General features: G+C 49.1%; 1 protein-coding gene across 1 annotated transcript; it reads right to left on the bottom strand.

Annotated features, from left to right (window-relative positions):
- Positions 1-4189: 4189 nt before the first annotated feature.
- On the bottom strand, positions 4190-99824 carry f7l (coagulation factor VII, like). The gene is made up of 8 exons (XM_086006133.1): positions 99720-99824; positions 66356-66516; positions 26281-26305; positions 23789-23902; positions 20063-20203; positions 17842-17960; positions 14215-14335; positions 4190-4875 (listed from the first exon to the last, which is right to left on the bottom strand). The coding sequence occupies exons 1-8, from the start codon at positions 99790-99792 to the stop codon at positions 4256-4258; spliced, it is 1374 nt and encodes a 457-aa protein (XP_085862259.1). The 5' UTR covers positions 99793-99824; the 3' UTR covers positions 4190-4255.
- Between the last annotated feature and the right edge of the window lie 25727 nt (positions 99825-125551).

Below are 125551 nucleotides of genomic sequence, written 5' to 3'. Positions count from 1 at the left end.
AGCCAATTGTGCACAGCAAGCTCCCACAAACAACAATATGATAATCTATTTTGGTTATGTTGATTGAGGGATAAATATTGTCCAAGACAACAGGAATAACTCTGCTGCTGTTCTTCAAAATAGTGGCCATGGGATCTTTTACATCTACCTGAGAGAGCAGACGGGGCCTCAGTTTAACATCTCATCTGAAAGACAGCACCTCTGACGATGCAGCACTCCCTCAGCACTGCACTGGTGTGTCAGCCTAGATTTTTGTGCTCATGTCTCTGATAATGGCCCAGAAGTTCGGGTCGGGGGCTTCCCGCAGGTGCAAGCCCCTGACCTGCACTTACCTTGCGCGCCGGCCGTTGAGCTGTAGGGCCCCGTGGAATTCCGCTCCAGGGCCTGGCCCAGCTACCGGCGCGCTGTGCTTGCGTGTCCCAGGGGCGTAGTTAGTGTGATGCGTCCCCTGGGATCACGTGAGCCATGGGCAGCCAATCGGAGGAGGGAAAAGCCCATTCATAAGATTGACAGGTAGACCTGTCAAAACTTATAAATACTATGGGCCCAAAATAGCAGTAAACCTTCAAATAATTTTTTTTTAAATCACACTTTTTAAATAAACTATAAATTACATTAAATAACTATTTTAAACAATAATTAAAATTTTTGAAAAAAATAATTTTATATTCTAACAGGGCTAAAAATAAACTTACCTTGCTTTAAAGTATTTAAAAATAATAAACCTGTGGAAAAAATGTTTTAATTTTAATTAATTGACCACTTACCTTGCAAAAAGCAGGCCTTACGCCTGCTTTTTAAATGTGTAAATCCTGCAGGCTTAACCTCCCGGGAAAACCTGTAAAAAAAAAACTAAGTTCAAAGCGCACGCGCAGCCTCCCCTGCGCGCGCGTTCGACCTCTGAACCTCTTCGTTCAGTGGATCGCAAGTGCCGGTTTCCCGCGCATGCGCCATGCATGCAGGAAACCGGCAATTCCATTCGGCCTACGGGTGAGTATCCCGTGCGTACTCACCCGGGGAGAGCCGAATTTCTGGGCCATTGATTTGAACCCACAACCTTCTGACTCAGAGGCGAGAGCGCTACCCACTGAGTCACAGCTGACACTTGCTGTAAGTGAGTGCCTGAATAGGGACTAATTACTGTGAGCAGGAAGCTGAGTGAGCACTTTTAATTAGGGTGTGGCTTAAAAAGGTGTATTAAAGTAAACAGAGTGCATCATGAACAGAGTGTAAAAGTTGGGAATTTGGTGAGAGTGGGAATTCGATGCCGAGGGGGAAGGAGGTGTTGCTTTTCCCCTCCAATACTTGTAGTGGTTCATGTTACAGGTAAATATTTAATTTAATGCAATGTTGCGAAGATTAGTGTAGGCCAGAGGATTGGGAAATTTTTAGAAACCAGCAAAGGATGACTAAAAAAATAATAAAGAGGGAGAAGATAGAGTATGAGAGTAAACTAGCAAATAATATAAAAACAGATAGTAAGAGCTTCTTCACGTATATAAAAAGGAAGAGAGTAGCTAAAGTAAATGTTGGTCCCTTAGAGGATGAGACTGGGGAATTAACAATAGGGAATAGAGAAATGGCCAGAGACTCTAAACAATTATTTTGGATCGGTCTTCACGGTAGAAGACACTAAAAACATCCCAATAATAATAGATAATCAAGGGGCTATAGGGAGGGAGGAACTTAAAACAATCTCTATCACTAGAGAAAAAGTACTAGGCAAACTAATAGGGCTAGAAGCCGACAAGTCCCCTGGACCTGATGGCCTGCATCCTGGGGTCTTAAAAGAAGTGGCTGCAGAGATAGTGGATGCATTGGTTGTAATCTACCAAAATTCCCTGGATTCTGGAGAGGTCCCAGTGGACTGGAAAACCGCAAATGTAATGCCACTATTCAAGAAAGGAGGGAGACAGAAAGCAGGAAACTATAGGTCAGTTAGCCTAACATCTGTCATTGGGAAGATGCTGGAGTCCATTATTAAGGAGGTAATAGCAGGACATTTAGAAAATCATAAGACAATCAAGCAGAGTCAACATGGTTTTATGAAAGAGAAATTGTGTTTGACAAATTTGCGAAGAGTTCTTTGAGGATGTAACAAACAGGGTGGTTAAAGGGGAACCAGTAAATGTAGTGTATTTGGATTTCCAGAAGGCATTCGATAAGGTGCCACATAAAAGGTTACTGCACAAGAGCGCACGGGGTTGGGGGTAATATATTGGCATGGATAGAGGATTGGCTAACTAACAGAAAACAGAGAATCGGGATAAATGGGTCATTTTCTGGTTAGCAACCAGTAACTAGTGGGGTGCCGCAGGGATCAGTGCTGGAGCCTCAACTATTTACAATCTATATTAATGACTTGGATGAAGGGACCGAGGGTATTGTAGCTAAATTTGCTGATGATACAAAGATAGGTGGGTTAGCAAGTTGTGAGGAGGACACAACGAGTCTGCAAAGGGATATAGATAGGTTAAGTGAGTGGGCAGTAAGGTGTCAGATGGAGTATAATGTGGGAAAATGTGAGGTTATCCACTTTGGAAGGAAGAATGAAAAAGCAAATGATTAGTTAAATGGAGAGAGACTACAAGATGCTGCGGTACAGAGGGATCGGGGGGTCCGAGTACATGAAACACAAGGGGGGTGATTTTAGCTCAGGTGTGGGCTGTTGTCGTTTATCCGAATTTCGTGTTTCCCACACGAATCTGAATGGATGTGGGAGATTGATGCAATTTTAATTCAATTGGCCGGTTGATTTCCAACGAGTGGGAAGCCTTTGCAAGGGGGTTTTTCATGACTGAAAGTCCCCTCTGATGACATCATCATTGCTGCTGCATTTAAGGTCCACAGCAAACCGCTTGGTGTCGGGTCAGTTCTCCGCTGACAGACCCGACACCTGGGAGACTCGCGCAGGGGCGGGTTGACAGTGGGTTTCCTACTCGCTGTCAATCTTTGCTATTTTGACAGCGGACCCGCCTCCAAACCCGCCCCCTCAGTGCTATTAAATTCACAGCCAAAGAGTCTGTAAAGGGATTTGGACAGGTTAAGTGAGTGGGCAAGAAGGTGACAGGTGGAGTATAATGTGGGGAAATGTGAAGGTATTCACTTTGGTAGGAAGAATAGAAAAACAAAACATTTCCTACACGGTGAGAAACTAGTAAATGTTGGTATTCAGAGTGATTTGGGGGTCCTTGTACACAAAACACAGAAAGTTAACATGCAGTACAGCAAGCAATTAGGAAGGCAAATGGTATGTTGGCCTTTATTGCAAGGGCGTACAAGAGTAAGGAAATCTTCCTGCAATTGTACAGGGCCTTGGTGAGACAAGACCTGGAGGACTGTGTATAGTTTTGGTCTCTGTACCTAAGGAAGGACATATTTGCCTTAAAGGGGGTGCAACGAAGGTTCACTAGATTGATTCCTGGGATGAGGGCTGTCCTATGATGAGAGATTGTGTAGAATGGGCCGATACTCTCTGGAATTTCGAAGAATGAGAGGTGATCTCATTGAAACATACAAGATTCTAAGGGGGATTGACAGGGTAGATGCTGAGAGGCTGTTTCCCCTGGCTGGAGAGTCTAGAACTAGGGGGCGTGGTCTTGGGATAAGGGGTCGGCCATTTAAGGCTGAGATGAGGAGAAATTTCTTCACTCAGAGGGTGGTGAATCTTTGGAATTCTCTGCCCCAGAGGGCTGTGGAGGCTCAGTCGTTCAGTATATTCAAGACAGAGATCGATAGATTTTTTAACTCTAATGGGATCAAGGGATTAGAGGATCAAGTGAGAAAGTGGAGATGAGGTTGACGATCAGGCATGATCTTATTGAAAGGTGAAGCAGGCTCAAGGGGCCAAATAACCTACTACTGCTCCTAATTCTTATGTTCTTAGATGGGATTGAGGAATATCGGGAGAAGGTGGTTAGGTGGGATTCAGGAATATCAAGGGAGGGTGGGTAGGTGGGATTAAGGAATATGGTGAGAGGTGGGTAGATGGGGTTGGGGATCTTGTTTGGTTTCATCCCTTTGTTCCTACAAAGTTTCTATTCTTAATCTGTGCTGTAATTAAAATCTGTGCAGAACATTCTAGAAAATTTGTATTATTTGTCAAGTTTGCTAAATTCAAAATTTAGTATTTAATAAAATAAAATGACTTGAGATTTCACTTGTGATACAGAAATGTTGCAATCCAATATTTTGCACTCAAGATCTTTAATTTGTCTCACAAACTACATGCGTTTTGCTGGTTTATGAATATAGTTTACACATGAGAAATATTTGTCATGAATTGCACAGATTGAGTCTGGTTTCCAGGACTTTCTGGGCTGGTTGTCGGACGGTCAGGATTCATGTATTGCTTCATCCACTCGAAGTAGTTGGAAACTTTGGTGTAAGTTCCGTACTTTCCCTCGCGGGCACAGCCTTCTCCCCAGCTCACTATCCCGGTCAAAAACCAGCTGCCCTTATACTGTGTAACGTGAGGTCCTCCGCTGTCCCCGCTACAGGAGTCTTTCTGTGCCTCCCAGTAACCTGCACAGAACATGTTTTCTGTAATTTCATAACCGGTGGTGTGACGACACACGGACGTTCGAACCAACGGCACTTGGAGCGCCTGCAATGTGTTGGCAGTCGGCCCGGCCTCCGAGAGCTTCCCCCAGCCGCTCACCGTGGAAAATCTGATTTGTCTCAACTCCCGCACGGCAAAGTCTGGCTCAGGTAAACAGATAGGGACTACATAATCATCCAGAACAACAGGAGCATTGAGTTTCAGCAGTGCAATGTCATTGTTCACAGATTTCTTGTTGTAGTTCGCGTGTTGGATCAATTGCGACACATTCCTTTTCTGTTGAGTACCTTCATCAACATTCAGTATGTGTTTACCTTCAGACAGAAATAGTCACTAATTCATCTCTTTTAAATCGATCCAGTTACAATTTGGAGACAATACTGCAAATTAACAATTTCTGTTATTAAGTGTCCCACAGTCTCTTTAACCAATCATATCCTAAAACTCACTACCAGCCCCTTCAACCAATCATATTCGAGAACTATGCCACTCTTGATCAGTCAATTTTCTGAACCTCCACTCTGGGAAAAGAAATATGAATTCAATGCGTTCGATATGAACTGAGATAACAGGCCTTCAAACAGCAATGTGGCCAATCGCAAAATAATCTAATCTCTGTTACACAATCCCAAACCAATCTAATCCCGATACACAATCCCAAACTAATCTAATCCCAATAGACAATCCCAAACCAATCCCAATACACAATCCCAAACCAATCTAATCCCGATACACAATCCCAAACCAATCTAATCCCGATACACAATCCCAAACCAATCTAATCCCAATAGACAATCCCAAACCAATCCCAATACACAATCCCAAACCAATCTAATCTCCACTATACAATCCTTATTGAAAGGTCTTATTGAAACATATAAGATACGGAGGGGGCTCGACAAGGTAGATGCAGGGAGGATGTTTCCCCTTGTGGGGAAATCTAGAACTCGGGAGCACAGTCTCAGAATAAAGGGTCACCCTTTTAGAACTGAGATGAGGAATTTCTTCTCTCAGAGGGTCGTAAATCTGTGGAATTCTCTGCCCCAGAGAGCCGTGGAGGCTGGGTCATTAAATACATTTAAGGTGGAGATAGACAGATTTTTGCAAGATAAGGGAGTGAAGGTTATGGGGAGTGGGCTGGGAAGTGGCTTTGAGCCCGAGATCAGCCATGATCTTATTGAATGGCGGAGCAGGCTCAAGGGGCCAAGTGGCCTATTCCTGCTCCTATTTATTATGTTCTTATGTTTAAACCAATCTAATCTCCACTATACAATCCCAAACCAAACTAATCTCCACTCTACAATCCCAAACCAAACTAATCTCCACTCTACAATCCCAAACCAATCTAATCTCCATTATACAATCCTAAACCAATCTAATCTCCACTATACAATCCCAAACCAAACTAATCTCCACTCTACAATCCCAAACCAAACTAATCTCCACTCTACAATCCCAAACCAATCTAATCTCCATTATACAATCCCAAACCAATCTAATCTCCATTATACAATCCTAAACCAATCTAATCTCCACTATACAATCCCAAACCAAACTAATCTCCACTATACAATCCCAAACCAATCTAATCTCCACTATACAATCCCAAACCAATCTAATCTCCACTATACAATCCCAAACCAATCTAATCTCCACTATACAATCCCAAACCAATCTAATCTCCATTATACAATCCTAAACCAAACTAATCTCCACTCTACAATCCCAAACCAATCTAATCTCCATTATACAATCCTAAACCAATCTAATCTCCACTATACAATCCCAAACCAAACTAATCTCCACTATACAATCCCAAACCAATCTAATCTCCACTATACAATCCCAAACCAATCTAATCTCCACTATACAATCCTAAACCAATCTAATCTCCACTATACAATCCTAAACCAATCTAATCTCCACTATACAATCCTAAACCAATCTAATCTCCACTATACAATCCCAAACCAATCTAATTCTCAGTACTCAATCCCAAACCATTTTGATACATATTCAGTTTCTGGGCCACTTCAATTAAAATTGACACAGGTTTCCAATTATACCCTTGTTTCCACCGAATCCCTGTAACTGTGCCAGAAGTGCAGTGGGTATGTTGTAAACGAACCTTCCCTCACACTATTAGCAAAGTTGCAATGGGTCCACAGCAGGAAATTTGCGGATATCCAGCACCTAATTGTCACCGCTCAGTGCTCAGAGGCAAAACTGCATTATGGTCACTGGCTGATTTTTGTATAACTGCAAGAAGCCTTTTGAGTTTGGCAACTTTAAAAATAAGAAATTGAATTTGAAATAGTTGCACATTTTTGTCCTCAACACTGGAAGTAACGCCCTGTGTTAACCTCGCGCAGCTGGACATGCGTTCAGCAGCTGCAAGGACCCCCTACCGGCGATATTTAAAGGGATCATCAGCCACTCTCAGGTCAGTTGCTGATTAATTTCTACTGGCTCTGTGTAAGTTTGTAGAGTGTTTGGAGCTTTCCACGGTTTAAAGTTGGTGAGGTGATTGCAATCAGGCTTTCTGTCAGGCCGGCCAATGCACCAAGCATTTCATTGTGCATGTCCATCAGCCTTCTTCTGTAGGTCACCCCATCAAAGTCCTCATCTGTGTCCTCTGCAGCAGAACTCATGTGTGATCTCGCTCTCCGGGGATCTGGCACCTGCGCTATCCTTTCCCCCTGCCCCGGCTGCAGGCCACTCGTTCCCAGTGTCTCACCATGTGCAGATCCCACGTCTAACCTATCCTCTAGTACGTGGAATGTCAGTATCTGAGCTGGTGGCTGGGATTGTGAAATCGAGTAACTGTGTCTTCATGATCGGCAGAGCGGGGTATAAAAGTCCCCAGAGACCAGGTAAGACCTCACAGCGTCGGCGGGAAACCTGAGCGGCAGAGCGGGGTATAAAAGTCCCCAGAGACCAGGTAAGGCCTCACAGCGTCGGCGGGAAACCTGAGCGGCAGAGCGGGGTATAAAAGTCCCCAGAGACCAGGTAAGGCCTCACAGCGTCGGCGGGAAACCTGAGCGGCAGAGCGGGGTATAAAAGTCCCCAGAGACCCAGGTAAGGTTTACCAGTCTCCAGTCTGGAAGGAGAGAGGTAAAAAGTAATCCAAGTGTGACGTCACCAGAAAGCGGGTAAGTGATTGGTTGGTGAGTATTTCTCCCTTTTAAGCTTAAATCTCTTTGGTTTATAGTTCTAAGGTGTGATATTCACCATCTAGAATCGGGGCAGAGGATATTTAAGAATAATATTAATAAATTTAATTAATTACATAGAATGGGAGATCAGGTGATGTGTTGCTGCTGCAATATGTGGGAGCTGGTGAACACCATTGATGCTCACGGTGATCACATTTGCAGTAAGTGTTGGCTGCTCGAGGAACTCCGGCTCCGTGTTGAAGAGCTGGAGTCCGAGCTTCAAACACTGAGACACATCAGGGAGGGGGAGAGTTACCTGGACTCTGTGTATCACGAGGTAGTCACACCAATTAGATTAATTAATTCAGATGTAGTCCGTGGCCAGGGTCAGGATGGTGTGACTAGAAGTGAGGCAGGTACGGGGATCCAGGAGGTAGTGTTGGAGGAGCTGCAGCCCTTGCACTTGTCCAACAGGTTCGAGGCTCTTACTCCCTGTGGGGACAGGAGCAGGGACTGCAGGGAGGATGAGCAACCTGGCCACAGCACCGTGGAGCAGGGGGCCATTCAAGTGGGGGGAGTTGAAAGAAATGTTGTAGTGGTAGGGGATAGTATCGTTAGGGGGATAGATAGAGTTCTTTGCAGCCGAGAGCGAGAGTCCCGAAGGCTGTGTTGCCTGCCCGGTGCCAGGGTTAAGGACATCTCCTCTGGACTGGAGAGAAACTTGGAGTGGGAGGGGGAGTATCCAGTTGTCGTGGTCCATGTTGGTACCAACGACATAGATAGGACAAGGAAGGAGGTTCTGCTGAGGGAGTTTGAGCAGCTAGGGGCCAAATTAAAAAGCAGAACCACAAGGGTAATAATCTCTGGATTATTACCTGAGCCACGAGCGAATTTGGCTAGGACAAATAAAATTAGAGAGTTAAATGAGTGGCTCAAAGACTGGTGTGGGAGAAATGGGTTTTGCTTCCTGGGACACTGGCACCAGTACTGGGGCAGGAGGGAGCTGTTCCATTGGGACGGGCTTCACTTGGCCAGTGCTGGCACTAGAGTCCTGGCGGATCATATAACTAGGGCTGTAGAGAGGGCTTTAAACTAACTAGTGGGGGGGGGGAGGTTCCTAGAGAGCAAATAATAAAAATTACAACAGAGAAGGTCATAGACTTAGGTAGCAGTGGGGAAATTAAAAACCAGAGCGTGTCAGGAAGGGGCAGAAGGTATGGAGTAAAAGGTAAAGTAATAAAAAGGGCAAAAGCAGGAACTAAGTGTCACAAAACATCTTTGAAAGTTCTCTATCTGAATGCACGTAGCATTCGTAACAAAATAGACGAGTTAATGGCACAAATAACTACATATGGGTATGATCTTGTGGCCATTACAGAAACATGGCTGCAGGGTGACAATGCCTGGGAATTAAACATACCAGGTTATTTAACGATCAGGAAGGACAGGCAGGAAGGAAGGGGAGGTGGGGTGGCTATGTTAATAAAGGAAGGAATCACTGTAATACAGAGAAATGATATTGGGTCAAAAGATCAGGATAATGAAACAGTTTGGGTGGAGGTAAGGAATAATAAGGGGAAAAAAACACTAGTGGGCGTTGTCTATAGGCCTCCGAACAGTGGCAACTCTGTTGGACGGAGTATCAATCAGGAAATAGTTGAGGCTTGTAATAAGGGAACATCTATAATTATGGGGGATTTTAACTATCATATTAATTGGACAAATCAAATTGGGCAGGGCAGCCTTGAGGATGAGTTCATTGAGTGTATTAGGGATGGGTTTCTTGAGCAGTATGTAACTGAACCGACCAGGGGGCAAGCAACCTTAGATCTGGTCCTGTGTAACGAGACGGGATTAATTAAAAATGTCCTAGTAAAGGATCCCCTTGGAATGAGTGACCATAACATGGTTGAATTCCATATTCAATTAGAGGGTGAGAAGGTTGGATCTCAAACAAGCGTGCTAAGCTTGAATAAAGGAGACTATGAAGGTATGAGAGCAGAATTGAGTAGAGTGGATTGGGAAAATAGATTAAAGGGTAAGACGATACATGATCAGTGGTGTACATTTAAGGAGTTATTTTACAACTTCCAAAAAAAATATATTCCACTGAGAAGAAAAGGGTGTAAAAGAAAAGACAGCCATCCGTGGCTAAGTAAAGAAATTAAGGATAGTATTCGACTAAAAACAAGGGCATATAAGGTAGCCAAATCTAGTGGGAGGATAGAGGATTGGGAAAACTTTAAAAGACAGCAAAAAATAACAAAAAGATTGATTAAGAAAGGGAAGATAGATTATGAAAGTAAATTAGCAAAAAATATAAAAACAGATAGTAAGAGTTTTTATAGTTACATAAAAAGAAAAAGGGTGGCTAAAGTAAATGTTGGTCCCTTAGAGGATGAGACCGGGAAATTAATGGTGGGAAATATGGAGATGGCAAAAACACTGAATGAATATTTTACATCAGTCTTTACAGTAGAAGACACTAAGAATATCCCAACACTGGACAAACAGGGGGCTAAAGGGGGGGAGGAGCTAAACACGATCAAAATCACTAAGGAAGTGGTACTCAGTAAAATAATGGGACTCAAGGCGGATAAATCACCTGGACCTGATGGCTTACATCCTAGGGTCTTGAGGGAAGTGGCGGTAGGGATTTTGGATGCATTGGTAATAATTTTCCAAAACTCCCTGGACTCGGCAAAGGTCCCGGCAGACTGGAAAACTGCTAATGTAACACCCTTATTTAAAAAGGGCAGTAGACAAAAGGCTGGAAACTATACACCGGTTAGCCTAACATCTGTGGTAGGTAAAATTTTGGAGTCCATTATTAAGGAGACAGTAACAGGACATTTGGATAATCATAATTTAATAGGACAAAGTCAGCATGGTTTTATGAAGGGGAAGTCATGTTTGACAAATTTGCTGGAGTTCTTTGAGGAAGTAACGTATAGGGTGGATGAAGGGGAACCAGTGGACATAGTGTATTTAGACTTCCAAAAGGCATTTGACAAGGTGCCACACAAAAGATTATTGCTTAAGATAAAAAATCACGGGATTGGGGGTAATATTCTGGCATGGATAGAGGATTGGCTATCTAACAGAAGGCAGAGAGTTGGGATAAATGGTTCATTCTCAGACTGGCAATCAGTAACTAGTGGTGTTCCGCAGGGGTCAGTGCTGGGTCCCCAACTCTTTACAATCTATATTAACGATTTGGAGGAGGGGACTGAGTGTAACATATCAAAGTTTGCAGATGATACTAAGATGGGAGGGAAAGTAGTGAGTGAGGAGGACATAAAAAACCTGCAAGGGGACATAGACAGGCTAAGTAAGTGGGCAGAGATTTGGCAGATGGAATACAATACTGGAAAGTGTGAGGTTATGCACTTTGGCAGGAAAAATAGTAGAGCAAGTTATTATCTTAATGGCAAGAAACTGGAAAGTACTGAAGTACAAAGGGATCTGGGGGTCCTGGTGCATGAAACTCAAAAGGTTAGTATGCAGGTGCAGCAAGTGATTAAGAAGGCCAATGGAATGTTGGCTTTCATTGCTAGGGGGATAGAATATAAAAATAGGGAGGTATTGCTTCAGTTGTACAAGGTATTGGTGAGACCGCACCTGGAATACTGCGTACAGTTTTGGTGTCCATACTTAAGAAAGGACATACTTGCTCTCGAGTCAGTACAAAGAAGGTTCACTCGGTTAATCCCGGGGATGAGGGGATGGACATATGAGGAGAGGTTGAGTAGATTGGGACTCTACTCATTGGAGTTCAGAAGAATGAGAGGCGATCTTATTGAAACATATAAGATTGTGAAGGGGTTGGATCGGGTGGATGCGGGGAAGATGTTCCCGATGATGGGTGAAACTAGAACTAGGGGGCATAGTCTTAGAATAAGGGGCTGCTCTTTCAAAACTGAGATGAGGAGGAACTACTTCACTCAGAGGGTGGTAGGTCCATGGAATATGCTGCCCCAAAATGCTGTAGAAGCTACATCATTACATAAATTTAAAACAGAAATAGACAGTTTCCTAGAAGTAAAGGGAATTAAGGGTTACGGGGAGCGGGCAGGAATTTGGACATGAGTCTAGGTTCGGATCGGTCATGGCCCTGTGGGTAGCGGAGTGGGCCCAGGGGCCGTGTAGCCTGATCCTGCTCCTATTTCGTGTGTCTAATTCTGTTAGATTCAGGAGATGGTTCTGTGATAGTAGATTGGCGGTTAGGATCAGATCAGCCATGATCTTATTGAATGGCGGAGCAGGCTCGAGGGGCCGATTGGCCTACTCCTGCTCCTATTTCTTATGTTCTTATGATCACTTTCTTCCTGGTCCTCCACCAGTGCCTGGCCAGGTGACAGTTCTTGTGTCTTTCTCCTTTCAGATACCCAAGGGTAGGGTTGGGGTGAGGGGAGTGGGGAAAGCAAGAGGTGCATGCTTACACCATCTGCAGCTTGTAAGTCAGAAGAGATTGTGGGATGAGGGGGAAGTGGGATGCGAAAAGGAGGATTACCCATGAGGATAGCTTCAGACCCACCGCTGACCATGGACTCAGTGATTGCCCTGCCAAGAATGGCCAGCACCACCTCCTTCAGGGGGGTGAGATGATATAGGTGCACCTGTGCCCCTTTGGGTAGCCCCTGCTGGATCTGATTGTGAGCGATTTTGAAAGGGATGTGTGTCAGTGAGTGTGGTGCAATGTGTTTGGGTGAAGTGTGTCAGTGAGTGTGGTGCAATGTGTTTGGGTGAAGTGTATCAGTGAGTGTGGTGCAATGTGTTTGGGTGAAGTGTGTCAGTGAGTGTGGTGCAATGTGTTTGGGTGAAGTGTGTCAGTGAGTGTGGTGCAATGTGTTTGGGTGAAGTGTGTCAGTGAGTGTGGTGCAATGTGTTTTGGTGAAGTGTGTCAGTGAGTGTGGTGCAGTGTGTTTGGGTGAAGTGTGTCAGTGAGTGTGGTGAAGTGTGTCAGTGAGTGTGGTGCAATGTGTTTGGGTGAAGTGTGTCAGTGAGTGCAGTGCAATGTGTTTGGGTGAAGTGTGTCAGTGAGTGTGGTGCAATGTGTTTGTGTGATGTGTGTCAGTGAGTGTGGTGCAATGTGTTTGGGTGAAGTGTGTCAGTGAGTGTGGTGCAATGTGTTTGGGTGAAGTGTGTCAGTGAGTGCAGTGCAATGTGTTTGGGTGAAGTGTGTCAGTGAGTGTGGTGCAATATGTTTGGGTGAAGTGTGTCAGTGCGTGTGGTGCAATATGTTTGGGTGAAGTGTGTCAGTGAGTGTGGTGCAATGTGTTTGGGTGAAGTGTGTCAGTGAGTGTGGTGCAATGTGTTTGGGTGAAGTGTGTGAGTGAGTGTGGTGCAATGTGTGGGTGAAGTGTGAGTGAGTGTGGTGCAATGTGTTTGGGTGAAGTGTGTCAGTGAGTGTGGTGCAATGTGTTTGGGTGAAGTGTGTGAGTGAGTGTGGTGCAATGTGTTTGGGTGATGTGTGTGTCAATGAGTGTGGTGCAATGTGTTTGGGTGATGTGCCTGCCATGATTGAATAGCTGACAATGTGTGCAAGCTTTGAGATGTGGGTGTGAGTTTTGCAGCAGTGGTAAGTGTGTATGGGTGAGATGAAGCTATTAATGTGAGGTATGAGTCATGTTTGGTAGAGATTGCTGTTAGGTGAGTGATGGGGTGTTGTGCATTGAGCAGTGTGTGAGGCTAGTGGTGCAGATGGTAGGGTATGGCATTTGAAGATGAATTCACTGAGCTTGACCACTCGAGTGATGTCATTAAACTTCTTAAATAACAACAGAAAATGCTGGAAACATTCAGCAGGTCAGGCAGCATCCGTGGAGAGAGAAACAGAGTTAATGTTTCAGGTCTGTGTTGTAATTTCAGATTTCCAGCATCTGCAGTATTTTGATATTTTATTAAACTTCATCCTACACTGAAGCCAGCTCCTCAGGGTGACACTGCTGGCATTGACAGCTATGGCTATCTGCTCCCATTGGCGTTTTCGAGTTTGCCTGGAGAGCCTCCTGGCCCCCTGTGGAGATAGAGCCTCCCTCCTCCTTTCCACCTCCTGCACCAAGGCTTCCAGTGCTGCATTGGAGAGTCTTGGTACACGTTCTGTCCTTTGTTGTGACATTTGCACTGTCTCCACAAGCCAGTTGCATGAGCTGCCACAGGCCGAATGCACTTCCCCTTTAAGAGGTGCAGACTGCCTTTAAGAAGTGGAGGCCAGCTGCCATTGGTGCTAGCCTCGCACGAACTTGGACCCCCGCTGAGCATTCAGCCACTCAGCAATGCGTTCAGCGCTGGGCTGAAAATTACAATCATTAAATTAGCAGGCAGTACGAAGGTCGCGTGCTGCATGCATTTCTTTCAACAGGCACGAGGCGGTTGCGCATCGCGATCCCCGCGCCCATTTTCAGGTGTAATCCAAGTTTTAGCCTTCTGTGTTTACAACCAGTGCGAGCTTCACCCGGTGTTGAATCGGTCCTCAGTCTGAAGCTGAATACGTACCGGCTACGATTTGTAAATCTTCCCTTTTTTTGTCGAACACACAGTGAGCTGCAGTGACAACCCATCGGGGTCTGAGTAACACAGCACCACATATCATTTCCCCTTGGTTTGTCAGCAGCACCTGTGTACAAAAAGATAGACCCGAGTCAACAGGAGGAGCTTGGGAAGGCCTGCTGGGTTTGAATGTGAAAATGTCAATGTAGTCTAAATTAGGAAACAAAACAAGTGATAACGAAGATTGGGAACCCGTCGCAGAGCGGGAAATGAGAAGGTATTTGCTGCAATCGATCGGCCTTCAGCAATCACTGAAAATACCCAGAGCCTGGGAAACCGCTCAACAGGGAGATGGACGTATGGGGGAAGTCTCTGGGTATTCAATGCCAGTTTAAACAGCTTCTATTAAATCTTTATAATGTATTATATCACAGAATGTTCCAGACAGAAACAAGCCATTTGACCCATTAATTCGATGTCCGTGTTTTTCTCCATGTGACCCAGTCTAATCCCACTCTCCCACTCATTGCCCTTACACTTTAAAATAAATATTTACACATAAATACTGGGGCAACAAGAGCAGGCCAGAGGCTGGGTATTCTGCGGCGAGTGTCTCACCTCCTGACTTCCCAAAGCCTTTCCACCATCTGCAAGGCACAAGTCAGGAGTGTGATGGAATACTCTCCACTTGCCTGGATGAGTGCAGCTCCAACAACACTCAAGAAGCTTCGACACCATCCAGGACTAAGCAGCCCCCTTGATTGGCATCCCCTCCACCACCTTAAACATTCACTCCCTCCACCACCGGCGTACCGTGGCTGCAGTGTGTACCATCTACAAGATGCACTGCAGCAACTCGCTAAGGGTCCTTCGGCAGCACCTCCCAAACCCATGACCTCTTCCACCTAGAAGGACAAGGGCAGCAGGCGCATGGGAACACCACCACCTCTAAGTTTCCCTCCGAGTCACACACCATCCTGACTTAGAAGTATATCGGCCATTCCTTCATCGTCGCTGGGTCAAAATCCTGGAACTCCCTCCCTAACAGCACTGTGGGAGTACCTTCACCACACAGACTGTAGCGGTTCAAGAAAATGGCTCACCACCACCTTCTCAAGGGCAATTAGGGATGGGCAATAAATGCCACATCCCATAAACAAATAAAAAGAAAAATTTCAGACACACACTCCCACTCAACACCCATACCCTTTAATATCCCATCCAGTCTAATCCCACTTCTCTGCTCACTCCCCACACACTTTAATATCCCACCCAGTCTAATCCCATGCTCTTGCTCACTCCCCATACCCTTTAATATCCCACCTAGTCTAATCCCACTCTCCCGCTCACTCCCCATACCCTTTAATATCCCACCCAGTCTAATCCCACTCTCCTGCTCACTCCCCATACCCTTTAATATCCCACCCAGTCTAATCCCACTCTCCTGCTCACTCCCCATACCCTTTAATATCCCACCTAGTCTAATCCCACTCTCCTGCTCACTCCCCGCACCCTTTAATATCCCACCCAGTCTAATCCCACTCTCCTGCTCACTCCCCGCACCCTTTAATATCCCACCCAGTCTAATCCCACTCTCCTGCTCACTCCCCGCACCCTTTAATATCCCACCCAGTCTAATCCCACTCTCCCCTCACTCCCCAGACCCTTTAATATCCCACCCAGTCTAATCCCACTCTCCCCTCACTCCCCGTACCCTTTAATATCCCACCCAGCCTAATCCCACTCTCCCCCTCACTCCCCAGACCCTTTAATATCCCACCCAGTCTAATCCCACTCTCCCCCTCACTCCCCATACACTTTAATATCCCACCCAGTCTAATCCCACTCTCCCCCTCACTCCCCAGACCCTTTAATATCCCACCCAGTCTAATCCCACTCTCCCCCTCACTCCCCGTACCCTTTAATATCCCACCCAGTCTAATCCCACTCTCCTGCTCGCTCCCCGTACACTTTAATATCCCACCCAGTCTAATCCCACTCTCCCCCTCACTCCCCGTACCCTTTAATATCCCACCCAGTCTAATCCCACTCTCCTGCTCGCTCCCCGTACACTTTAATATTCCACCCAGTCTAATCCCACTCTCCCCCTCACTCCCCATACCCTGAATTTCCATTTACCCTCCATTAATTTACTATCCTCTCCTCTCCACATCACATTTAATCATTCTTTTTGCTGATATATTTGTCGAATACCTTACTGTTATTTTTGAGAACCTCTCCTCCTTCTCCCTCGGCAATCTCCTTATCGTTCTCTTAACCTCTTTCCTTATTTTCTGATATTCTCTCTTATTTCTATCATCCCTCTCGGCTGCATACACCCTCTTCTTCAATTTTAGTTGGTTTCTAACGCTATTTATCCACAGCATTCTCAAACCTGAAGCTATTGCCTTTTTTTAATAACGTAGATTTATTCTGCACCTTTGCAAACACTTTTTTAAAATCATCCCACTGTTCCTCTATTGTCCTGTTTGCCAATTTCTCTTTCCACCTCACCTCAACTCAGCATCCTCCTCATCTTTCTATAATCTGCTCGATCACAATCCAGTGCCCATGTTTGTGAACTAAACTTCTGCCCTTTCTATTGTAACATTAAACCTTACCATATTTGTGTCACTACCTCCAAATATGCATGTGTAGGAGTACAGATGTACAGATCTAGGGGTACAGGCACCCATATATAGGGGTACAGGCACCCATATCTAGGGGTACAGGCACCCATATATAGGGGTACAGATACACAGATCTAGGGGTACAGGCACCCATATCTAGGGGTATAGATACACAGATCTAGGGGTACAGATACACAGATCTAGGAGTACAGATACACAGATCTAGAGGTAAAGATACACAGATCTGGGGTATAGATACCAAATGTGGGGGTATAGGTACACAGATTTAGGGGTATAGATATACAATCAACTGCTCCAGCTACCCAGATCTAGGGGTACAGATACACTTGTGTTTTATATACTTTGGCACTGAATAAAAAGCAAGGATGTAATGATCAATCGGTAGACCATGCCACGCTTGGAGCTCTCCGAGCAGGCTTTGGGCGCCCAAGTCTTGGAAGAGTGTTGCACCCATGGAACAGGGGCAACATAAATTCAGTGGAATGATATCAGGGAATTCTTAAGAAGAAAGATTTCAAAAATTAGCAGTGTACTGAAATGGTTTGAGAACGTTAAGGTGGGTCTAACAGAGGAAAGATGTTGAAAAGCTAAGTGCAGATGGTTTCCTGTTTCCACTGGTTGGTGGATCAGTAACAAGTGGGCACAGACTGAGGCTGACCACTATTGGAATGAAGGGGGAAGTGTTCGTAGGATATGGAACTCATGACTACAAAAGGCTACTGAAGCCAAATCAATCAAGACCGCTATGAGATAATTAGATAAACACTTAAAATAATAAAGGTTCTGGGCAAAGAGCTGGGGAATGGGATTAGAGTAGTTGGGTCTGACACCGAGCTAGCACTAGTGCAATGGGCTGAATGAGCTGATATTCTTGATTGAATGTGAGCACTTGGGTTTACTAATCATGACTGGTGTTGCCCGAGAAGTTTCAGGGATACCACAGAAAGATCACGATCCATTGGCAGCGTTAGTTCTTGTGTACCTGCCATGGGTATTGTCCTTTGAGAGCGCCCGTTCCACCTACGATTCTTCCCCTTCTCTCCGTTTCATCAGCCATGCCCAACTTCTTCAAAACTGGCACTTTTCCACATGGATACTGCACTGTTAAAGGAAAAGTAATCACTTAGTCTTCCATCAAACTCACTTTTGAGCAACGTATAAACTTCAGCTTAGTCAACAAAGGCCCCAAATCCTCCTTACTCCTTATTCCTGACACTAAGAAGCCTGGCTGACACATTGCAATTGTGAATTCCACATCAACACAATCAGTGCCACTGCCTTCACAGAGTGTGACGGGAGGGGGGATAGAGAATGGAGGTCGGAATCCAGAATTACCTGATGATTTATGTGGTCGGGACAGTGGTGATGTATTTGGTACAGCAGTGTGCTGATGTGTGTGAAACGGCAGTCGGAAAGTGACTTCGGGAAGATATCAGTTAGTTATTGGGTCTGTGCTATCAGTTAGTTATTGGGTCTGTGCTATCAGTTAGTTATTGGGTCTGTGCTGTCAGTTAGTTATAGGGTCTGTGCTATCAGTTAGTTATTGGGTCTGTGCTGTCAGTTAGTTATTGGGTCTGTGCTGTCAGTTAGTTATTGCATCTGTGCTATCAGTTAGTTATTGGGTCTGTGCTGTCAGTTAGTTATTGGGTCTGTGCTGTCAGTTAGTTATAGGGTCTGTGCTATCAGTTAGTTATTGGGTCTGTGCTGTCAGTTAGTTATTGGGTCTGTGCTGTCAGTTAGTTATTGGGTCTGTGCTATCAGTTAGTTATAGGGTCTGTGCTATCAGTTAGTTATTGGGTCTGTGCTATCAGTTAGTTATTGGGTCTGTGCTATCAGTTAGTTATTGGGTCTGTGCTATCGGTTAGTTATTGGGTCTGTGCTGTCAGTTAGTTATTGGGTCTGCGCTGTCAGTTAGTTATTGGGCTGTGCTATCGGTTAGTTATTGGGTCTGTGCTATCAGTTAGTTAGTGGGTCTGTGCTATCAGTCAGTTATTGGGTCTGTGCTATCAGTTAGTTATTGGGTCTGTGCTATCAGTTAGTTATTGGGTCTGTGCTATCAATTAGTTATTGGGTCTGTGCTATCAGTTAGTTATTGGGTCTGTGCTATCAGTTAGTTATTGGGTCTGTGCTATCAGTTAGTTATTGGGTCTGTGCTATCAGTTAGTTATTGGGTCTGTGCTATCAGTTAGTTATTGGGTCTGTGCTGTCAGTTAGTTATTGGGTCTGTGCTGTCAGTTAGTTATTGGGTCTGTGCTGTCAGTTAGTTATTGCGTCTGTGCTATCAGTTAGTTATTGGGTCTGTGCTATCAGTTAGTTATTGGGTCTGTGCTATCAGTTAGTTATTGGGTCTGTGCTATCAGTTAGTTATTGGGTCTGTGCTGTCAGTTAGTTATTGGGTCTGTGCTGTCAGTTAGTTATAGGATCTGTGCTATCGGTTAGTTATTGGGTCTGTGCTATCGGTTAGTTATAGGGTCTGTGCTATTGGTTAGTTATTGGGTCTGTGCTATCGGTTAGTTATTGGGTCTGTGCTATCAGTTAGTTATAGGGTCTGTGCTATCAGTTAGTTATTGGGTCTGTGCTATCAGTTAGTTATAGGGTCTGTGCTGTCAGTTAGTTATTGGATCTGTGCTATCAGTTAGTTATTGGGTCTGTGCTATCAGTTAGTTGTTGGGTCTGTGCTATCAGTTACTTATTGGGTTTGTGCTATCAGTTAGTTATAGGGTCTGTGCTATCAGTTAGTTATTGGGTCTGTGCTATCAGTTAGTTGTTGGGTCTGTGCTCTCAGTTAGTTATTGGGTTTGTGCTATCAGTTAGTTATTGGGTCTGTGCTATCAGTTAATTAGTGGGTCTGTGCTATCAGTTAGTTATTGGGTTTGTGCTGTCAGTTAGTTAGTGGGTCTGTGCTATCAGTTAGTTATTGTTCTGTGCTATCAGTTAGTTAGTGGTTCTGTGCTATCAGTTAGTTATTGGGTCTGTGCTATCAGTTAGCTATTGTTCTGTGCTATCGGTTAGTTAGTGGGTCTGTGCTATCAGTTAGTTATTGTTCTGTGCTATCAGTTAGTTATTGGGTCTGTGCTATCAGTTAGTTAGTGGGTCTGTGCTATCAGTTAGTTAGTGGGTCAACCCCTCAACGTGTGCTGGTTTTGTTGCTTTGTTTTGCCTATATTATAAGTCAGTTGTGAAGGAAAGACAATATAAATAACCTCCAGCAATGCAGGACTCTCTGTCCTCCCCGAGGATATAGTCCTCTGTACAGCTGCATTCACGAGATGAATTGGAAACATCGCTGCAGAACTGCTCACAATGGCCGTTCTCGAAGATACATTCAATTCTCTTTGTTATTTCTAAAAACAAGTGAAAAAAGTGAGATTCAGGCATTAATGAGTACTGGAAGTATACGTACTATGGATATGTGTGTGTGTATTATATAGCAGTGCATATGTACTGTACAAATATCGATACTATATATGATTATACAAATAGACATGCACTATATATAAGTTCACATGTATTCAAAACAAGTACATATATTCCTTACAAATGTTTATTGTTAAAATCGCTCTGTGCAGTCACCTGTAGACACTTCCTATGGACTTCTCCATGTTAAGGTGTTCACCCTGTCACTTCTGTAATGACCTGCGATGCTTGTAGCTGTAATAGGAATTCCCTGGACTGGTGGATTTATGTCATGTTTTTCATCATCGCCCATCCCGTGGACTAACTTCCACTTTAAATGGCCTGAGGTGGGTTTGCCTGCAGTTCGCAGGCTCCCGCCACTGGGTAGCGCTGAGATTGCGCCGGTTTGAAGGTGGAATCATGCCACAGGTTTCGGAGAAAAGCCCACTACCGCCTCTTCAAGCTGGAAAGATGTCTGTCTACCTTCTTTCATGGTTATGTCTCTCCTATTGTGGCTCAGCCCTGCTCCTCGCTCCCACTCTTGACCCTTGCTGGCTTGTCATCACTGAGCTGCGGCCCAATAGTTAGGCCCCCACCTGGACTTCAGCCTCACCTGGGGACCCGCTCTGACCCAAGTTTGACCCCTGCTCCTGTTGCTGCCCTCTGTTTTAAAACAGTTATTCAGGGAAAAGGTTCAATTTCAATGTTTTGGCAGTAATAAATATGGGTGGCTGGAAAAAGTAGTTTAACAGAAAATTGCAATCCACAATCCCAATACACAGATAACCATCTCTTTACAATATGATTATTCACCCACAGGGAACAGGCTGCACCAGAGTACAACAGTTGCATTAGTTACTTGCAACTAGCCTCTCCCCACCTGTTCTTCCACATGTTCGGCGAAGGTAATGCCATTGAATGTCAAGGGGCGGTTGTTAGACTCTCGCTTGTTGGAGATAGTCATTGCCTGGCACTTCTGTGGCGCGAATGTTTCCTGCCGCTTATGAGCTCAAGCCTGAACGTCGTCCAGGTCTTGTTGCATGCGGACATGGACTGCTTCATTATCTGAGGAGTTGTGAATGGCGCTGAACACTGTGCAGTCATCAGCGAACATCCCCATTTCTGACCTTATGTTGGAGGGAAGGTCATTGATGAAGCAGCTGAAGATGGTTGGGCCTAGGACACTGCCCTGAGGAACTCCTGTAGCGATGTCCTGGGGCTGTGATGATTGACCTTCAACCACCACAACCATCTTCCTTTGTGCTAGGTATGACTCCAGCCAGTGGAGAGTTTTCCCCGATTCTCATTGACTTCAATTTTACTAGGGCTCCTTCATGCCACACTCAGTCAAATGCTGCCTTGATGTCAAGGGCAGTCACTCTCACTTCTCCTCTGGAATTCAGCTCCTTTGTCCATGTTTGGACTAAGGCTGTAATGAGATCAGGAGCCGAGTGGTCTTGGCAGAACCCAAACTGAGCATCAGTGAGCAGGTTATTGGTGAGTAAGTGCCGCTTGATAGCACTGTCGATGACACCTTCCATCACTTTGCTGATGATTGAGAGTAGACTGATGAGGCGTAATTGGCCGGGTTGGATTTGTCCTGCTTTTTGTGGACAGGACATGTCTGGGCAGTTTTCCACATTGCAGGATAGATGCCAGTGTTGTAGCTGTACTGGAACAGCTTGGCTAGAGGCGTGGCTAATTCTGGAGCACAAGTCTTCAGCACGATAGCCGGGATGTTGTCGGGGCCCATAGCCTTTGCTGTATCCAGTGGGCTCAGCCTCTCCCTCTGTCCTCTGTCCTCGGATAAACAAGCCCTTGAGAAGATGCTGCTGAATCTAGCCCAGGCCGCTCGAGCTCCCTGCCGGCACTGACTGCTCTCCCGGAGTTCTGTGCCTCCCTTCTCATAGGGAGTCCACTACTTAATCTCAGGTCGTTCCCACCTCCTCCTCCCACCCTGTGTAATTTTCCCATAGAAAGCAACAATTGCCCTCCTCACCCACCCACCTTTATATTAATGAGCTGACCTCATGAATTCTGATGGGATCACTTGTCCAAATGGTCTGTGGGTGAAAATCCTCCTCCTCATCGTAACAAGGGTCCAGCAGGCCCCCAGGAGGATTCCATGTGGTATCCATTCAGTTTGGTATAAATTGTGTAAGATGCCCATTCAATATGGTATCTGAACTAGATTGTGTCCATTCAATATGGTGCCCATTCTATGTAGCGTGCATTCCACGTAGTATCCATTCCATATGGTATCAATTCCATGTGGCACCCAGGCTATAGGTATTTATTTCATACAGTATCCATTCCATTAGGTACCCTTTTCAAATGGTATTCATTCATCTGTTACCCATTCAATGTGGTGCCTATTCCAGCTGGTACCCATTCCATATATATCCATTGCATGTGGTGCTCATTCCATACATTACCCATTCACTTTGGTAATTATTCCACATGGTGCCAATTCCATATGTTACCCATTCCAAGTGATTCCCATTCAAGCACTTAAAAGATGCAATAGTCATAGCTTCAACCACACCCTCTTACAAAACATTCCAAGCTCCAACAATCCTCTGTAAAGACATTTCTCGCAGCTTGTCCCCTCGCTCATTTATTGATCAATGTAAATTCATGGCCTCTCACTGCTGTCCCTATACACTCTGTCAAACCCCAATATGTAATTTTAATAACGTCAATTAAATCCTACATTACCATTTACTGCAGTGGACATAATCCCAGGATCTCCAGTCTCTCCTTGGAATCTTCCAGGCTAGCTGTAGCATCAGTCAGTTTGCTGTCCAGGAGGTCACAGATTGCTCCTTCAGCGGCACCAACACTTTCCCTACTGACCAGCAGTAGCACCATGGTAGAGCGACACAACTCTACCAGCACAGGATAACACAGCGATGGTTGGATGGAGGAATGGAAGGAGAGATGGATGGAAGGAGGGAGGCAGGGATGGAGGTATAGATGACAGGATGGATGGAGGGATGGATGGAAAGATTGAGGGCTGCAGGGAAGAATGGAGCAATGGAGGTAAGAAGGGAGGAATGGGGGGATAGATGTTGGGATGGATGGATGGGTGACTGATGGATGGAGGGAGCAGGGTAGATGGATGGAGGGATGCGGGATGAATGAAGGAACAGAAGGATGGTTAGATGGAGAGGAATAAACGAAGAGATGTAGAGTTAGAGGGAGGAATAGTTCGATGGAGGAGTGGAAAGATGATGGGATGGTGGAGGGGTGGTGGGTGGATGGCCGGGAGGATGTTTTTGCTTTCTCGTTTTTAAAGCAATCTGATTTGGGTTCCTTTCATTTGGCTAAATCCCTGATAATGAACTCTGCTGGTGAGAAGTGGAACAGATCGTACTGGACTAAGAGTGAAGTGGATTTGATTGAATTAAGAGTAATAGTCAATCAATAGAAACATTTGAAGGAAAGCTAATTCTCAAATCTAGACTTTCTAAGTTGGGCTTCAAGAACAAGATCCTCCAAAATGTACCAGCGACCTTCAAGTTGACCCTTACCTATTTCACAATTCCAACCTTCAAAGCTGTCTGGACACCAGCACGTGTAGCCCTGCAGCTGATCCTGACAGGTTGCTCCATTCTGGCAGGGGTTAGATTTGCACTGATCCCCATCTGTATGTGACAAATGTTAAAATAAACCTGTAGTTAGAGCAAAATAAAAAATTAATGCTTAATAAAAATATTTGGATATCACATATTGGAAATGCAGCTTTGAGGTGCAGAATTTAATAAACACGAGTGCTATGACAGTATACTCTGTTTATTTTTCATTTTTTCTCAGTCCTACTCTGCTGCTATGCTGAAACCTGGGTACAGAAATCTGTCTCCACTGGGCTTCACGGTGACCTCCACCTTCTGCAGCACGTTCTGCTGACATTCTCTGCTGGATTGCTTCATTGCCACTGTTAGACCTGCTTCATTTACATGTTCAGTTTCCGCTCCCCTACTGAGATTCACCGCTGAGCTCACCCTGATCGGCTCCTGGTGTCGCCCACCCAGCTCTCTGCCTGACCGCGGCCCATGGCCACTGAGCCTGCACTACTCCGTCTGCCTTCAGACCTTATCCCTCGCCCTTCGCTGGACAGGGTCGATCGGTTCCTCAGGCTTCTCACCTCCCTGCAGCTGTTCCTCAAAGCTGATCCCTTCAGTTACCTTTCCACCTCCCCTAGCTCCCTGATCTACACTGTTCTGGTCCCTAGGTTTCACTCCCACTGCCCCTCATCCTCTGCTGGGCCACTGGATCTGCTGGTGGGGTTTGTTAACACCCAGGACCTCCATGAACCTCTATGGGACCCCGAGAGCCATGGTTTAGTCGTAGCGCTCTCACCTCTGAGTCAGAAGGTTGAGGGTTCAAGCCCCACTTAAGAGACTTGAGCACACAATCCAGGTTGACATTCAAGTACAGCACTGAGGGGGTGCTGCACTGTCTTTGGATGAGACTTTAAACCGAGGCCCTGTTTTTCCTCTCAGGTGGACATAAAAAGTCGCACTATTTTAAAGAAGAGCAGGGGAGGTTTCCCCGGTGTACTGGGCAATATTTATCCCCCTACCAACATCACTAAAACAGATTATCGGGTCATTGTTGGAGCTTGCTGTGCATAAATTAGCTGCTGGGTTTCCTACATTATAACAGTGACTACACTTCAAAAGTACTTAATTGGCTGTAAATTTCTTTGGGATGTCCTAAGGCGGTGAAAGGCGCTTTAGAAATGCAAGTCTTTCTATATTTTATTCTTCTGGCTCCTGGTGAATTATCCGCTTCTCCTCGTCTCCCTCAATCCACTGCCCAACATCCACCAGTGTCCAGCTGTCACTCGCCATAATTCATCTTCTCATTTAGCTGCTGCTCTGGACCCAAGCCCATTCCTTCTAACTCCCTTGTTTTGTTATTTTTGTTCCCCCAGACTCTCCTTTCAGGTACTTTGCCTGCCTCTCCCCCATGATCCCTACCCCAACTACAATCCATTCCTGCTCCCCTGCCTTCCCACTCCGCTCCTGCCACTCCAGGCTTGAATCCCCTTTGAATAAGGCCACAGTTACCCTCTGTGGCTCTCTCGGGACTCTCTGATAGGCTCAGCACACTATCTGTCACTGCCTCCTTACGTGCAGCAACTCCAGCTGTCCCATCCTCCCTTCTTGACGACCATCCTACCCAGGGCACCCTCTGGGACCGAACTTCATCAACCTCCTTGTTGTCCCGCTCATACCACCACTGCACCTTGAACTCTGCTAGTGGCTCAATGACCACCACCCCTCTCCGCATTTCTCTCCAAGTGTCTGGATACTCAAAGGAGGCCATTGCCATCCATAACCTTATTATAGATGATTGCATTGACATCCTGGCTTTGACTGAAACTTGGCTCGGTGGGGGTGAAACTTTCCCCCTACTGAAGCCTCCCCACCGGGCTATACTTTCCACCACCTGCCCTGCCCAAATCACTGCAGTGGCAGTGTGGCCCTTATCACCAAATCAAACAGTCTCTCCCCTACTCCTCTGACACCTATTCCTCCTTCAAACATCTCACCTTGTTCCTCCCTTCTTACCTGGCCTTTAAACCGTCGTTGTCTATGGCCTCTCCATACCACACCCAAGTTTCTCTCCAAGATATCGTTCCTTCTTTTCTTCCTCACATAGCACCTCCTCATTCTCGTGATTTCTATCTCCATCTCAGCTCCACTTGCTCGCTCTCCTCTGCTTTCATTGCCCTCCTGCCCCCCAAATGTTTCTCCACTACCAACCTTCTTCTTAAACCCCTCTCCCCTGAATCTGGACTTTACTCTGTCACACCCACGACATAGCTCCTGGGTCTTCACCATTTCAGAAAAGTAGCTCAAACTTATTATAGATAAATAAAGAACAAACACTTTAATGGGTGTCCATCACAAACATGAGGTCAGACAGAATTTGGCCAAATGCCAAGGAATAACATTTCATTCAGAAATAATCTGATTATCCATCTACCAATCCGAGACAGTTCATCGAAACATACCTGTGTAGATCTTCCAGAATTCCTCCTGGGAAAAAAGAAAAAATGAGCATTGCGTAAATCGCCTTGAAACAATATTTACATGAAGTACAGATGATTGCAGAAGTAAAAACTAAGGCCTAGAAATTCGGTTTCCCCCGACAACGGGTGTGGGGATCATGATGCGACAGCAACCCGCGCCTGTTCGGAGGCTGCCTGCTACTTGACATGATTGTTAGCGTTCAGCCGAGCGCTGTTGAGTGGCTGAATGCTCAGCGGGGGCCCAAGTTCATGCAAGGCTAGCACCAATTAAAGTCAGCCTCCACCTCTTAAAGGAGAGGTGTCTTCTGCCTGCAACAGGTGCCAGAACTGGTTGTGGAGGCAAGTGCTATAAAGAAGAAGACTGAGTAATGGTTCAACAGGCCAGAGAAAGGACTCCAAGGTTCTCTGATGCAGCACTGGAGGCCTTGGTCCAGGAGTTCAACTCCAGGAGAGAGGTCCTCTTTCCACAGGAGGGCCAGGAGGCCCTCCAGGCAACAAACAGGACTGCAATGGGAGCAGATAGCCAAAGTGGTAAACGTCACCAGTATAGCCCCACGGACCTGGACTAAGTGCAGGAAGAAGTTAAATGACCTCACACGAGTGGTCAAGGTCAGTAAATTCAACTTCAAATGTCATGTCCCACCATCGGCACCATTAGCCTCGCATACTGCTCAATGTAACACACCCCATCGCTCACCTCTACCAACAATCTCTACCAAACACAACTCATACTTCACATTCATAGCTTCACATCACCTGTACGCACTTACCACTGCTGCAAGCCTCACACCTGCATCTCACACCTTGAACACACTGTCAGCTATTCAACCATGACACGCCCATCACCCAATCACATTGCACCGCACTCACTGACACACTTCACCCAAACACACTGCACCACACTCACTGACACACTTCACCCAAACACATTGCACCACACTCACTGACACACTTCACCCAAACACATTGCACCACACTCACTGACACACACATCACCCAAACACATTGCACTGCACTCACTGACACACTTCACCCAAACACATTGCACTGCACTCACTGACACACTTCCCACAAACACATTGCACCACACTCACTGACACACTTCACCCAAACACATTGCACCACACTCACTAACACACTTCACCCAAACACATTGCACCACACTCACTGACACACTTCTCCTTCTCTTGCAGGAAAAGGTGGCGTGTAACCAGCACCAGCAGACCTTAACCAGCTGGGGACAGGCTTGCCTGCATCACCTCACCCCCTTGGAGGGGACGGTGCTGACCATTCTTGGCAGAGGCTTGGTTGAGCCTGTGGCCAGCGGTGGGACTGCATGAATACAAGATGCCGGTTTAGAGGGGATTTGAGAAAGAACTTTTTCACCCAGAGGGTGGTTGGAGTCTGGAACTCACTGCCCGAAAGGGTTGTGGAGGCTGGAACCCTCACAACATTCAAGAAGCATTTGGATGAGCACTTGAAATGCCATAGCATACAAGGCTACGGACCAAATGCTGGAATATGGGATTAGATTAGACAGGGCGTGATCGCCGGCGCGGACACGATGGGCCGAAGGGCCTCTATCCATGCTGTATAACTCTATGACTCTATCCTCATACGTAATCCTCCTTCTCACATCCCACTTCCCCCTCATCCCACAATCTCTTCTGATTTACAAACTGCACATGGTGTAAGTATGCAACTCTTGCTTTCCCCTCTCCCCTCACCACAACCCTACCCTTGTACCTTTCTCATTTCAGACACCCAAGAAATCCAGCCTGCCCAGGCAGAGGTTGTACAAGAAGAGGAAGAAGAAGAAGAAGAAGAAGAAAGACCGTCCCTCGATTTCACACTCCCAGCCACCAGCTCAGATACTGACACTTTGGGCATGATGTTAACTCAGGAGTCGGGTTGGAGGCGGGACTACAACTTTCGGGCTCAGCAGGCCAATTAAGGACCACCTGGCAACAGGTGACATCACAGGTTGAAATTTCATCTGTCAAGAGGTTTTGACAGATGAAATATCAGCGTTTCACAGCTGTTTGAAGCTGTCAAACACTGACAATCTTACTTCTAACATGAGTCCTTCTCCACAGACTCAGTTAGAAATCTCTCCTGCACAGAAAGCTGAAGGCTGTCACTTTTGACAGTTCGCAGCCATTCTGCTTTCTGTGCCGGTGAGATGAGGGACTCCCGAGACCTAAAGGAAGGAAAGCTGAAAAGGTAAGAAAAGGTATGTAAAACTTCTTTAAACACTTTACACACACCAAACACACTTACCTTTGCACTCATGCACCCATCACTCACCTGAACACCGACATCTCGACCCCTCCAAGTCCTTCAACCCGACGGCCCGCCTCCTCTAACTTGGCGTGGTTTGGAGCTGTCGGGAATCCCACACTTCAGCATTAAAAATAGGGATTGGGCTAAAAACTGCCTGTTAACTACCTGTTAACAGGCAGTTAATTGGCACTAATCCCTTCCTGCCTCATTCCCGGGACCCCTGGTTTTGGGATTTTAACCCCCCCAGGCCTCCAATCCCGACTCCACAGCCCAATGAAAATCCTGCCCTTTGTGTATTTTAGAGAATAGGTTATACATGGGATCTGCACGTGGTGAGATACTGGGCATGAGTGACTGCAGCCAGGGCAGGGGGAAAGGGTATCTCAGATGCCAGCGCCCCGGAGAGCGAGGTCGCACACGAGTTCTGCTGCACAGGACCCAGATGAAGACTTTGATGGGGTGGCCTACAGAAGAACACTGATGGGTATACACAATGAAATGCTTGGTCCATTGGCAGGCCTGCCAGAAAGCCTGAATGCAATGTCAAGGATCATGGAGGAGTCCAGCTCCAGCCTTGCATAGGGCTTTGGGCAGAGCTTGGAGCCCATCCTTTCCAGCGTGGTTGGGCTGGGCAGGTCCATTAAGGCACTTGTGGACCCAACCATCGTGCAGCGTCTGATGGCCGAAGTCTCCGCTTCCATTGCAGGTCAAGCAACATCCACCCAACATCCGAGTGCTGCAATGGAAGCTCAGACTGAAGTCATGCAAGCTCAGCTTACTGCCACGTAAGCAGACTGCTGCCATTATGGCCGGGTTTACCAGTGTGAAAAGGGGCTTGCAGGGTGTCACAGTGGTCCAGTAGTCTGTACTCCAGAAGATTACTAGGATTGCTGAGGCGCCGCCCCGGGGGAGTGGCAACGGATCAGTGGAGGACGACCCTGCTGTCCCCACTCAGGATGACAGCATTCGTCCTCCCACCACTGCCACTCCGCCAGTGCCCTTGCTGTTGCCTATCAGCCAGTCAGCCCAGCTTGCTGCCTCCCATGCCGAGGTGGTGCAGTCCAAAGCCGGGCCCACTAGGCCCAGAGCTCCTCGAGGCTCCCCCACTGAAAGTCAGCAGCCTTCCACCAGCCATGCTGCAGCCACTGGGGTAACAATAGGCAAAGGCACACGCAAGACAGGCACTAAGGGAATGCGCAAGGGTGATTCATTGATTTTTTGATGTAATATTGGATGGATTGATGGATAAAGTTTGATTGGAATGTTTGCTTTGTGGTGGCTTTTATTTCAGCTTTGTGGCCAAGAGGACGCTGCAATGGTCCATAACAGAGGGAAGGTAAGGTGTGGGACTAATGTTGAAGGGGGAATTGGGGTTGTGTTCACTGGTACCACAGGCGGATGATTCGATTCCGGATATCGAGGTCAGAAAGGGGCTGTCTGGGTTGCCTCCTTCCTTCTGCTTCCTCTTCCTCCTCTTCTGCCTCCTCCTCTTACTCCGCTTCTTCTTCCTGCTCTTCTTCCTCCTCCTCCTTCTTAGCGAGTGGTAATCTTTGCGGTTGCAGTACATCTTGGCAAAGCCACGGGCACGCTCTGTCTGCTTCTCTCCGGTCAGAGAGAAGACAATGAAGTCCCTCTCCTGGTATAAAGAGCGTCTGACACCTCTCTTGTGCAGCAGTGGACGGTTAACTGGGAGATGCTACAGATGTCACCTGCTCCAGCCTGGAAGGATCCCGACGCGAAGAAATTCAGGGCCAAGGTCACCTTCACAGCCACTGATTGCGCGCTGATTGACGTCACGATCTGCCTACTTACCATACTTCCAGTGCATGCTCTTATCGGCTGTCCTACTGTCCTCACCAAGATGGCGTCCGGTGTGACTCGCACCAGAAGTGTGCGTGTGCAGCTCGGACACCATTTTGGTCCCAATTCGGCACTCGTAGCACCCAAACAATGGGCACTACGCAATCGAATTTCTAGGCCCATGAGTGGCCCTATAATAAGGATTCAATCAGAGCTGCCATATCAACTGGAGAGCAATGAAATGAGTGGGTCCACAAGACTGTGAGGTGGAGCCTCACTGGATGACAGCACAGGTTGCAGAATTGCCACAATTGTACCATAGCTCTACCTCCAATCCTAGTCCCTGTCTAGTGAAGTACCACAGAACAAGCAATCCCCGCTGACAAAACCTATTTAAGTAGGATAGTGATTCTCAAATCAAATGTGTTACAACCTTTATACACGATCACCATAAAAGGAGCTTGACAGGATAGTAGCCCTGGCTCCCATTTTTAAAATAAGCCCTGGCCTTATTACTATTTAAATGATGGGATCTAACATGAAACAGGATGACTCTCATTTTCTGTCACATGTATGTATATTGCAAACAGCAAATCATCATGTCCTGATTTCCTGCCCTTGGATCCAGTGACCCCTGTTGGAAGGGTCACATGTCTGAGGACAGGACAAATAACTGATGTGACACTCGGGGAGCAATGGGGAAATAGCGAGTGCAATATAGTTCCATTCAATGTCAGAATAGAAAGGGATAATGAGTCAAAGGTTGCTGAGCTGGAAAAAGGCAGCGAAGTTCAGCGAGATAACGGAGCTGGCCCAAATTAACTGGGCAAAAAGGTTACAAACAGGTCGACAGAGCAGCAGAGGGAAATCTGCAAATATCACTGGGCCCTGGGGGCTGCTTTCCAGGGATGTTGATGGGAGGCAGAGAGGAGACAACCAGAAATCTGCCCAACTTGCACTTTGACCCGAATTGAAATTTTATGGCCTAAGTTTTTTGTTGATAACTAACATCAGACTAGCTGGTCTACAGTTATCCAGATTATCTTTCTTCCTCTTCTTGGAATGAAATGTTACCTTGGCTACTCTGCAATCCAATGGCACAATTGGAACATCGCAGTCAAATAGTCTGTAGCCCCACATTGCCCCACATTGCCACACATTGCCCCACATTGCCCCACATTCCCACACATTGCCACACATTGCTCCACATTGTCCCACATTGTCCCACATTGCCCCACATTGCCCCACATTGCCACACATTGCCACACATTGTCCCACATTGTCCCACATTGCCACACATTGCCCCACATTGCCACACATTGCCCCACATTGCCCCACATTGCCCCACATTGCTCCACATTGTCCCACATTGCCACACATTGTCCCACATTGTCCCACATTGCCCCATATTGCCACACATTGCCCCGTATTGCCACACATTGCCACATATTGCCCCATATTGCCACACATTGCCACACATTGCCCCGTATTGCCACACATTGTCCCACATTGCCCCATATTGCCCCATATTGCCACACATTGCCACACATTGCCCCATATTGCCACACATTGCCACACATTGCCACACATTGCCCCATATTGCCACACATTTCCCCTATTGCCACACATTGCCACACATTGCCCCATATTGCCACACATTGCCACACATTGCCCCATATTGCCACACATTGCCACACATTGCCACACATTGCCACACATTGCCACACATTGCCCCATATTGCCACACATTGCCACATATTGCCACACATTGCCACACATTGCCACACATTGCCACACATTGCCCCATATTGCCACACATTGCCCCATATTGCCACACATTGCCACACATTGCCCCATATTGCCAAACATTGCCACACATTGCCCCATATTGCCACACATTGTCACACATTGCCCCATATTGCCACACATTGTCACACAGTGCCACACATTGCCCCATATTGCCACACATTGCCACACATTGCCCCATATTGCCACACATTGCCACACATTGCCACATATTGCCACACATTGCCACACATTGCCACACATTGCCCCATATTGCCACACATTGCCCCATATTGCCACACATTGTCACACATTGCCACACATTGCCACACATTGTCACACATTGCCACACATTGTCACACATTGCCCCACATTGCCACACATTGCCCCATATTGCCACACATTGTCACACATTGCCACACATTGCCCCACATTGCCACACATTGCCAAACATTGTCACACATTGCCCCACATTGTCACACATTGCCACACATTGCCACACATTGACCCACATTGCCAAACATTGTCCCACATTGCCACACACTGTCACACATTGCCACACTTTGTCACATATTGCCCCACATTGCCACACATTGCCCCGTATTGCCACACATTGTCCCACATTGCCCCATATTGCCCTATATTGCCCCATATTGCCACACATTGCCACACATTGCCACACATTGCCCCATATTGCCACACATTGCCACACATTGCCACACATTGCCCCACATTGCCACACATTGCCCCACATTGCCCCACATTGCCCCACATTGGCCCACATTGCCCCACATTGTCCCACATTGTCCCACATTGCCACACATTGCCCCACATTGCTCCACATTGTCCCACATTGCCCCACATTGCCACACATTGCCACACATTGTCCCACATTGTCCCACATTGCCACACATTGCCCCACATTGCTCCACATTGTCCCACATTGCCACACATTGTCCCACATTGTCCCACATTGCCCCATATTGCCACACATTGCCCCGTATTGCCACACATTGCCACATATTGCCCCATATTGCCACACATTGCCACACATTGCCCCGTATTGCCACACATTGTCCCACATTGCCCCATATTGCCCCATATTGCCACACATTGCCACACATTGCCCCATATTGCCACACATTGCCACACATTGCCACACATTGCCCCATATTGCCACACATTTCCCCTATTGCCACACTTTGCCACACATTGCCCCATATTGCCACACATTGCCACACATTGCCCCATATTGCCACACATTGCCACACATTGCCACACATTGCCACACATTGCCACACATTGCCCCATATTGCCACACATTGCCCCATATTGCCACACATTGCCACACATTGCCCCATATTGCCAAACATTGCCACACATTGCCCCATATTGCCACACATTGTCACACATTGCCCCATATTGCCACACATTGTCACACAGTGCCACACATTGCCCCATATTGCCACACATTGCCACACATTGCCCCATATTGCCACACATTGCCACACATTGCCACATATTGCCACACATTGCCACACATTGCCACACATTGCCCCATATTGCCACACATTGCCCCATATTGCCACACATTGTCACACATTGCCACACATTGTCACACATTGCCACACATTGTCACACATTGCCCCACATTGCCACACATTGCCCCATATTGCCACACATTGTCACACATTGCCACACATTGCCCCACATTGCCACACATTGCCAAACATTGTCACACATTGCCCCACATTGCCCCACATTGTCACACATTGCCACACATTGCCACACATTGCCACACATTGACCCACATTGCCAAACATTGTCCCACATTGCCACACACTGTCACACATTGCCACACTTTGTCACATATTGCCACACATTGCCACACATTGCCCCATATTGCCACATATTGCCACACATTGCCACACATTGCCCCACATTGCCCCACATTGCCACACATTGCCCCACATTGCCCCACATTGCCCCACATTGGCCCACATTGGCCCACATTGCCCCACATTGTCCCACATTGTCCCACATTGTCCCACATTGCCACACATTGCCACACATTGCCACACATTGCCCCACATTGTCCCACATTGCCCCACATTGCCACACATTGCCACACATTGCCACACATTGTCCCACATTGTCCCACATTGCCACACATTGCCCCACATTGCCCCACATTGCCCCACATTGCCCCACATTGCCCCACATTGCTCCACATTGTCCCACATTGCCCCACATTGCCACACATTGCCCCACATTGCCCCACATTGCCCCACATTGCCACACATTGCCACACATTGCCACACATTGCCCCACATTGCCCCAAATTGTCCCACATTGCCCCACATTGCCCCACATTGCCCCACATTGCCCCACATTGCCCCACATTGTCACACATTGCCCCACATTGCCCCACATTGCTCCACATTGTCCCACATTGCCCCACATTGCCACACATTGTCCCACATTGTCCCACATTGCCCCACATTGACCCATATTGCCACACGTTGCCACACATTGCCCCATATTGCCACACATTGCCACACATTGCCCCGTATTGCCACACATTGCCCCGTATTGCCACACATTGCCCCACATTGCCACACATTGCCCTGTATTGCCACACATTGCCACACATTGCCACACATTGCCCCATATTGCCACACATTGCCCCGTATTGCCACACATTGTCCCACATTGCCCCATATTGCCCCATATTGCCACACATTGCCACACATTGCCTCATATTGCCACACATTGCCCCGTATTACCACACATTGCCCCGTATTGCCACACATTGCCACACATTGCCCCATATTGCCACACATTGCCCCATATTGCCACACATTGCCCCACATTGCCCCACATTGCCACACATTGCCCCACATTGCCCCACATTGCCCCACATTTTCCCACATTGACCCACATTGCCCCACATTGCCCCACATTGCCCCACATTGCCACACATTGCCACACATTGTCCCACATTGTCCCACATTGCCACACATTGCCACACATTGCCCCACATTGCCCCACATTGCCACACATTGCCCCACATTGCCACACATTCCCACACATTGCCACACATTGTCCCACATTGCCCCACATTGCCCCACATTGCCACACATTGTCCCACATTGTCCCACATTGCCACACATTGCCCCACATTGCCACACATTGCCCCACATTGCCACACATTCCCACACATTGCCACACATTGTCCCACATTGCCCCACATTGCCCCACATTGCCACACATTGCCACACATTGTCCCACATTGCCACACATTGCCCCACATTGCCCCACATTGCCCCACATTGCCACACATTGCCCCACATTGCCCCACATTGCTCCACATTGTCCGACATTGCCACACATTGCCACACATTGTCCCACATTGCCCCACATTGCCCCACATTGCCCCACATTGCCCCACATTGCCACACATTGCCACAAATTGCCACACATTGCCCCATATTGCCCCACATTGCCACACATTGCCCCGTATTGCCACACATTGCCACACATTGCCACACATTGCCCCATATTGCCACACATTGCCCCACATTGCCCCACATTGCCACACATTGCCCCATATTGCCACACATTGCCACACATTGCCACACATTGCCCCATATTGCCACACATTGCCACACATTGCCCCGTATTGCCACACATTGTCCCACATTGCCCCATATTGCCCCATATTGCCACACATTGCCCCATATTGCCCCATATTGCCACACATTGCCACACATTGCCACACATTGCCCCCATATTGCCACACATTGCCCCTATTGCCACACATTGCCACACATTGCCCCATATTGCCACACATTGCCACACATTGCCACACATTGCCACACATTGCCACACATTGCCCCATATTGCCACACATTGCCCCATATTGCCACACATTGCCACACATTGCCCCATATTGCCACACATTGCCCCATATTGCCACACATTGTCACACATTGCCCCATATTGCCACACATTGTCACACATTGCCACACATTGCCCCATATTGCCACACATTGCCACACATTGCCCCATATTGCCACACATTGTCACACATTGCCAAACATTGCCACATATTGCCACACATTGCCACACATTGCCCCATATTGCCACACATTGCCACACATTGCCCCATATTGCCACACATTGTCACACATTGCCACACATTGTCACACATTGCCCCACATTGCCACACATTGCCCCATATTGCCACACATTGTCACACATTGCCACACATTGTCACACATTGCCCCACATTGCCACACATTGCCCCATATTGCCACACATTGTCACACATTGCCACACATTGCCTCACATTGCCACACATTGCCAAACATTGTCACACATTGCCCCACATTGCCACACATTGCCACACATTGCCACACATTGCCCCACATTGCCACACATTGCCAAACATTGTCACACATTGCCACACATTGTCACACATTGCCACACATTGTCACATATTGCCCCACATTGCCACACATTGCCCTGTATTGCCACACATTGTCCCACATTGCCCCATATTGCCACACATTGCCACACATTGCCCCATATTGCCACACATTGCCCCATATTGCCCCACATTGCCCTGTATTGCCACACATTGCCACACATTGCCACACATTGCCCCATATTGCCCCATATTGCCACACATTGCCCCACATTGCCCCACATTGCCACACATTGCCCCACATTGCCCCACATTGCCACACATTGCCACACATTGCCACACATTGCCACACATTGCCCACATTGCCCCACATTGCTCCACATTGTCCCACATTGCCCACATTGCCACACATTGTCCCACATTGTCCCACATTGCCCCCACATTGCCCCGTTATTGCCACACATTGCCACACATTGCCCCATATTGCCACACATTGCCCACACATTGCCCCGTATTGCCACACATTGTCCCACATTGTCCCACATTGTCCCACATTGTCCCACATTGCCCCATATTGCCCCATATTGCCCCATATTGCCACACATTGCCACACATTGCCCCATATTGCCACACATTGCCCATATTGCCCCATATTGCCACACATTGCCACACATTGCCCCACATTGCCACACATTGCCCCATAGTGCCACACATTGCCAGACATTGCCACACATTGCCCCATATTGCCACACATTGCCCCATATTGCCACACATTGCCACACATTGCCACACATTGCCCACACATTGCCCATATTGCCACACATTGCCCCATATTGCCACACATTGCCACACATTGCCCCATATTGCCACACATTGCCCACACATTGCCCCATATTGCCACACATTGTCACACATTGCCCCATATTGCCACACATTGTACACATTGCCACACATTGCCCCATATTGCCACACATTGCCCACACATTGCCCCATATTGCCACACATTGTCACACATTGTCACACATTGCCACACATTGCCACACATTGCTACATATTGCCACACATTGCCCATATTGCCACACATTGCCCCATATTGCCCATATTGCCACACATTGCCACACATTGCCCCCATATTGCCACACATTGCCCCATAATGCCACACATTGCCAGACATTGCCACACATTGCCCCATATTGCCACACATTGCCCCATATTGCCACACATTGCCACACATTGCCCCATATTGCCACACATTGCCCCATATTGCCACACATTGCCACACATTTGCCACACATTGCCCCATATTGCCACACATTGTCACACATTGCCCCATATTGCCACACATTGTCACACATTGCCACACATTGCCCCATATTGCCACACATTGCCACACATTGCCCATATTGCCACACATTGTCACACATTGCCACACATTGCCACATATTGCCACACATTGCCACACATTGCCCCATATTGCCACACATTGCCCCATATTGCCACACATTGTCACACATTGCCACACATTGCCACACATTGCCCCATATTGCCACACATTGCCCCCATATTGCCACACATTGCCACACATTGCCCCATATTGCCACACATTGCCACACATTGCCCCATATTGCCACACATTGTCACACATTGCCCCATATTGCCACACATTGTACACATTGCCACACATTGCCCCATATTGCCACACATTGCCACACATTGCCCCATATTGCCACACATTGTCACACATTGCCACACATTGCTACATATTGCCACACATTGCCACACATTGCCCCATATTGCCCACACATTGCCCCATATTGCCCCATATTGCCACACATTGCCACACATTGCCCCATATTGCCACACATTGCCCATATTGCCACACATTGCCAGACATTGCCACACATTGCCCCATATTGCCACACATTGCCCCATATTGCCACACATTGCCACACATTGCCACACATTGCCCCATATTGCCACACATTGCCCCATATTGCCACACATTGCCACACATTGCCCCATATTTGCCACACTGTGGTAAACCACTGTCATACCTGTCTGTGTCTGTATGTGTATTCCACTAGGTACAGGTCTGGACATGCCTCGGCTGACTCCTCCCACTATTCCAGGTATATAAGTGACTACCTCCCAGTCCCTTAGTATTCTGGACGGGTCGACCACTCGAGACAAGACCTTCATTCTTTAGTTAATAAAAGCCTGATTGTTACTCGCTCAACTTCAGTCTTTTGAGTAATTGATGGCGCATCAATTTTATTAACTAAATTTTTTATAATGGAGAAGATCCTCACACCAGCATGCCTGGACCTGGACAGTCGGGAAGCGGACGCTTCCACCAAGTTTGCTCACTGGCTTACGTGCTTCGAGACATTCCTGACTGCCTCCACTGCGGTCGAAACGGATGCGGACAAACTGTCTGTCCTGATCTCCAAGGTGAACCACCGAGTGTACTCAGTCATCCGGGATGCGACCTCGTACACAGCCGCCCTCCAGCTCCTCAAGACCCAGTACACGCGCCCTGTGAACGAAGTATACGCTAGGCACCTTCTGGGGAGTCGCAAGCAACAACCTGGGGAATCGACTGAGGAATACCTCCAAGCACTGTCCGTGCTTGGCCGGGCCTGTGGGTGTAAGGCGGTAACGCCCACTAAGTACACGGAGGAACTGATCCGGGATGCCTTCGTAGCGGGCCACAGGTCCAACTACACCCGACAGCGACTGCTGGAGCAGAGTGACCTCACCCTCGACAAAGCCTCCGACATCGCACTAACGCTGGACGCAGCCTTCCGGGGCATGGATGCCTACTCCTCTGCACCGTGGACGCCGCGGGGAACGACAACCTGGGACACGGTAGGACAGCCCCATAGCACCGTGCCACCCCAGCCACAGCCCAACAACGGCCCAACTACCGCAGCAGTGTCCCAAAGCCAGACAGCAGTATCCCAAGGCCAGAAATGCTACTTCTGTGGCCAGGCCAAACACCCCAGAGCGCGCTGCCCGGCGAAGAATGCAACCTGCTCGGGCTGCGGGAAAAAGGGACACTACGCCAGCGTCTGCAAGGCCAAAGCCACCCCGAACGCCAGCAGCGCCGCGTGTGGGCCGTGCGAGCCGCCATCTTGGGCCTCCCCAGCCATGTGCGAACCACCGCAGCAGCAGCCATCTTGGACGACTCCAGCCACATGGGAATCATGGGCGCCGCCATCTTGGACACCAGCCGGGACGCAGCAGACCGCCAACCCCCACCCATCTGATACTCGCAGCGACACACCGACCCCTACGCTGGCCTCTGTGACGCTGGACCAAACGAGACCGCACCAGTTAGCTCGGTCCAAAATGGACGTTAAGGTAAACGGCCATGCAATAAACTGCCTTTTTGACTCCGGGAGCACAGAGAGCTTCATCCACCCCGACACGGTGCGGCGTTGCTCTCTCCCAGTCCTGCCTGCGCACCAGCGGATTTCTATGGCCTCCGAGTCCCAGTCAGCGGACATTGGCGGCTACTGCGTGGTGACACTAGTAGTAGACGGGACTGTGTTCAATAATTTTAAACTCCTGGTCCTGCCCGACCTCTGCGCTGCCGTTCTACTGGGGTTGGATTTCCAGTGCCACCTCAAAAGCGTTACGATGGCGTACGGTGGCCCCCTCCCCCCACTCACAGTCCGCAGCCAGCAGCCTCCAAATTGCCCGCCGCGCACTAGATGCAACCTCTCCACACTCAGAGTCCCACCCCCCCCACTGTTTGCTAACCTCACCCCTGACTGTAAGCCCATCGCCACAAAGAGCAGGCGATACAGTGCCGGGGACAGGGTTTTCATCAAAACCGAAGTGGAACGGCTCCTGAAGGAGGGGATTATTGAGGGCAGCTCCAGCCCCTGGCGAGCCCAGGTTGTGGTCGTTAAGACCGGCGAGAAACAACGCCTGGTCATCGACTACAGCCAAACAATAAACCGCTACACCCTGCTGGACGCCTACCCACTCCCCCGCATAGCTGACATGGTCAACCAGATCGCGCAGTACCGCGTCTTTTCGACCATTGACCTGAAATCAGCGTACCACCAGCTCCCCATCAGCCCTGAAGACCGCCAGTATACTGCTTTTGAGGCAAACGGCCGCCTCTATCACTTCCTTAGGGTTCCCTTCGGCGTTACCAACGGGGTCTCCGTCTTCCAAAGGGAGATGGACCGGATGGTCGATCAAAACGAGCTGCAGGCCACTTTCCCTTACCTAGATAATGTGACCATCTGCGGCCATGACTTGCAGGACCATGACGCAAACCTCGAGAAATTCCTCCGCACCGCCCAACTCCTGAACCTGACATATAACAAGGAGAAGTGCATATTCCGCACAGACCGCCTCGCCATCCTTGGCTGTGTTGTAGAACACGGGGTCATCGGTCCCGACCCGGACCGGATGCGTCCCCTTATGGAACTCCCACTGCCCCACTGCCTAAAAGCTCTGAAGAGGTGCCTAGGGTTTTTTTCCTACTACGCTCAGTGGGTCCCCTACTATGCAGACAAAGCCCGTCCGCTGATCAAGTCCACCTCTTTTCCCGTGACGGCAGAGGCCCGCTTAGCCTTCCACCGTATCAAGGAAGACATTGCCAAAGCCACCATGCACGCAGTGGACGAATCCATCCCCTTCCAGGTGGAAAGCGATGCGTCCGACTTCGCTCTGGCCGCCACCCTTAATCAGGCGGGGAGACCTGTGGCATTCTTCTCACGAACCCTCCAGGGCCCGGAGACCAGACACTCCGCGGTCGAGAAGGAGGCCCAGGCTATCGTGGAGGCTGTGCGTCATTGGAGGCACTACCTGGCCGGAAAACGATTTACCCTGCTCACTGACCAGCGTTCAGTTGCTTTTATGTTCAACAACAAGCAGAGGGGCAAAATCAAAAATGACAAGATCTTGAGGTGGAGAATCGAACTTTCCACCTACAATTACGAGATCTTGTACCGGCCTGGGAAGCTCAATGAACCCCCTGATGCCCTATCGCGTGGCACCTGCGCCAGCGCGCAGATCGATAGGCTGAGGGCCCTCCACAATGACCTCTGCCACCCGGGGGTCACCAGGTTCTTCCACTTCATCAAGGCCCGCAACCTGCCTTACTCCATTGAGGAGGTCAGGACCATGACCAAGAACTGCCAAGTCTGCGCTGAGTGCAAACCGCACTTTTATAGACCAGACAGAGCCCACCTGATAAAAGCCACTCGCCCTTTCGAACGCCTGAGCGTCGATTTTAAAGGGCCTCTCCCCTCCTCCGACCGCAATGTGTACTTCCTCAACATCATTGACGAGTACTCCCGGTTCCCGTTCGCTTTCCCCTGCCCGGACATGACCAGTGCCACGGTCATTAAATGTCTGAACAGCCTCTTCACCCTGTTCGGTTTCCCCAGCTATATCCATAGCGACCGGGGCTCATCGTTTATGAGCGACGAACTCCGCCAGTACCTGCTTGCTAGGGGTATTGCCACAAGCAGGACCACCAGTTACAACCCCCGGGGGAACGGACAGGTGGAAAGAGAGAATGCAACTGTTTGGAAGGCTGCCCTACTAGCCTTAAAGTCTAGGGGCCTTCCGACCTCCCGCTGGCAGGAGGTGCTCCCCGATGCGCTCCACTCGATTCGGTCACTTCTCTGCACTGCCACCAATGCCACCCCTCACGAGAAAATGTTTGTCTTCCCAAGGAAGTCCACATCGGGGACATCGTTACCGCCATGGCTGACGTCCCCAGGGCCGGTACTACTGAGAAGACACGTGAGGGCCAATAAAATGGACCCCCTGGTCGAGAGGGTCGACCTCCTCCACGCCAACCCCCAGTACGCTTACATTGCGTACCCGGACGGGCGGGAGGACACAGTCTCCATACGAGACCTCGCACCCTCGGGGACCGCTGTAACCCACTACCCATTACCACCCCCCCCCACGACCCGATATCCAACCCCAGCAGCCGGCTCGCCTTGGACCGTCACCCATGAGGACTACACTCCAGGGCCCCAGCCTACACGGGACGCGACGCCGGAAGCTCCACCACCCCTGCCGTCGCCACGTCGATCACAGCGGCAGACAAGACCTCCGGAGAGACTCCAATACACGAACTTTTAAATACACTTCACCCCGCCGGACTCATTTTTAAACAAGGGGTGAATGTGGTAAACCACTGTCATACCTGTCTGTGTCTGTATGTGTATTCCACTAGGTACAGGTCTGGACATGCCTCGGCTGACTCCTCCCACTATTCCAGGTATATAAGTGACTACCTCCCAGTCCCTTAGTATTCTGGACGGGTCGACCACTCGAGACAAGACCTTCATTCTTTAGTTAATAAAAGCCTGATTGTTACTCGCTCAACTTCAGTCTTTTGAGTAATTGATGGCGCATCACACGCATTGTCACACATTGCCCCATATTGCCACACATTGTCACACATTGCCACACATTGCCCCATATTGCCACACATTGCCACACATTGCCCCATATTGCCACACATTGTCACACATTGCCACACATTGCCACATATTGCCACACATTGCCCCATATTGCCACACATTGTCACACATTGCCACACATTGTCACACATTGCCCCACATTGCCACACATTGCCCGATATTGCCACACATTGTCACACATTGCCACACATTGCCCCACATTGCCACACATTGCCAAACATTGTCACACATTGCCCCACATTGCCACAAATTGCCACACATTGCCACACATTGCCCCACATTGCCACACATTGCCAAACATTGTCACACATTGCCCCACATTGCCACACATTGTCACACATTGCCACACATTGTCACACATTGCCCCACATTGCCCCATATTGCCACACATTGCCCCATATTGCCCCACATTGCCACACATTGCCCCATATTGCCACCCATTGTCACACATTGCCCCATATTGCCACACATTGCCACACATTGCCCCACATTGCCACACATTGTCACACATTGCCACACATTGCCACACATTGTCACACATTGCCACACATTGTCACACATTGCCCCACATTGCCAGACATTGCCCCATATTGCCCCACATTGCCACACATTGCCCCATATTGCCACACATTGCCACACATTGCCACACATTGCCACACATTGCCACACATTGCCCCACATTGCCACACATTGCCACACATTGCCACATATTGCCACACATTGCCACACATTGCCAAACATTGTCACACATTGCCCCACATTGCCACACATTGTCACACATTGCCACACATTGTCACACATTGCCCCACATTGCCACACATTGCCCCACATTGCCCCATATTGCCACACATTGCCCCACATTGCCACACATTGCCCCGTATTGCCACACACTGCCACACATTGCCCCATATTGCCACACACTGCCACACACTGCCCCATATTGCCACACATTGCCCCATATTGCCACACATTGCCCCACATTGCCCCACACTGCCCCGTATTGCCACACACTGCCACACATTGCCCCATATTGCCCCACATTGCCCCACATTGCCCCACATTGCCCCACATTGCCCCACATTGCCCCACATTGCCACACATTGCCCCATATTGCCACACTGCCCCGTATTGCCACACACTGCCACACATTGCCCCATATTGCCCCACATTGCCCCACATTGCCCCACATTGCCCCACATTGCCCCACATTGCCACACATTGCCCCATATTGCCACACATTGTCCCACATTGTCCCACATTGCCACACATTGCCACACATTGCCCCATATTGCCCCCACATTGCCACACATTGCCACAAATTGCCACACATTGCCCCATATTGCCACACACTGCCCCATATTGCCACACATTGCCCCCATATTGCCACACACTGCCCACTCTCACATATAACGAATGGTTCCTGGATTGAGGAAGAGTACAATTTTTAGTGAGAATTGAAAAATTGTGACCAGTGCCCTTGTTATCTCCTCTCTGACCCTCATCAACTGCTGCACCATCCCACACAGCTGGAGGCCAGTGGAATTGGGGATCAGGATGTATTTGACGTTGAGTCTCATCATGCGGGCGATAAGGGTGTTTGGGCAGCTCGGAGTGAGACTTGGTCACTGTAAGGTGCTGTCTCCCCCTTCCTGAGTGTCCAGCAGCATCCTGTAACAATGCAATCCCAGTCCAAGCGGTTTCAGCCAATCGGAGTGATATACCCCACTCCCACCGCCCCACCCCGATTGTCTCCCCTTCACTCCGGAGGATGCGGACACACGCAGAATTACAAGGGGTTATTGCACAGCCCGACCGAGAGGAGATCAGAGACTCAGCCACAACTCCCCCCCACCCACCCCACACACTCTCATTTATCAGAACAAGTGGATGTCAAATCAAGGACTGGGGGTGAGGGTGCAGCATGTTCAAATTCCTGATATACACTCCCGGTAAAAACAGCCCCATTTATTCCAGATGGAACTGGGCTCTTCCTCAGTCAAGGGGGCCAGTCCTTTGTATGTGAGAGTAGACTGTTTGACCTCAATGAACATATGAAAATGACAGAGATGAAAAGACCAGCTGGTCCCATCAACCCTGGTCCCATACCATCATGATGCAACTTATGGACACCATGACCCCCATCTCCCCCTCCCAACAGCCAAGTAATGTCCTGGGAGAGGCAAAGAAACAACAGTGGAAACAGCCCTAGTCCAATTCAGGGGGAAACAATTCTGGGAATTTGCTCTCCGACCCCCAAAGGTGATTGAGCAAGTTCCAGTAGACCACGGTGACTGGGAGACTCATCCCCCAATACTTCCCCTACCTTGGTACACTGTGATGTCAGCCACAGTTAGGAACTCGCCCTGCTCCTTTTGCAGCACTTGCAGTGAACCCACTCTCAAGCTCGAATCCTCTTCCTATCCAATGTTCAGTAATGCACGTTTCCCTGAAGCACTCAACACAGGAACAGGTTTTTTCTGTTTCTTAGTCAGGGACACTTAAGCCAGTTGCAGCTCGTCCATCCCAGTCCCAGGGAAGAGCAGCTCACTCAACACATTTCAAGGACCAAACCTGGGGACCTTCCTGGTCCTGTATGTCCCAGGACCACAGCACATGTTACAGTGACCCACAGTGATATTGGGGGAGTACTGAAGGAAGTGCTGGTTGTAGGACCTTGCTGTGACTACGCTTCAATTCATTGGCTGTGAAGCACTTGGGGAATGTGAAATGAGGTTGTGGAAGGCGCTATATAAATGCAAGTTCTTTCTTTTTCTTTTTAAATGATAAAAAGAAAATAGAAAATACTAAATAAAATGGAAATGTAGAGAACATGGGATGAAGAGTGGGGTGAGACAGAGTCTGAAACTGATATGAAACACAGAATATTGGAAAAACTTAGCAGGTGTGTGAGCAACTGAAGAGAGAATTACATCGGATATACGGCACAGAAACAGGCCATTTGGCCAATCCAGTCCATGCCAGCGTTTATGCTCCACTCGAGCCTCCTCCCATCCCTCCTCATCCAGCTCTATCAGCATAACCCTCTATTCCCTTCTCCCTCATATGCTTGTCTAGCCTCCCCTCAAATGCACCTATACTATTCACCTCAACCACTCCCTGTGGTAGCGAGTTCCACATTCTCACCACTCTCTGGGTAAAGAAGTTTCTTTTGAATTCCCGATTAGATTTCTTGGTGATTATCTTATATTGATGGCCTCTAGTTTTGATCTTCCCCACAAGTGGAAACACTTTCTCTGTGTCCACTCTATCAAAACCTTTCATAATTTTAAAGACCTTTATTAGGTCACGCCTCAGCCTTCTCTTTTCAAGAGAAAAGAGACCCAGCCTGTTCATCCTTTCCTGATAGGTGTAACCTCGCAGTTCTGGTATCAGCCTTGTAAATCTTGTTTACACCCTCTCCAGTGCCTCTATAGCCATTTTATAATATGGCGACCAGAACTGTACACACAGAATCATAGAAAGTTACAGCACGGAAGGAGGCCACTTCGGCCCATCGTGTCCGCGCCGGCCAACATAGAAACATAGAAACATAGAAGATAGGAGCAGGAGTAGGCCATTCGGCCCCTCGAGCCTGTTCCGCCATTTAATGAGATCATGGCTGATCATCCAAATTCAGTACCCTGTCCCTGCCTTTTCCCCATATCCCTTGATCCCTTTAGCCTTAAGAAATATATCCAACTCCTTCTTGAATATATTTAATGAATTGGCCTCTACTGCCTTCTGTGGCAGAGATTTCCACAGGTTCACCACTCTCTGGGTGAAGGAATTCCTCCTCATCTCTGTCCTAAATGGCTTAACCCTTATCCTTGGACTGTGACCCCTGGTTCTGGACTCCCCGACCATCGGGAACATCCTTCCAGCATCTAGTCTGTCCAGTCCTGTTAGAATTTTATAAGTTTCGATGAGATCCCCTCTCATTCTTCTAAACTCCAGCGAGTACAAGCCCAATCGACCCAATCTCTCCTCATACGTCATTCCTGCCATCCCAGGCATCAGCCTGGTGAATCTTCGCTGCACTCCTTCCATGGCAAGAACATCCTTCCTCAGATAAGGCGACCAAAACTGCACACAATACTCAAGATGTGGTCTCACCAAGGCCCTGTACAACTGCAGCAAGACATCCTTGTTCCTGTACTCAAACCCTCTCGCTACGAAGGCCAACATACCATTTGCCTTCTTAACCGCCTGCTGCGCCTGCATGCTTACTTTCAGCGACTGGTGCACAAGGAAACCCAGGTCTCTTTGCACTTCCCCTTCTCCCAATCTATTGCCGTTCAGATAATAATCTGCCTTCCTGTTTTTGACACCAAAGTGGATAACCTCACATTTATCCACGTTATATTGCATCTGCCATGCTTCTGCCCAATCACCCAACCTGTCCAAATCATACTGGAGTTTCTTGGCATCCTCCTCACAGCACACACGCCCACCCAGCTTTGTGTCATCTGCAAACTTGAAGATATTACATCTAGTTCCCTCGTCCAGATCATTAATATATATTGTGAATAGCTGGGGTCCAAGGACCGATCCCTGCGGTACCCCACTAGTCACTGTCTGCCACTCGGAAAAAGAGCCATTTATTCCAACTCTTTGCTTTCTGTCTGCCAACCAGTTCTCTATCCAAGTCAATACCTTGCCCCCAATCCCATGTGCCTTAATTTTACACGCTAATCCCTTATGTGGGACCTTATCGAAAGCTTTTTGAAAATCCAAATACACCACATCCACTGGTTCTCCCTTATCTATTTTACCAGTTACATCCTCAAAAAATTCCAGTAGATTAGTCAAGCACGATTTACCTTTTGTAAATCCATGTTGACTTTGTCCGATCCGGTCACTTTTTTCCAAGTACTCTGCTATTACATCCTTTATAATGGACTCTAGCATTTTCCCCACTACCGATGTCAGGCTTACCGGTCTGTAATTCCTCGTTTTCTCTCTACCACCCTTTTTGAACAGTGGGGTAACATTAGCTACCCACCAATCCATGGGTACTGTTCCAGAGTCTATCGAATTTTGGAAGATGACTAGCAATGCATCTACTATTTCTAGGGCCACTTCCTTAAGTACCCTAGGATGTAGATTATCAGGCCCTGGGGATTTATCGGCCCTCAATCCCATCAATTTCCCTAACACCATTTCCCTACAAATACTGATTTCTATCAGTTCCTCCCTTTCATTAGAGCCTATGTTCCCCGACATCTTTGGGAGGTTATTTGTGTCCTCCTTTGTGAAGACAGAACCAAAGTATGTATTTAATTGGTCTGCCATTTCTTTGTTCCCCATTATAAATTCCCCTGATTCTGACTGCAAGGGACCTACGCTTGACTTCACCAATCTCACGTCCCAGCTCTTGGTCCGTAGCCCTGCAGGTTAGAGCATCCCAAATCACATCCAAGTACTTTTTAAATGTGGTTAGGGTTCCTGCCTCTACCATCCTGTCAGGCAGTGAGTTCCAGACCCCCACAACCCTCTGGGTGAAGAAATTTCCCTCAAATCCCCTCTAAACCTTCCACCAATTACTTTAAATCTGTGCCCCCTGGTTTTTGACCCCTCTGCTAATGGAAATAGGTCCTTTCTATCCACTTTATCTATGCCCCTCAAAATGTTATATACACCTCAATAAGGTCTCCCCTCAGCCTCCTCTGTTCCAAGGAAAATAGACCCAGCCTATCCAGTCTTTCCTCATAGCTAAGATTCTCTACTCCTGGCAACATCCTTGTAAATCTCCTCTGTACCCTCTCCAGTGCAATTACATCTTTCCTGTAATGTGGTGACCAGAACTGCACGCAGTCCTCTAGCTGAGGCCTAACTAGTGTTTTATAAGTTGAAGCATAACCCCCCTGCTCTTGTATTCTATGCCACGACTAATAAAGGCAAGCATTCCGTATGCCTTCTTAACCACCTTATCTACTTGGCCTGCTACCTTCAGGGATCTGTGGACATGCACTCCAAGGCCCCTTTATTCCTCTACACTACTCAGTGTCCTACCATTTAATGTGTATTCCCTTTCCTTGTTAGCCCTCCCCAAATGCATTACCTCAGATTTCTCCGGATTGAATTCCATTTGCCACTGTTCTGCCCACCTGACCAATTTATTGATATCTTCCTGCAGTCTACAGCTTCCTTCTTCAGTATCAACCACACAACCGATTTTAGTATCATCTGCAAACTTCTTAATCATACCCCCTATATTCAAGTCAAGATCGTTGATATATACCACAAAAAACAAGGGACCTAGTACTGAGCCCTGCGGAACCCCACTGGAAACAGCCTTCCAGTCACAAAAACACCCATCAACCATTACCCTCTGCTTCCTGCCTCCGAGCCAGTTTTGAATCCAACTTGACACTTTGCCCTGGATCCCATGGGCTTTTAACTTCGTGACCAGTCTGCCATGTGGAACCTTATCAAAAGCCTTGCTAAAGTCCATATACACTACATCAAACGCACTACCCTCATCTACCCTCCTTGTTACCTCCTCAAAAAATTCAATCAAGTTTGTCAGACATGACAAAATAACAACAGAGAATGCTGGAAAAACTCAGCAGGTCAGGCAACATCCGTGGAGAGAAATTTGAGTTGACGTTTCGGGTTGAAACCCTTCTGTTGTTATTTTGGATTTCCAGCATCTGCAGTATTTTGCTATCGTACTATTGTCAGACATGACCTTCCCTTAAAAAATCCGTGCTGACTATCCTTGATTAATCTGTGTCTTTCTAAATGAAGATTTATCCTGTCCTTCAGAATTCTTTCCAATAATTTTCCCACAACTGAGGTTAGGCTGACTGGCCTGTAATTACTCGGTCTATCCTTTTCTTCCTTTTTAAACAAGGGTACCACATTAGCAGTCCTCCAGTCCTCCAGCACCACACCTGAAGCCAGAGAGGATTGGAAAATGATGGTCAGGGCCTCTGCTATTTCCTCTTTTGCTTCGCTTAACAGCCTGGGATACATTTCATCCGGGTCTGGGGATTTATCCACTTTTAAAGCTGCTAAACCCCTTAATACTTCCTCTCTCACTATGTTTATTTCATCTAATATTTCACACCCCTCCCCCCCGATAGCAATGTCTGCTTCGCCCCTCTCCTTTGTGAAAACAGACGCAAAGTATTCATTAAGAACCCTACCGACGTCTCCCGCCTCCACACACAGATTACCCTCATGATCTCTAATAGCCCCTACCCTTTCTTTAGTTATCCTCTTACTCTTAATATATTTATAAAACATCTTTGGGTTTTCCTTGATTTTACTTGCCAAGAATTTTTCATGCTCTCTCTTTGCTTTCCTAATATCATTTTTAATTGCACCCCTGCACTTTCTGTACTCCTCTAAAGATTCTGGAGCATTTAGCCCTCGGTATCTGTCATACGCCTCCCTTTTTTTCTTTATCCTACCCTGTATGTCTCAAGACATCCAGGGGGCTCTAGATTTGTTAGTCCCACCTTTTTTCTTTAAGGGTACATGTTTGGTTTGAACCCTCCGGATCTCCTCCTTGAATGCCTCCCACTGCTCTGACACTGATTTACCTTGAAGTAGCTGTTTCCAGTCCACTGTGGCTAAATTCCCTCTGAGCTTAGCAAAATTTGCTTTTCCCCAATTTAGAATTTTTATTCCTGGTCTATACTTGTCCTTTTCCATAACTACCTTAAATCTAACTGAATTATGGTCACTAGCACCAAAATGCTCCCCCACTGATACGCCTTCTACCTGCCCAGCTTCATTCCCTAAAACTAGGTCCAGAACCGCCCCCTCCCTTGTTGGGCTAAAAAAGTTCTCCTGGATGCATTTTAGGAATTCCACATCTTCTATACCCTTCACACTAATTTTATCCCAGTTAATATTGGGGTAGTTGAAATCCCCTACTATTACTGCCCTATAGTTTTTGCACTTTTCAGAAATTTGTCTACATATTTGTTCTCCTATCTCCCTCTCACTGTTTGGGGGTCTGTAGTACACTCCCAGCAGCGTGATCGCCCCTTTTTTGTTTTTCAATTCGACCCATATGGCCTTGTTTGATGATCCCTCCAACATATCATCCCTCCTCACAGCTGTAATAGTTTCTTTAATCAATACCGCGACCCCCCTCCCTTTTTACCCCCCTCTCTATCCCATCTGAAAATCCTGTAACCAGGAATGTTGAGCTGCCATACCTGCCCCTCTTTCAGCCACCTCTCTGTAATAGCTATAATATCATAGTCCCAAGTATCTACCTGTGCCCTCAGCTCATCTGCCTTGTTCGCTATACTCCTTGCATTGAAGTATATTCCATTTAGTACAGGCAAACCTCCGTGTTGACTACTATCTAGCCCTTGATTCCTCTGTCCTTCCAATTTACTTTCAACGTTTTTGTTTTCTAATTCCAGTTTTCTTCCCTCCCTATTGACTCTATACTTAGGTTCCCATCCCCCTGCCAAGCGAGTTTAAAACCTCCCCAACAGCACTAGCAAACCCTCCCGCGAGGATATTGGTCCCGTTCCCATTGAGGTGCAACCCGTCTGGTTTGTAGAGGTCCCACCTCCCCCAGAAACGGTTCCAATTCCTCAGGAATCTAAAGCCCTCCCTCCTACACCATCTCTCCAGCCACGCATTCATCTGCTCTATCTTCCTATTTCTGTACTCACTAGCACGTGGCACTGGTAGTATTCCGGAGATTACTACCTTTGAGGTCTTGCTTTTTAACCTCTTTCCTAGCTCCCTAAACTCTGCCTGCAGGACCTCATCTCTCTTCCTACCTATGTCATTGGTACCAATATGGACCACGACCTCTGGCTGTTCACCCTCCCCCCTCAGAATGCCCTGCAGCCGTTCAGTGACATCCTTGACCCTGGAACCAGGGAGGCAACATACCATCCTAGAGTCACGTCTGCGGCTGCAGAAACTCCTATCTGTTCCCCTAACTATTGAATCTCCTTATCACTATTGCTCTAAGTGTGATCTAACCAAGGTTCGATACAAGTTTAGCATAACTTCTCTACTTTTCAATTCTATCCCTCTAGAAATAAATCCTAGTGCTTGGTTTGCTTTTTTTATGGCTTTATTAACCTGTGTCGCTACTTTTAGTGATTTGTGTATTTGTACTCCCGGATCCTCTACCCCATTTAGATTCTTATTTTCCAAGTATTATGTGACCTCCTTATTTTTCTTACCAAAATGCAATGCCTCACACTTATCTACGTTGAAATTCATTTGCTAATTATATGCGCTGATGCGCCTCAATAACTTCAAGGCTCAAAGTTAACTGGATAAAACAAGGCTTTTATTAGCAAAGAAAGATGCCTGTGTCTTCACCTAGCGTTCTGCTGCAAGACAAGCCTGGGCTTGTCTTAAGTAGGGCCAGGTATGGGCGGAGCCGACCCACCCAATGGGGAGAAAGGGGGCGGTGCACTATATACAATACAAGGTAAAACACAGGAGCAGGCAATACAAACACAGGAGCAGGCAATACAATGTATGTAGTTAAATACAGAGTCTGATGAATGACATATTTCATCACATTCACCCCTTCTACAGATTTAGTCTGTCCGGGGGTGTGATGGTCCTCTGTGACCGACATAACAGTTGCGGTGCCGCGGGTGCCGGCTGGGTGTCCCAGGTGACCTCCTGGGTCTCTGCCGGGGGCGCCACCGGGGTTGTTGAAGGAGTAGGTGGTGGGGGTACTGTTGGCTGGTGTTCTTCCGGGGGTGATGAAAGAATAGTGGGTGGAGTGGGTGGGTAATAGTTGTTGTGGTTGTTGTCGTTGTTGCTGTTGTTGTTGTAGTCGTTGTCGTTGTTGCTGTTGTTACCGGCTGGGGCGAGGTCTTTTATGGACACAGTGTCCTCCCGTCCGTCGGCGTTCTGGACATACGCATATTGTGGGTTGGCGTGGAGCAGGTGCACTGGCTCCACGAGAGAGTCCGTCTTGTGGCCCCTCACATGCTTCCGCAAAAGTACCGGACCTGGGGTGGAGAGCCATGACGGTATCGATACGCCTGAGGTGGATTTCCGGGGAAACACAAACATTAGCTCATGAGGCGTGGCATTAGTGGCGGTACACAATAGTGACCGTATTGAGTGGAGCACATCTGGGAGGAATTCCTGCCAGCGGGAGATAGGGAGGCCCTTGGTCCTTAGAGTTAGAGTGACTGCCCTCCATACTGTCCCGTTCTCTCGCTCCACCTGACCGTTACCCCGGGGGTTGTAGCTGGTGGTACGGCTCGTGGCAATCCCCTTGGACAGCATGTACTGGCGTAGCTCTTCACTCATGAAGGACGCCCCGCTATCGTTGTGAATATAGCTTGGCATACCGAACAGGCAGAACAGGCTGTTGAGGCATTTAATGACCGTGGCGCTGGTCATGTCTGGGCAGGGGAAGGCGAATGGGAAACGGGAGTATTCGTCCACAATGTTCAGGAAGTAAACATTGCGGTCGACGGACGGGAGGGGGCCCTTGAAATCTAAGCTAAGCCGCTCAAAGGGCCGTGTAGCTTTGATTAGGTGGGCTCTATCAGGGCGGTAGAACCGAGGCTTGCACTCAGCGCAAGTGCGGCAGTTCCTGGTCAGAGACCAAACTTCCTCAATCGAGTAGGGTAAGTTGCGGGACTTTATGAAGTGGAACAGCCGTGTGACCCCTGGGTGGCAGAGGTCGTTGTGGAGGGTCTGTAGCCGATCCCCGGTGGCGTTGGCACACATCCCTCGTGAGAGGGCGTCGGGGGATTCGTTAAGGGCCCCCGGCCGGTATATGATGTCGTACTCGAAGGTGGAGAGCTCGATCCGCCACCTAAGAATCTTATCATTTTTAATCTTCCCCCTCTGTTTATTTTTGAACATAAACGCTACCGACCGCTGGTCGGTAAGTAGGGTGAAGCGTTTGCCGGCTAGGTAGTGCCACCAGTGGCGCACTGCCTCCACGGTGGCTTGGGCCTCCTTTTCCACGGAGGAGTGTCTGATCTCGGGCCCCTGGCGGGTCCTCGAGAAGAAAGCTACGGGCCGCCCCGCCTGGTTGAGGGTGGTCGCCAAGGCAAAGTCAAACGCATCACTTTCCACTTGAAAGGGAGTGTTCTCGTCCACTGCCTGTAGCGTGGCCCGCTCAATATCCTGCTTAATGCTTTTGAAGGCAGCATGGGCCTCAGCAGAGAGCGGGAAAGAGGATGTTTTCAAGAGGGGGCGGGCTTTATCGGAGTAGTTAGGGACCCATTGGGCATAATACGAGAATAACCCCAGGCACCTTTTCAGGGCTTTGGGAGTGTTGGGCAGGGGCAGCTCCCGTAGGGGGCGCAATCGGTCGGGGTCTGGTCCAATTTCCCCATTCTCCACCACGCTGCCTAGTATGCAGAGGTGCGTGGTGTTGAAAACGCACTTGTCCTCGTTGTAAGTGAGGTTGAGTTTTTGTGCGGTTTTCAGAAACCTCGCGAGGTTTGAGTCGTGGTCCTGTTGGTTGTGGCCGCAGATGGTGACGTTGTCGAGATAGGGGAAGGTTGCCTGCAAGTGGTGGTCATCGACCATGCGGTCCATCTCCCTCTGAAAGACCGAGACCCCATTCGTCACCCCAAAGGGGACTCTGAGGAACTGGTAGAGGCGTCCGTTTGCCTCGAAGGCGGTGTACGAACGGTCCTCTGGTCTGATAGGGAGCTGGTGGTACGCTGACTTGAGGTCGATAGTGGAGAACACCCGGTATTGGGCGATTTGGTTCACCATCTCGGATATGCGGGGTAGCGGGTAGGCGTCTAGTTGGTTATAGATGTTGACTGTTTGACTATAGTCAATCACCATCCACTTCTTCTCGCTACCCCTCACCAGCACCACTTGGGCGCGCCACGGGCTGTTGCTGCGTTCAATAATGTGCTCCCTCAGGAGCCTGTCTACCTCGGTCGCGATAAACCGCCTGTCCTCCCAGCTGTACCTCCTGCTTTTGGTCGCTATTGGCCGGCAGTTAGGGGTAAGGTTCGCGAATAGCGAAGGCGGCTTTACCTTCAGGGTAGCCAGACCGCACACTGTGAGGGGCGGCTGGGACCCACCGAAATTGAGCGTGATGCTTTGGTGGTGGCACTGAAAATCCAGGCCCAAGATCACGCTCACACATAAATCCTTCATAATTAACAGTTTAAAATTATTATATACAGTGCCTTTAACGGACAATCGTACCGCGCAGTAACCCGCAATAGTCGATATCTGGGTTTTGTCAGCCATAGAGATCGTGCCCTGAGTAGGGACTATAGTTAGAGAGAGTCGTTGTACCAGACCAGGGTGAATGAAGCTCTCCGTGCTCCCGCTGTCAATTAAACATTTAACCTTGCACCCGTTTACCTCGATGTCCACCATCGATTTGGATAGTGGGTGCGGTCTGGACTGGTTCACTGTGATCGACGCCACTGTAGGGCCCTGATCAGGACAAGATGGTGGGCCACACGAGGCCGGGTAAGATGGCGTCCATGATGTCTGCTCGCGAGATGGCGGACCCCACGAGGTCGGACAAGATGGCGTCCAAGATGGCCGCTCCCACGGCGCGCACGCGGCGGTGGCGGTTTTGCCTGCGGGGTTCCCTCTGCACACCTTCCCAAAGTGCCCCTTCTTACCGCACTTACAGCAGGTGGTGCCTTTCGCCGGGCACAGGTTCCTGGTGTGCTTCGGCTGCCCGCAGAAGTAGCATTTGGGGCCCCGATGCGTCGCGGCGGTCGTAGGGCTTCTGGGGGGAGAGCAGGGCCCCGACGGTGTTGGGCTACCGGGCGGGGAAGATGTCTTCCAACATGGCGGCGCCCTTGGTGCGTACGAGGCGGCGTGGGCCGCGCGGCCTGAAGAATAGGAGTCAGAGTTCTTCTGAGCCACATCCAGCGATCGCGCTGTGTCCACAGTCTGTGTCAGATCTAGGCCCGTTTTCTCTAGCAGTCTCTGCCGGATGTAATTAGAGCTAAGGCCTGCGATAAAGGCATCCCGAATAAGCTCGTCTGTGTATACCGTGGCTTTCACGTCTTTGCATTTGCAGTCTTTGCCAAGCACTTTTAGGGTGACTAGAAAGTCCTCTAGCGACTCTCCGGGTCGCTGTGTACAGGTAGCAAGCAGATGCCTGGCGTACACCTTGTTGGTAGGCCGCTGATAGTGGGCCTTTAGAATGTTGCAGGCATCCAGGTAGGTGGCGGCGTCTTGGATGAGTGGAAAAACCCAGTGGCTTACCCGATTCTGCAGGATCCCGAGTTTCACATCTCCGGTGGCTCTAGAGGCTGTGACGGCTTCGGAGTTGGCCATAAAAAATTCCAAGCACTGGAACCAGTGTCCAAACCGTGCCGATGCATCCGAAGCATGCGGGTCCAAATCCAAGCGCTCCGGTTTCAAAAGTTGATCCATCGTTGAAAGTTTGCTAATAAAATTGATGCGCCTCAATAACTTCAAGGCTCAAAGTTAACTGGATAAAACAAGGCTTTTATTAGCAAAGAAAGATGCCTGTGTCTTCACCTAGCATTCTGCTGTTCTGCTGCAAGACAAGCCTGGGCTTGTCTTAAGTAGGGCCAGGTATGGGCGGAGCCAACCCACCCAATGGGGAGAAAGGGGGCGGTGCACTATATACAATACAAGGTAAAAACACAGGAGCAGGCAATACAAACACAGGAGCAGGCAATACAATGTATGTAGTTAAATACAGAGTCTGATGAATGACATATTTCATCACATGCGCATTCTGCAAATTTATTAATATCTTCTTGTAATTTGTTGCAGTCCTCCTCAGTGTTGACTACCCACACCAATTTGGTGTTGTCCGCAAATTTAGAAATTGTGTTTAGATTCCAAAGTCTAAATGGTTAATATAAATTGTGAACAACAGTGGTCCCAGCACTGACCCTTAGGGAACCCCACTTTCCACCTTCAGCCACTGTGACGAGCTACCCTTTACCCCTACTCTCTGCTTTCTGTCCTGAAGTCAGCTAGCTATCCATTTATCTACTTGTCCCCTGACTCTGCTCTGACCTTATTCATTAATCTATTATGTGGTACTTTACTGAAAGCCTTTTGGAAATCTAGATATATTACATCTACTGAATTACCCTTGCCTACTCTCTCTGTTACCTCTTCAAATAATTCAGTAAGGTTGGTCAAGCAAGACTTTCCCTTTTGAAATCCACGTTGACTATTTATTATAATATTTTTGGTATCTTGACAGGTTAATGGTTCGGAGTGTAGCCCTGCATCGGAACATCGCTGACAAAGCATCTCAACCCAAAACCTTTATGGGTCTTATGTCCAGCTAACTGGCCTGCTGTGTGACCTCAGTGTTTGAAGTTCTTATCTCCAGGCTCTGTTTTTCTCAATTTTTCTCGGCAATTACAGTCAGAAAGGTCAGCAGCTTCAGATTGGCCAGCACAGAGGGGCGAGAATTCCCTGGAGTTGCTGCAATGTAACGGTTTACCCTTCCAGCACAGACACAAAGTCACAACAGGCCGAAGGCAGATTTTTTGCATTTTTATGAATAAAGTCTTAAATCTAACGTGCAGAATGCATCAAGTGAGAACATTTTAAATTCAATAGCACAATCTCGTTAAAAGCTTTGACCAGTTTGGCTCTTGATTTAATTAGATCATTGCACCTTTATTTAGGATTGTCTGTGGGATGTGAAGGAGTAAAGGGGCGCAGACTACAGACTCGGGGGTGAGGAAGTAAAGGGGTTCAGACTATGGACTGGAGTGTGAGGGAGTAAAGGGGTTCAGACTATGGACTGGGGTGTGAGGGAGTAAAGGGGTTCAGACTATGGACTGGAGTGTGAGGGAGTAAAGGGGTTCAGACTACGGACTGGGGTGTGAGCGAGTAAAGGGGTTCAGACTACAGACTGGGGTGTGAGGGAGTAAAGGGGTTCAGACTATGGACTGGAGTGTGAGGGAGTAAAGGGGTTCAGACTATGGACTGGGGTGTGAGGAAGTAAAGGGGTTCAGATTATGGACTGGGGTGTGAGGGAGTAAAGGGGTTCAGTCTACAGACTGGGGTGTGAGGGAGTAAAGGGGTTCAAACTACAGACTGGGGTGTGAGGGAGTAAAGGGGTTCAGACTACGGACTGGGGTGTGAGGGAGTAAAGGGGTTCAGATTATGGACTGGGGTGTGAGGGAGTAAAGGGGTTCAGACTATGGACTGGGGTGTGAAGGAGTAAAGGGGTTCAGACTACGGACTGGGGTGTGAGGGAGTAAAGGGGTTCAGTCTACAGACTGGGGTGTGAGGGAGTAAAGGGGTTCAAACTACAGACTGGGGTGTGAGTGAGTAAAGGGGTTCAGACTATGGACTGGGGTGTGAGGGAGTAAAGGGGTTCAGACTACAGACTGGGGTGTGAGGGAGTAAAGGGGTTCAGACTATGGACTGGGGTGTGAGGGACTAAAGGAGTTCAGTCTACGGACTGGGGTGTGAGGGAGTAAAGGGGTTCAGACTACGGACTGGGGTGTGAGGGAGTAAAGGGGTTCAGACTACGGACTAGTGTGTGAGGGAGTAAAGGGGTTCAGACTATGGACTGGGGTGTGAGGGAGTAAACGGGTTCAGACTATGGACTGGGCTGTGAGGGAGTAAAGGGGTTCAGACTATAGACTGGAGTGTGAGGGAGTAAAGGGGTTCAGACTATGGACTGGGGTGTGAGGGAGTAAAGGGGTTCAGACTATAGACTGGGGTGTGAGGGAGTAAAGGGGTTCAGACTATGAACTGAGGTGTGAGGGAGTAGGGTTCAGACTATAGACTGGGGTGTGAGGGAGTAAAGGGGTTCAGACTACGGACTGGGGTGTGAGGGAGTAAAGGGGTTCAGACTATGGACTGGGGTGTGAGGGAGTAAAGGGGTTCAGACTACAGACTGGGGTGTGAGGGAGTAAAGGGGTTCAGACTATAGACTGGGGCGTGAGGGAGTAAAGGGGTTCAGACTATGGACTGGGGTGTGAGGGAGTAAAGGGGTTCAGACTACAGACTGGGGTGTGAGGGAGTAAAGGGGTTCAGACTACAGACTGGGGTGTGAGGGAGTAAAGGGGTTCAGACTACAGACTGGGGTGTGAGGGAGTAAAGGGGTTCAGACTACAGACTGGGGTGAGGGAGTAAAGGGGTTCAGAATATGGACTGGGGCGTGAGGGAGTAAAGGGGTTCAGACTACAGACTGGGGTGAGGGAGTAAAGGGGTTCAGACCAGGGACTGGGGTGTGAGGGAGTAAAGGGGTTCAGACTACAGACTGGGGTGTGAAGGAGTAAAGGGGTTCAGACGATGGACTGGGGTGTGAGGGAGTAAAGGGGTTCAGACGATGGACTGGGGTGTGAGGGAGTAAAGTGGTTCAGACTACAGACTGGGGTGAGGGAGTAAAGGGGTTCAGACCAGGGACTGGGGTGTGAGGGAGTAAAGGGGTTCAGACTATAGACTGGGGTGTGAGGGAGTAAAGGGGTTCAGACTATAGACTGGGGTGTGAGGGAGTAAAGGGGTTCAGACTATAGACTGGGGTGTGAGGGAGTAAAGGGGTTCAGACTACAGACTGGGGTGTGAGGGAGTAAAGGGGTTCAGACTACGGACTGGGGTGTGAGGGAGTAAAGGGGTTCAGACTACAGACTGGGGTGTGAGGGAGTAAAGGGGTTCAGACTACAGTCCAGGGTGTGAGGGAGTAAAGGGGTTCAGACTATGGACTGGGGTGTGAGGGAGTAAAGGGGTTCAGACTATAGACTGGAGTGTGAGGGAGTAAAGGGGTTCAGACTACAGACTGGGGTGTGAGGGAGTAAAGGGGTTCAGACTATGGACTGGGGTGTGAGGGAGTAAAGGGGTTCAGACTATGGACTGGGGTGTGAGGGAGAAAAGGGGTTCAGTCTACGGACTGGGGTGTGAGGGAGTAAAGGGGTTCAGACTATAGACTGGGGTGTGAGGGAGTAAAGGGGTTCAGACTCTGGACTGGGGTGTGAGGGAGTAAAGGGGTTCAGACCAGGGACTGGGGCGTGAGGGAGTAAAGGGGTTCAGACTACGGACTGGGGTGTGAGGGAGTAAAGGGGTTCAGACTCTGGACTGGGGTGTGAGGGAGTAAAGGGGTTCAGACTACAGACTGGGGTGTGAGGGAGTAAAGGGGTTCAGACTACAGACTGGGGTGTGAGGGAGTAAAGGGGTTCAGACTACGGACTGGGGTGTGAGGGAGAAAAGGGGTTCAGACTACAGACTGGGGTGAGGGAGTAAAGGAGTTCAGACTACGGACTGGGGTGAGGGAGTAAAGGGGTTCAGACTATGGACTGGGGTGAGGGAGTAAAGGGGTTCAGACTACGGACTGGGGTGAGGGAGTAAAGGGGTTCAGACTACAGACTGGGGTGAGGGAGTAAAGGGGTTCAGACTACGGACTGGGGCGTGAGGGATTAAAGGGGTTCAGACAACGGACTGGGGTGTGAGGGAGTAAAGGGGTTCAGACTATGGACTGGGGTGAGGGAGTCAAGGGGTTCAGACTACAGACTGGGGTGAGGGAGTAAAGGGGTTCAGACTACGGACTGGGGCGTGAGGGAGTAATGGGGTTCAGACTACGGACTGGGGTGTGAGGGAGTAAAGGGGTTCAGACTACAGAATGGGGTGTGAGGGAGTAAAGGGGTTCAGACTACGGACTGGGGTGTGAGGGAGTAAAGGGGTTCAGACTACAGACTGGGGTGAGGGAGTAAAGGGGTTCAGACTATGGACTGGGGTGTGAGGGAGTAAAGGGGTTCAGACTATAGACTGGGGTGAGGGAGTAAAGGGGTTCAGACTACAGACTGGGGTGTGAGGGAGTAAAGGGGTTCAGACTACAGACTGGGGTGAGGGAGTAAAGGGGTTCAGACTACAGACTGGGGTGAGGGAGTAAAGGGCTTCAGACCAGGGACTGGGGTGTGAGGGAGTAAAGGGGTTCAGACTATAGACTGGGGTGTGAGTGAGTAAAGGGGTTCAGACTACAGACTGGGGTGTGAGGGAGTAAAGGGGTTCAGGCTACAGACTGGGGTGTGAGGGAGTAAACGGGTTCAGACTATAGACTGGGGTGAGGGAGTAAAGGGGTTCAGACTGCAGACTGGGGTGTGAGGGAGTAAAGGGGTTCAGACTGCGGACTCGGCTGTGAGGGAGTAAAGGGGTTCAGGCTACAGACTGGGGTGTGAGGGAATAAACGGGTTCAGACTATAGACTGGGGTGTGAGGGAGTAAAGGGGTTCAGACCAGGGACTGGGGCATGAGCGAGTAAAGGGGTTCAGACTATGGACTGGGGTGTGAGGGAGTAAAGGGGTTCAGACTATGGACTGGGGTGTGAGGGAGTAAAGGGGTTCAGACTATGGACTGGGGTGTGAGGGAGTAAAGGGGTTCAGACTATGGACTGGAGTGTGATGGAGTAAAGGGGTTCAGACTACGGACTGGGGTGTGAGGGAGTAAAGGGGTTCAGACTATAGACTGAGGTGTGAGGGAGTAAAGGGGTTCAGACCAGGGACTGGGGCGTGAGGGAGTAAAGGGGTTCAGACTACAGACTGGGGTGTGAGGGAGTAAAGGGGTTCAGACTATGGACTGGGGTGTGAGGGAGTAAAGGGGTTCAGACTATGGACTGGGGTGTGAGGGAGTAAAGGGGTTCAGTCTACGGACTGGGGTGTGAGGGAGTAAAGGAGTTCAGAATATGGACTGGGGTGTGAGGGAGTAAAGGGGTTCAGACTACGGACTGGGGTGTGAGGGAGTAAAGGGGTTCAGACTACAGACTGGGGTGTGAGGGAGTAAAGGGGTTCAGACTACGGACTGGTGTGTGAGGCAGTAAAGGGGTTCAGACTACGGACTGGGGCATGAGGGAGTAAAGGGGTTCAGACTACGGACTGGTGTGTGAGGCAGTAAAGGGGTTCAGACTACGGACTGGGGCGTGAGGGAGTAAAGGGGTTCAGACTATGGACTGGGGTGTGAGGGAGTAAAGGGGTTCAGACTATGGACGGGTGTGAGGGAGTAAAGGGGTTCAGACTATAGACTGGGGTGTGAGGGAGTAAAGGGGTTCAGACTATAGACTGGGTGTGAGGGAGTAAAGGGGTTCAGACTACGGACTGGAGTATGAGGGAGTAAAGGGGTTCAGACCAGGGACTGGGGTGTGAGGGAGTAAAGGGGTTCAGACTACGGACTGGGGTGTGAGGGAGTAAAGGGGTTCAGACTCTGGACTGGGGTGTGAGGGAGTAAAGGGGTTCAGACTACGGACTGGGGCGTGAGGGAGTAAAGGGGTTCAGACTATAGACTGGGGTGTGAGGGAGTAAAGGGATTCAGAGTACGGACTGGGGTGTGAGGGAGTAAAGGGGTTCAGACTATAGACTGGGGTGTGAGGGAGTAAAGGGGTTCAGACTACGGACTGGGGTGTGAGGGAGTAAAGGGGTTCAGACTACAGACTGGGGTGTGAGGGAGTAAAGGGGTTCAGACTATAGACTGGGGTGTGAGGGAGTAAAGGGGTTCAGACTATGGACTGGGGTGTGAGGGAGTAAAGGGGTTCAGACTATAGACTGGGGTGTGAGGGAGTAAAGGGGTTCAGACTATAGACTGGGGTGTGAGGGAGTAAAGGGGTTCAGACTACGGACTTGGGTGTGAGGGAGTAAAGGGGTTCAGACTATGGACTGGAGTATGAGGGAGTAAAGGGGTTCAGACCAGGGACTGGGGTGTGAGGGAGTAAAGGGGTTCAGACTACGGACTGGGGTGTGAGGGAGTAAAGGGGTTCAGACTCTGGACTGGGGTGTGAGGGAGTAAAGGGGTTCAGACTACAGACTGGGGTGTGAGGGAGTAAAGGGGTTCAGACTACGGACTGGGGCGTGAGGGAGTAAAGGGGTTCAGACTATAGACTGGGGTGTGAGGGAGTAAAGGGGTTCAGACTACGGACTGGGGTGTGAGGGAGTAAAGGGGTTCAGACCAGGGACTGGGGCGTGAGGGAGTAAAGGGGTTCAGACTACGGACTGGGGTGTGAGGGAGTAAAGGGGTTCAGACTACGGACTGGGGTGTGAGGGAGTAAAGGGGCTCAGGCTATGGACTGGGCTGTGAGGGAGTAAAGGGGTTCAGACTATGGACTGGGGTGTGAGGGAGTAAAGGGGTTCAGACTCTGGACTGGGGTGTGAGGGAGTAAAGGGGTTCAGACCAGGGACTGGGGCGTGAGGGAGTAAAGGGGTTCAGACTACGGACTGGGGTGTGAGGGAGTAAAGGGGTTCAGACTCTGGACTGGGGTGTGAGGGAGTAAAGGGTTTCAGACCATAGACTGGGGTGTGAGGGAGTAAAGGGGTTCAGACTATAGACTGGGGTGTGAGGGAGTAAAGGGGTTCAGACTACAGACTGGGGTGAGGGAGTAAAGGGGTTCAGACTTCGGACTGGGTGTGAGGGAGTAAAGGGGTTCAGAGTACGGACTGGGGTGAGGGAGTAAAGGGGTTCAGACTACGGACTGGGGTGTGAGTGAGTAAAGGGGTTCAGACTACGGACTGGGGTGAGGGAGTAAAAGGGTTCAGACTATGGACTGGGGTGTGAGGGAGTAAAGGGGTTCAGACTACAGACTGGGGTGTGAGGGAGTAAAGGGGTTCAGACTACAGACTGGGGTGTGGGGGAGTAAAGGGGTTCAGACTACGGACTGGGGTGAGTGAGTAAAGGGGTTCAGACTACAGACTGGGGTGAGGGAGTAAAGGGGTTCAGACTATGGACTGGGGTGTGAGGGAGTAAAGGGGTTCAGACTACAGACTGGGGTGTGAGGGAGTAAAGGGGTTCAGAGTATGGACTGGGGTGTGAGGGAGTAAAGGGGTTCAGACTATGGACTGGGGTGTGAGGGAGTAAAGGGGTTCAGACTACAGACTGGGGTGTGAGGGAGTAAAGGGGTTCAGACTACAGACTGGGGTGTGGGGGAGTAAAGGGGTTCAGACTACGGACTGGGGTGTGAGTGAGTAAAGGGGTTCAGACTACAGACTGGGGTGTGGGGGAGTAAAGGGGTTCAGACTACGGACTGGGGTGAGTGAGTAAAGGGGTTCAGACTACAGACTGGGGTGTGAGGGAGTAAAGGGGTTCAGACTACGGACTGGGGTGAGGGAGTAAAGGGGTTCAGACTACAGACTGGGGTGAGTGAGTAAAGGGGTTCAGACTATGGACTGGGGTGTGGGGGAGTAAAGGGGTTCAGACTACGGACTGGGGTGTGAGGGAGTAAAGGGGTTCAGACTACGGACTGGGGTGAGTGAGTAAAGGGGTTCAGACTATGGACTGGGGTGTGGGGGAGTAAAGGGGTTCAGACTACGAACTGGGGTGTGAGGGAGTAAAGGGGTTCAGACTATGGACTGGGGTGTGAGGGAGTAAAGGGGTTCAGACTATGGACTGGGGTGTGAGTGAGTAAAGGGGTTCAGACTATGGACTGGGGTGTGGGGGAGTAAAGGGGTTCAGACTACGGACTGGGGTGTGAGGGAGTAAAGGGGTTCAGACTATGGACTGGGGTGTGAGGGAGTAAAGGGGTTCAGACTATGGACTGGGGTGTGAGGGAGTAAAGGGGTTCAGACTATGGACTGGGGTGTGAGGGAGTAAAGGGGTTCAGACTATAGACTGGGGTGTGAGGGAGTAAAGGGGTTCAGACTACGGACTGGGTTGTGAGGGAGTAAAGGGGTTCAGACTACGGACTGGGGTGTGAGGGAGTAAAGGGGTTCAGACTACGGACTGGTGTGTGAGGGAGTAAAGGGGTTCAGACTACGGACTGGGGTGTGAGGGAGTAAAGGGGTTCAGACTATGGTCTGGGGTGTGAGGGAGTAAAGGGGTTCAGACTATGGACTGGGGTGTGAGGGAGTAAAGGGGTTCAGACTACAGACTGGGGTGTGAGGGAGTAAAGGGGTTCAGACTACGGACTGGGGTGTGAGGGAGTAAAGGGGTTCAGACTATAGACTGGGGTGTGAGGGAGTAAAGGGGTTCAGACTACGGACTGGGGTGTGAGGGAGTAAAGGGGTTCAGACTACGGACTGGGGTGTGAGGGAGTAAAGGGGTTCAGACTACGGACTGGTGTGTGAGGGAGTAAAGGGGTTCAGACTACGGACTGGGGTGTGAGGGAGTAAAGGGGTTCAGACTATGGTCTGGGGTGTGAGGGAGTAAAGGGGTTCAGACTATGGACTGGGGTGTGAGGGAGTAAAGGGGTTCAGACTACAGACTGGGGTGTGAGGGAGTAAAGGGGTTCAGACTACGGACTGGGGTGTGAGGGAGTAAAGGGGTTCAGACTATAGACTGGGGTGTGAGTGAGTAAAGGGTTTCAGACTACGGACTGGGGTGTGAGGGAGTAAAGGGGTTCAGACTATGGACTGGGGTGTGAGGGAGTAAAGGGGTTCAGACTATGGACTGGGGTGTGAGGGAGTAAAGGGGTTCAGACTACGGACTGTGGTGTGAGGGAGTAAAGGGGTTCAGACTATGGACTGGGGTGTGAGGGAGTAAAGGGGTTCAGACTATGGACTGGGGTGTGAGGGAGTAAAGGGGTTCAGACTACGGACTGGGGTGTGAGGGAGTAAAGGGGTTCAGACTACGGACTGGGGTGTGAAGGAGTAAAGGGGTTCAGACTATGGACTGGGGTGTGAGGGAGTAAAGGGGTTCAGACTACGGACTGGGGTGTGAGGGAGTAAAGGGGTTCAGACTATAAACGGGTGTGAGGGAGTAAAGGGGTTCAGACTACGGACTGGGGTGTGAAGGAGTAAAGGGGTTCAGACTATGGACTGGGGTGTGAGGGAGTAAAGGGGTTCAGACTACGGACTGGGGTGTGAGGGAGTAAAGGAGTTCAGAATATGGACTGGGGTGTGAGGGAGTAAAGGGGTTCAGACTACGGACTGGGGTGTGAGGGAGTAAAGGGGTTCAGACTACAGACTGGGGTGTGAGGGAGTAAAGGGGTTCAGACTGCGGACTGGTGTGTGAGGCAGTAAAGGGGTTCAGACTACGGACTGGGGCGTGAGGGAGTAAAGGGGTTCAGACTATGGACTGGGGTGTGAGGGAGTAAAGGGGTTCAGACTATGGACTGGGGTGTGAGGGAGTAAAGGGGTTCAGACTATAGACTGGGGTGTGAGGGAGTAAAGGGGTTCAGACTATAAACTGGGGTGTGAGGGAGTAAAGGGGTTCCGACTACGGACTGGGGTGTGAAGGAGTAAAGGGGTTCAGACTATGGACTGGGGTGTGAGGGAGTAAAGGGGTTCAGACTACGGACTGGGGTGTGAGGGAGTAAAGGGGTTCAGACTACGGACTGGGGTGTGAGGGAGTAAAGGGGTTCAGACTACGGACTGGGGTGTGAGGGAGTAAAGGGGTTCAGACTACGGACTGGGGTGTGAGGGAGGGGCAGCCTAAGCACAGTGAGGCTCTTCAGTAGAAGCATTGACACTTACAGTTCTCTCGTCATTTTCAAACACTTCCCTTGCTTCTTCATGCGAGCAAAGCTCCTCCTGACACTCCCGCTGAACGGAACCTCTTTTCAGCTCTTCCAGTCCCGCATTAGCCCGTCTCTCTCTGAGCAGTAGACTGTTGGCCTCAGTCTTCTGCAGGAAGACTAGATGGGACAGAACTCAATGGAAACATCAGCAGGAAAACAGATTCAACACACAAGTATCTGCACCACTTTGGACAATACTGCTATTTCGATAAAAGTGTTGGACATTTATTATATAAATAAAGCAATGGCCCAGAAATTCAGGTCGGGGGCTTCCCGTGGTTGTAAGACCCCGACCTGCACTTGCCTTGCGCGCCGGCCGTTGAGCTGTGGGCCCGCGTGGAATTCCGATCCTGGGCCTGGTCCAGCAGCCGGCGCGCAGTGCTTGCGTATCCCAGGGGCGCAGTTAGTTCGATGCGTCCCCTGGGATCACGTGGGCCATGGGGAGCCAATCGGAGCAGGGAATGCTTCATTCATAAGTCTGACAGGAAGTACTGTCAAGACTTATAAATACTACGGCCCCAAAATAGCACTCACTCTTCAAATAATTTTTTTTTTTAATCACATTTTTTAAATAAACTGAAATAACTATTTTAAATAATAATTTAAATTTTTGAAAAAAATAATTTTATTTTCTAACGGGGCTAAAAATACACTTACCTTGCTTTAAAGTATTTAAAAATAATAAACCTGTGGAAAAAATGTTTTAATTTTAATTAATTCACCAGTTACCTTGTAAAAAGCAGCCTTACGCCTGCTTTTTACATTTCTAACTTCTGCAGGCTTACCCTCGCGGGAAAACCTGTTAAAAAAAAAGTAAGTTCGATGCGCACGCGCAGCCTCTCCCGCGCACGCGTTCGAACTCTGAACCCCTTCGTTCAGGGGATCGGAAGTGTCGGTTTCCCGCACATGCACAGTGCATGCAGGAAACCGGCACATCCATCGGGGCTACGGGTGAGTACCCCGTGCGTACTCACCCGTGGAGACACGAATTTCTGGGCCAATATATTTGATAACTAGTTTTTCAAGATTACCATGTTAATGCAGTTTTGTGTGTGTTACGGGCAGGTTTGTTTTGTAAGCACTCAACCAGTGCTGGACTGACACAACCTTACTGGTATCAGAATGTTCCCTATAACTGAGGGTGAGATGAGAATGACACCCCTTCAGTCTGGAGTAAGATTTGATCTAAGGTCCACTGATTACTAATCAATTAAATAGCCCAGTGTCTGAAAGATCAAAAGTAGGATAATCGGCCATGCATGGGGTTTATGAGTGACTTCCTCCCTGTCCAGAATTCAGTCACTCCGATATCAGCTCTTTGAATGCACTCCCTGTACATCAGTAAACTGCTCCGTCCCCTGGTGTCTCTCCTGTGACGTTCCAGCATGTGCCAGAACATTAAATTACCAACTCTTCTCTACATTTGTGTTAAATGAACTGGGTGTGGCACGGTGCCAATCTATCTAGGTCTCACTGTGCCAACCTATCCATCCACTTATAGTGATATCGCTGCTAATCTATCCATCCACTGATACAGATCTAACTGCCAATCTATCCGTCCACTTATGCACATCTCACTGTACCAACCTATCGTGGCTGCGGGCCGTGTTTCCCAGGGCTCAGGAAGCCCACAGCTGAAGGGAGGCGAGAACGGCTGAATCCAGCTGGTAAGTGCCTTTCCAGTACTGCTTGTGGGCCAGGAGGAGCAGGCGTACTTCCCCCGGTCCCTCATGCAAACCTACTGTAATCTCTCGCTCCCGCCTGATCCAAAGCCTCCCCATGATCGCCCCTCTGACCTACGATCTCTTCAACCCACCCGCAATCTCCCCAACATGTTGAACACCACTTGGAAGAAGCACTGAGAGTTGCAAGGGCACAGAATGTACTCTGGGTGGGTGACTTCAATGTCCATCACCAGGAGTGGCTCGGTAGCACCACTACTGACCGAGCTGGCCGAGTCCTGAAGAACATAACTGCCAGTCTGGGCCTGTGGCAGGTGGTGAGAGAACCAACACGAGGGAAAAACCTACTTGACCTCATCCTCACCAATCTACCTGTCGCAGGTGTATCTGTCGATGATAGCATCGGTAGCAGTGACCACTGCACAGTCATTGTGGAGATGATGACCCCTCTTCACAATGAGGGCACCCTCCATTGTGTTGTGTGACATTGACTATCTCCAACAAGTGAGAGTCTAACCACCCCCTTTGACATTCAACGGCATTACCATTGCCTAAACCCCCCACCATCAACATCCTGGGGGTCACCATTGACCAGAAACTTAACTGGACCAGCCACATAAATACTGTGACTACAAGAACAGGTCGGAGGCTCGGTATTCTGCAGCGAGTGTCTCACCTACTGACTCCCCAAAGCCTTTCCATCACCTACAAGGCACAAGTCAGGAGTGTGATGGAATACTCTCCACTTACCTGGATGAGTGCAGCTCCAACAACACTCAAGAAGCTCAACACCATTCAGGATAAAGCAGCCCGCTTGATTGGCACCCCATCTACCACATTCACTCCCTCCACTACCGGTGTACCGTGTCTGCAGTCTGTACCATCTACAAGATGCACTGCAGCAACTCACCAAGGCTTCTTCGAAAGCACCTCCCAAACCCAGGACCTCTTCCACCTAGAAGGACAAGGGCAGCAGGCACCTGGGAACACCATCACCTGCAGGTTCCCCTCCAAGTCACACACCATCCTGACTTGGACATATATCGCCATTCGTTCATCATCGATGGGGCAAAATCCTGAAACTCTCTACCTAACAGCACTGTGGCAGTACCTTCACAACATGGACTGCAGTAGTTCAAGAAGGCGGCTCACCACCACCTCTTCAAGGGCAATTAGGGATGGGCAATAAATGTTGACCTTCCTGTAGTGTATGTGCCTTTAAGTCAGAACTACTTTTACAGCTCCTGTATACTGTAGTACCGGCAGTGACCACACCGGTATATAAGCTTTGCGCATGCCTCTGTACCCCCAGTCTAGAGATTACCCTCCTCCAGTAAAGACCTGTTATTTGTTAATGTACAGCATCCGTGTGATTATTTAATAATAGCGTATCCACTGAACCACGGATCCAACAGTGGCGACGAGTGTCAATTCGAATCTACCTGCAACAGAAAAAAAAAATAGTCGAGGCCAGGAACACGGGCGTCGACCACGAGCAACCGCCCAGCAGTCAGGCAAAGATCCAACTTCGCAGAGGAGGCTGTGGTGAGCCGGGCTTGGTTCCCCAGCCACAACGAGCAGTAAGAGACCGACAACAGGTCCAGCACAGACCCTTCCCGAGCAGCGGCGGCTGGAGCCAACCGACGGCGGAGAGAGAGCCGAGCAGCGTCGACGGGGTAAGACAGAGGGTGAAGAGCGCAGGGCGCAGCCGGGGGTTGAACACCGAGCGGCGTCGAGGAAAATAAAACAAACCGGAGAGAGAGAGGGTAAGAAACAGCCGGGTTCTAGACTGAGCGGCGTCGAAAGATATCAAAAGAAGAACGCGCAGAGCACAGCCAGTGCTCACGGGCAGAACAGGGTCCGCGGGGCGAAGAAAGGGGAGACGCCATTGAGCCGCGGACAAGAAGGAAGAGCGCGGGAGGCGCCATTGAGCCGCGGAGAAGCAGGGAGAGCGCGGGAGACGCCATTGAGCCGCGGAGAAGAAGGAAGAGCGCGGGAGACGCCATTTTTAGAAGCCGCAGCGGAGAAGAAGGGCGAGCGCGGGAAGGAAGGAAAGCGCGGGAGACGCCATTTTGTGCCAGCAGAGAAGAAGGGGAAGCGCGGGAGGCGCCATTGGTGGTAGTTAACGCACACCCAAGGATGCCGAAGAGTGGCAGTATCTCTATGTTCGACAATGAAGTCGAAGATTGGGCGACATATGTGGAACGTATTGAGGTGTACTGCAGGGTGAATGAAGTGCCAGATGCTAATAAAGCACTGGTTCTGTTAAATTCCATGGGTGCAAAAACTTATGGGTTACTGCGAAATCTAATAACCCCAGAGAAGCCGGTAAACAAGAATTTTGAAAGCATAGTAGAAATCCTACAGGACCACTTAAACCCCACACCGCTACAAGCGGCTATTTTCACACATACCCTTGAAAGCTACAGAGATTGTCTTGAAGATGTATACGGGGCAAAAAGTCTACCCCAAAGGAAAAATAAGGGTGAAAGTGACATATAAAGGCCAGGAAATACCTAAAATGGATATATATGTATTGCCAAATGGAGGACCACCACTGCTAGGACGTGAATGGATCCGGAAGATACAATTAGATTGGCATTCCATACAGGCACTGAAGGTTGAGGCCAAAAAGGATGACGACGTCACACCTGGACGACTGTCAAAAATGCTAACTGACGCAAAAGAAGTGTTCCAGGAGGGACTAGGAACACTAAAAGGAATAACAGCAACGATTAAAATAGAGGAACATGCAAGCCCAAAGTTTCTGAAGGCCAGACCAGTGCCTTATGCGATCAGACCAGCTGTTGAAGCAGAGCTGGAAGGGTTGGAACATTCAGGAGTACTGTCCAAAGTGGACTGGAGCGAGTGGGCTACACCCATCGTTCCTGTAATGAAGAGGTCGTTGAGTAATACGCCTGGGGAACCAAAGAAGGTCCGCATCTGTGGGGATTTTAAGGTAACAGTGAACCCAGTCCTTCACATGGTGCAATATCCGCTTCCACGAATTGAGGATATTTTCGCCTCGCTATCTGGAGGTAAACGCTTCACCAAAATTGATCTAGCCCAGGCGTACTTGCAAATGGAGGTAGAAGAAGCTTCCAAACATTACCTTACGATCAACACTCATAAAAGGTCTCTATCAATACAATCGGCTGGTGTTTGGAGTAGCCTCGGCTCCGGCTATCTGGCAGAGCGCGATGGATCAGGTCCTGCAAGGGATTCCAGGGACCCAGTGTTATTTGGACGACATCCTGGTCACGAGCGAAAATGACGGTGATCACCTTGCCAACTTGGAGAAGGTGCTCACCAGATTAAAGGAGTATGGGCTACGAGCTAATCGCCACAAGTGTGAGTTTTTCCAGAAACAGATCTCGTATTGTGGCCACGTCATCGATGAAGAGGGGTTACATAAGTCCCCTGACAAGATTGAGGCAGTAGTCAAGGCTCCAGCACCGGAAAATGTGTCACAACTGAGGTCGTTCCTCGGGCTGGTAAACTACTACCACAAGTTCTTACCAAATTTGTCTACAGTATTACACCCACTGAACACCCTACTGCAAACAGGGGTACCATGGAAGTGGGATGACGAACGTAGATGAGCTTTCCAGAAGTGTAAAGAATTGATCACATCAAAAGAGGTGTTGGCCTATTTCAACCCAGCACTTCCAATTCGTTTGGCATGTGATGCATCACCCTACGGTATTGGAGCGGTGCTGTAGCACAAATTCCCAGACGGGTTGGAGAGGCCAGTAGCCTTTGCGTCTCGATCACTAACCTCAGCCGAGCGCAACTACGCCTAGATTGACAGGGAGGCGCTCAGCCTAGTATGGGGAGTGAAAAAATTCAACCACTATCTGCATGGGCAGAAGTTCACCTTGCTGACTGACCACCAACCACTTGTCTCCATCTTTAATCCTAAGAAGGGCGTTCCAGTGATGACTGCACAGCGGTTACAAAGATGGTCCCTGTTTCTAGGGGCGAATCAATATGAAATAGAATATAAAGGCACGAAACAGCATGGGAACACTGATGGGCTATCGCACCTGCCACTGCCCAATGTGGAGGAAGCACCAGCAGTGGACCCTATCGAGATATTTTATTCGTCAATAATTGAACGATTGCCAGTAACAAACGCGGATATAGAGAAGAAGACCCGCAATGATTCGACGCTGTCATGGGTATATGAATTGACGGTGAGGGGATGGCCAACACATGGCGACTCAATGTTGCCAACATTCTCATCCAGAAGAGAACAGCTGTCAGTATGCCAGGGGACAGTGATGTGTGGATCCAGAGTGGTGATTCCACCCAAGTTAAGGGAGAGAGTGCTAAATGAGCTACATGAAGGTCATCTGGGGGGAGTGAAAATGAAAAGCCTTGCTAGGGCTTATGTGTGGTGGCCGGGAATCGATCAACAAATCGAAGACCTAACTAAGAGCTGCTTAGGATGCCAGAAGGTCCAAAATGCACCACCACATGCCCCTCTACACCCATGGGAGTGGCCCTCCTCTCCATGGCAACGGGTGCATATTGATTTCGCTGGTCCCTTTATGGACTCAATGTTCTTAATAGCAGTGGATGCTCATTCAAAGTGGCCTGAGGTGATAAAAATGTCTTCAACCACTACAGAGAAAACGATTGCAGTCCTACGGACCATATTTGCCAGAAACGGTTTGCCAGAGTAGATTTGCTCTGATAATGGACCACAGTTTGTGTCCGACGAGTTCCAAAAATTCATGAAAAGGAATGGGGTAAGGCATTACACATCCACCCCGTATCATCCAGCCACAAATGGATTGGCTGAGAGGTTCGTACAAACCTTTAAGAAGGCGATAAAGACCATGTGCGACGATGAAATTCCACTACAGCATAAGATGGACAATTTCTTATTAGCCTACCGAAACGCGACACATGCAGTTACCAACCAGACCCCGGCCATGATGTTCTTTAACCGAAGGTTGAGATCTCGTCTGGACTTGCTCAGACCAAATGTGCGAAGAAATGTTGAGGACAAACAATTCCAGCACATCAATGAGAAGCCGACAAGGAGCTTCAATGTAGGGCAACCAGTCTTGGCCCGTGACTATCGAACAGAGAAGTGGCAACCCGGAACGATATGTACAAGGCAGGGCCCATTAATGTACACAGTAGATGTCGGGGAGAACACTGCGAGACGCCACGTCGATCAGATCTTAGCGTCACAGGAATGCGTCAACCCCATGTCTCGAGTACCTGGGGATGAACCCAACATACAGGTAGCATCTACTTCAGACCCAGTAGCAGTGGAACCCGATGAACTACCCAATGAAAAGGGGTCAGAATCGCCTCTGCACCAAGAACAAAAACCTCTGGAAAGGCGCTATCCCGAAAGGGTCAGGAAGCCGCCCCAAAGACTGAATCTATAAATGGACTTTTGTTGTTTAATGTACATGTTGAAATGTTAATTGTTATTTGAATATTAGGGGTATTACTAATCTAAAAGGGGAGGAATTGTAGTGTATGTGCCTTTAAGTCAGAACTACTTTTACAGCTCCTGTATACTGTAGTACCAGCAGTGACCACACTGGTATATAAGCTTTGCGCATGCCTCTGTACCCCCAGTCTAGAGATTACCCTCCTCCAGTAAAGACCTGTTATTTGTTAATGTACAGCATCCGTGTGATTATTTAATAATGGCGTATCCACTGAACCACGGATCCAACACTTCCCAACAATGCCCACATCCGAAGAACGAATTAAAAAAAACACACCCGTGATCTCCCCATCCCACGATCTCCCCAACCCACGATCTCCCCAACCCACAATCTCCCCAACCCACAATCTCTTTAAATCCACAATCTCCCCGACCCACAATCTCCCCGACCCACAATCTCCCCGACCCACAATCTCCCCGACCCACAATCTCCCCGACCCACAATCTCCCCGACCCACAATCTCCCCGACCCACAATCTCCCGACCCACAATCTCCCCGACCCACAATCTCCCCGACCCACAATCGCCCCGACCCACAATCTCCCCAACCCACAATCTCTTTAAACCCACAATCTCCCCCGACCCATGATTTCTTCTCCCACCCCGTGATCTCCCCCGACTTGCGATGGCCTTTTGAAAACTCAAATATATTACTACATTACCCTTGTCTACTCTTTCTGTTACTTCTTCAAAGAATTCAATAAGGTTGGTGAAGCATGATCGTCCCTTTTGAAATCTGTGCTGACTATTCTTGACCATATTTTTGTATTCTGGATGTTTTTCTACATCTTTGAATAAAGATTCCATTATCTTTCCTGTAGTGTATGTACCTTTAAGAGAGAACTACTTTTACAGCTCCTGTATACTGTAGTACCGGCAGTGACCACACCTGTATATAAGCCTTGAGCATGCCTCTGTACCCCAGTCTTGAGGCTACCCTACTCCAGTAAATACCTGTTGATTGTTAAGTTACAGCATCCGTGTGGTTATTGAAAAACATCACACTCTCAGAATCACGGATCTAACAGTGGCGACGAGTGTCGATTCGAATCTACCTGCAACTCTGCATTTCCCTTCGAGGATTCGCTCCGGGAGGGCGGTGGAAGAAAGTCGAGGCCAGAAACACGGGCGTCGACCACGAGCAACCGCCCAGTCATCCGGCAGAGAGTGAACATCGCAGGGGAGGCTGTGGAGAGCCGGGCTTGGTTCCCCAGCCATGACGATCAGCAATAGACTGACGACAGGTACAGTGCAGACCCTTCCCGGACAGCGGCGGCTGGAGCCGACCGACGGCGGAGAGAAAGCCGAGCAGCGTCGACGGCGTAAGACAGAGGGTGAAGCGCACAGGGCGCAGCCGGGGGTTGAAAACCGAGCGGCGTCGAGGAAAAACAAAACGGAGAGAGTGAGGGTAAAGCAACAGCCGGGTTCAGGCCCGAGCGGCGGAAACGGGAAAGGCGCACAAAAAAAAAAGAACGCGCAGAGCACAGCCAGGGCTCAAGGGCTGAACAGTGTCCGCGGGGAGAAGGGAGAGCGCGGGAGACGCCATTGAGCCGCGGAGAAGAAGGAAGAGCGCGGGAGACACCATTTTTAGAAGCCGCAGCGGAGAAGAAGGGCGAGCGCGGGAAGGAAGGAAAGCGTGGTAGACGCCATTTTGTGCCAGCGGAGAAGAAGGGGAAGCACGGGAGACGCCATTTTTGACAGTTAAATCACACCCAGGGATGCAGAAGAGTGGCAGTATCTCTACGTTCGACAATGAAGTCGAAGATTGGGCGACATATGTGGAACGTATTGAGGTGTACTGCAGGGCGAATGAAGTGCCAGATGCTAGGAAAGCACTGGTTTTGTTAAATTCCATGGGTGCAAAAACTTATGGGTTACTGCGAAACCTAATAACCCCAGAGAAGCCTGTGAACAAGAATTTCGAAAGCATAGTAGAAATCCTACAGGACCACTTAAACCCCACACCGCTGCTGATAGCAGAACGATTTAAGTTCCATAAAAGGAACCAACACAAAGACGAAAGCAATGCTGAGTACCTAACGGAACAGCGCAAGCTATTGAAACACTGCCAGTTTGGAGCGGGACTAACAGGAGGAGCCCGGCTTAAAAACCGGCGGCAGTTGCGAGGCCCGACCACTCGGAGCAGCAGGGAGCAGCGAGGAGGAGCCCGGCTTAAAAACCGGCGGCAGTTGCGAGGCCCACCAAATCAACAGCAGAGGAGAGAGGTAAAAAGTAATCAGAGTGTGATGTCACCAGGGAGCAGGCAAGTGATTGGTTGCTGGTGCAGTCGGGAGAGCAGGAGGCCAGTAACTCTTATATAGGTGGAGCTGTTGCTAAACCCGAAACACTACAGTGTAGTGTCTCCCACCCTTCCACCTCCTCTAACCTTTTAGGGGTTAGGGGAAGTTGAAAAGGTAGGTTCAATTTATTTTATTTCAGGAGCCTAACCTAGGTGGAAAAGGTTCCAGGACAGGAGGCGGCAGTGAAAATACAACACCAGAAAACAGGTAGGTGACTGGTTGGTGAGTACTTTCACAAACTTATTCTAAGTAGAATTCAATAATTAAGCTAAATCGTAGTAAATAAAAGGGTATTGTAAGGGTTAAGTCATGGAAGGGCAGCTCAGACCCGTGTCATGCTCCTCCTGCGCCATGTGGGAAATCAGGGACACTGTCCCTGACAACTATGTGTGCAGGAAGTGTGTCCAGCTGCAGCTCCTAGCGGACCGCATGGCGGCGCTGGAGCTGCGAATGGACTCACTCTGGAGCATACGCGATGCTGAGGATGTTGTGGATAGCACATTCAGTGAGTTGGTCACACCGCAGGTAAAGGCTAGCTCAGACAGTAAATGGGTGACCAAAAGGCAGGGTAAAGGCAGGAAGGTAGTGCAGGAGTCACCTGCGGTCATCTCCCTCCAAAACAGGTTTACCGTTTTGGGTACTGTTGGGGGAGATGACTTATCAGGGGAAGGCACCAGCAGCCAGGTTCAGGGCACCATGACTGGCTCTGCTGCACAGAAGGGCGGGAAAAAGAGGGATAGGGCTATAGTGATAGGGGATTCAATTGTAAGGGGGATAGATAGGAGTTTCTGTGGCCGAGACCGAGACTCCAAGATGGTATGTTGCCTCCCTGGTGCAAGGGTCAAGGATGTCTCGGAGAGGGTGCAGAGCATTCTGAAGGGGGAGGGGGATCAGCCAGTTGTCGTGGTACATGTAGGTACCAACGATGTAGGTAAAAAGAGGGAGGAGGTCCTACAAGCTGAATTTAGGGAGTTAGGAGCTAAATTGAAAAGTAGGACCTCAAAGGTAGTAATCTCTGGATTGCTACCAGTGCCACGAGCTAATAAGTTTAGAGAGAGTAAGATAGATAAGCTAAATACGTGGCTTGAGCAGTGGTGCAAGGGAGAGGGATTTAAATTCTTGAGGCATTGGAACCAGTTCTTGGGGAGGAGTGACCTGTACCAAGGGGACGGTCTACACCTGAACTGTGAGGGAGCCGATGTCCTCGGGGTAATATTTTCTAGGGCGGTTCGGGAGGATTTAAACTAATTTGGCAGGGGGATGGGAACCTAGGTAGTGGAAAAGAGGGAAGTCATATGAAGTCAGAAATAGATGGTAGAAAGGTGAGAAGCAATAAGCAAAGGAGAGAAACACAAAGGGCCAAACTAATTCATAATGAGAGTGTGAAAAAAGCAAGCCTGAAGGCTTTGTATCTTAATGCTAGAAGCATTAGGAACAAGGTGGATGAATTAGTTGTGGAAATAGAGGTAAACAAGTATGATTTGATTGGGATTACAGAAACGTGGCTGCAGGGTGGGCAAGGCTGGGAACTTAACATCCAGGGATATACAATATTTAGGAAGGATCGGCAAAAAGGTAGGGGAGGTGGGGTAGCATTGCTGGTAAAGGAGGGGATTAATGCAATGGAAAGGAAGGATATTAACTCGGATGAAACGGAATCTGTATGGGTAGAAATGAGAAATAGCAAGGGGAGGAAAACGTTAGTGGGTGTGATATATAGGCCTCCAAATAGTAATATGGAGGTGAGGGAAGGCATAAAAAGGGAAATTAGAGAAGCGTGCGATAAGAGCACAGCTGTCATCATGGGTGACTTTAATTTACATATTGATTGGACTACCCAAATTAGTAAAAATTCTGAGGAGGAGGAATTCCTGGAATGTTTTCGGGACGGTTATCTGGACCAATATGTCGAGGAGCCGACTCGAGATCAGGCCATTTTAGACTGGGTATTGTGCAATGAGAAGGGACTTATCAGCAATCTTCTTGTACGAGGCCCCTTGGGTCAGAGCGATCATAATATGATCGAGCTCTCAGTCGAGATGGAGAGTGAGGAAATTGAATCAGAGACTAAGGTCCAGAACTTAAATAAAGGGAATTACGAGGGTATGAGACGGGAATTGGGTAAGATTGATTGGGTGGTGTTTCTGGGGGGATTGACAGTGGATAGACAATGGCAAGCATTCAAAGATAGAATGGAAGAATTCCAGAACATGTTTATACCGGTTTGGCATAAAAATAAACCTAAAAAGGTGACTCAACCGTGGATAACGAGGGAAATTAGGGACAGCATAAAATCAAAAAAAAGGGCATATCAACTGGCAAAAAAAAGCACCAGACCGGAAGATTGGGGGCAGTACAGGATACAGCAAAAGAGGACAAAGGGATTAATCAGGAAGGGGAAAATAGAATACGAAAGTAAACTTGCAGCAAACATAAAGACAGACTGCAAAAGCTTTTATCGGTATATCAGGAGGAAAAGACTGGTAAAATCCCAAGTCGGTCCCTTGCAGTCCGATTCGGGAGAATATATAATGGAGAATAAGGAAATGGCAGACCAATTAAACTCATACTTTGGTTCTGTATTCACAAAGGAGGACACAAATAACCTCCCAGGAATATCGGCAAACATAGGGACTAATGAGAGGGAGGAGCTGACAGAAATTAGTATCTCTAGGGATATGGTGTTGGGTAAGTTGAGGGGACTGAAGGCCGACAAATCCCCGGGGCCTGATAAACTACATCCTAGGGTACTTAAGGAGGTGGCCCTGGAGATAGCAGATGCTCTAAGGGTCATCTTCCGGAACTCCATTGACTCGGGAACAGTACCCGTGGATTGGAGGGTAGCTAATGTTACCCCAATATTTAAAAAGGGGGGTAGAGAGAAAGCAGGGAATTATAGACCAGTAAGCCTTACATCGGTTGTGGGCAAAATGCTAGAGTCCATTATTAAGGATAAAATAGCGGAGCACTTGACAAATGGGGAAAGGATCGGACAGAGTCAACATGGATTTACAAAGGGTAAATCGTGTTTGACTAATCTGCTGGAATTTTTTGAGGAAGTAACTGGTAAAATAGATGGGGGAGAGCCAGTGGATGTGGTGTACCTTGACTTCCAGAAAGCCTTCGATAAGGTTCCACACAAAAGATTATCATGCAAAATTAAGGCTCATGGGATTGGGGGCAAAGTATTAACGTGGATAGAGAACTGGCTGGCGGATAGAAAACAGAGAGTTGGAATAAACGGCTCGTTTTCGGAGTGGCAGGCAGTGACCAGCGGGGTGCCGCAAGGATCTGTCCTGGGACCCCAGCTGTTCACAATATATATAAATGATCTGGATCAGGGAATTGGATGCAATATTTCCAAATTCGCTGACGACACTAAACTAGGAGGAGGGGTGGGCTCTGATGAGGATGTCAGGAGGCTACAGTGCGATTTGGACAGGTTGGGGGAATGGGCGGATACGTGGCAGATGCACTATAATGTGGATAAATGCGAGGTTATCCACTTTGGGGGTAAAAACAGGAGGGTAGATTATTATCTAAATGGCAATAGATTGGGAGATGGGGAAGTGCAGAGGGACCTGGGTGTTCTTGTGCACCAGTCACTGAAGGAGAGCATGCAGGTGCAACAGGCGATTAAGAAGGCAAATGGTATGTTGGCCTTCATATCAAGGGGGTTCGAGTATAGGAATAGGGATACCTTACTACAGCTGTACAAGGTGCTGGTGAGACCGCATCTGGAGTATTGTGTACAGTTTTGGTCGCCCCATCTGCGGAAGGATGTTCTTGCCATGGAAAGAGTGCAACGGCGATTCACCAGGCTGATACCTGGAATGGCGGGAATGACCTACGAAGAGAGATTAAATAGTTTGGGCTTGTACTCACTGGAGTTTAGAAGATTGAGAGGGGATCTCATCGAAACATATAAAATTATGGCAGGCCTGGACAGGCTGAATTCAGAGAGAATGTTTCCAATGGCCGGGGAGCACAGAACCAGGGGCCACAGTCTAAAAATAGCGGGCAAATCATTTAAAACAGAGATGAGGAAGAATTTCTTCACTCAAAGAGTGGTGAGCCTGTGGAATTCCCTGCCACAGAGGGCTGTGAAGGCTAATTCAATAAATATTTTCAAGAGAGAATTGGATATATTTCTGAAGGCTAAGGGGATTAAGGGTTACGGAGAAAAGGCGGGGACGGGGTACTGAACTGGTAAGATCAGCTATGATCTCAGACGAAGATCAGCCATGATCTCATTGAATGGCGGAGCAGGCTCGAAGGGCCGAATGGCCTACTCCTGTTCCTATCTCTATGTTTCTATGTTTCTATACGTTAAGGGACAAGTTTGTGTGTGGGCTACAAAGTGAAGGAACCCAGAAACGGCTTCTATCAGAAAAGAATCTTATGCTGGACAAGACTTTCAGTATGGCAGTATCACACGAAGCAGCCGCAAGGGGCGCTGCAGAGATACAACGGAGACCGCAAGAATATGGCACCAATGAAATGTCCTATGGAACAGGGAAGTGCTATCGCTGCGGCAGAACAACACATGACCAGAAGGATTGTTGGTTCAAGGACCAAGTGTGCAGACAGTGTGGAAAAGCAGGACACATAGCAAGAGTCTGCAGGTCTGGGAAGAAAACCAACAGTAAGAAATCTCCACAGGAGAAGTACAAAAAGGTACACCAGGTGATGGACAGTAGTTCAGACGAACAGAAAAGTGACACAGACTCCGGAAGCAAGGAGCTGGGTTGTCTGAAACTACATAAGGTAACCAAAATGGAGGATCACCAGACTATCTGGGTTACACTCAAGATAGATGGAGTCCAAGTGAAAATGGAATTGGACACAGGATCAGCCCTAACAGTCATAAACCAAAGGGACTACAAGCGGCTATTTTCACATATACCCTTGAAAGCTACAGAGATTGTCTTGAAGACGTACACGGGGCAAAAAGTCTACCCCAAAGGAAAAATAAGGGTGAAAGTGATATATAAAGGCCAGGAAATACCTAAAATGGATACATATGTATTGCCAGATGGAGGACCACCACTGCTAGGACGTGAATGGATCCGGAAGATACAATTAGATTGGCATTCCATACAGGCACTGAAGGTTGAGGCCAAAAAGGATGACGACGTCACACTTGGACGACTGTCAAAAATGCTAACTGACGCAAAAGAATTGTTCCAGGAGGGACTCGGAACGCTAAAAGGCATAACAGCAATGATTAAAATAGAGGAAAATGCAAGCCCAAAGTTTCTGAAGGCCAGACCAGTGCCTTATGCGATCAGACCAGCTGTCGAAGCAGAGCTGGAAGGGTTGGAACGTTCAGGAGTACTGTCCAAAGTGGACTGGAGCGAGTGGGCTACACCCATCGTTCCTGTAATGAAGAGGTCGTTGAGTAATACGCCTGGGGAACCAAAGAAAGTCCACACCTGTGGGGATTTTAAGGTGACAGTGAACCCAGTCCTTCACACGGTACAATATCCGCTTCCACGAATTGAGGATATTTTCGCCTCGCTATCTGGAGGTAAACGCTTCACCAAAATTGATCTAGCCCAGGCGTACTTGCAAATGGAGGTAGAAGAAGCCTCGAAACAATACCTTACGATTAACACTCATAAAGGCCTTTATCAATACAATCGGCTGGTGTTCGGGTAGCATCGGCTCCGGCTATTTGGCAAAGGGCGATGGATCAAGTCCTGCAAGGGATTCCAGGGACCCAGTGTTATTTGGACGACATCCTGGTCACGGGCAAAAATGACAGTGATCACCTCGCCAACTTGGAGAAGGTGCTCACCAGATTAAAGGAATATGGGCTACGAGCTAATCGCCACAAGTGCGAGTTTTTCCAGAAGCAGATCTCGTATTGTGGCCACGTCATCGATGAAGAGGGGTTACATAAGTCCCCTGACAAGATTGAGGCAGTAGTCAAGGCTCCAGCACCGGAAAATCTGTCACAACTGAGGTCGTTCCTCAGGCTGGTAAACTACTACCACAAGTTCTTACCAAATTTGTCCACAGTATTACACCCACTGAACACCCTACTGCAAACAGGGGTACCATGGAAGTGGAATGACGAATGTAGACGAGCTTTCCAGAAGTGTAAAGAATTGATCACATCAAAAGAGGTGTTGGCCCATTTCAACCCAGCACTACCAATTCGTTTGGCATGTGATGCATCACCCTATGGTATTGGAGCGGTGCTGTCGCACAAATTCCCAGACGGGTTGGAGAGACCAGTAGCCTTTGCGTCTCGGTCATTAACCTCAGCCGAGCGCAACTGCGCCCAGATTGACAGGGAGGCCCTCAGCCTAGTATGGGGAGTAAAAAAATTCAACCACTATCTGCATGGGCAGAAGTTCACCTTGCTGACTGACCACCAACCACTTGTCTCCATCTTTAATCCTAAGAAGGGCGTTCCAGTAATGACGGCACAACGGTTACAAAGATGGTCCCTGTTTCTAGGGGCGAATCAATATGAAATAGAATATAAAGGCACGAAACAGCATGGAAACGCTGATGGGCTATCGCGCCTGCCACTGCCTACTGTGGAGGAAGCACCAGCAGTGGACCCTATCGAGATATTTTATTCGTCAATAATTGAACGATTGCCAGTAACGAACGCGGATATAGAGAAGGAGACCCGCAATGATCCGACGCTGTCTCGGGTATATGATTTGATGGTGAGGGGATGGCCAACACATGGCGACTCACTGTTGCCAGCATTCTCATCCAGAAGAGAACAGCTGTCAGTATGCCAGGGGACAGTGATGTGTGGATCCAGAGTGGTGATTTCACCCAAGTTAAGGGAGAGAGTGCTAAAGGAGCGACATGAAGGTCATCTGGGGGGAGTGAAAATGAAAAGCCTTGCTAGGGCTTATGTGTGGTGGCCGGGAATCGATCAACAAATCGAAGACCTAACTAAGAGCTGCTTAGGATGCCAGAAGGTCCAAAATGCACCACCACATGCCCCTCTACACCCATGGGAGTGGCCCTCCTCTCCATGGCATGGGTGCATATTGATTTTGCTGGTCCATTCATGGACTCAATGTTCTTAATAGCAGTGGATGCTAATTCAAAGTGGCCTGAGGTGATAAAAATGTCCTCAACCACTACAGAGAAAACGATTGCAGTCCTATGGACCATATTTGCCAGAAACGGCTTGCCAGAGCAGATTTGCTCTGATAATGGACCACAGTTTGTGTCCGAAGAGTTTCGAAAATTTATGAGAAGGAATGGGGTAAGGCATTACACATCCACCCCGTATCATCCAGCCACAAATGGATTGGCTGAGAGATTCATACAAACCTTTAAGAAGGCGATAAAGGCCATGTGCAACGATGAAATTCCACTGCAGCATAAGGTGGACAATTTCTTATTAGCCTACCGAAACGCGACACATGCAGTTACCAACCAGATCCCGGCCATGATGTTCTTTAACTGAAGGTTGCGATCTCGTCTGGACTTGCTTAGACCAAATGTGCGAAGAAATGTTGAGGATAAACAATTCCAGCACATCAATGAGAAGCCGACAAGGAGCTTCAATGTAGGACAACCAGTCTTGGCCCGTGACTACCGAACAGAGAAATCGCAACCCGGAACGATATGCACATGGTAGGGGCCATTAATGTACACAGTGGATGTCGGGGAGAACATTGTGAGATGCCACGTTGATCAGATCTTAGCGTCACAGGAACGAGTCAGCCCCATGTCTTGCGTACCTGGGGATGAACCCGACATACCGGTAGCATCTACCTCCGAACCTGTAGCAGTGGAACCCGATGAACTAACCGATGAAAAGGGGCCAGAATCGCCTCCGCACCAAGTACAAGAACCTCAGGAAAGGCGCTATCCCGAAAGGATCAGGAAGCCGCCCCAAAGACTGAATCTATAAATGGACTATTGTTGTTTAATGTACATGTTAAAGTGTTAATTGTTATTTGAATCTTATGGGTACTACTAATCTAAAAGGGGAGGAATTGTAGTGTATGTACCTTTAAGAGAGAACTACTTTTACAGCTCCTGTATACTGTAGTACCGGCAGTGACCACACCTGTATATAAGCCTTGAGCATGCCTCTGTACCCCAGTCTTGAGACTACCCTACTCCAGTAAATACCTGTTGATTGTTAAGTTACAGCATCCGTGTGGTTATTGAAAAACATCATACTCTCAGAATCACGGATCTAACATTTCCCATCACCAACGTTAAGCTAACTGGTCTATAGTTACCTGGACTTGTTCCATCTCCCTTTTTAAATATAGGAATCACATTAGCTGTCCACCAGTCCTCTGGCACTATTCCCTTTTCTAATTAATTTTTATATATACATAATAGTGCCTCTGCTATCTCTTCCCTAACCTTTTTTAATATGCGTGGATGCAATCCATCAGGACCAGAGGTTTTATCCTCTCCAAGTTTGATTAGTTTATCAATGATCTAACTTTCTATCTGAAATGTCTTGCGCTCTCCTTCTAATGTCATTCCCACCATGTTAGTCTCCCTGGTAAACACTGAGGCAAAGTAATTATTTAATATTTCTGCCATTTCGCTGTCATTACCTGTGAGTTAGGAGTGGGCCTTTGGTGTAGCAGTAGCATCCCCGCCGCTGGGCCAGAAGGCGTAGGGTTTCGAACCCCGCTCCAGACAGTCCCGGCAAGTGGAGTCGGAGCTCCGGCTCTAAATTCTGGGTTGACATCCAGCGGGATACTTGCGTGTGTGGGTGTGGGTGCCCCCCCCCCCCTCGTATGGGTTGTGGGAGCCCGTAAAACCCTCCCGCCATAGGACTAACCACCCCAATGGCTGGTACAAAGATGGTTACAGTCACAGAAGGAGCGTTAATCGCAGCCAGAAATCCTTCCAACACTTCATACAGTTCCCCAAAGGGAACAATGTGAAGACACGTACAACGACGACCTGTGAGTTTATCTTGTGTATCCCTTAATGACCCTACCCCTAGCCTGATTTTCCTTTTTATTATTTATGTGTTTGTACAATACTTTACTATTTCTTTTTATATTCCTGGATAGTTTAATTTCATAGTTCCTCTTTGCCTTCCTAAATTTTTTTTAAATTTCTTTCCTAACCTTATTGTATTTCCTTTGTCATCCTCTCCATTGTTGTCGATGTATTTAGTGTACACCTTTTTCTTTAGTTTAAATTTTTCCCTTATCGCTTTATTTATCCATGGTGTGTCATTATTGGCGAGGTTGGTCTTGTTTTTTAGAGGAATGTATTTCTCCTGGACTCTATGATCACCGTTGTAAATATTTCCCACTGCTATTCTATCCCTTTAGCTGTACAATTCCCCTATTAGCGTGTTCGATCCCTTCTTATCCTACAATTCAATCCATATGTATTCTGTTTCTATCTCACTGTTAGTGATGTCCCTTTTTCTACTGCCATTGTTATCTCTAATTAGTACAGCTACCCCATGCACCCCCCCACCATCTTCCTTCCCTGTCCTTTCTAAATATGTTAAAACCTGCATATTTAATTGTCAGTCCTGTTCTACATAAGAATATAAGACGTAGCAGCAGGAGTCGGTCATTTGGCCCCTCGAGCCTGCTCTGCCATTCAATAAGATCATGGCTGACCTGATCGTGGCCTCAACTCCACGTCCCTGCCCGCTCCCCATAACCTTTGACTTCCTTAACTTTCAAAAATCTGTCTATCTCCACCTTAATTATATTCAATGACCCAGCCTCCACAGCTCTCTGGGGAAGAGAATTCCAAAGATTCACAACCCTCTGAGAAGAAATTCCTCCTCGTTTACGTTTTAAATGGGTGCCCCCTTATTCTGAAATTATGCCCCCTAGTTCTAGATTCCCCCACGAGGGGAAACATCCTCTCTGCATCTACCCTGTCAAGCCCCTTCAGAATCTTATAAGTTTCAATAAGATCCCCTGTAGGAATTGCCGAATTCCTACGAATAATTGAGATCGACGCAGGAGAACAATGAAACAGGTCTTTACTCAACGGAGATGCCACGAGGGCTGCCTGGGCAGTCACGTGGTTTGCGACGTGATGTCATCGCGTTTGCCCGCGTTTTCCCACGCTCTTAAAGGGGCCACGCCCCGTACATGCAAACTTTATATACAAAACACAGTAATGCCTAACACAATGGTACAGGCTTAGGCTGGTGTTAGAACATTGGTAAAGAGAATTATGTACAGTTAGTCAGAGTCATTCAGTGGTTCTGCCACATGTGTCCCCCCAGAATTCGCTTTAACAGACAAAGTCAAACGGTGAGGGGGTCTGACGAGCCTGTCAGAACGACTCCCGTACTCTCGAGGCGGAGGCTGCAGGGCGGCTGGCGGTCTGGCGGGCGGTCGCACTTGGTCTGCCGTAATGACGATAGGTGGCCGACCCCGTCTCGGTGGTTGTGCTGTCTCGACGGGGCGGTCGAGGTCCAAATGTGCTGGCTTTAAGCGATCGACCGAAATGTGGTCCGGTTTACCACCGACATCTACCGTGAAGGTTTTGTCCCCTGCTTCCAACACGCGGAAGGGACCGGTATATGGGGTCTTGAGCGGATCCCTATGTGCGTCATGGTGAATAAAAACGTACTAAGCCTTGTGAAGCTCCGTGGGAACGTGTGACCTCTGCAGCCCGTGGTGCGAAGTGGGCACCAGTGCGAAACATCTGGCCGCCTCTTGGTGACTAGCAAGCTGGGCAGACGCGGACCATGGCTCCGTCGATATTGGTAGGAAGTCCCCTAGGACTCGCAGCGGCAGACCGTACACGAGTTCTGCAGATGAAGAGTGAAGGTCTTCTTTGGGGGCCGTGCGAAGGCCCAACAGGACCCACGGTAGCTTGTCTGCCCATCCAGCGTCCTGGAGGCTGGCCCTCAGGGCGGCTTTCATTGAGCGGTGGAAGCGTTCGCAGAGGCCATTCACCTGTGGGTGGTAGGCTGTGGTGCAGTGTAATTTGACACCGAGTCCTTGGGCCACTGCATTCCAGAGTTCAGAGGAAAACTGCGGTCCCCTGTCTGACGAAATATCTGCGGGCACTCCGAAACGGGCGATCCAGGAGGAAATGAACGCCCTGGCCACGTCCGCCGAAGTAGTGGATGACAGGGGAACCGCCTCTGGCCATCTGGTGGTGCGGTCAACCATGGTCAGGATGTGTGAAAAACCATGGGAGGGTGGGAGTGGTCCTACCAGGTCCACGTTGACATGGTCAAAACGTCGCTCTGGAACTGTGAAGGCGGCCAACGGAGCTTTGATGTGGCGCTGTACCTTTGCCTTTTGGCAGACCACGCAGGTGTTGGCCCAGTCGCGGACATCTTTATGCATGCCATTGCATACAAATTTCGCGGACATCAGTTTCTGAGAGGCCTTTATTCCAGGGTGTGACAACCCATGTATGGCGTCGAACACTTTGCGGCGCCAGACGACCGGCACGACAGGGCAAGGATCCTGTACGGAGGCGTCACACAACAGCGTGGTACATGCCGAATGGAACTTCACGTCGGCCAACTGGAGGCCGGTGATGGCCGTTCTGTAAGCTTGGACTTCCGGGTCTGAGGCTTGGTCCGCTGCCATGAGGGCGTAGTCGATGCCCAAATGAACCGTATTGACGACCACGCGGGAGAGGCAGTCTGCCACCAGGTTTTCCTTACCGGCCACGTGCCGTATATCCGTGGTGAATTCGGATATGTAGGTCAGTTGACGCTGCTGTCGGGCTGACCACGGTTCGGCGGTCTTGGACATTGCAAAGGTCAGCGGCTTATGGTCCACAAAGGCGGTGAAAGGACGTCCTTCCAGAAGGAACCGAAAATGGTGGATGGCCAGAAAAAGGGCGAGCAACTCCCGGTCGAACGTGCTGTATGCTCTCTTGTTCTGCCGTAGTTGACGGCTGAAGAATGCCAACGGCTGCCACGTCCCGTTCACCCACTGCTGTTGCACGGCACCGACTGCGTAGTCCGACGCGTCGGTGGTGAGGGCGATGGTGGCTCCTGGCAGCGGGTGCGCCAGCATAGTCACGTTGGCTAAGGCGCTTTTGGTGTCGGCGAACGCTCGGGCCATGTCGTTCGTCCAGTCTACCGGGTTCTTGCCAGTCTTGCCCTTGAAGGCCTCGTACAGGGGCTGCATGAGTAGTGCCGCCTTAGGCACGAAACGGTGGTAAAAATTTACCATGCCTAGGAATTCCTGCAGGGCCTTTATGTTCTGCGGGCGTGGAAAGGATGTCACCGCCTCTACCTTCGAAGGTAAAGGAACCGCTCCCTCTGAGGTGATGCGATGCCCCAGGAAGTCAATTTGGTGCAGGCCAAACTGACACTTGGCCGGGTTGATAATCAGGCCGTGTTGGCTGAGGCGTCGAAAAAGGCTGCGTAGGTGACAGGTATGTTCTTCCTTGGTAGGACTGGCAATTAGAATATCATCCAGGTAGATGAAGAGGAACTTGAGGTCCCGCAGTACGGAGTCCATCAGGCGTTGGAAAGCCTGGGCGGCGTTCTTTAGCCCAAACGGCAACCGTAAAAACTCGAAGAGGCCGAATGGGGTGATGACTGCGGTCTTCTGGGTGTCCTGTGGATGAACTGGGACCTGGTGGTAGCCTCGGACGAGGTCGACTTTTGAGAAAACGGTGTTCCCTGCCAAATGGACAGAGAAATCCTGGATATGGGGAATTGGCTACCGATCAGGAGTGGTGGCGTCGTTTAGTCGTCGATAGTCGCCGCATGGCCGCCATCCACCGCCAGGCTTCGGGACGATATGGAGGGGTGAAGACCAGGGATTATTTGACCGGCAAATAATCCCTAACCGTTCCATGGTGGCAATCTCTGCATTTGCGACCACCAGCTTGCCAGGTTCCAGGCGCCTGGCCTGCGCGTAGACCGGGGGGCCGTTGGTGGTGATGTGGTGTTCCACACCATGTTTCGTGGCTGTGGAGGAGAACGTGGGTCTTGTCAGGTCGGGGAATTCGCTGAGCAGGCGAGCGAATTCGTCAGGAGTCGGGAACGCACAGGAGACGGTGCGTGATGTAGTGTTACTGCGGTAACACGGAAGAGAATGAAAAGTTGCTGCGTTGATCAGCCGTCGGTTCTGAACGTTGACCAGGAGGCTGTTGGCGCACAGGAAATCCGTGCCGAGGAGGGGCTGGGAAACTTTGGCCGTAACAAACTCCCAGTGAAAACGTTGCCCCCCGAGGCACAACTCCACTCGCCGTCTGCCGAAGGTCCAAATTGTGCCGCCATTGGCCGCTTCAAGGGCGGGGCCATGATTCCCCGTCTGCACATCGAGGGCGGACGCGGGTAAAATGCAGCACTACGCTCCGGTGTCGCACAGAAAACGATGACCGGAGAGGGTATCGGTGATGAACAGCAATTTTCCCGCATTGCCGATCGCCATCGTGGCCGCGGGATGCCCGTTAGACCCGTTCCTCAGTGGCCGCAGTGTCAGATGATGCTGGGTTTTTTTGGGGGGAAAACTGCAGGGAGGGCGGCAACACTTCGCCTTCGCGCTGAACTACGCATGGTAGAAACACAGCCCAGCAGGCTGACGAGCTGGGGCGGCGTCTGTGGGGGATGGGTGCCTCGTGGCGGCGCAGTGCTGCCGAGTTACAGCGAAAATGTTGTCAGCCTCCGCCGCGAGTGTTGCGCAGTCTTCAGCTTCAGATCTGGCCAGGGCAGCTTGTACCTGTTCAGGCAGTTGGCTGAGGAAAATTTCGCGGAATAGGAAACATTCCCGTTCTGAGCCCAGGAGTGTGAGCATTTGGGTCATCAACTCTGAAGGCTTGGAGTCCCCGAGCCCGGGCATAGCGAGTAATCGATGGGCGCGCTCCGATTTTGTGAGCCCGAAAACTTGCAGTAACCGCGCTTTGAGGGTTTCATACTTGCGCTCCTTTGGGGGGTTTTCGAGGAGGCTGACGATCCGAGAGGCGGTAGAGCTGTCGAGTGCGGAGACCACGTAAAGATACTTGGTCTGATCCGCATCGATGTTCCTCAGGGCAAACTGGGCCTCGACCTGAATAAACCACGAGGGCGCTTGCTGCTCCCAGAACTGCGGTAGCTTCAGCGAAACGGCGTTTGCCTCCATGCTGTGCTCTTCTTCTGTGAAAACGTTCACAAAAACGGGGTCACCAATGTAGGAATTGACGAATTCCCACGAATAATTGAGATCGACGCAGGAGAACAATGAAACAGGTGTTTACTCAACGGAGATGCCACGAGGACTGCCTGGGCAGTCACGTAGTTTGCGACGTGACGTCATCGCGTTTGCCCGTGTTTTCCCATGCTCTTAAAGGGGCCACGCCCTGTACATGCAAACTCTATATACAAAACACAGTAATGCCTAACACAATGGTACAGGCTTAGGCTGGTGTTAGAACATCGTTAAAGAGAATTATGTACAGTTAGCCAGAGTCATTCAGTGGTTCTGCCACACCCCTCTCATTCTTCTAAATTCCAATGTACCTCAGCATTTTGTAATCTCTCCCCATTTAAATAATAATTAGCTTTTTTATTTTTCCTACCAAAGTGGATAACCTCGCATTTTCCCACATTAAACTCCATCTGCCAGATTTTTGCCCATTCACTTAGCCGATCTATATCCCCTTTAGAGATTCTTTGCGTCCTCCAATTTGCTTTCCCACCTATCTTTGTATCATCAGCAAATTTGGCTACATTACATTCGGTCCCTTCATCCAAGTCATTAATATAGATTGTAAATAGTTGAGGCCCCAACACTGATCCCTGCAGCACCCCACTAGTTACAGTTTGCCATCCTGAAAATGACCCATTTATCCCGACTCTCTATTTTCTGTTAGTTAGCCAATCCTCTATCCATGCTAATATATTACCCCCAACACCGTGAGCTCTTATCTTGTGTAATAACCTTTTATGTGGCACCTTATCGAATGCCTTCTGGAAATCCAAATACACGACATCTACTGGTTCCCCTTTATCCACCCTACTCATTACCTTCTCAAAGAACTGCAGCAAATTTGTCAAACATGATTTGCCTTTCATAAAACCATGCTGACTCTGCTTGACTATATTATGGTTTTCTAAATGTCCTGCTACCACTTCCTTAATGATGGACTCCAGCATTTTCCCAATGACAGATGTTAGGCTAACTGGTCGATAGTTGCCTGCTTTCTGTCTCCCTCCTTTCTTAAATAGGGGTGGTACATTTGCGGTTTTCCAGTCTGCTGGGACCTCTCCAGAGTCCAGGGAATTTTGGTATATTGCAACCAATGCATCCACTATCTCTGCAGCCACTTCTTTTAAGACTCTAGGATGCAGGCCATCGGGTCCAGGGGACTTGTCCTCCTTTAGTCCCATTAGTTTGCCTAGTACTTTCTCCCTAGTGATAGTGATTGTTTTAAGTTTCCCCCCCCCACCCCAATAGCCCCTTGATTATCCATTATTGGGATGCTTTTAGTGTCTTCTTCCATGAAGAACAATACAAAATATTTGTTCAGTCTCTGCCATTTCCCTGTTTCCCATTATTAATTCCCCAGGCTCATCCTCTAGGGGACCAACGTTTACTTTAGCTACTCTCTTCCTTTTTATATACCTGTAGAAGCTCTTACTGCCTGTTCTTCCACTATTCTTCGCAACATTGTATGCTTTTGTTTTCCATTTGATACCATCCTTTACTTCCTTAGTTAGCCACAGATGGTTCATCCTTCTCTTAGAGTCTTTCTTTCTCACTGGAATATATCTTTGCTGAGAGTTATGAAATTTCTCCTTAAATGTTTGCCACTGCTTTTCTACAGTCTTACCCTGGAATATATTTTCCCAGTCCACTTTAACCAAGTCTGCCTTCATACCTTTGTAATTACCTTTGTTTAAGTTCAGGACACTAGTTTGAGACCTAGCTTTCTCACCCTCAAAGTGAATTTGAAATTCTATCATGCTATGATCACTCTTCCCAAGAGGATCCTTCACTTCAAGATCATTAATTAATCCAGCCTCGTTACACGTTACCAGATCTAAAATAGCCTTCTCCCTGGTTGGTTCCACAACGTATTGTTCCAAGAAACCATCCCGTATACACTCTAAGAACTCTTCCTCAAGTCTACCTTTGCTAGTTTGCGTTGTCCAATCAATATGAAGATTAAAATCTCCCATGATTATAACTGTACCTTTCTTACAAGCCTCTATTATTTCTTGATTTATACTCTGTCCTACAGTGTGGCTACTGTTTGGGGGCCTGTAGACCGCTCCCACCAGTGACTTCTTACCCTTATTATTTCTTATCTCCACCCAAACTGATTCTACATCTTGATCTTCTAGGCCAATATCATTTCTCATTATGGCACTGATCTCATCCCTTATTAACAGAGCTACACCACCTCCTTTTCCTTTCTGCTCATCCTTACGAAATGGCAAATACCCCTGAATATTCAGCCTTGGTCACCTTGCAGCCACGTCTCTGTAATGGCTATCAGATCACACCCATTTATTTCTATTTGGCTGTCAACTCATCTATCTTGTTACGAATGCTGCGTGCGTTCAGATATAGAGCTTTTAATTTTGTCTTTTTACCATTTTTCCCTACTCTGACCCCTCATTCTGATGCACTTTTATGTGTATACGCTCTGTCCCTTTCTGTCACACTCTGGTTATCATTACCCCTATCGCTACCCTGCACTTTTGCCTTCTCATTTTTCTTTGACTTTTTACATTTCTGCTCAGCGTATCCCTCCCCCGCACTATTTAGTTTAAAGCCCTTTATTAAGCCATGTTTCAGTTATCCCGACTACATCTGACTCCTTGCTACGAATTATCGCCCCCTTTATGTTGACTGCAAATTTTAATATTGTGCCTCATATACTCAAGTTCAGACCATTTCTAGATATTGAAAAGAGCAATGGTCCCAACACTGACCCCCGGGGGACACCACTGTTCACATCCCTACAGTCGGAAACCATGTCTCTCTCTTTTTTGTCTCTTAACCAACTTCCTATCCATGCTGCCACATATCCCCTTTAATACTGTGTCCTCTAATTTTATCAACGTCTCCTATGGGACACCTTACCTTTGTTTGTACATGCTCATATTTCCACCAGTGTTTTTCTCCTGGTAACAGTGTATGGTACATGTCTACTAATACTTCAACTCCTCCTCCTACTGGCTGCTTCCCCAGTGGCAGGAGTATATGAGGTGGCTCGATGCTGGGTGTTAGTGGGAGCCTCTTGGGATTTATGTGACCCTCTACCTTCTTCTATTGGGTCCAATGTCTCTATCATTTCTGCTGTATCGATTGTCTGGTTTGCCCACTTTCCAGAATATCTGGTGGGGGGGGGTGGGTGGATGGCCTGTATGTAGTGTTACCTTAAGAGACAACAACCACATCCACTCATCTGGGTGTGAGCTGGCCCTGTGTAATGGTGCTCTCCATCTGATCTCCATGGCATGAAGAAGTTTTTTGGACATAGTAACAATCCGAACATTTCCAAGAGATAATCCCTCTGTGAGGAGAGCATCTGTCCTGCAGGTTCCACTTAGATGATCTGGAGTTGCCACTTTCTCCATGGTGGATTTTAGCTCCGATAGGTGGTCATGCGCGGCTACCCCCACAGTCAGCACTAGAACTTGCAGGCTGTTTCGCACACACAGAAATGGCAGCACTAAATGTTTGTGAGCAGGTAGCAGCTTACTTTTAATTGCAGGCCCTTTAAGATCCATTTCCAAGGGGTCAGCAGCTGAGGAGGGACGTGAGTTGGCCTTCCAGCCAGCAGGTTCCTTCTCTACTGCCACCTCCATGAAACTCCTGCTCACTTATGCTCTGTGTATGAGTGCATGAACGAACAAATAATGGAGAAAGAATATTTGGAAAAGGTTGACACCAGCCTGAATGCAAGGGGGGCATTCTGGTTTAACTCTAGCCCATTCACCTGATGCTCTCTGACACCTAGGATTTGCTAGGTACCATCTTCAAAAGCACTTAAGGGTTTGAAGTTGCTGGGTGCTGCTCCCATATGGACATGCTCCCTCTTTTTATGTGCTGCCTTGTTCAGCAAGCAGACAAGTGGGCTAAAAAGCACACAGAGTGCCCGTCCAGGAGTCCCGAATGATGTGACGCCTCCCAGTGCCAGGGCGAAGGACATCATGGAACAGGTGGGAACACTTCTGGGAAGGGAACGAGAGCAACCAAAAGTCATGGTCTCTGTTGGAATCAATAACATAGATAGAGATACATTTGAGGACTTGTAGAGGGAGTTTAAGGGGCATTGGGGTGAATTCTAGAACAAGGGACGGCTACACAGAAGGGACGGTTTTAACTGAACAGAAATGACACTAATGTCCTTGCAGAAAGAGTAAAGCCCAAACTCAAAATTTGCTCATGACACAAATGGTTTGTCAAACAGTGAAGAGGACTGTGGGAGACTTAAGGAAGATGTGGGTTAGGAGAATGGACAGATGCAATTTAATGTGGATAAATGTGAGGTAATACATTATGGGAGGAAAAACAAGGAATGGGAGAATACACTCAATGGAATAGAGTGTGGATGAACAAAAAGACCTAGGGGTTCAAATATGATTGAGAGTGCAGGTAGATAAAGTCATAACTAGAGCCAACAAGAATTTGGATTTTATAAATAGGGACACAACATCCATTAGTCCACAATTACAGTGTGCAGTTTTGGGACTCCCATTATAGAAAGGACATTAAAGCCATAGAGAGCGTACAGTGTACATTCACCAGGATGATACCAGGATGGGAAACTATAGTTATGAGGAGAAACTTGAGATACTGGGATTATTTCCACTGGAGCAGAGGAGGCTGAGGAGATTTAATAGAGATTTTTTAATTATGTAGGGTTTTGACATATTGAATAAGGAAAGACTATTTCCTCTAGTTGGGAGTCAGTGACGAGGGGTCATCAATTTTAAATTGTCACAGAGAGTGAGGAGAAATTTCTTCACACAGCAGGTTATTGGAGCATGGAATGCTTTACCACAGGGACTGGTTGAGGCAGAGACATTGCATCATTTAAAGGATTAAATATTGGAAGCAGAGGGAGATACAGGACTATGGGGAGACAGTGGGGCAGTGGGATTAGTTTTGGATTGATACAGGGCTGTGGGGGGGAGAGTGAGGCAGCGGGATTAGTTTTGGATTGATACAGGGCTATGGGGAGAGAGCGGGGCAGTGGGGTTAGTTTTGGATTGATACAGGGCTATGGGGAGAGAGTGGGGCAGTGGGGTTAGTTTTGGATTGATACAGGGCTATGGGGAGAGAGCGGGGCAGTGGGATTAATTTTAGATTGATACAGGGCTATGGGGAGAGAGCGGGGCAGTGGGATTAGTTTTGGATTGATACAGGGCTATGGGGAGAGTGTGGCAGTGGGATTAGTTTTAGATTGATACAGGGCTATGGGGAGAGAGCGGGGCAATGGGATTCCTGGGACTAGGGACAGGGTCACTGGCAAGGCTTGGAAGCTAAGCAGAGCCAGGCCTGGTTAGTACCTGGAGGGGTGACCATCAGGGAAGACCAGGTGCAGAAGGTCACGGAAGGAGCCCCGAGGAGGGGCGGTTGGTGAGAAGGTCACGGAAGGAGGAGCGGCTGGTGAGCAGGCCCGGGCGTTGGGCTGAAGATTGTCGGACAGGAGGAATGGTGGAAATGGAATGGCGGGGCGCACCGACGCAGCGGCTTTGCTTCTCCCAGTCATGGGAGCTTGCAAGATCACATTTCGTTGTTCATGTACTTGTGCAATGACAATAAAGTTGAATTATTATTATTAGTTTTGGATTGATACAGGGCTATGGGGAGGGAGCGGGGCAGTGGGTTTAGTGATAGATTGATACAGGGCTATGGGGAGAGAGCGGGGCAGTGGGATTAGTTTTGAATTGATACAGGGCTATGGGGAGGGAGCGGGGCAGTGGGATTAATTTTGGATTGATACAGGGCTATGACGGTAGAGAGGGGCAGTGGGATTAGTTGGGATTGATACAGGGCTATGGGGAGAGAGTGGGGCAGTGGGATTACTTTGGGATTGATACAGGGCTATGGGGAGAGTGGGGCAGTGGGATTAGTTTTGGATTGATACAGGGCTGTCGGGGGAGAGTGAGGCAGTGGGATTAGTTTTGGATTGATACAGGGCGATGGGGAGAGAGCGGGGCAGTGGGATTAGTTTTGGATTGATACAGGGCTATGTGGAGAGAGTGGGGCAGTGGGATTAGTTTTAGATTGCTACAGGGCTATGGGGAGAGAGTGGGGCAGTGGGATTAGTTTGGGATTGATACAGGGCTATGGGGAGAGAGCGGGGCAGTGGGATTAGTTTGGGATTGATACAGGGCTATGGGGAGAGAGTGGGGCAGTGGGATTAGTTTTGGATTGATACAGGGCTATGGGGAGAGAGTGGGGCAGTGGGATTAGTTTGGGATTGATACAGGGCTATGGGGAGAGAGTGGGGCAGTGGGATTAGTTTGGGATTGATACAGGGCTATGGGGAGAGAGCGGGGTAGTGGGATTAGTTTTAGATTGCTACAGGGCTATGGGGAGAGAGTGGGGCAGTGGGATTAGTTTGGGATTGATACAGGGCTATGGGGAGAGAGCGGGGCAGTGGGATTAGTTTGGGATTGATACAGGGCTATGGGGAGAGAGCGGGGCGATGGGATTAATTCTGGATTAATGTAGGAAAGAGACACGATGGGCTGAATAGTCTCCTTATGTGATGTAAACTTCTCTGGTCCCATGTAGGTGGAACCCCAGTGAAGCATGACCAGAAGTTTGCAGGCAGTGCCCTTGGGTGGAGACCCCATGTCCTGGCTCTTCACACATTTATCTATGGTTCCGCTCTACTGCTTCCCCTCCCCGAGCACTGTGCATGTACAGTTTCCGTGATTTGAGAATATTCTCTCACACTGCTAATCTCTCTCCTGGTTACTTTACCCCTAGGTTTAACCACCCCTTGCCACAGCTGGTGATTTCCATGTTGTTAGGAGACAGGTAGGCAACTGAATTGTGCTGAAGTTACTCAAATAATTACCTACACCCACTAACAGTGGCCTCAATCCCATTCCCATTTACTCCGTCCCATTGGCACTGCACTCCATCCCGTTGGCACTGGACTCCGTCCCGTTGGCGCTGGACTCCGTCCCGTTGGCGCTGGACTCCGTCCCGTTGGCGCTGGACTCCGTCCCGTTGGCGCTGGACTCCGTCCATTTACAATGTACACAATCACATTCACCGTGCGCTCTATCCCGGTTATGATGGGCACTATTCCATTTATTACATAGAATATACAGCACAGAAACCGGCCATTCGGCCCAACCAGCCTGTACTGGTGTTTATACCCTGCACGAGTCTCCTCCCATTCCATCTGCCTCATCTCAGCCTTTCTCTCATGTACTCGTCTAGTTTCCCTTTGAAAACATCTAAGCTATTTGTCTCAACCACTCTCTATGATAGCAAGTTCCATAATTTAACTACTCTGAGTAAAGAAATTTCTCCTTATTTCCCTATTGGATTTATCAGTAACTAACTTGTATTTATGACGCCTAGTTTTGGATTCTCCCATAATTTTGGAATCATAAAATCATAGAATGACACAGCACAGAAGGCCATTCGGCCCATCGTGCTTGTGCTGGCCCTTTGGTAAAGCTATCCAAATAATCCCACTCCCCAGCTCTGTTCCCATAACCCTGTAAATTTTCATATATTTAACCAATTCTCTTTTAAAAGTTATTATTGAATCTGCTTCCTCCATCCTTTCAGGTTGTGCATTCCAGATCACAACAACTCACTGCATAAAAAAATGTTTCCCCAGGTTGCCTCTGGTTCTTTTGCCAATCACCTTAAATCTGTGTCCGCAGTTTACTGACCGTTCTGCCACTGGAAACAGTTTCTCCTTATTTACGTTATCAAAACCATTTGTGATTTTAAACATCTCCATCAGCTCTCCAGTTAACCTTCTCTGCTCTAAGAGAACAACCCCAGCTTCTCCAGTCTCTCCACATAACTGAAGTCTCTCTCCCCTGGTATCTTTCTAGTAAATCCCCTCTGCACCCTCTCCAAGGTCTTGACATCCTTCCTAAACTGAACACAATACTCCAGCTGAGACCTAACCAGTGTTTTATAAATGTTTAGCATAACTTCCTTGCTTTTATACTCTATTCCTCTATTAATAAAGCCCAGGAACCCGTATACTTGTTTAACAGTCTTCTGAACTTGTCCCGCCACCTTCAATGATTTGTGTACGTACACCCCATTTCATTTCATTTCATTTCAATTTTTATTTATCACATAACTAAATACAAGAAGTGTAATCTAGTCAGTGAAATGCTTTTTTCTTGACGAGCCGAGAGCTCCAAGCAGCAAGAACACTGAGCTGCCTGGTACGCACGGAGCCCGCAAGGACGGCAGCCATCTTCATCGGCGCCATCACAAAAAAACACATACCGACATATACACGCATACATACTTTAAAAATACCCCAGGTCTCTCTGATCCTGCACCCCCTTTAAAATTGTACCCTTTAGTGCATATTGCCTCTCATTCTTCCTACTAAAACCTATCACTTCATACTTCTCTGTGTTAAATTTTATCTGCCATGTGTCTGCCCATTTTACCAGTCTGTCTGTGTCCTCTTGAAGTCCGTTACTATCCTCATTATTGTTTACTACCTTTCTGAGTTTCGTATCATCTGCAAACTTTGAAATTATGCTCTGTATACCCAAGTCCAGGTCATTAATAAATATGAAAAAGAGCAGTGGTCCTAATACCGACCCCTGGGGAACCCCACTGTATACTTCCATCCAGTTTGAAAACACACGTTCACCGCTCCTCTCTGCTTTCTGTCCCTGAGCCAATTCTGTTCCTTTAATCCCATCGGCTTTAATTTTCCTAACAAGTCTATTATGTGTTACCTTGTCCAACGCCTTTTGAAAGTCCATATACACAACATCAACCGTACTACCCTCCTCAAACCTCGCCATTACTTCATCAAGGAACTCAGTCAAGTTTGTCAAACATGATTTGCCTTTAACAAATCCGTGCTGACTTTCATTAATTAGCCCAGACTTTTCCAAATGCCAATTAATTTGTCCCAGATTATTGTCTCTAAACATTTCTCCACCACCAATGTTAGGCTGACTGGCCTGTAGTTGCCGGGTTTATCCCTCTCCCCTTTTTTAAACAAGGGGTGTAACATTTGCAATCCTCCAGTCCTCTGGCACCACCCAATATCCAGGGAGGATTGGAAGATTGAGGCCAGAGCCTCTGCAATTTCCACCCTTACTTCCCTCTAACCTAGGATGCATCCCATCCAGACCGGGTGACTTTTCTACTTTGAGGACCGCCAGACTTTTAAGTACATCCTCTTTATCTGTTTATGAATATCGCTACTGCCTCTTCCTTTACTGCTACATTGGCAGCATCCTCTTCTTGAGTGAAGACCAATGCAAAGTCCTCATTTAGTACCTCAGCCTCCACAAGAATATCTCCATTTTAGTCCCTAATTGGCCCCACCCATCCTTTGACTACCATTTTACTACTTATGTGTTTATAAAAGACTTTTGGGTTCCATTTGATATTAGCCGCTAATCTTTTCTCATACTCTCTCTTTACCTCTCTTATTCCCTTTATTAGATCTCCTCTGTACTTTCTATATTCAGCTTGGTTCTCTAGTTTATTATGAAGCTTACAATTGTCATAAACCTCCCATCAGGTCTCCTCTAAGTCTTCTAATTTCTAAAGAAAAAAGCCTCAACCTATTCAATCTTTCCCGATATGGGTGAGACAGCCTAGAAAGCTGGCAGCAACTTCATCGACTACTACAGACTAGCTTCCTTTCGGAATCGACCAAATTATTGCAACAAAGGAAGCAATGTTTCACAGTTATTGGGTTATTTGGAAATTGACAGTAATGTGCAGATCCCTTGGCTATGAGTGAATAACGTACCTGCGGCAGAGTGTGTAAGAGAGAACAGCTGAAGGACACAGGAAACTACCACACTGATGTGAAAAGGAGCCATGTTCAGATTGACAAAGGCTGTTCTGCTTTGGATTAGAGCACAAAGGTAAACAGAAAGCTAGCGGGCAAAGTACAGAGGGGAGGTTTTGCACAAGTGCACACTGACCTGATAGTACATTTAACCCCAACACTGACCTGATAGTACATTTAACCCTGTTGTGTATGTAATATGTGTGCTACTTTGAACCTATGGACAGGACTGCACTACTTGTAGGGCGTAGTGATACGCAGTACCACTCCTGGCCATAGGGGTATAAATAGTACTGTGGGTACTGATCTCCCCTCAGTTCCCGCCTGTGGGCATGAAGTAAAGACCTACGTATAGTCCCTACCTCCAACCAGTAAAGACCTGTTTGAGTTATACGTTTAAGTCTTTGTGTTAATTGTTCAATGCAATACACATACTTAACACTGGCGACGAGTCAGGTTCTTACCCTGCGGCAGTTGAAGAGAGGTTTCAAACATCACCACCCCACTAGAAGCGACAGGCTTTAGGACTCTGAAGCCTCCATCAGCGACTGAGCACTGGAGTGCAGCAGCCATCCTGACAGCTTCCAGCGACTGACAGAAGTCTTTCTGCAGTTTCCTTGTTCAACCTAGGTGGTGGGGTAAGCCGTGCAGCGTTGGCTGCAAAGACAGGGCTGGGGAAGTTGGAGAAGATAAGGGCGATCGCAATCCCTGATAAGAGCCGCGGTGAAACGCGCGAGCGGGTAAGCCAGAGCCCGGGAGGGAGCGAGCAAGAGCCGCTTCGGTCGGGAGCCACTTCGCGATCCAGCGATCGCATCCGCTGATAAGGGCCGCACTCGGGCGATCGCGGCGAAGATAAGGGCCGCACTCGGGGGCTGAAGGGAGACGGCGTCGGGGGACGGGTGAAGACCGCCAAGCGCGGGAAAACCGCCATTTTGTGGGCGGAGGACGACGGCAAGAGCGGGAAGCCGCCATCTTTGATAACAAGTAAACAAAATAAAATCTGAGAAATTGCAAATCTACAATGCCTAAACACGGGAATATTAGCACCTTTGATAGTGACCTCGAAGATTGGGCCATATATGTTGAAAGAGTAAAAAATTATTGTAAGGCCAATAAAATTCGTGACCAAGATAAAGCTCTAACATTATTAAATTTAATGGGTGCGAAGACATACGGGCAATTGAAACACCTGTTATCACCAGATGAACCGGCGGATAAGACGTTCGATGAGATTGTTACTGTCCTGAAAGATCATCTAAACCCCACGCCGCTGATGCTAGCGGAACGATTTAAATTTTACGACAGAAGGCAGCTACAGCATGAAAGCAATGCTGAATATTTGCTGGAATTGCGTAAATTAGCGAAATATTGCCAGTTTGGAACGGGACTGACAGATGCACTACGAGACAAATTTGTGTGTGGTTTATTTAAACAGGATACACAAAAGCGACTGCTTGAGGAGAATGAGCTGACGCTTGAGAAGGCGGTCACTATGGCAGCAGCACACGAAGCCGCAGCGAGAGGCACGGCAGTAATGCAGCTACGGTCACCGGAGCTCAGTGCACACAAATTGGGTGTGAGTTCTGGCAAATGTTATCGTTGTGGAAAGACAACGCATGATCAGAACCAGTGTTGGTTTAAAAACCAAGAATGTAGAACTTGTGGTAGGCTTGGACATATAGCTAGAGTATGCAGGTCAGGGAAGAAGACCAGCAACAAGAAGTCACCGCAGGGAAAATACGCAAAGGTACACAAGGTGACCGAACAGGAGTCCGATTCAGACGCTAGCAGTAATGAACTGGCTAGCTTAAGCTGTAATGAACTGGCTAGCTTAAGAGTACTCAACGCTGGTAAGGGTGCAGACCTCCAGACAATTTGGGTCACTCTTCAGATAGAAGGAGTCCAAGTAAAACTGGAATTGGACACTGGATCGGCATTGACGGTCATAAATAAGAAAGATTACGGAAAGTTATTCCAACATATTCCCCTACAGGATACGGGGATTATATTGAAAACATACACGGGGCAAAGAGTGTACCCCATCGGGAAAATAGAGGTTGCAGTGGTCCACAAGGGCGAAGACAGTCAAATAATGGACTTATATGTGATATCTGAAGGAGGTTCTCCACTACTAGGATGGGAGTGGATTAGGAAAATGAATATGGACTGGCATTTCCTACAAACAATAACGAGTGAGAACTCGGTGAAGATAGTCGGCCCAGACTCTGGAACGGATGATGGTAAGCCCAACTCAGGTGCAAAAGACAAAGTTTCAGCACAGAATTCCACTGAGCAACAACAACATAGTTTAACTGTGGATTCTGAGTCTGGCAAGTCTACTGATGTGCCCATTTCTGAGGGACACCGGGCTCGAACTCAACTCCATTTCAAACTACAACAGCAATTAGAACAAATGCTTCGCCGTTTTGAGCAAGAGTTGAATGCAACGAAAGAGTTCTTTGATATAGAGTTGGAGAATCTGGAAAGACAACAGAAGCAGCTGATGGAGAAAATGGAGCAGGAGCACACAAAACGTCTGATGTCAGAGGAGTTAACGGTCAGCCAACTCCTGCATATGCTGAAGGACAGGACTCTGAAATGGGAAAAACTTGAACACGAACTTCAATATTCAAACGAAAGGGGTTCGGAGCTCTCAAAGGTTATTGGAAGAGCTGAGGTGGCAACACAGACTGAGATGACTGCAACAGAGCAGCCCTTGGATGCCAAAAGTACGCTGACTCACGTCAATGTAGAACAACAGACCGCTGAAACAGCTGCTCCGGTAGAGGGATTGAATAGTCCGATCAATCAATCTCCAAAAGAAGTTGAAGTAGTAAAATCTCAAATGAGGTCATTAGTAAACGACTTGCTGAAAGCCCAGAAAAAGCTGGATGAAGAGGTACGCATGAAGAAGTCTCTTCAGGAAAGATGTCTGGACTTGGAACAAAAGCTGGCTAACGCCCAGCTGGGTATGGAGGAAATAGAAGACCCTCTCGCTGGCCTAGATCAGGACGACACCAAGTATTACTATGTCCTGTCCTGCCCAACTTGTAACTTCGACTCCCACCATACAGAAATCATGGAGGAGCACCGAAAGTCTACGGAACATCGGGAGAAGGTGGCTCTACTACGGAAAAAGGAGGAAGAGAAGGAGGAACTGCGCATGCAGCTGGCAGCTGACAGTGGAGCCCAGAGAGTCTCCAAGAAGCAGAAAAGGAAAAGTCGAAACAGAAGATGACCCATCTGAACCATTATTACCTCTACCAGATCATACACGTGGTCCCTCCGAACGGAGCCAATTCAGTTCGGAAGTTCAAACTGTTAAATCCATGGAAGGACTATTGAATGAGTCACTCCAGCAACGTGAACCGACTACACCACAGAGATTGAATCTGTGAACTGTTTTCCGCAGAGACTGAATCTGTGATCTGTTTTGACATGAAGTTATCTATGTATCTATGTTATTCTGTTATGTAAACCTGAAGTTATATATGTATATATGTTATTACGTTATGTTAAATGGGGAGATGACTGTAAAGCTAGGAAGGGAGGAATGTTGTGTATGTAATATGTGTGCTACTTTGAACCTATGGACAGGACTGCACTACTTGTAGGGCGTAGTGATACGCAGTACCACTCCTGGCCATAGGGGTATAAATAGTACTGTGGGTACTGATCTCCCCTCAGTTCCCGCCTGTGGGCATGAAGTAAAGACCTACGTATAGTCCCTACCTCCAACCAGTAAAGACCTGTTTGAGTTATACGTTTAAGTCTTTGTGTTAATTGTTCAATGCAATACACATACTTAACAAACCCCAACACTGACCTGATAGTACATTTAACCCCAACACTGACCTGATAGTACATTTAACCCCGACAGGAGCCGACAATGCAGTTAGTGCTCTTATCGTACCCTAACAGGACCATATAGTTATTTTCCCTCCTCCTCCATCCTCATCAACAAGAACAGACCATCCATTCAGCTGCCTCTCCTGCGTCCCGCGCCCCCCCACCTCCCACCCTTCCCCCCACCCTTCCCACGCCCCCCCACTCCCCACCCTTTCCATGCCCCCCCACGCCCCCTCCCCCACCACCCACCCTTTCCACGCACCCCCCCACCCCCCACCCTTCCCCCCACCCTTCCCACGCCCCCACCACCCACCCTTCCCACACCCTTTCCACGCCCCTCCACTCCCCACCCTTTCCATGCCCCCCCATGCCCCCTCCCCCACCACCCACCCTTCCCACGCACCCCCCCCACCCTTCCCCTTGCCAACCAAACCAATTCCACCCCCTCAGGCTTTCCCCTGCCAAGCCCTGAATCTTTGTCTTTCTCTAGTTTCTATCCTATCTCCCCTCATGCCCTCTCTGATCTCAATCTCATTCCTTGACCCCATTCCCACTAAACTATTGACCATCCAACTTCCCTTCCTGGCCCCCTAAGCTAGCTCACTTTGTAAATGGTTCCCTCTCCTCAGGTACTGCCCGCCTCCTTTTTAATACCACCATCATCACCCCCCTTCCTCAAAAATCCCACCCTCGACCCTTCTATCCTTGGAAACTACTGCCCCAACACTAACCTCCCTAAAGTCCTTTCAAGCGCTATCACCTCACATCCTCATTGACTGTGACATCCTCCTCATTCTCGTCGACCTCTCTGTAGCCTTTGACATGGTCGAACACATCCTCCTCCTCCATTACCCCTCCTCTATTGTCCAGTTTGGTTTTACTCTTACCTATCCAATCATAGCTAGAGAATCTCCATCAATGGCTTCCCATCCTGCCTCTGCACCATTACCTCTGGATTTTCCCAAGGTACTATCCTTGGCTTCCTCCTCTCCATTATCGACATGCTGCCCCTTGGTGACAGCAACTGCAGACATGGGGTCATCTTCTACATCTATGCTATTGACAGACTGCTGGTCAGACATTTAGGGCAGGATTTTCATTGGGCCATGGAGGCAGGATTGGAGGCGTGGGGGGGGGTTAAAATCCTGAAATCAGGGGTCCCGACACCATCCTACCCCCAACCCGCCTCCATGCCAGTTTCAAAGGAGGCAGGTACCCGCCCCGCACTGGGACCCGCCTACCCAAGGCGGGAAGGGATTAGTGCCAATTAACTGCCTGTTAACAGGTAGTTAACAGGCAGTTTTTAGCCTAATCCCTATTTTTAAGGTTGAAGTGTGGGATTCCCGACGGCTCCAAACCACAGCAAGTTAGAGGAGGTGGGCCGTCGGGTTGAAGGACTTGGAGGGGTCGAGATGTCGGTGTTCAGGTGAGTGATGTGTGCATGAGTGCAAAGGTAAGTGTGTTTGGTGTGTCTGAAGTATTTAAAGAAGTTTAAATTACCTTTTCTTACCTTTACAGCCTTCCTTCCTTTAGGTCTCGGGAGTCCCTCATCTCACCGGCACAGAAAGCAGAATGGCTGCGAACTGTCAAAAGTGACAGCCTGCAGCTTTCTGTGCAGGAGAGATTTCTAACCGAGTCTGTGGAGAAGGACTCAGGTTAGAAGTAAGACTGTCGGTGTTTGACAACTTCAAAGAGCTTTCAAACATTGACATTTCATCTGTCAAAACCTCTTCGACAGATGAAATTTCAGTCTGTGATGTCACCTGTTGCCGGGTGGCCCTTAATTGGCCTACTGAGCCCGCTGGGTGGGCTCAACAAGGTCAATCAAGTTAAAATCGCGTGGATTGGCCGCATCTCGGTGGAGGTGGGACAACAACCCCGAAAGTTGTAGTCCCGCCTCCATCACCTCCCCTGAATGAAAATCCAGCCCAAAGTCTTGGATGATCCACAAATTCCTCCAGTTAAACACTGCGAAGACAAAAGCCATTGTCTTCAGCCCCCACCACAAACTTTGTACCTTCACCATCGATTCCATCTTTCTCCCAGCCGTTTAGTAAAGTTGAGCCAAACTGTTCACAACACCGGCACTCTATTCGATCCTGAGTTGAGTTTCTGACTTCATATCCTCTCTATCACAAAGATTGCTACCTCCAGCTCTGTAACATCACCTCCACCTCTGTAATATCACCTGCCTCTCCTCCGACTTTAGCCCAAAAGCCTTCAGCTACTAAAACCCCCATCCTTTATATCCGCCTGAGAGGGCAGATGGGGTCTCAGTTTAACGTCCCATTCGAAAGATGGCACCCGTGACAGTGCAGTACTTCCTCTGTGCTGGGAGTGTTAGCCTAGATTTTATGCTCAAGTCTCTGGAGTGAGGCTTGAACCCATGACCTTCTGACTCATAGGTGAGAGTGACACCACTAACAGCTAAATCAGTGTCCATGTAGAGCTAGTGGCCAGTCTAAGGAATGTGCCCACATGATGCTGTGGCTGTGTGTCCCTTCTGCCAGCCCCCTCAGATGCCTGTGCATGTTATAGAAAGCAGGCAGAGCCCAGCTCTGCAACAGCACAAGATGTTGCAGCTGACAACTGGTCCATTGCAGGACTTAGCTCTCATGAAATAAGAGGGCCTAGATGAGACCCCATCTGGACACTGTGTTCCGGTCTGGGCCCCGCACCTCAGGAAGGATATATTGGTCTTGGAGGAGGAGCAGCGCAGATTCCCCAGAATGATACCGGGGCTAAATTATGAGAACAGGTTGCACAGACTTGGGTTGTATTCCCTTGACTTTAGGAGGTTGAGAGGTGATCTAATCAAGGTGTTTAAAATAATAAAGGGATTTAATAAAGTAGATACAGAGAAACTGTTTTCTCTGATGGGCAATCCAGAAAAAGAGGGCACAATCTTAAAATTAGCGCATAGGAAGGAACATAGGAGGAGTAGGCCATTCAGCCCCTCGAGCCTATTCTGCTATTCAATTAGATCATGCCTCATCTGCATCTCAACTCCATCTATCTGCCTTAGTTGCGTAACCCTTAATGCCCTTGCCAAACCAAAATCCATCAATCTCAGTTTTGAAATTTTCAGTTGACCCCCCCAGCCTCAACAGCGTTTTGGGGGAGAGAGTTCCAGATTTCCACCACCCTTTGTGTGAAGAAGTGCTTCCTGACGTCACCCCTGAACGGCCTGGCTCTAATTTATGCCCCCTTGTTCTGGACTCCCCCCACCAGAGGAAATAGTTTCTCTCTGTCGACCCTAACAAATCCTTTAATCATCTTAAACACCTCAATTAGATCATCGTTTAATCTTCTAAACTCAAGGGAATACAAGTCTAGTCTGTGCAACCTGTCCTCATAGTTTAACCCTTTTAGCCCCGGTATCATTCTGGTGAATCTGCGCTGCCCCCCCTCCGAGGCCGATATATCCTTCCTGAGGGGCGGGGCCCAGAACTGAACACAATAGTCCAGATGGGGTCTGACCAGAGATTTATACAACTGTAACATCACTTCCACCCCTTTGTATTCAAGTTCCCTTGAAATAAAGGCCAACATTCCATTAGCTTTTTAAATTAATTTTTGTACCTGTCCACCAGTTTTGACTGATTTCTGTATTTGGACCCCTCAATCTCGCTGCTCCTCCACAGTTCCCAGTTTGTCACCATTTATAAAATACTCCGATCGCTCTTTCTTAGGTCCAATATGGATGACCTCACATTTCCCCACACTGAAGTCCATCTGCCACAGTTTTGCCCACTCACTGAATCGATCAATGTCCCTCTGCAACTTTCTGCTCCCAGCTGGTTCTATTTACTGTGCACGAGAGTAGGGACAGTGAATGCAGACACAGTGTGGGTTTATATTAAAATTTGGCCAATGCTTTTATTCTTTCTTATCCAGACTTTTTTGCCCAATATCTGGTTGTTCTATCCCAGCTAGGGTTATGTGGGGATGTACAAGACCGTGGTTTACTGTGTTTGGGTTAGTTGCACAAAGGCTGGGATCTATGTTAGTGTTAGGGGTGAGGCTAGCCACATGGAGATTTAGGGATAGGGATGGGACAGTCAGGTTCAGGGTGAGTGGAAGGTTTTAGCGTTAAGGCATAGGTTAAATAATGATTTAGGAGTTAGGGTTCCAAATTAGGGTTTAGGCCTGAGGGATTCGGGTTAGATTTAGGGATTTGGGTCTGTCACTGCATGAAGGTTTGAGCCAAATTTCACGGCCACTGATTTTGCTTAAGACAGCTTTGTTTGGGGATGGCAGACTTATGAAAGACCATTCCACTACATGTAAAATCTGTATTGGATATGTATTTGGTGGAATCACCTTTGTATTAACCAAAAATGTACCGAATGGCTACTAATAGATTGTGAGCAGTTGTTATAACCTTACACGTGTACCTTGAGTCATTGTACCACGTCTTTTTGATATGTAACTATTACAGTTCTTTATATGATCACCTTTTTCATATTAATCAATCAAGTGGTCATTAAAACCTAAAATTTGTCAAGCTTTGCACGTTGTGAGAAAAAGAAGCATTCTGCCTTCATGCAATTAACACAGTGTGAGAATCAACTAGCTTGCACTAGATAAGACACTGGCCTAGAAATTCAGCTGTTTGCGCCAGCCGTTAGCACCAGATTTCCGGCGCTAGCCACTTAGCGCCCGGGCACCGCCGGATCTGCGCCTACGCCAAAATTCAGGTGGGATTTAGCGCCGGCGCAAAGTGTTAGCGCCCGCTCAGCTGCGCACGCATCTTATGACGTCATTTCGTCGTGCAACGCCGTTTGTGCGCCCCAAACCGGAAATTCAGTGGCGCCCGGCCGATGTGGGCGTGGCGCTGCTAAGAGCTGTGAAATGGAACTCAACAGAGGCCCTGTGGGATTCGGGGAGCGCTAATTAAAGGGCACATCCACTCACCCATAAAAGCCAGCTATTTCGCTGCAATGACTTTACTGCTTTGGATTTCTGCACAGAGAGCAAGGCACAGAGATGACTGATTTCGGACACCATAGGAGAGGTATTTTTGGCTTCTAGCCAGTGCTTTGACATTTGCATCCTTGTGATTTTGCTGTTTGGAACTTTGTAATGGGGGCTGCATGGGGGGCCAACCCTCAGTTGCTACATTTTGTGCGAAGGGCTCGCAGACGCTTTGAGAGAGGGCCAGGCATGCCTAGACGCAGAGGGGCCATTAGGCGTCGCCAACGTAGGCCTTACCCAGTCAGGCAATACCGGGAGCAGGTCTCATATCTCACCATGACTGCGGCGCATTGTGTTAAGAGGCTGCGCTTCAGAAGGGAGGTGGTTGGAGAGATCTGCCAGCTGCTTCACGCAGATTTGCAGCCACAGCTCATGTCCAGGACGTCTCTCTTGGTGGAAGTGAAGGTCACGGTGGCTCTCAGCGTTTATGCAAGCGGCTCCTTCCAAGCCGCTGCTGGGGACATTGCGAACATCTCCCAGTTCGCCGCGCATCGCTGCATCCGACAGGTCACCGAAGCACTTTTCGTGAGGAGGCACCAATTCATCTCCTTCCCCATGACCCAACACAAGCAGGAGCAGCGTGCAGTCGGATTTGCCAGGATCGCGGCCTTCCCCATGGTGCAGGGCGCCATTGACTGCACGCATGTGGCTATGCGGGCACCTATCCACAATGCCGAGCAATACCGCAACCGGAAGGGCTACCATTCCCTAAATGTGCAGCTGGTGTGTGACCACAGGCAGCGCATCCTAGCTGTCAATGCCCGCTTCCCAGGAAGCAGCCACGATGCCTTTATCCTGCGCCAGACTACTGTGGCTGACATGTTCCAGGCACAGCCTCCACCAAGGGGATGGCTTATCGGGGACAAGGGCTACCCTTTGTGCACATGGCTCATGACCCCGCTCCGTGCGCCCAGGACCCCAGCGAAGCTGGCATACAACGAAAGCCATCAAGCCACAAGGAACCTAATAGAGCAAACGATAGGCGTCCTCAAGCAACGGTTCCGTTGCCTGGATCGTTCGGGCGGGTCTCTTCAGTATTCGCCGGATAGAGTCTCCCAGTTCGTCGTGGTGTGCTGCATGCTCCACAACCTGGCTATCCGCAGGACTCAGGCACTGCCACCTGACATTGCCCCACCACCTCAGGAGGACGAGCAGGAGGACCCTGAGGAGGAGGAGCACCAGGCCAGGAGGGAGCGACAAGGTCCAAGGGCCGTCCGCCGGGGGCTTATTGCTCGACACTTCTAGGCCCCCTGTCAGGGAATGGCCTGGGCCACTGAACACAGCTGAAGGCAGCCGCTCCGCAAGCCCTCAGCCGGTTAACCCAACAACCACTTGAAACATGACACCTGCACATGGTGAATAAATAAACATCTTTATTTCAAAAACTCAGGGCCCTTCCCACATGGAAGAGCAAAACAGAGAAGGCCCCCAAAAAACAGTCACAAACTTCTGTCACTCCCAAAACCTGGGGAGGACTAACAAAACATCAACATCCAAATGGCCTTCCTCACTGGCCTAACAAAAACAAGCCCCCCCCACAACACAAACACCCCCATAAAACCAAACAACATAATGCCCCCCAGAACAGAAGCCCCCGCATCACCCAAACCCTCGCTCACCACACTCTATTCGGTGTGGCGAGAGGGCGAGTCCGTCGACAGCCGTCCTTTGCCCCGGCCCGTCCTGCTGCTGCGCCTCAAGCTGGGCCGTGAGGCTGTGGCGAGGCTGGGGGAAGGATCTTCAGGGCGACAAGGCGTCTCGCCAGATGCCCTTGGGGGTCGGCCTACACGAGGGCGGGCCCGGGAGGGGCCGGCTGGTGGCTGCTGCAGCTGTGGGTGGCCCTCTTCACTGCCTGCAGCAGCTCCTTGCACCCTGGCTGGGGGAGTGGCAGGCTCGCCTGCACCAATGGGGACAAGGTGGGTGATGCCAGGCGCGCGCTGCTCGCCAGACACACGTGCACTCGGGCGGACTGGCCGGGGAGCAAGCACGCCAAACTGTTGGTCGCCAGACCGGTGTGCGGCAGCAGGGCGGCGGCTGGCCTGGCGACGCCTCCGCGCCAGTGCGAGGGTGGCAGAAGTCAGTGCCCCAACTGCGCCGGCATGTGACCGCATCTGCAGTGCCATTGTCTGCCCAGCACCTCTCAGCTGGCGACTGGCGTGCTGCGCTGCCTCGAGTTGTTGCACCCCCCTCTCATGCGCTGCCACAAGGAGGTCCACCCCCCTGGCGTGCGCTGCTGCGATTTGCTCCAGCCCCCTGGCCTGGGATTGGCCGAAAGCCACCACACTTTGTGCGAGGCTTTCGATGGCGTGAGTCATCTGTGCCACCACCTCCATGAATTCGACGTGCCGCCGCTCCGACGCCGCCGACATCTCGTCCAGGAGGCGCACCTCCTGGGCGACGTCCGAGTCCGGACTGGAGGGCGCCTCCCCCCTCTGGGCAGAAGGCTGGCGTGCCGCCGGAGCCTTGCCGCGTGCGGCTACGCCACTGGGAGCAGGTTCTGCCCTCCCCTCCACCGCCTCCCCCCTCTGGGCAGAGGGCTGGCGTGCCGCCGGAGCCTTGCCGCGTGCGGCCACGCCACTGGGAGCAGGTTCTGCCCTCCCCTCCACCGCCTCCCCCCTCTGACAGAAGGCTGGCGTGCCGCCGGAGCCTTGCCGCGTGCGTCCATGCCACTGGGACCAGGTTCGGGGCTCCCCTCCCCCGCCTCCCCCTGGCTCTCGGGCACGCCAGACGTCTCCCCTTCATTGCCATCTCCTGGAGCGGAGGAGGGATCCCCCGAGGTGGCGCCTTCCTGCTGCTCCTCGACGTCCTCCTCCTCCGAGGGCCTGCCTGTGTGGGCTTCAGGGAGCACCTCCTCCTCACCAGCTGAAAGCAGGAAGGCACAAGTGTAGCTTTAGAGTGAGGACAGGCCGACAGCGAGGGAGGCCGCACTGGTGCATTATGCGCATTTTTCGGCCAGTGGGGAAGGATGTAGATCTGATGCGCGAGGGCAAGGAGAGAGGTGCACCCGGTCCTGTCCTTACCAGTGGGTTCCAGTATAGGGTCTGCGTCGCCGAGCGCCACAGGCCCAGTCACCGGGTGACGCAGGAGTCGGGCCACCCTCTCTTCCAGAACCGTTAGCTCCTGGTAATCGCGAGGGCCTCCACCAGTGACACGCAGGCTCCTGGCGTTCCTCGCCAGCTTGGCCTGCAAGAGAAAGGAGGGCGTCTAAGTACAGTGTGGTGCCCCATTGGTGTGTGTGAGTCCTCCCATGGTGGAATAGCTTGGACAGTGTGGTGCCCTGTTGCTGTGTGTGAGGCCTCCCATGGTGGAATAGCTTGGACAGTGTGATAAGTGCAGAAAGAGCTATTGATTAACATGCAAGTGCCATTGCAGCGGGAGGAGGGCTGGGCATTAGACCTTTGATGTCCCTTTGGCCCTAATGGGAGGTGCACATGCAAGGATGAGGGGGACACTGGAAAGGGTACTCACCTTGACCAGCCGACATAGGTCATTGTATTTCTTGCGGCACTGGTCCGCACTCCTGGGAACATCGGAGTTGGAGGAGACCCTCCGGGCAATTTTGGTCCAGGCCTCCCTGAACTTGCTCCTGGGAGCCTTCCTGCCACTAGCCGGGCACACGACCCGTCTTCTCTTGCGTACCCCATGAAGGAGCACACCCAGCGCATGGTCAGAGAACCGCTGGGCTCTTTCACGGGCCCTCTCCATTACCTCCAGGCGTTGATTTGGGACACAACCAGTGCTGAGGCCTAGTTGCAGGGCTACAGCATGCAGGGCGTGGCTGCAGTCAAAGTTGACCCTTCCCCCTTTAAGAGCTGGCCGGCGTCAGGGTGTCTGCTGACACTCAGCACATGATCGCACCTGCGCTGCGCCCGGAATCGGCGTTATCAGGCCGCATCGCTGGATTAGCGCCTGAACACAGGGTTCCAACGCCTATTGCAGCGCTCGGCCAAAAAGTTGGCCAAATCTACTGAATTTCGGCGAGGACGCCTGCACTTTCCGGCGGCCGCTAAATTTGCCGAGCGCCCGACTTTAGCGCCGCAAGAGCGTCCGAACTGAATTTCTAGGCCACTGTCTTTAAAGACATTACGGTCTTAGAATGACCAGGCCTGGGAACAGACAATTTCTCTAAGACAGGAGATAACAGGTCCTGAAGTTGAAGGCTATGGCCTTGAGAAAAAGCAAGAGTCAGGCAAGATGGAGGAACAGCCCTCTTTCTCTGTTGTAGGCCGATGATTGGTCAGCCAAAAAGGTATGACATCTTGAGTCAATCACCCCTTGTCCATCAAAGGTAGGGATGGGGAGTGGGCTGACTCTTCTTTCCTTTCTCTGATAGAAACTCAACACCCTATTGGCCACCCCTTTGGAAAGACCCCGATAGGGTAGATACCTGTGTCAGTATTGACCCCTGTAACCGCCATCAAAAGTGACATAAAAAGGGGACCACACTTACGAGAGATAGGCTGTAGAGCACCAGGAGCCAAGGCTGCTCCTGGAGAGGAACCAGGCAGCAGTGGCCCACGAGAGGAGGATTCGGATATGAACAGAGGTTAACCCAGGCAGGGTGAGGACAAGACAAGGGCCAACGAACAGAGGATACCCCAGGCAGGGTGAGGGCAAAGCAAGGGCCAACAAACAGAGGATACTCCAGGTGGGATGAGGGCAAGACAAGGGCCAACGAACAGAGGCTACCCCAGGCGGGGTGAGGGCAAAGACAAGGGCTAACAGAGGATACCCCAGGCGGGGTGAGGTGGAAGAGACCCCAGGCGGGATGGAAGCTTCCTTCAAGACTCCTATCAAGAGGGTACAAACTCTACCCAGGAAGGCACGGGTGATATAACTCTCGTTCTGTACTGTAAAGTACTGCTAAGGCACAGATGGGTGCTGACCTTTGTGTATTACCTAATAAAATACCAGTGTATTATATTGGAGTCACGTCGAACATTGGGAAAGGGTGCAAAAACCCTGATACTTAGCTTTTTAATTCTATTGAGTATATTATCTTGTATCATTCTGTAAGGTGCCCACACTCTCATGTCTTTCGAAGCTGAGGAGCCTCAGTTCCTCTCCACTACCCTCACAGCTCAGTCCTCCGAGGCTGGGGATATGCCTGATGGCTGTTGTCTGCATTGCCTCCCCAATGATTTCCCTTGTGTCTAGATGACCAAACTGTGCTCGGGGTTCATTCTGATCAGAGCGTTGTACAGTCTCTAGCCTGTGCTTTCTGGAATTCACAATATAGCTTAGAATTCTGTTTAATTTGTTGATTGCTGCTGCACAGTCCTACAATTCCTCCAATTTTTCAGTACAGCAATTGTGCAGTCTTGGAGGAAATTGGGTCGGGACTGAGATCTGCCACGTGTCTGACTGTTTTGACTTCTGTGGGCACAGTGTGGGTCATTGTGACTTGGTGCCATGGTGTAAAATGAGAGATAGTGGGCAGGATTTCCAGTGGGCCGTGGAGTTGGGATTGGAGGCGTGGGGGGTTAATATCCCAAAATCAGGGGTCCCGACCCCATCCCGCACCCAAACCCGACTCCATGCCAGTTTCAAAGGACCAAGGCGGGAAAGGATTAGTGCCAATTAACTGCCTGTTAACAGGTAGTTAACAGGCAGTTTTTAGCCTAATCCCTATTTTTAAGGTTGAATTGTGGGTTTCCCGATGGCTCCAAACCACGCCAAGTTAGAGGAGGCAGGCCGTTGGGTTGAAGGACTTGGAGGGGTCGAGATGTCGGTGTTCAGGTGAGTGATGTGTGCATGAGTGCAAAAGTAAGTGTGTTTGGTGTGTCTAAAGTGATTAAAGAAGTTTAAATGACCTTTTCTTACTTTTCAGCCTTCCTTCCTTTAGGTCTCGGGAGTCCCTCATCTCACTGGCACAGAAAGCAGAATGGCTGCGAACTGTCAAAAGTGACAGCCTGCAGCTTTCTGTGCAGGAGAGATTTCTAACTGAGTCTGTGGAGGAGGACTCATGTTAGAAGTAAGACTGTCAGTGTTTGACTGCTTCAAACAGCTGTGAAACACTGATATTTCATCTGTCAAAACCACTTGACAGATGAAATTTCAGTCTGTGGCGTCACCTGTTGCTGGGTGGCCCTTAATTGGCCTGCTGAGCGGGCTCAACAAGGTCAATCAAGTTAAGATCGCGTGGATTGGCTGCATCTCGATGGAGGCAGGACTACAACCCTGTAGGGGGACATCTTTTTCGGGGTTTACGGTAATTTACCTTCCTTTACCTGGTTTACGGTAATTCACCTAGTCAGGCAGCCTTTTGCTACTACACTCTGACCAATCCCAAACAGCGGTTTTGAATCGCTAAACCCACCCTTCCAGTTCTGACTGGAGGACTTATAATTAATGATATATTAAAATGAACAACTGGTCTGGATGTGAGAAAATCAACTTTTATTAAACTAAAGAAAACTACACCACACGATTTTAGTAATCACTGTACAATTGCTTAAATGGGGGAAGACAGATGGCAAAACGAGGGATAAATGGCTACAATGTTAATTAAACAATCTTAGCAATTTCCCTTAAATTACCCCCCCTTTAACTCCTTACTAGATTGCCTTGCTGCGGAGTCAGAAACCTGCTCACCTGTGGTCCAAGGAAAATAAGAGAGAGAGATAGCTTCTCAGGAGCTGTTTTTATATCCTGCGAGCTCCTGCTGTTTGGCGCTGAAAGGGTCTGTGTGCAAATTCATGCTGAAAAGTTCAAATACACAAGAGAAAGGCCATGATTGGCTGACTCAAACGGGCTTGACGTGGTTTGAATGTGTCTTCGTTCTGGGGCCGAAATGTTCCCGCCCACATCCGGAGTTTCTGGGCTAACAAAAGGGAGTAATGGGTGATTCAAAAACCCATTCATTCTAAACTGTTCCCTATCAAAGTCCTTTCCGTAGTTTTGGTGTGTCTCATTGTGTGTAAGGGGCTTTGAATGGGTTGGATTACTAGGTAAACAGAAGCCCTTTGTCCTGTGGTCATTGAAACCGCAGCTTGAGTGGATAATTCTTTATGTCAACAAGGCAGCAGTCTCAGTAAATAAACATCGATTGTCAGCAGGGAAGGGAAACTCCTGTTTTTGATTGACAGAATCTGGCTGCCACTGCTTGACCCTCCCACTTTTCCACAGACATCCACGAGCTGCGAGCTGCTTTTCCAAGCCCCATTGTCCCGGCCATGCTTTTCTGACGGCCATTTTTAAACCCCTTTGAAATTACCAAACTCCAGGGAACAATTTTATTAATAAAATGTGCTGTCTTAAAGTGTGCAAATTTTTCCACGAAGTTCTTCAATTCCGGTGTTGTCCACGCGCCGCAACGCAGCCTTTTGCGGTTCTGGGCACATTTTAAAACATTGTCCAACCCAGAGGCAATTTAAAGTCATGCACAGTCTCCATCCATGATGTAGATTAATACCTCCAGTATCTTCGGGGCTGAGGGGATTTTTTGCGAACCACTACAACCCCAAAAGTTGTAGTCCCGCTTCCCACCCGACTCCTGAATGAAAATCCTGCCCAGTGAGTCGGCAGCTTGTTTCTCATCTCTCCCCATTTTTATTTCCATTGAATTTGACAACATCTCACAATCAAAGCTACGCCCGCTGTGTCTAACTCCCTCCTGGCAGATGTGTGTAAATGATGGAATAATGACCACACGATGGCACCTGTCCAAAACCCTGGCAATTTCTGTCTGTCTTATGCCCAGCATTGTCCAAGCAGAAGTGGGTCGTGGCACAAATGAGTGAAATACTGAAGCTGTGACTCAGCCTGGCTAGGGTTCCCAACTCTCCCGCTTTGGGCGGAAGACTCCCGGAATGGGCGAGTGTTCTCCCGGGCGCTTCTGCTGCCGACTTGGGAGAAATGGTCCTTGTCTGCTCGGTTCACGCACACGCAGTACGCGCAGGCTGTTATGGCTCGCAACCAAACCCCGTTGTCTGAGACTGCTGTCCTCTCCACTATTCAGAAACTCATCGCTTCACTGCCGATTGCAAGAATCGCCTGGCAACTCCGTGAGTCCTGAGAGCAACTGGGGGAGGGAGAGAGGGAGAACAACACAGACTGGGGGGGAGAGAGAGAGAGAACAACACAACTGGGGGAGAGAGAGAGAACAACACAAACTGGGGGAGGGAGAGAGAGGACAACACAAACTGGGGGAGAGAGAGAGAACACAAACTGGGGGAGGGAGAGAGAGAACAACACAAACTGGGGGAGAGAGAACAACACAAACTGGGGGAGAGAGAGAGAACAACACAAACTGGGGGAGGGAGAGAGAACAACACAAACTGGGGGGGAGAGAGAACACAAACTGGGGGAGAGAGAGAGTGAACAACACAGACTGGGGGAGAGAGAGAGAGAACAACACAAACTGGGGGAGAGAGAGAGAACAACACAAACTGGGGGAGGGAGAGAGAGAACAACACAAACTGGGGGAGAGAGAGAGAACAACACAAACTGGGGGAGAGAGAGAGTGAACAACACAGACTGGGGGAGAGAGAGAGAGAACAACACAAACTGGGGGAGAGAGAGAGAACAACACAAACTGGGGGAGGGAGAGAACAACACAAACTGGGGGAGAGAGAGAGAACAACACAAACTGGGGGAGAGAGAGAGAACAACACAAACTGGGGGAGGGAGAGAGAGAACAACACAAACTGGGGGAGAGAGAGAGAGAGAACAACACAAACTGGGGGAGGGAGAGAGAGAACACAACCTGGGGGAGAGAGAGAGAACAACACAAACTGGGGGAGAGAGAGAGAGAACAACACAAACTGGGGGAGGGAGAGAGAGAACAACACAAACTGGGGGAGGGAGAGAGAAAACAACACAAACTGGGGGAGAGAGAGAGAGATAACACAAACTGGGGGAGGGAGAGAGAGAACAACACAAACTGGGGGGGAGAGAGAGAACAACCCAAACTGGGGGAGAGAGAGAGAACAACACAAACTGGGGGAGGGAGAGAGAGAACAACACAAACTGGGAGAGAGAGAGAGAGAGAGAACAACCCAAACTGGGGGAGAGAGAACAAAACAAACTGGGAGGAGAGAGAGAGAGAACAACACAAACTGGGGGAGAGAGAACAACACAAACTGGGGGAGAGAGAGAGAACAACACAAACTGGGGGAGAGAGAGAGAACAACACAAACTGGGGGAGAGAGAGAGAACAACACAAACTGGGGGAGAGAGAGAGTGAACAACACAAACTGGAGGAGAGAGAGAGAGAACAACACAAACTGAGGGAGAGAGAGAGAAAACAACACAAACTGGGGGGGAGAGAGAGAGAGAACAACACAAACTGAGGGAGAGAGAGAGAGAACAACACAAACTGGGGGAGAGAGAGAGAACAACACAAACTGGGGGAGAGAGAACAACCCAAACTGGGGGAGAGAGAGAGTGAACAACACAAACTGGGGGAGAGAGAGAGAACAACACAGACTGGGAGAGAGAGAGAGAACAACAACAAACTGGGGGAGAGAGAGAGAGAACAACACAAACTGGGGGAGAGAGAGAGAACACAAACTGGGGGAGAGAGAGAGAGAGAACAACACAAACTGAGGGAGAGAGAGAGTGAACAACACAGACTGGGGGAGAGAGAGAGAGAGAGAACAACACAAACTGGGGGAGAGAGAACAACACAAACTGGGGGAGAGAGAGAGAACACAAACTGGGGGAGAGAGAGAGAACAACACAAACTGGGGGAGAGAGAGAGAGAACACAAACTGAGGGAGAGAGAGAGAGAACAACACAAACTGGGGGAGAGAGAGAGAACACAAACTGGGGGAGAGAGAGAGAACAACACAAACTGGGGGAGAGAGAACAACCCAAACTGGGGGAGAGAGAGAGAACAACCCAAACTGGGGGAGAGAGAGAGAGAACAACCCAAACTGGGGGAGAGAGAGAGTGAACAACACAAACTGGGGGAGAGAGAGAGAACAACACAGACTGGGAGAGAGAGAACAACAACAAACTGGGGGAGAGAGAGAGAGAACAACACAAACTGGGGGAGAGAGAGAGAACACAAACTGGGGGAGAGAGAGAGAGAGAACAACACAAACTGAGGGAGAGAGTGAACAACACAGACTGGGGGAGAGAGAGAGAACAACACAAACTGGGGGAGAGAGAGAGAACAACACAAACTGGGGGAGAGAGAGAGAACAACACAAACTGGGGGAGAGAGAGAGAACAACACAAACTGGGGGAGAGAGAGAACAACACAAACTGAGGGAGAGAGAGAGAACAACACAAACTGGGGGAGAGAGAGAGAACAACACAAACTGGGGGAGAGAGAACAACACAAACTGGGGGAGAGAGAGAGAACAACACAAACTGGGGGAGAGAGAGAGAACAACACAAACTGGGGGAGAGAGAGAGAGAACAACACAAACTGGGGGAGAGAGAGAGAGAACAACACAAACTGGGGGAGAGAGAGAGAACAACACAAACTGGGGGAGAGAGAGAGAACAACACAAACTGGGGGAGAGAGAACAACACAAACTGGGGGAGAGAGGACAACACAAACTGGGGGAGGGAGAGAGAGAACAACACAGACTGGGGGAGGGAGTATTCGATAACCTTGTTAACTATTAGTTGGTTGAAGCTAGACCGTGTGGAGCCAATCAGGATGTGTACAATACCTCGTTAACTGTTGGATGGCCTTCGATGGCTTTGATTAGAGGGAAGTTAGACCTAATTCCAGGCAAACAAGGGCACATAGAAGGTGATATTGGATTCGGCCCGAAAACGATCAGCCTGTGTCCGTTGAAAGGAGTTCAGGCAAAATGTAAAATCGGTGCTGCCTGCTTATTATAATGATGATAGCAGCACACAGCTCAGTGCTGAACACGCAACTGACTCAGGCTGCACGCTCAGCAGGGGGCCCAAGTTCACAATGTTCACACCTCCTGGTGATCAAAAATTTTAAAATTGCTTCTGCACAAACCAAAATGGCTCAACAGGCCAGGGAAAGGGCACCCAGGGTCTCGGACGCAGCACTCGAGGTCTTTGTGCAGGGTGTGAACACTCGAGGAGAGGTCCTCTACCCACAGGGGACAAGGAAACACTAAGAAGGATGAGCCACCAGTTCGCCGAGGCGGTCACTGCCAGCAGTGTTGCCCCAGGACACGGCTCCAGTGCCCAAAGAAGTTTAATGACATCAGGCGAGTGGTCAAGGTCAGTGAATGCATCTTTAAAAGCCGTGACCTACCAACTGCACCACTAGCCTCAGACACTGCTCAATGCACGACACCCCCATCACTCACCTACCAACACTCTCTACCAAACAAGAGGCACACCTCACATTCCTAGCTTCATTTCGCCCTCACACACTTACCCCTGCTGCAAATCCCACACCCACATCTCACAGCTTGAACTGTCAGTTATTCAACCATGACAGCTACATCACTCAAACACATTACACACTGACACACTTTCCTTTCTCTTACAGGAATAGGAGGCACAGAACTGGTGTCAGAACTTAACCAATGGGGGACAGGCTCGCCTGCATCATCTCACCCCCATGTCAGAGACGGTGTTGGCCATTCTTGGCAGGGGCTTGGTGAGCCCATGGCTACAGGCTGGACTGAATGAATACCCGGATGCTTGTCTCCTCATACGTAATCCTCCTTCTCACATCCCACTTCCCCCTCATCCCACAATCTCTTCTGATTTACAAACTGCACATGGTATAAGTATGCAACTCTTGCTTTGCCACCCTCCCCGCACCACAACCCTACCCTTGTACCTTTCTCATTTCAGACACCCAAGAAATCCAGCCTGCCCAGCCAGTGGTTGTACAAGAGGAAGAGGAGAGTGAAGAAGAAAGACCGTCACTCGATTTCACACTCCCAGCCACCAGCTCAGATACTGACACTCCTCGTACTTTAGAGGATAAGTTAGACGCGAGATCTGCATGTGGTGAGACACCGGGCAAGAGTGGGCTGCTGCCAGCTCCCCGGAGAGCGAGGTCGCACACGAGTTCTGCTGCACAGGACCCAGATGAAGACTTTGATGGGGTGGCCTACAGAAGAACACTGATGGGTATACACAATGAAATGCTTGGTCCATTGGCAGGCCTGCCAGAAAGCCTGAATGCAATGTCAAGGATCATGGAGGAGTCCAGCTCCAGCCTTGCACAGTGCTTTGGGCAGAGCTTGGAACCCATCCTTTCCAGCGTGGATGGGCTGGGCAGATCCATTAAGGCACTTGTGGACCCAACCATCATGCAGCGTCTGATGGCCGAAGTCTCCGCTTCCATTGCAGGTCAAGCAGCATCCACCCAACATCTGAGTGCTGCAATGGAAGCTCAGACTGAAGTCATGCAAGCTCAGCTTACTGCCACGTAAGCAGACTGCTGCCATTATGGCTGGGTTTACCAGTGTGAAAAGGGGCTTGCAGGGTGTCACAGTGGTCCAGTAGTCTGTCCTCCAGAAGATTACTAGGATTGCTGAGGCGCCGCCCCGGGGGAGTGGCAACGGATCAGTGGAGGACGACCCTGCTGTCCCCACTCAGGATGACAGCATTCGTCCTCCCACCACTGCCACTCCACCTTGCTGTTGCCGGTCATCCCAGACTGCTGCCGCCCATGCAGAGTTGGTGCAGTCCAAAACTGGGTCTACTAGGCCCAGAGCTCCTCGAGATCGTCCTGCAAAGCCATCTGCAGTCTCATCCACTGACAGTCTGCAGCCTTCCACCAGCCATACTGCAGCCACTGGGGTTGTTGGCTAGAAGTGTTAGTTTCAAACCAGCCACAATTTGGGCCTTCTTCCTTTCCAGCTGTGAAGGGACAGCCCTGAGAAGGTGCTTGAGGACACTTAGGGCTGGATTTTGTCAATGGGGAGCTTTTGGAGGCGGGACTCCCACTTATTGGGTTTTAGTCCCGCCTCCATCGACTTATGGCCAACCCACGCTATTTTCCCTTGATTGACCTTGTTAAGCCCGCCCAGCGGGCTCAGCAGGCCAATTAAGGGAAAGCCAGTTACAGGTGACGTCAGCGAGTGCCGTTTCATCTGTCAAGAGCTTTTGACAGATGAAATGTCATCGTTTGACAGCTCTGTGAAGCTGTCAATCACTGACAATCTGTCTTCTAAGTTGTGTCTTTACTCAAGACTCAATTAGAAAGCCTTCCTGACCAGAAAGCAGAGACTGCAGCTTTTGACAGTTCAGCGGCCATTTTGCTTTCTGTGCCGGTGAGCTGAGGGACTCCAGAGACCTGAAGGGAGGAAGCCTGCAGGAAGAAGTAAAGGTAAGTAAAACTTATTAAAACACTTTACACACACCTCACACACTTACCTCTGCACACATGCACCCATCACTCACCTGCACACCGGACATCTCGGCCCCTCCGACACCCACAGGCCGACGGCCCACCTCGCTGACCCTGGCGAGGTTCAGAGCCGTCGGGAAGCCCACACTCCAGGGCTCAAAATAGGGATTAGCCAAAAAACTGCCTGTTAACTACCTGTAAACAGGCAGTTAATTGGCATTAATCCCCTTCCCGCCTCGGAGGTGGGACTCGGCGCGGGTCGGCTACCCGTCTCCTGGCAAGATGGCATGGAGGCGGGTTGGGCACCCGCCCCCAGATTCTGCCATTTTCCCGGCAGTCCCGCCTCCAAACCCGCCTCCCCAGGGCTGGCAAAATCCAGCCCTTAGTATTCCCAGTCTAGTTTGTGGATTGTTGGTCTACAGCTGGGGGAGAAGGAATTCCGTCAGTGAGTCAGCATGAGCTTGGGCCAGAACAGTGTAGCAGCCAAGGATCTGATTGCGATTCAGTTATTACAATCCACTGGAATACAAAACTGTTCCTGCAAGTTACTAAGATCCTCCATCTGTGTTCTCAGACTTTTGCTTCCCATATTGACAGCAGTAGGTGCAATATGACACAGACTACGGGTGATAGCAATGTGTTGAGATTGAAATTTGTACAGAACCAGCATTCCAGGAATTAATCTTGGCAGTTCTGTCTTTGAGCATCAAGGTGGTGGAGTAGCCCAGAGCTTCCACTATTATGATATTTACTGGAGACTCCTCCTTCTCAAGCCACTTATTGAAAGGCAAATCATAAGCAATGTTTATCTCATTGGCGAAGGATTCTTTAGTCACTGTTGTCTGTGGGCACTTCTCTACATCATCCACATAGAGTAGGATGTTCTTGCTAAAAGCGCTCTGTGCTGCAGCAAACACTGATTTATGGTAGTCTAGCTTGACCTCCATCAGTACTGAAAACATAGGCTGGAATTTCCCTACCTGGGCGGGTCCAGTGCGGGCGGTGGCCATGGTGGGTCGCGACCCCGTTGCTGGATCCATCCCGCTCCACGGAACAACTTTACGTTAATAGGACCTATTAAGCCCGCCCTGCACGTTACCCGGCCCAATGAAATGGTGCGGGTCCAGTGATGTCATTCCTGATGCTTTTTCAGCTGGGATCTTTAAAGTGGCCATGGCCACATTGGATTTGAATGTTAATGTAACATAGTGCTGTCAGTGCACTACAGCACTGGAGTGCTGCAAACACTGACAATGACTGCACAGAGACAGAGGGCTGCATCCAGGTTCTCTGATGACTCCTTCCATATGCTTATGGAGGGAGTCAGAGCACTCAGGGAGGTCCTCTTCCCTTCTAATGGTCAGAAGAGACCTCCCCAGGAAACCAAAACAGCCTGGTTACAGATTGCAGAGGAGGTCAACAGCAGGGATGTGGTCAGGAGGACCTGGGTGCAGTGCCGCAAATGTTTCAATTACCTCATTAGATCAGGAAACAGGAGTTCAAAGCCACACTCAACTTCATCCTGCTGTGCCTCTCATCACATCCCCATCTCTCTGCCTTCCCAACCCTACTCCTTCACTCCTTTACTCACACTAACATACCTTGCACCTCCACCCATCCCTCTCTATCTACATTATCACATCCCCATCTCACTAGCCACCCCTCACACTCAGCCTCATCCTAGTGCAATCATACCAACTGACAACACACAAGGGTAGCCACTTGGGTGTTTTATCCAATGTTTATGTAAAGTTTCTGTTAATGTGCTGTCAAACATTAACATATTTATTTTCAACACTTTTCGGTCTTGGACAGATTTGTGTGCACCTTTGGAAGTGGTGTAGTAAGTTGCAGTGAATGGTGAGACATAACGGTATCCCCAGCAATGGTGGTGAGTGTGAAAGAAATGGTTTGGTCATTGTAGGGATGCTTTATGGTGTTGGTGTGGGGTGGTGCCAACCTGGCGCATCATGTGGCAGTCATATTGGTGTACAGTGTAAAGCTAACTAAATCTGGCCATGATGAGGCCATCCCTAGCCTCCCGGGCAGCAATGTGCTCAGGTGCTGATGCCCTCTGTCCTGTGCAGCATCAGGTGATTGCAGAGAAGGTTGGTGCTGCTGGTGTGCCTGGTACTGCTGGTGTTGGGGCTCATCGTGGTCAGATTCTCAGGACCAAGGTGAGACAGTATAAACGGTACCCATGTTGATGCGATAGATTGCAGGTGAAGCAGAGATGACAGAAGCAATCTGTCAATGGTGGGAGAGGTTCTTCCAATGAGGTGACAGTAGATGCAGACTTTGCTGGGAAGACTTGCAGCCTGCAGAAAGTTACATCTGTGCTGGGAATGCAGTGAGCAACAGCTTTTGCCTGAGGAAAGTGATCAGCTGTCAGGTGGGAGCTTTTATAGTACATTTGATGCTGTCAACTAATCAGCTGGAGCAATGGCCATTGAACTCCCGTCTCAGGTTGACAGATGTGGTTCCCGAGGCCATCCAGGTAAGTTTGAAAGGTAAGGTTAAAAAGACTCTTAAGGGTCTGACAACAAGCTCATAATCATTTAAATTGGGTCGCCTGCCTCAGCCGGTCGGGTCGCTGCCACACTGACAGACGGGCCCAGGGCAAAAGCGCGGTGGGGGGCGGGATGACGGCGGGTTCTCAACCCGCTCCCAAAAGTATCAACTTTCCCACCCGACCCAGCACCGTTCGTGCCCGGAAAATTCCGGCCATACTCTCTAGGATGGGCTTTATTAAAGGTATCATCCTATGGACATTGGCTGATGACAGCTGTATCAATGTTTTTACCATATAAACATGGGATGGATACCCTTTCTTAGAATCATAGAATGGTTACAGCACATAAGGCGGTGATTCGGCCCATCGAGCCCGTGCCGACTCTCAGCTAGTCCCACTCCCCTGCCCTTTTCCTGTAGCCCTGTAAATTTTTCAGATACTTATTCAACTCCCTTTTGAAAGGTAAGATTGAGTCTGCCTCCACCACCCTTTCAGGCAGTGCATTCCAGATCTTAACCACTCGCTGCGTAAAAAAGTTTTTTCTTATGTAGCCTTTGGTTCTTTTGCCAATCACCTTGAATCTGTGTCCTCTGGTTCCCCACCCTTCTACCAATGGGAACAGTTTCTCTCTATCTACTCTGTCCAGACCCATGATTTTGAACACCTCTAACAAATCTCCTCTCAGTCTTCTCTGCTCCAAGGACAACAACCCCAGCTTCTCCAGTCTATCTACATAACCGAAGTCCCTCATCCCTGGAATCATTCTCGTAAATCTTTTCTGCACCTTCACATCTTTCCTAAAGTGCGGTGCCCAGAATTGGACACAATACTCCAGTTGGGGCCGAACCAGTGTTTTATACAGGTTTTTCATAATTTCCACACTTTTGTACTCTATGGGCTGGATTTTCATTCAGGAGTCGGGACTACAACTTTTGGGGTTGTAGTCCCACCTCCATCAAGATGTGGCCAATCCACGCGATTTTAACTTGATTAACCTTGTTGAGCCCGCCCAGCGGGCTCAGCAGGCCAATTAAGGGCCACCCGGCAACAGGAGACGTCACAGACTGAAATTTCATCTGTCAAGAGGTTTTGACAGATGAAATATCAGTGTTTCACAGCTGTTTGAAGCTGTCAAACACTGACAGTCTTACTTCTAACCCGAGTCCTTCTCCACAGACTCAGTTAGAAATCTCTCCT

This window comes from Somniosus microcephalus, chromosome 14, assembly GCF_052327205.1.
Source record: "Somniosus microcephalus isolate GS21.2 chromosome 14, FLI_Smic_1.0, whole genome shotgun sequence".
Lineage (NCBI taxonomy): Eukaryota > Metazoa > Chordata > Chondrichthyes > Squaliformes > Somniosidae > Somniosus > Somniosus microcephalus.
Note: the sequence above shows the minus strand (reverse complement) of the source record. Positions and strands in the feature narration are given on the sequence as shown.

Excerpts from the sequence above, each read along its gene's own strand:
- f7l (XM_086006133.1), bottom strand. The coding sequence starts at position 99,792 with ATGGCTCCTTTTCACATCAGTGTGGTAGTTTCCTGTGTCCTTCAGCTG. Across the intron at positions 17,961-20,062 it reads AGAGTCCTGCATTGCTGGAG|TGCAGTATCCATGTGGAAAA; the intron begins GTTATTTATATT and ends TTCCTTTAACAG. Across the intron at positions 14,336-17,841 it reads AAGGACAATACCCATGGCAG|GTGCTGCTGACAAACCAAGG; the intron begins GTACACAAGAAC and ends TTTTGTACACAG.